Source organism: Chiroxiphia lanceolata, chromosome 3, assembly GCF_009829145.1.
Source record: "Chiroxiphia lanceolata isolate bChiLan1 chromosome 3, bChiLan1.pri, whole genome shotgun sequence".
Lineage (NCBI taxonomy): Eukaryota > Metazoa > Chordata > Aves > Passeriformes > Pipridae > Chiroxiphia > Chiroxiphia lanceolata.
The window spans coordinates 18,418,826-18,561,570 of record NC_045639.1 but is presented as its reverse complement, the minus strand read 5'-3'; the positions used below and the strand labels follow the sequence as shown (position 1 = coordinate 18,561,570).

At 42.8% G+C, this 142,745-nt stretch overlaps 5 protein-coding genes and 1 non-coding gene across 8 annotated transcripts; 3 read left to right on the top strand and 3 right to left on the bottom strand.

Annotated features, from left to right (window-relative positions):
* The first annotated feature begins 27,036 nt into the window (after positions 1-27,036).
* Positions 27,037-27,109, top strand: TRNAT-UGU. Its single transcript has one exon. It is a non-coding gene; the product is annotated as a tRNA-Thr (tRNA).
* Positions 27,110-29,106: 1,997 nt separating this feature from the next.
* HHIPL2 (HHIP like 2) lies at positions 29,107-44,643 on the bottom strand. The gene is made up of 9 exons (XM_032684496.1): positions 44,627-44,643; positions 44,151-44,278; positions 38,764-39,416; positions 36,908-37,051; positions 36,250-36,581; positions 34,642-34,768; positions 34,179-34,324; positions 32,672-32,753; positions 29,107-29,892 (listed from the first exon to the last, which is right to left on the bottom strand). The coding sequence occupies exons 2-9, from the start codon at positions 44,160-44,162 to the stop codon at positions 29,718-29,720; spliced, it is 1,671 nt and encodes a 556-aa protein (XP_032540387.1). The 5' UTR covers positions 44,163-44,278; positions 44,627-44,643; the 3' UTR covers positions 29,107-29,717.
* A 4,092-nt stretch (positions 44,644-48,735) lies between these two features.
* Positions 48,736-62,009, bottom strand: TAF1A (TATA-box binding protein associated factor, RNA polymerase I subunit A). The gene is made up of 10 exons (XM_032684213.1): positions 61,670-62,009; positions 60,029-60,198; positions 58,624-58,737; positions 57,118-57,316; positions 56,201-56,331; positions 55,197-55,355; positions 53,759-53,825; positions 52,192-52,312; positions 50,252-50,412; positions 48,736-49,045 (listed from the first exon to the last, which is right to left on the bottom strand). Exons 1-10 carry the CDS (start codon positions 61,803-61,805, stop codon positions 48,903-48,905), a joined length of 1,401 nt encoding a protein of 466 aa, XP_032540104.1. The 5' UTR covers positions 61,806-62,009; the 3' UTR covers positions 48,736-48,902.
* A 4,083-nt stretch (positions 62,010-66,092) lies between these two features.
* On the top strand, positions 66,093-93,838 carry MIA3 (MIA SH3 domain ER export factor 3). Of its 2 annotated transcripts, XM_032681278.1 has the most exons (29): positions 66,093-66,246; positions 66,946-67,079; positions 72,257-72,343; positions 73,936-76,876; positions 77,774-78,055; positions 79,687-79,754; positions 80,873-81,004; positions 82,239-82,260; positions 84,306-84,394; positions 84,524-84,601; positions 84,700-84,810; positions 85,701-85,772; positions 85,974-86,078; positions 86,861-86,983; positions 87,097-87,214; positions 88,086-88,141; positions 88,223-88,313; positions 88,426-88,564; positions 89,970-90,071; positions 90,172-90,232; positions 90,326-90,361; positions 90,453-90,520; positions 90,812-90,909; positions 91,027-91,158; positions 91,365-91,427; positions 91,554-91,630; positions 91,776-91,847; positions 92,447-92,603; positions 92,978-93,838. In XM_032681278.1, the coding sequence occupies exons 1-29, from the start codon at positions 66,093-66,095 to the stop codon at positions 93,235-93,237; spliced, it is 5,928 nt and encodes a 1,975-aa protein (XP_032537169.1). In that variant the 3' UTR covers positions 93,238-93,838. The 2 variants fall into 2 exon arrangements, with proteins under 2 accessions (XP_032537169.1, XP_032537170.1); XM_032681279.1 differs by lacking the exon at positions 91,776-91,847 and having other exon boundaries at positions 92,978-93,664.
* A 706-nt stretch (positions 93,839-94,544) lies between these two features.
* Positions 94,545-123,948, bottom strand: AIDA (axin interactor, dorsalization associated). The gene is made up of 10 exons (XM_032681280.1): positions 123,734-123,948; positions 120,161-120,230; positions 113,417-113,470; positions 111,357-111,411; positions 106,208-106,271; positions 105,672-105,778; positions 101,172-101,294; positions 98,791-98,913; positions 98,199-98,316; positions 94,545-97,249 (listed from the first exon to the last, which is right to left on the bottom strand). Exons 1-10 carry the CDS (start codon positions 123,841-123,843, stop codon positions 97,153-97,155), a joined length of 921 nt encoding a protein of 306 aa, XP_032537171.1. The 5' UTR covers positions 123,844-123,948; the 3' UTR covers positions 94,545-97,152.
* Positions 123,949-124,089: 141 nt separating this feature from the next.
* On the top strand, positions 124,090-142,088 carry BROX (BRO1 domain and CAAX motif containing). Of its 2 annotated transcripts, none has more exons than XM_032683129.1 (13): positions 124,090-124,151; positions 126,335-126,465; positions 127,231-127,337; positions 128,803-128,899; positions 130,246-130,341; positions 131,011-131,083; positions 131,419-131,524; positions 132,088-132,177; positions 132,958-133,043; positions 134,356-134,437; positions 135,482-135,632; positions 137,051-137,210; positions 137,679-142,088. In XM_032683129.1, the coding sequence occupies exons 2-13, from the start codon at positions 126,365-126,367 to the stop codon at positions 137,763-137,765; spliced, it is 1,236 nt and encodes a 411-aa protein (XP_032539020.1). In that variant the 5' UTR covers positions 124,090-124,151; positions 126,335-126,364; the 3' UTR covers positions 137,766-142,088. The 2 variants fall into 2 exon arrangements, with proteins under 2 accessions (XP_032539020.1, XP_032539019.1); XM_032683128.1 differs by lacking the exon at positions 124,090-124,151 and adding an exon at positions 124,493-124,934.
* Positions 142,089-142,745: the final 657 nt, after the last annotated feature.

The following is a 142,745-nucleotide window of genomic DNA, read 5'->3' as shown; positions in this document are numbered from 1 at the left end:
AACTACACAACTGTTTCTCTGCTAATATGGTGAGCCAAATCAATCCCTTTCCTCTAAACACCTCTGAACTCTGGGACTGGTTTTATCTCAGACTGTATTTGGCCAAATGATTGTTACCCTCCAGTGAGTACATGACCACATACAAGAAGTTCACAGCATGATCAGTTTATTACATGAAGAAATGTAATAAACTGTGATTTAAATTTAATAGCCTCAGACAAATTTGCCTGTTTGTTCAACAGAGTGAACTTTTAACCTCCACTCATTTACACAGACCCAAGATTCCTACATTGCACACAGCAATTCAAATTGCCTCAGCAATTAAAAGAATCATAGAATGGTTTGGGTTGGAAGGAACCCTAAAGATCATCTAATTGCAACCCCCTTGCCACGGGTAGAGACACTTTCCATTAGACCAGGTTGCTCAAAGCTCTGTTCAACCTGGCCTTGAACACTTCCAGGGAGGGGGTATCCACAACTTCTCTGGGCAACTTGGTCCAGTGCCTCACCACCCCCATAAGAAATGTTTGTTTCCCCTAATAATGGTAAGTAACAGCAACAACAACAATAATAAAAATAATTCAGCACATGTGTTTCTGATAAGACTGAGATAAATAGGATGACCTCAAATTCCTATTTGATTAAGAGACCATCATATGACAAATCCAGCAGAATCAAGTATCTGTCTGAAACCCAGGGAAAGTGCTTGATTTACAGCAGTTAAGTGGACGTCTGCCATGATTTTCGCACACTTTGCTATCTTGGCTGACCTCTCCCAGACGTATTTTCTGCACACCAACAGATGTCACATGTTTTTAAATATGGTGACAACGGGGAATTCATAAATAATACATCTCCACTGAAATATAACTGCCATGTCTGAGCAGTTCCGGCTCCAGGCTTGATCTGCAGCAAAAGCCAGACAGCTCAAGTTTATAGCAGCTCTCCCCATTCTGCAGCTACACTTAAAATTACTCCACTTGTACTCAGCTGCCCAGACGTGGAGAGCTCAAGCTAATGGTACCTAAATACAAGCATGAAATGTTGCCTCTTGTCAGGAAGAGTTACAGTCACGCAGGACAAATTTAGGTAGGTAAAAGTGCGCAAAGTACATCAGATGAAGTGTGTACGTGAACACTTTGTTTCAAAAAACAAAGATCAACTTGTTGGATTTCTGTTTGTTTTTTTCAATTTGTCTTCAGCATCATTCATGGCCATCACATGGGAATGTCAAAGAGCATTCATGGACTCAAATAACACTGCCCTCCTGCAATTCCAGGCCATGTTCCCTGCACCCCTTACACAGTACTTTAGGGACTACTAATTTTCTGTTTGAGTGCTAAATATAGAAGTCAAGCTTGATGGAAAGCCCTCTATTCTTCCTTGCTTCTCAAATTGTCTGAACTGTTATCCTGGATCAGAAATCACAGGAGAAACAGAATTTGCTCTAGATTTGCAATTCTAGCCTTTAGCATGAAAAATGAGAAGTATAGGGAACATACAGGGGAATTTTCACAGAAGCAAGTACACATTTGATACTTTCATGTTCTCACCATCTACATTTTTTCTTCTGAAGTTTCTTTTCTGTATTTCCTGATCATCTACACTAAAGACTCTGTATACTGCTTGGGACACCTCAAAGGGTCTGATCTGAAATCACCAGTCACAGACTGATGCTAAAAACTTCTTTCTCTGCACATGCACACACACCCCACTCCGAAAATCATCAGAAACCACCATGTTCTGCCTGATTACAACCATAAGGCACCATCTGAGACAGTAACTGAGACCAGACTCCCCTGTTACTGCCTCAGATTCAACAGATTTGCAAATATAAAAACGTTCCATCTTTCTGCCCTGTAAAAAACATGTCATGGTTCACACAAGAAAAGCCGCTCAAAATCCTAAACCATGCACCATCAAACAGCCACGTGAGGTAAAATGTCTCTGTATACCTTGAGTGCTCAGAGCAACTTCTAAACTTACTTTAACTATTCCATGTAGGCACTCCCACACAGATGATTTATAATTTCCTAAAGTTTTTTAAAATACTTAGGAAAAAGTTAAAGCAGCCACCAAGGTACCTTCACAAGCAAGAGCCTGGTATTCCGTGGGTGTGAGAACCACAAAAGACAGCCAAGACTTTCTGACACAGAGAAAGGGAGTCCTGTTACTCTCTTCACTCAAATGTACAGTCCTTGCAATGAGAGATGGGAAAGTCCAAGCCATCTCCAAGTCTAACAAGAAGGATCATTCCCCTGGGCTTATCCACCCATCAGTTCCCGGTTACTCAAGACATGTATTCTTGTACCTCACATCCTGGGAAAGAAACTGTTGGTGTAATCAATCTCACAGCTATGTACATTGCCCACTTGCTCAGTCAAAATTCTCGCTTCCTTTGTCTCATTCCATTGCTCCTAAACACCACTCTCAAAACATCCTTCTATGAGGAGTTCTGCACTCCCCTCCTATGCCTTCTAAACATCATATTTACAGTTCGTAATGCATCACGTGGTTCTTTTCTACTGTTAATGTTGTACTTTGGCCATTTTAGCTTCCATTGCTATTACCAATGATGTCATCTCCCAGTAGAGCTAGGTGGAACTAGGGTAGAGAAAACTCTGTTAAGGAAAAGTAAAAAGAGAATTCCCAGGTTGCCACTCCACAGACGGCGTAAATTATTCTGCCTTCTGAGAACTTTGTTATGAAAGTAGAGTACATTCTTCCAAGCCCTAGAAAAAATCCTAGTGAATTCTCCCTCCTGTGGTTTGTCCTTCCATCCTTTTCCACAAAGAACCATAATATAGGAGGCAGCTATGTGTTGGTAGGGCTAGTGGTCTTGTTTCTTTTAATGTGCCCCTTGCCATGGACATGCATGAGTCAAGGAAATGCATGCTGGAGTAGGGAGCAAGTTTGTCTCTAAGAAATATGCAAAAGATCAGGGTCATCATCAGATAGACAGTTAGGGTAGACCTCTGAAATCCAGGGCAGGGCCAGACACGAGGAGTGAGTTACAAAACACGCACTCTTCCACACTCACAGACTAGCAGGGTTCGCTCTGAGCACTGTCCTTCCTGTGGAGAACTGGGACAATTCCTGATGATACATGAATGCCCAAATGCTAGAGCAGACAAATCCACCTACTCTGCTGAGCAGAGGACAGCTCTGATGGTGCAGCCGTGTGCCTGGCTGAGTGCAGTTAAGTGCTTGCTAATACCCTATGCACGCACTGGGAACTGTAATGGCTCTTTGTGAGATGTTTTCCAGATACTGCCTGACTCTTCCACAGAGCCGGCAGCGCTCATTAACATTTTAATAAATTGGGTCAATAATTGCAGCAAAAGCCCCAATGCTCTGATGTAGTGCTAAGCTGAAAAAGGACAGGGCACAGCACTTGACTGGAGTGCATCCCAGTGCTACACGGGGCCACCTCTGCACTTGCAAATCTGGTCAAGCTCCGTCTCAAGATCATAGTCATCCTTTTGAGAAATCCCATGATTTGGAGCTGCCCTTCATGGGGGCCAGGAATGTTTCATGGTCTGCTCCTAGCAGTCAGTCAGTGACTGAGCTGCTCCAGGGAAAGGGATGCAATTGGGCAAAGGCAGGCAGAAATCCCATGAGCCCAGCAGCACATCTACACAACAGGCAGCTCTCCAAAAGGTCCAGTAAGCAAATGTACAGGTAGGCACAAGGGTCTGCAAGGGCAAGGTCACGTTGTCCTCTAATCCACCAATGCCTTGTTTGTTGCCTGTGCTGGGCCCCAAGCCAAAAAGACAGGCCCTAAGTTCCATGTTTATCTTGAGACTAACCAAACAAGGTAACTTAATATGATAAACTCTTTCCAGTGTTGCAAAGTTTCTCCTCTGTAGGAGACAGACAAAACATATGTGCATCTTGAAACCAAAAAAGTTCTTGCTGCTCTTGTAGATCAAACCTTTTTTCCTTCTTTACCCAGGGTCTTTCAAAGGAGTCCCAGTGCAGGTGAAGAGCCAGATACTTCTACAATACAAAAGATAGCACCAAAATTGGCTGTGAACGTGCTGGTAACTATTTGCCCTATGCTACACTTCTCCCAACAGCTGTATTTTGCTTTATTGGTCTAGTAAATTACCATGTACAGTCTCCTTTATTCCTCTGTGACTCCCCCCCTTAATGGCTGCTGAAAAGGGATCCCGAGGAACAGAGAAGCTTTGGATGTTCAGCTCACATGAATGATTGTCTATACAAGCTAACATCTCTTCCACAGAGATACTCTTCTTTTTCTTTAGTGAACCATAGAAATATGTGCAATCAAATCTTATGTTGCTATTGGGCAAATTATATAAGCTTTTATACACTAGTGAATTCCATAGAATAAAACCATTTTTCTTGTTTTTTAATATATGTAAACATTTAAACTTCTTTTAAAATCTATTCTTTGTATGCAAATCTCTGTCACTAGTTTGTTTCTTCCATTTTCTCTCGTTTTCAGGTTTAAATCATTCTGTAGGAAAAATAACTGTTGGTGGGGTTTTTTTAAGCTACAATATCCAATTTTATGGGAAGTTATTCTGAAAGTGTACAAAGGACGACCTGACCACTCAGACATGCTAAAAACTGAGATTTAGACTTTTGCCTTTCAAGTCCCCTATCAAACTACAAAACAGTTTATACTATTTTTCTATCAAACATCTCCTCTCTGAACAGTTTAGGTTGCAGAAATTTTCAGTCCTCCTCTGTGGCAAATTTGCAAGATTTCCATTGATATTTCACTGTAAATGGGAGTAGAGTTCAAACTCTTTGAAGTAATAACTAAAGAACCTCACAAAGAACACCTCTCTGACCAAAAATGTTGCTTTTCTAAGTGTTACTTTTCCGTAGTGCGAAGTACTTCAGAAAGAGTAGCAGTAATTGTGGCATCTAATAAGGTAACTCCACCTGCCAGGTAAACAGTTTAGAAAAAAAATCATGCTGTCCAATATGTTGAGTATTTTTCTTTCCAGAGGAAAATTTCTTTGCTTTAAAGCATCTGATGATGTCTACTCTCTTTTTGTTTTCTGACACGTGTTCTGACATTCCAATACATTGTACTTTGCAAGTGTGTGACAAAATTAGTTTCTGACAAAAACAAAGGCATCCTTTAAAGAAATTCACTCCTTCCATCTAGAATAAAACCTAGCATCTACAGCTGCATCTCTAGTGGACTTTTACCCTCATACACTAAGAAAAGTGCCCTCATATGAAATTCTGACTTGAAGGTTTGAGTTTAAAAGCAGGTTTGTCCCTAAAACAAAAAAAAAATGGACATTCACAAATACCTACAATTTATAGAATGAATGTATTGCAATGCTTGTTGTGTTTTACTTTCACATAAGCTACTTACTGTGATAGGACAAAAAAGGGAATATAGCTATTTTCTATATAGATAATACATGTATATATATAGGTCTATTATACATATAATATAAGCCCCCTGAAAACATCAGTGACAAAGATAAACAACAGCTCAACCGTTGATGATGAAAAAGCCATGTAAAAAGTCGGAACAAACTAAACCAAATGTTTTCACTGGAGCAATGTCATAATTTTCTTCTTTTCTTGACAGCTTATCAGAAATTGATCCAAATAGCAACTCAAACTCTGTTTTTAATTGAGTGGTTTTTAATGATAAGGAGTAAATGGTAAAAAAATGCAATGTAAAAGATGTTCATATTCATGCATGTTGAGTCACAGACAAACTCAGCTGCAGACTTGGACTCCAAAGTTTAGACATAGAAGAAAACAACACTATTCATTCTAATTTTAATAAAATTATTTCTAACTTCTATTCCACTAGTGGCTTCTTCTGGGAACTGGATGAAGAAATCCTGAAATAGGTATATGCTGTACCATACAGGAAGGGAAAATACTACACTCTGCAATGTGCAACAGGACTGTGAGTCAGAACTGCAACTGGAACCTCAATTTTGTACTTCCGGACCTTTAGCTATTTTAAACACGGTCTTAACACTAAGTTGGCATGAGATTTTGCATTTCTAATATAAGACTCAGTACTCAAGCACAACACTATTTTCAGGAGCTGTGTAAGGAAGCAGAAGCTTTCCTTTAGCCTTGCTACTACTGCCCGCCCATATTAGTTTTCTGGGGAGCTAAGTAAAAGATGTCTGATTTTTGCTGGTAAGGATCCTTGGATCCACCAGCTTTGTGGCTGGACCTTCCCTGCCCCTGCTGCTCCCTGGCACTGCTCGTGGGCTTGCATGGCAGTCCTATAGCTTTCCACCTGAGTTCTGACCCCAGCTAAACCCCTACGTGCAAGGTTAACAGAATCTTGCCATAACAGCAACGTGGCTCAAGAGTCTTCTTTTCATCCAGTACTATTTTCCCAGAGATGCACTTTCTCTACATATAAGAAGAAAGGAGGAAGAATGCAGCTGTTGCAGAGAAGGCTGTCAAATCCTGTAGTCACCTAAATGACCACTGCACTGAGATCCAGAGCTGAAAAGCTCTCTGCTGCTGTCTTCTCTCTTCTGCTACCCCTTAATAGCTTCCATGAAAGAGTAAGTACCTCAGAGAGCAAAGTAACTATAAGCATGGATGATAAAAACACATTCAGCAAGAATGTCTCATACCACTTCCCTCTCCCTGTTGGCACTAAGATGACCGTATGCTCTGTGTTTTAAGGACTAAAAAAGCATATCAAAAATCCCAAGCACATTATTTTCACATCTTATTTGCATAACAGATGAATAGTTTTTAAACAAAATCACATCAGTAGCCCATTAGCATCCATATTAAGACACTGGGAGGACACACTCTACAGCACAAAAGAGGAAAAACTGTTGCTTTTCAGAGATATGTCCTCCTCTTGACCCCTACCTACACCAGACTAAGGGCAAAAGAGGCATGAACAAAGAGTCAGGAGGCCAAAGCAACCACATATCTCATGACACGGGGCAGACACTTATCTCTTTTCACTGAGATCCTTCACATCCACTGGAATGGTGTGTAGGTGACAAGGATTGTCAAGAGGCAAGCAATATATCTATCTACTTACTGTATTTATAAAAACAAAATTATAAAAAGGAAATGGAGAGGCTATCAGAGTAGCACAGTCCCTGCTGGAAAACTGTTCCAAGCAGTGCTTAACTTTTCCTATAGTGTTTACATCTTAGAAAAGCAGCTTCACTGTGGAGAAGGCATGGACAATATGCCATAGGAAAGACTTGCTGAGGAAGATCCATGCTAATTATGTGGGGCAAAGGGAGTCATATCTATCTTCATCTTCTTTGGGAAGGGGAAATCACTGTTTAGTTATGGCCAACACATGCCTCACTGAAGCAATGAGGCTACTAAAAAAGTTGTCTGGAGCATCAGCTCACCTTGCAACTGCTCTTGTACTCCACCAGGAAACCTAGAGCAACCTTGAGGAGCCTTTCCATGATACCCCTCAGCTGTAGGACTGCAGCAGATCAGTTCTCACTCCCTCAAGTCTGTGACACGCAGCAGACAACCAGGCCTACAAAGTGAGAGGGGTTCAATGTTCCACTTAATCAGGTTAGTGGTGATACTTCACGTTCAGACAGGATGTTTTACTCAGAGACCCACATCACACTGCATGAATATTAAATTTAAAGCCCCATTACATGCCTCTGTAATGGAAAATTCCTTTATTGCACAGAATTATACGGGCTTGAGTGAAAGAAAGCCCAGTTATAAATAATTCACCCAAATAATGAAAACATCTTGAGACCTGGAAGGAATGCTTCATATGCGGTTCTTTCATGAAAAATGGCCTCTTTTTGTCTTTTCTTTGCAACTCAGATTTCTTTTTTTTTTCAAAGCAATGCCTATTTTTTGTCAAAATGCCTCCTAAAATTATTGAATGCCAAATTATTTTCTTAGCCAACCCAAATGCTATTTTTTTAAGGCATTGGTCCATATAAACACAATCTTTGGCTGACTTTCTTAAAAACCTTTGAAGAACCTGTTGTGCTCTCCAGCTCATCCACTTGAGGAATGGGTGGGAAGCTCAGCAATCTATCCATTGCTTTCTATCTCCAGCTTCCCACCACTAGTATTGCCACATGGGGAGACACAGCAAGGTCTTAGTTATATGCTGGGCTCACAGGAATTCAGATACAGCCGGAATGCCTCCACCCTGCTTTTTGCCACTGTGGGACAGACAGCTAAACTCGCCCCTAGTATATGAAAATCTGGGTTCTGTAACACCAAAGTTCATAGACTCCAACCCTTGCAACATCTTAAGGAAGTAACATAAACATTTTACTGAACAGAGACAGATTTTGGCCTTCAGACACTGCTCCTGCAATACAGTAGCAGCTACAGAGCATCACAGAGCCTGCATATATTTGTACACTGCCACCATCTTTGTCCTTGGCACAGGGGCAAAGTCAGGGATAGAGGTGTGACCGAGGCATTCTGTGCTCCAGAAACAGAAGCAGCTGGGTACAGCGTCTGCAAGAGCACCCACAGGGGCTGCTCTAATTTAAACTGGCCTCTGAGCAGCTCCGAAGCTGAAGAACAGAAGCAGAGATGGCCTCAAGCCACTGTTGTACTCTCTTCCTGAAACTGCACCTTCTGAAGCACAGCAGAAAATAATAGCAGATTGTAAGAGGGCCAGGAATGAAACTGGGCAGAACAAAGTCTCATTACCAAACAGCCTCTTTTACCCAGACACCAACAACACCCCAAAACTGCGGCCTTGCTGCAAGTTAGCATTGCTTGATGTGTCAGCTAAGAGGAAGAAGGAAATGTCTCAGCTTCTAATCATGTTTATTGCAGCAGTAGTACAAATAATGTCATTTCACTTCCACAGCATTGCTTTGGAACCCACTGGAAACTAGGAGCAGTCAGCCCCTCTTTGTACATAGAACTGATCAAAATTTGAGTTTTGATCTTGATATCATCCCAGATTCTCAAAGCAATCACTTTGGGACTTTTCCTAATCAGAGGAAGAGGGTTAAACAGGTAACAAGCAAAGAACTTCGCTGTGTCTTACAAGTAAAGAATCTCACTCAAGCACAGTGCACTGATAGCAGACTGTATATTTCTGATGGATTAGATTGGCTGCTAAATGAAACTGCTCTTCCCTAATATACATGCTCTCAATGGGGAGAGTTGGGAACAGAGGAAAAGGAAGAGAGGAGCAAGAGGGAAGAAAAAGCATTTATCCCACAACACAGTGAATACACAGAAGCTAAAGCAGGAAGCTGGAAAGTCTCTCATGGCCCACACAAGCTTTAAGACAATCTCCTGGACATTCAGCCCTGCTGGTGAAAGGCTTTGGCAAACCCAGAGGGGAGAAATGCTTTCTTTTATGCCACTGCTGACTGCTGCACATCTGATGGTGGGGCACAAGTTCTAGCTCAGCAAAGTTAATTTCTCATTGGGACTCACTCAATTCTGGAATTGAGAGGAATGTCCAATATCTCCAGATATGTCTCCAGATACAATCTAGCCTCAAGGTCATGGAATGTTCATGATTTTACTTCACACCAAATCAGAGTTAGGTTTCTCCTGTAAATATAAAAGAGATTCTCTGGACATACAGGTTTCTAGAGCCTTCTGTGATCCACAGCATTTCTGGGAAATATCATGTATTCTTGGGCCTAATTACTGACAGATTCAAGCACATAAATAGATCCCTAGTCTCCAAATAATTTTAAATAGAAATGCTAGGTTTATTGGCCAAAATGATCTCAAAAACTGAGTCTACAGAAGCTGCAGCATGCAACTGAAAGCATTTCTCTAGCCACCTCTGTTACCTTTCAGTATTGGTCACCCTGCCTCTCCTTGCCAGCACTGAATAGAGAGATCACTACAAAAGTGAATGAAAACCTAATGCTGAGCTTTCATATATGGAAAGCCAGCATTCCCAAACTCACTGAGATAGGCAGCACGTGGCACACCAACCACATGATGAGAAGGCATTAATAAGCTCCTCATGGAAAGAGGAGTTTTCCTGGGCCCGCCACACACTGTGTGTGCACACTTGGCCTGGGGACAAGGGGCCCTCATGGCCCCTGATCTCCCTTCAGGAATCCCTTAGCAAGTTATTTACCAGGTTTCCTCTGCCTCAGGGAGAGAGAGTGAGCACATAGGAACCAGCAGGTGTGAAACCAGCACTAAAGGGGCTTTCATGCAGCTGGTGTTGCCCTCAGTAAAAGACACCTTCTCCTGCATGACCTTTTTCCTCCATTCCTCCCTTTGCTACTATGAGGGTAACCAAACGCTCTATCTCATATGGGTGTTGCAAGAGGAAGTGCATAAAATCTTCAAAGTGCTGTGGTAGTCAAGTAAACAAGTCTTTACCTTAAAACACAAGAATTTGTTTTGAAAGCAGAGTGGGCTTTTGTATATTTATAACAAATACAAAGCAAATGAAATAACGTGAACAAAATACAAAGCAACAAAAATAACTAAAAATGCTAATTTTTATGATTTGGATTGGAGGGGTAACTAGCCATTTTGCAAAGACAAGAAAGGCAAGAAAGCTGTATTTTAGCCCAATTAATCAAAACTAATGAGCCCCTAAAACCTTATGTTTCTCTCAATCAACAAACTATCAGCAGTGACACTATAGTAGCCTTTCTCCATCAAAGAGCAGCCCAGGGGCCATCTAATGACACTGCAGTGTGAGTGACTCAGAGTTTTTCCATAAAGTAAAGCTTGCCTAAATTTCCAGAGCAGATGGTTGAACTGTGAGACAATCCGTCAGATGGCTCTGAAGTGTTTAATACAATTAAGGATATGCAATCTGGAAATGCCCTGGGCTCAGACAATTTGTCCACAGATTTCTGTAAAGCTTTTAGAAACAAACCCACACAGTTTCCTTCTGAACAAGGTTAATGATTTCTTAGCCAACAGCAAGGAGATCAGCCATTAAGGGAAGCAAACAGAATCCCTTCCTAATGCCCTCTCACCCCTGTAATGGGTAAGACAACAAAGGAGCAGAACATCATCTCAGGAAGAACTTCTTCACTGAAGGGGTTGTTAAGCATTGGAATGGACTGCCCTGGGAGGTGGTGGAGACGCCATCCCAGGAGGTGTTCAAGAAACAACTGGACATGGCACTCGGTGCCATGATCTAGTTGACAAGGTGATGATCGGTCAAAGGGTGAACTCAATGATCTTAGAAGTCTTTTCCAACCTAAATGATTCTGTGACCAACACTTGAGAAACATCATGAAATAGGATCTGGTTTTTAACAGCAAACATTTTATGTGCATAAGGCTACTCATCCAAGCAAAGGAAACATTAATCCTCTCTACACTCCTCAATTATACCTGCACAGATAAGAAAACTGACACACATTTCTCCACAGCTTGTCCCCATCAAGGAAATGGTGGGAGAACAGCATATACTAGACCCACCTGCCTTTTCCTCTTTACTCACCCTCTTCTTTTCTTTGTTTTCCATGTGCACCACCATCAGCTTAAGGAAGCAGCTGTCAAACCCCTAACATTTTGGCAACCTCAGGAAGACAGCTTGCCTTTGACACCAGGAGTGACACAGGACTCCCAGTGAAGGGGACAAGCCCACACTTCCCACTTCAGAACAGCAGAGCCGAGTGGAGAGTGACTGTGAACAGAATCACACCAATACATGGTCCTACCTACCCTTTGTCAGCCATCTCACCAACACAAGTATCTCCTTACCAGGAACAGGAATACCTGGTAGCAAACATCCCACATGTGACACCTCTCACATATATATTTATTTTGCCTACTGTAGACTGAAGGGAGAGACTTCCTGCCTAAACATACACTCACAGACCGGCAGAGGAAAGGAAATAAATGGAGGAGAGGTTGAGCTGCTGCAGCACAAAGGTAAAAACTAGTACCATTGGTGAATTCAAGATCTCCCGCTTGCAGGTGTGCTTTGTGATCTGTTAAAGGGCTGCAGGGAGATGACCACAACACCACAGAGGCTGTAGTGGGTGGTGTAAGTCACAGAATCATTAGTGCTAGAAGGGACCTTTGGAGATCATCTAGTCCAAGCCCCCTGCCAAGGCAGGGTCACCTGCCAAGCCCTCTCCTCTCCAGGCTGAGTTTCCCAGCCCAGCCCATAACATTTCCTTTGGACCCTGCAGCTCATGACGGGGGCTGTTGTGCAGCCACACAAGTCCCACTCTTAGTAGGGCTCAACAACCAGAAGGGAAAACATGTCACTGCACAGGTGAGAACTGTATTGAGAACTGTATTTGTTGCCCATGTTCAGATGAACAAATGAAGGCCTTATAGATTAGCTTCAGTTCCTGGCTCCACCAGCTCCTGGGTGTTTGTTTTCATATGTTTCTTTTCTGCTTCAGGTATTGATTTGTTATATATCTATGCACACAGGGAATATCCTTTTCCATTGTGCAAGATACCTCATGTAGCTATTCCTTTTTAAATGGCCATACACTACACTTGACAGCATACCAAAAAGCAAGAGAAAACCTCTTACTATATATTTGATTATGTATAATAAATGGAGATTGTGCCTGTAACAACAGAGTGGGGAATCGGATGTTAGAGTTCAAAGAGCAAACAGGACACAAAAGGCATTTCAGGATGGAAGACCCCATCTACCTAGGACCCTGGAAGATCAGAACTCAGTCAGTAAGTATATATGTAACAAAATAGGATCTCCAAGCCTGTAAATGCTACTCCACAGCACCTTACAGCCTTTAAAACCTGGGGTTTATGGCAGATCAAAACTAAAAACACCACATGCATTCCTGCCTTAAATATCATGGTTTATATCTCTCTCAGAATGCTGGAAGGATACAACACAACTTTCAGTGTTTGGGATCTTAGGCTTGCTGATGAATGCCAGACAAGTGCATAAGGATGTATGGGGGGACTGCACCCCTCCTTGCATTATGTAGCACACGAGCCCACATGTATCGGCCACCCCTCCTGCTCCAAACAAGTTACAAGCTGTCTCCTCCAGACTGGATATAGGATTAGCTCCCTTCCACTTCCTACAGCACAAATTCCCCATAACACTTTGCTCAAGATGGCAGATGCAGCAACAGACACAAGGAGTGCAGGAGCCATACCAGTTTGAAGCATCACTCTTCCCAGAAGAAGACTGACAGGTTTAAGGGGGTGAGAAGTGACCTGCTACAACCTTACATACGAGCAAGTGTTTCCATCCTTTAGAGCTGTCATGCAGTGTGAAATTCATAGTTTTCATGCAGATTATTTGTAAATGAGTTCAATAGATACTGGAACTTTCTTTAGTGTTTATAAGCAGTTGCACAAAGCTTGGCAGCCCTTGAGATACATTCTCTAATTTCTCCAGTACTTACTTGTAATCATTTCACCTGACCTGTCTCACACATTGCTCATAAGCTCGCTGTGCTCCACATGTCAATATCTCACCCTGCGTGTAACGTCTGCCAAAAACCCCTGTGCACAGCTCAGGTTCCCAAGTTCATAAAAAACACCTTCCCTAGGCAGTTGCTTCAAATAAATTCTTGTCTACAAATGCTTTGATAAATGGTCTGTATTACCAGAAGGATGTTATCTATTAGGTAGCGTTACTGGTAATGCTGAGATTGGGTCTCCTGGTACACTTACATGATGTTTTCTATTATTTAGCAGAACTACTAATGAAAGTCAGATGACAAAGATAAAAAGTAAAAGGAATTAAAGTCTTCATGCATTGTGCCATGGTCTGTCTTTCAGAGACAGATGGCAACTTGCAAAATGATGAGCTTCAAACTGTATGTGACCCAGTGGGTTAGTGACACTACACATCATCAGCTGCCTGGCCCTGGTAGAGAAAGGCAGGTGGGATTACACAGGGGAAAGACTTCCTTGGCCTCTGTATGTATGGGGTAGTATGGAAGTTGGAAAATCACTTCATCCTGCTCTAAATCTGTGTGTAATATTTTGGCTGACAAAGACATCCTTCCTTATTTTGTTTTGATAAAAACTTTACACAAATTATTATTTGTGTGGTTTTACAGATACCAAATCTGACAGTTTCAGACAATGTCCTTTCCTGCAGAACAAGGACAATTTCAACCTCAGTGTGTAATTCAAATCTCATAATGTCATTGGACAATTGCAGATTAGAGCTCTGAAAAGGTCTCACTTTCTTCCCCCTGCTTCTGAGGTGAAAATGAAAGCCAGAGGGGAGCACTTGATGAAGATTGTGCTGATGGGATCACCTGCAGCTTTCTCTATTGGTACTGATCACAGCTTATAAATTCAGACAAATAATTATTTTCATGAAATAGCATCCCACAAACCAAATTATTTTTCTATCCAGAAGTAGCTATGACATATAAAAAGGATATTAAGCACAAGCAGTATAGTTTGAAATGTAAGCATCTCAAAAGAATGTCCAGTTCCTCAATTACATGGCCCAAATCATGATTTAAAATCATCAGCTTAGATTGTCAGAGGCTCAGGTCGTCATCTGGCATTGATCAGAACAGCACAGTATAAGGCAGGATCTGAGCTTTACAATGGAAACACGGGTAAACAACTTGCTCCAATTTGCTCCCAGAAGTAATCAGCTCTATGTCCTTCACTTGTACTATGACCTTCTATGCAACCTACGTAAATCGCTCACCCTCCACAAAGTACATCAACTGGATGTACCATAGCTCTGTCTCTAATACAGGGACTAGCTGAATTCATGATCAGCCAGAAGAGCTTTGTCATGTTAACTGAGTAAGAGAGTCCACATTTACAGCGTAGCATAACTCCTGCTGCCAGGAGTACGAAGTACCTTCACCTGTGCCTGTCACAGGAGCACCCAGAATCTAGGGTGCACCCACAGGGACCTGCAAGGCAGCCACTGTCAGACAAGATGATCATCTAAAGTCAGACAGCTACATCCAAGTGTAAGGAGCACTTAAGGAAAAAGCTTCCTCAAGGACAATGCATTTCACTTTCCACTGGTGAGGCCTGATACCATAAATCTGGGACTCCTTGCAACTGGCAGTGCCCATCAGCACAAGTAAAACTGATGACAGAGCACCCAAAACAGGTGGACAGGGAACATACACTCTTAAAAACACTGTTCCCACCTGCCTGTATTTGGGTACCATGTACCAGAAACAACATCTACACGTTATTCCAGCCTGGCTGGGCCACAACACACTGATCCACAGAACGAGTCTCAGTCTCACTGATGCTCCTCTACAAAGCAAGGCTCAGAGAGAACACAAGCTTCAAGCTTCCTTCAGTTGCACCACAAGAAACATGCTAAAATGGGAATGGGAGAATGAGCTTGGAGAAGGCATTTAAGGGAATAACCCTAGGTTATGAGATAAAGGCTTTCAGGCTCTGCCAATTCATCTAAACAATACTGTGATCAGGGCCCAAAGGCTTTGGGAGTTTCATTTACATATTATTCAAGTTTATTAGATTGATGAGTTTTCCATTGTTTTTTCTCCTGGCAAAGGTGCATTTGTAAAAGAAGCAGTATTTCAACTAAATGCACACTGCAGCAGCCAATAGCTGCTGGTTTTATCAATATTTCCTAATCTGTCCCCCAGCAGGTCAGGTGGAAAGAAAGGGTCACTCTCTGGGGCTTCTTGAGCTGAAGTTTGATTGATCAGCTCTTGCTGAACCAAATTGTTTCTGTAAGTGCTTCTGTAAACAAACTAATTACAAACTCCTACTAGACCATATTTAGTTTATGCATTTAGCAGTGGCACCTGCTAAATCAGACTGGAACAAGCATACCTACCTCTGGCACAGTATCTACTGAAGAAAGCATATTAGCTTTCTTTTTGTTCACCGTTTTTTCTCCTTTCCCTCAAACCCAGTGACCCTTTGTGACAAAGATTTATAGAATCAGCAGTCTAAAGGGGGTCATTGCAGAGCAAGCAAGCATAAAATGAAAATGGAAGAGGTAACTGGAGATTAGCTTAAACCAAGATTCATGTCATACAATTATCACCATAAATTCAGGATTCAGGGGAGACAGCATCGTGCTATTACTTCTCACTAAGCACGTCAGAAGTGATTTAGGAGAAGTGACCATCGGTTCTGCTAGAAACAACAACCTATTCTTGAAATTACCTTGACTTGCTACTTGCTGCTTTAAACATGAGCCGCGATGATCCACCTTCCAGTCTGCAATTCTCAATTCTCATGAGGAAATACAGCAAGATCTGAGATTTTCAGCAAGATATTTGTAAAAACATCCCTTTGCTGGGATTGCTGAGGAACATTCACTAGGGAAAGAAAAGCAGAAATGAACACCAAAGAACAGAAAGTCTCTTTGCATTGATTTATTCTCCAGTTCACATTCTTAGGCATTGAATTATCCATCTCCTATATAAAATGATGTATTTATTACTATCTATTTTCCAGACATCCCACAATATATACCAAGAATTATCCTTACAGAGAATTCTCAGTCCAAGGACACATTTAAGGGGTTGGGTACAAGCAAACCCACACTTCTTTGACTTTCCTTCTCAGCTTTGTGCACTAAAAATAATGTGGGTTTCTCTACTCTTGTCTTGTACACAAGTCCAAGGACTCTAAATGTTAGACGTTTATGTGAGGCATAAGAATGGTTTAAGACTGACCACGTGCACTCCACGCTAGCACAAAGTATCTGGTGGATTGGAGATTAAACTAGTGCTTCTGCATTACAGCTGCTTCTTTTTCTATTCTCCAAAGGACTTTAGAAGTGTATGTATTTATTCTGGGAAGAATCCAAACAAGTTTCATTCACTTGTTCTATAAAATCATAATAGCTGAGTCAGTCTTTAAAAGCACGTCTTTTTTTAGTGTTTATCCTTCATATACTTTTATTCAACATAAATAGGAATGGATCAATTTTTGTTTACTTGAAGATGTGAACACTTTTTTTTTTCCAGAACCGTTTGAAAAAGAAATTTCCCAGTCATAATCTCTTGTTGCATATTAATGGACACAAGAACCTTCGACCTTGAAGCAACTCTACTTTAACTGTAAAAACTTAATGAAAAGTTAATTAATATTTTTTACAGAACCACGACAATTCACCATTGGTCTGATTTATCACAGTGTTAGAATCGCTTTCACCAAAAGAACAGCCACAATTAAGCAAAAGGTAAGTGTAATTTTCAGTAAGTTTTTGCCCAGGATTGTACCAGTAGAAAGGTCACCAGAGCTGAGTGCTCTATAGGTAAGACATCCTCTCTTTTTGCATTTTTTTTCTGGAACACCGACAGAGAGCTTTTCCACTGTGCTGAAGAAATGCTAGCAGGAAAACAAAAATGCCTCATAAACACACCAAAAACACAATCCCACAATTCATAATGTCTGAACTAGAAGACTAAGAACATTTCATAGATAAGATGCTAAATTATTCCCCACTTTGTCAGGTAAGATGCATTTGATAGCCCAGAAAGTATAAAGCCACTATAAGAGCTAAGAAATACCAGGCAAAGGATATTCCATGTAATCTATACTTTAATTGCTCTGCTGATAAGGAACATGGTCTTTATACACCGGATGTCATGCTCTGGGTCACAGTGGATGATCCATCCCTTGTTTCAAAGCCTGTGCTGCAGTGCATGGAGTGATTCCCTGTTCCTCTCCTCATTCTCACTGGGAATGACTGTGGAGGTTAATCAGTACAACAACACATGAGGCTTCCAGCAAGACATTGCATCTCCCAAATGAAGATGTACTAGAAGGCACAGAAAAAGGCTATGGACTGGTACAAGCCAGACATTTCTGCATTCTTCTGAATACCATTGAAAGTGATACTACTTTAATATTTTGCTGATCTAAGATCGAAACAGGTTCAGATTCGTATATAGAAACTCCTCATGGGATCATAGAATAAACTGGATTGAAAGGGTCATCTAGTCCAACCCCCTAGAATGAACAAGGACACCCTCAATTAAATCAGATTGCTCATCACCTCCTTTCACTCCCACTGGACTTTTAAATCTTGTGTTTACCAATATAAGTAGTAGACTGATACGATTACGATTTATTTGGCAGAAGTACCTCTGCATCCTGACCTTGATCACTTCCTGCTTTTGAATACACAGAAATACTGACCCTGTCTTTCCACAGGGGTTGAATCAGTTCCATTCCACATTGCAGAAACCATGGACTTGGTAAATCCACTGCCTTTCAACTAGTCCTGGCTGGAGGTTACAAATTAGTCACTTCTAAATTCACTCATATAATAGCAAAGTAAATCAGGACAAGCCTTTCCCAACACACTAGAAGAATTAACGCATCAGTTACCTAAGTGAATTAAGATGCTTAATGTACCTTCTCTACCCTATGGCAGGTTGAGGCATCTTTCAATTAAATTTCAGTCAGGAGAAGCATTATTAGGCATGTATAAGCTTTGAAAGAGATCTGTCATGTATGAAGAGCAGCTGCTGATATTTATGCCCTACAGAGAGGCTCACTTGGGAGTCTGATTACCATGGTCTAATGTTCTGATTTGAAAATTACACTCCAGAACAATTTATCCTCTCATGCAGATGTGATCTAACCTCATCAGTTCCATTTGACATTCTCAGTGGTGCTTTTAACACTTCTGGACACATTTGATCATGGAGTCAGCTTGACAATTCTGCTTGAGGGGATTTGTCAAAGCCATTAGAGTACAGACTGGATGCCAGTGTCTGAAGGATGTAGTATCACCTGCATTAGTCTTCACTGGTTAGATGGGACCTCAGTGGTAGATATATCTGCTCTACTATATAGAGAGCTAATTTATTAGAGACAAGCCTCAAACCAACAGCTTTACATAAAGCTTAATCCAAATCCTCAAGATTCAAAACATTTTCATTCATTCTCTTCCCATTCATTTTCAGCTCCACATGATGTGTTATGTTGGGGAAAGCCAAAGTAAACAGATAGTACCCTCAGGACAGTTATAGTCTCAGCATTTCCAAACCAATCGAAACCAGGAAAAATGGCAAAGGAGTCACAGACCCAATCACAAAGCTGAACTGTGGGTCCAAGCTTACTCAGAAGAAAGGATGTTCAAGGGTCTGCAGACAGTTTGGTCCTTCAGAAGCAAAGGAGGGACTTGGAAATGCCCATTTATCACTGAAAACCTGACAATTCTTTGTCAGCCAAAGCCTACTCTGAAACAGTAGCACCTTCCCGAAACTCAAGGAGGTGAGATTTTCCACGCTGAGTGGGCAGGCTTATAGAAACAGTGTCAGAAGAGGTGCTGATCGCTCAAAAGCTGGCCTTCAAAACCTTTCCAAAATGTGACTCAAAAATGCTACACAGCAGCAACTTTGTGAGGAGGAGCTTCTACCAATTCCTAACATAGGGCTGGGAGCAGAATCACAGCTTCCCAGCATTCAGGACACTTCTCAGATTGTTTTCTGGCTCATTTCTAGCATAAACCAGATCTGAGCATAGGATACTCAGCCAGTTTGCTATCCTAAAACAAAGCCATTGTTAGATTTTATGCAGTGAGGCTGCGGCATATCTATGTACTAGCTGCTATTTTTGTGCACCTCATCAACTGCAGATACTCCTGACTTGGTCAGTGTACACAGCACCCTCAGCAGATTGGCAGCTGAAGACAACACCACCAGAGTACACAGAACTGCAGCCACCTGCACAATCCACATTCAACACCTCCACCTGCAACAGAAACCAAGGGACTGGATTGCAGAGGACACGAAAATTCACAAATGGGAAAGTATGAAGAAACCTCCCATCCAACATTCTTTTCTATTCAGTTTGTTCTGTGGCCTATGTTGGTCCAGTCTAATAAGTAGGAAGATGAATGTGTTTTCCTGGAAGAGAAGAGCAGAGCTGCTGAGCAACACGTTTCATCCAGAAAAAACTGAGAGGCCTGTGTGTAGACAGGACCACCCAAGTCCATCCAGCTTAACCCTAAAAACAGAGAAGAGAAGCTGTAAATTCCCATTCTCATTTGGTATCCAGAAGCCACCAACCCTACCTGAGGATTAAACATTTGGTCTCAGTCCTCTAGAGCACAATGCTACTTCAGCAGAAGTGTCCCAGGCTGCCCATCCCAGGGTGGTGAGGGCAACTCTCTAAACACCTGAAACTCGGGGCACCACTCTTCCCAGACACTTGAGGCAATGGAGCAGGATATTCTGAACTAACTGCACAGGAAAGTAACACACAGACACTTCTGTGACTCTAACCCGCAAACTGTTATCTCTAGCAGCAAACATGGCAAAATCAGAAACAGAGCTGGGAACAAACCCCTATTTTCAGTTCAATTACTTTTCCCAGGAGGAATAAAGAGAAGTCACCCAGTCCCAGTTATCACATCCAGCACCTAAGCAACAGTCGGTTTTTCACAGTTTATGTAATATTTATTATATGTGCATCTTTCCTCCGTCTACCTTAAGAGAGTTTCAGAACAAAACCCAAAGTGTTCCTTGATTAGCAAAGACTATATGCCTTTGGGATTCAAATGTGTTTCACAGGAAAGGGAATGTGAGTACTCGAGGAAGGTGCCTAACAGTTGTGACAAGTCTTTCATTTTGCCTTTCCCAGTAACTGAAACCTGGAGCAGACCCACATCTGTGCCTCGCTTGAGTAACAGCACCCTCAGAGGAGCCCAATATTCAAATCATTGAAAACAGGCCACGGCTGAGACAACAGCCTCCCATCTACAGCAGTGCTGGCCATGCTAGGACACATTCCTAGTTCCCTACCGCCCACTGAGTTGCAGAAGGAACTTAGTACCTATTGCTTTACAGCTCCTTGGAAGAAACCATCACAAAAAGTTTATTTAAACAAGGATTCTGTTGCCTGTCATTCATCTTTGTCTCCTCTGTCTGAAAACAGCTATACAAAAATGAACCTGAGGTTTTTTGGTTGGGTTTTTTTGGGGTTTTCTTCAGCAAGGAGTTTTGAGCCATCCTGTTGCTACATTTTTATTTCCTTACAGCCCACTTGAAATCTTCTGAGTCCATTTTTACACTGATGATAATAAGACTTTGCATTTATGCTGCCAACAAACATGTTGCCTTCCCTTTGGTAGGCTGCAAGGATAGCGCTGGACAGCTATGGAAACAAGGTACTGAGTGAAGCAGCAGAGTCCATACTGGAGTAAGGATGGGGACTCTGGATTTCCTGGTTCCTCTGCCTCACACTCATTTCCGAATCGTCTGTTTTCCAAAGAACTTTAAAATCTTGATGGGAAAATGTGATCACTATGTTTTTAGCTTGGTTTTATTTGGAAAAGGGTTTATGTAACCAGAGCGGTTGCCAACCCCTCTTCCAAGTAACCTTCAAATCTGCTAACTGATTTTAGACAAATTTGAGAGGGTTAACAGCCTCAAACATGGTCCTCACATTCCTGCACTTTTTGGAAACCAGTAACTGAGCAGAGACCTTCAGGTCAGTGTCTCTAGAGAGGGAGAATGCAGCAATTCCACCCTCTGCTCAGCAGCACAGACATGCATATACATGTATATACATATAAAGACATGAACACGCATGTTTAGGGGCAGACCGACCAGCACATGCACAGCTCTGGGTCAGCTATTTCCTGCCTCCTCGTGGGCTTCTGCAGGGGACATGCGAGGACAAGAAGCTGGGTGATGGCAGCAGGCAGCTTTCAGTGCGCTGACCCTTTCGGGCAGCTGGCATGGCTGACACACGGGCCAGGGCTGAGGGGCACCGTGCAGCCAACACTTCATCTGCAGGGAGCTCGAGGTGGGTTCAACACGGATCAGGGCGGGGAGGAGAGCACAGAGGACAGTGTACGCAGCTTCACTGCCCAGAGCACAGAAGACGTGTGGGTGTTGCCGCACTTTCTTCCCCCGCCCACCCAAAGACAGCCAGTCCCTCGTGGTGGCTCCAGGAGACGAATCCCTCAGGCTGCCCCAGAGGGGTGAAGCGCTGGGTGACTGTGCTTTGTCCTCCCCTGCTGGGCTCCAGGAGTGTCTCTGTCTTCAAGGCAAAGGCCAGGCTTGGTTTAGTCCCCTTCTGCACTCTGAAGAGCGCTACTATGTCCTTTGGCTAAGACCCAGGCCTTCTAAATGTTTTCCAGAAGGAGATGATCTTTTTTATAGCAGCTAGATGGACACAACTTCTTCTGAAGCCAGGGCAGGAAAGGAAAAATATTCTCTCTCTTTCCCAGACTACATAACTGTCACGAAAACATCTTTCACTTGTAGCTGTGTAATATCTTGAAGCAGGTAATATCTTGACTTCTTTTTTTAAAGAACCTAAGGATCACCAGCTACTTTGCTACCACAACAAGAAACACTTTATTATAATAAATAGCTTCAAATCTGATCTGGATCAGAGAAGTAACCCTGAAGCAATGAAATTAGATTACTCCTTTCTTGTTTCAGGGAGATGAAATCATAAAGTATTTGAAGACAACATATCTTCTGCTTGCATCCCTCACATTAATTAAAAACACAACAGGAGAGAATAATGAGGCAGGGACAGCACTGTTCCCCTACAGTATGACTTAGGAAAAGTGATGTTTCTCCAAAGAGAAGTACTGATGCTCAAATATGAGCAATGAGCACCACAACATCCATTACACGAGCTGGCCTAAGAGCAAAGAGAGATGCATGGATTCTGTCTTTACACATCCCTTGTGTGCTCTGTCACCTTTCTGAAGAACACAAAGAACTGAATTTTCATAGACACATCAATCCCTGCCTCCTCTTCAAAGCTGCACAAAAATGCTGTTAAAAAGACAAGATTTTTTTTTTTGCATGTGATAATGGATGTTTGTCCAAAAGAAGAGTACTAAGACTACCAAAGTAATTTTGAAAGGGCATCATATCTGTTGTGTGCTTGAACTTCTTTCCCATGGAAAGCAGAGTGTCAGGGAAGAGGAAGGCTGCACACCAGGATCTCTCACACTACTTTAGAATAGGGATGCAAGCAGTGCACAACCTTAAACTTGAAAAGAGACTTCATAGCACCTTACCCAGTTTCTGTTTTATATGGTAATTGTTAATGGAAAAATCACAGCAGATTATTTTTCCTGATTTCTTTAATCTAGTTCTAGCTCATGCTTTGTAGCCAGTGTTTCAAAGACAAGTGGATCATTCCTGTGTAATTCGAAGAACAATGATTTTTAAAAGAATTTATTGGCTCATAACTGCAGAACCACAGGGAGTTTCCTCAAGCACATCTAAATCAAACAGGACTTAAAACTTCACAGGAAGAAGAGAAAGTGAGCCTCCACCATATGTTTAGATCCTTCCATGCCTAAAATACCCCAAGGACCACCTCCAAAAGCCACCCAAACTCAGCAGGAAATGTTCCCTTGATTTTAATAACATATTACTCAAAAAAACCCCGTGCATTTGCACAAGACAAAGTAATCCATTGGCACTTGCCAATTAAAATGGATACATTAAACTCAAATACCTTCTGGTTACTACAGTTTCTTTAAGAAACAAAGCCCAACAGTGCTGAATCTGTCAAACCATTAAAACCCGCAGAACACCTTATTTCACAAGAAGACTGAAGCTGTGCTGCAATTCCTTTTTCACAAAACTTAACAAGGAAAGGCAAGCATGCCAGTTTTGCTGCTCTATACATCTGATGAGGTAGTCCCAGGTGCACTAGGCTTCCCTCAGGACCCAGAAAATCAGGTGTGACGAGGACAAAGGTAGGCAAGCCATGACAGCCTGTTAGGAGACACACTATGTCTGCAGAGAAAATATTTCCTGCTATTTATTTCATACTATTGCAGCCCAAAATGGGTCGCTGGTTTGTGCAACAAAGAACCAAACCCCGTGAAACACCAGTGAAACTGAATTCAGCAGGGAATTGGGTGGCAAGCTGGGTAAAGGAGTATAGAAAAGAGAATACGGTAGTATAAGAGATAATTCATGAACCAGCTGTCTGAAGAGCCATTTCCTTCGTTCACTTCTCCTGTTAGCATTGGAATGCAAGATATGGCAATAAGATCATATGGAATATGCATGAGATTACCTCACTGTGCTTAACGAGATGGACATAAACTCACAGCAACACAGTTGACATCTGTGGACTGACACCAGCTTTACAAGCAGTTAAATACATATTTGTTCAGTGGGGCTGTTAAGGACAGCCACAGAGCTAATCAGCAACAAATAAGTCATTCTTTAATAACACCTTAGCCCAGACTGAGCAAGACCATACCTATTCTTACATTAGACACCCTATTTTCTAGCTTGATGCTTCGTCTCAGCGTAGAGAAGGTCTAGGATGTATCTTTCAAACCCTGCTCCTTCTTTACAGCTTTTCTCAGGAAGAGGAAACTTTTCTGTGTGTTGCTCCCAATAACATCCAGCATTCCTCCCTACCATGGGAGCGTCTCTTACAAAACCCTCCGACAGGAAAGCAAAAGCCAAACGTGTCATACCAGCCAGGCAGTTCTCAGAGGGACTGTGTACGTCTTTCACAGGGCTTTTACCAAATGGCTCCTATTAGCCCTCCACTGCTTTCGGTATTAATTCACTGAATCAGATGAAAAGAACCCATGCTTGGGAAAGTCCTGGTTTAAGCAAGGGGACACACAAGACAAGTTTAATCTTATTGCAAATCAGCAGAAATTTTACAGAGCACGTATAAACATCTTTACATGTTTGGCACACATTTAAAGGTAAGTCATCCTACAGATCTTTCTTAAAAAACCTGTGTGGTAAAAACTCACTTTTCAGCATTTGAAGTCTGTTAAAAGGATTTTCCTCATCTCTTGACGCAGTCCTTAGGTTCCACCTAGTGGCTTTCAACAGCCATGAACAGCAGACTAGATAGGCATTTATCGCCTGAATGCTTCATTTTCACATCTGTGTGTCTAGCTGCCGAAAGAATCATAGTCTTCTTTAGACGTATGATTTATCTTGCCATCTCCCTGAAAATTCTCTTGGTCCTCTGAGGGAAATTTTCCAACTACAGTTATTCTAGTTTAAACATCTAAATCAAACGGGTATCAAATTAAACCAAAGGTTATTCCTGTGCTAACGAGACTGAGCGTATGGACTGGCCAAGAGCATTAGCAGCTCTGCAGTGCTGCTGTGCCTGTTAGACAAAGCAGCTGCCGTGTCCCAGCCAGGTCTCAGCAGGATACCTGCTCCCCTAACACAGCTCAGGGGTACAAACCTGTCACACCCAGCGAGATGTCTCTGAGCCGCTGACATTGTGAGCATCGACCCCCATCACAGTCAGCTGAGAAACAGGCAGCATGACTTAGACGACTTATTGTAGAGGTTTACCTCCAGGTGAGATGAATTACATCCCAGAAGTGTCTAATTTCCATTACAAAGAGAAGTCAGGGGGCTTACTGATAGCGTGGTACTACCATCACACCCTCTGAATCCCACCCAGGGTGTTTGACTAAGAAAGACTGTCTTGTGACACAGTATTTGAGGGGTAGCCCCCCGTGCAGTGAGCTCTAAGTGGGCAGCAAAATATGCAAGCAGGGAAATCACAACAGTTACACATTTGCACTTAAGTTAAAAAGCCCAGTGGTGGCAGGTAGCCATACTATCACAGAAGACTTATTTCAACACTGTTTTGTTCTCAGAATACATCTTATCCTGCTGCTCAGATGTGTTACACTGATGAAGGTAGAATTGTCTTACAGCATGAGAAGTGTAAGACAGTTCTGCTCCTGCCTGCTTTAAAGTTATAAAACAAGCTATGCTTATATTTCATTTCCCTGAGGCATTAGCAGAACACTCACCACAGACATTTTAGCCCTCTTTAGAAGTGCTTTACCAGCCCTAAAGAGTCACTATCTTCAAAGGAAAGGGCAAAAAGGCGACCAAAGAAATGTGAAACTTCATTAATTTATCAGCTGCCACATTGGAGGTCAAAAGCAGATACTTTAGAGTAACTTTAGTGGCTTACATAAACAACAAGACAGAGTTCACCAGAACTGGTCTAGCTTGTCCACAGAGATCATATTCATTTAAAGAAAAGGTGAAATAAAAACTACAGAAAAAAATAAAAAGAGGAAGTTGATCTAGTTCATAATTTGTGGAGTGTGGGATGGATGAAAGGCCTTTAACTCCTTAATTCAGCTTTTTCTGTCTATTCTCATTTCAAGGAGCTTTACTTTTGGTCACACGCAGTTCGAAGCTTGCACCCAGCAAATCATGTCTGCTTTTCTAGAACATTACTGCAGTGTGCAGCTAAACTGCTCAGATTTATTACCCTGTAGTGGTGTCTCTCAATTTCCTCTCCACAGCTTATCTTTTCACCGTCACCTAAGCTTTCATGGAGCGGGTCTGCACGTGACAGACTGGCTCTTTTATGCAAAGAAAAGGAGAAAATCCTCAAACGGCCTCAAACTTCCTTGCTCAGTAAAAATCAAGAGAGAAATGAAGGCTGCACAACGCCTATCCTGCTGTTGGGTTCATCCCCCAGCCAAACCAGACTTGCGGTTTATTTGCAAGAGAGTTAAACCAGTTTTCCTGCAACGGTTATTTCACAAAACCTAAGAGGTTTTACAACAGTGAGTTGATTATAATCTACTTAAGCTGACTCTTTCTCCCCACTCTGCACAAAACCACGTGCTGTGCAGCCTTACCTCCCAAAACCTTCCGTCAGGGAGGGGCTGCTCCCTCCTTCACAGCACTGGGGGGACGCGGAATCAATGCCGGGAGCAATCCTCTCGTAAGCCTCAGGGTACCACCGAAACACCCCCACCAGCACGGCAACTTCTCCCGGAATTTGCGGCAGGTGCGACCGCCCACTGATGAAGGGGGGAAGGGCGCCGGCCACCCTCGGGCAATGCCGTGGAGGTGGGCTGGGAGCGGGATTCACACCCCCGCCACGGGCACCTTTTCCCATGGAAAACACGGGTGCGGGAGGGTCCGGCTCAGTGCGGGGGGTGTTGAGCATGAGACGCCCCCAAACAGCTCCAAGGGGCCGGGAGCCTTGGAAGCCCCCGCGGCGGGACTGCCGCCGCTCCGCCTCCCTGGCGCTCGGGCGGGCAGACACCCCGGCGGAGGGCAGGGCTCGGGGAGTGGCGGGCGGACCGTGCCCACCCGGCCCCTGCGGCTGGAGGCACCCCCGGAATCCAGGAGGAGCGCGGGGAAGCGGCGCGGGAGAGGGCCAGGAGCCGTCGGCAGGGCTGGAAATGATAGGTGGCTCCATAGCTCAGTGGTTAGAGCACTGGTCTTGTAAACCAGGGGTCGCGAGTTCGATCCTCGCTGGGGCCTTTACACCTTTTCCTCCTCTTTTTTATCATTATCCTCCCGCTGACCGAGCTGGGGGCTTGAGGTCGCTCCCCGCCGGCGCGGAGCCACCGCCGCGGCAGCGGGGAGGTGCCTTTTGCATTCCCGACCCGGTGTTTCCAGGGGGTGGCGGCTGGAGACGAACGTAACGCTGGGACTGCAAAATGACGTCATGGGCCCGGCGGCCTCCGAGCCCCAGGGCGGGAGCGCGGGTCCGGCCCCGGCTGCGCTTCCCGGAGAAATACACTTGTCTGGAACTGAACTTTTGAGGGTTGTGACAGCCTCGCGTCCCCGTGGGTGCTCTCAAACCAGAGGATGGTTTCACCTCACTGCTCAGATGTAACTTGGGTGTTTCCTTGGCTCCTCCCCTCTCTCAGTTTAAAGCCGTTCCCCCTTGTCCTGGCACTATATGACCTTGTAAAAACCTCCCTCCTCGTCTTTTTTGTGGGCCTCCTTTACGGACTAAAAGCCTGCTATAAGGTCTCCCTGGAACCTTTCCTGCTCCAGCCTGGACCACTCCAGTTCTCTCAGTCTGTGTATTCATAGGAGGTGCTCCAGCCCTGTGAGGATCTTGGTGGCCCCCCTTTAAAAAGGGAAAAAAAAAAATCTAATTTCATTATCTGAAAGACAGCTGCTCTTGAAATATATTTTTCACTGCGTCTCAAAAAAAAAAAAAAAAAAAAGGAAGGTGAGGCCATTGACATATCTCTTCCATATTCCTTGATCAAAGATGAAAGTCCCAGAATTTGGAGGCACTCAGATTTATTAGACAGTCACGCACAGATAAATCTTACCAGCAAATGTCCATCAGAGACTCTCATAATCACTTATGTCAGAAAAGGACATCATAGGAGGATTTGCAAAGAAAGTTAATATTAGGAGGCTGGTGCACTTTAGGATTAATAAAACATATATAGAGACTGCTAGCACTGCCAGTAACAGAGGCACACCCGGAAGCACTGGTGCAGTAAGTCAGTCAAATTCTCTTTTATTTGGTCACTATTCAAGACATTTTTTTCACCATCTTACATGTTACTGAGAATGCAGCTGCGATGGGCAGGGCACGTCTCAAGGATGAAGGACCACTGCCTCCCTAAGATCCTGCTCTATGGTGAACTTGCCACTGGCTGCCGCATGAGAGGAGCCCCGAAGAAAAGATTCAAGGACTCCCTGAAACAACATCTCAGCCTTGGCCATATTGTTCACCATAACTGGTCTACTCTGGCCTCCAATCGGGAGGCCTGGAGACACATCATCTACAACGCAGCTGTCTCCTTTGAGAACTCACGCAGGATCACTCTCGAGGAAAAAAGGCAACGCAGAAAGAACCATGTCTTGCAAAATACACCATCTAAGGAGTCTTTCTGCTGCGCCTTTTGCAATCGGATATGTCTATCACGTATTGGCCTCATAAGCCACCAGCGTGCCTGCAGCAAATGTGGATAGTGCCTTCACAAATCTTCGTTCGCGAAGCCTAGCCATGACTGACTGACTGACTGACAAGTGACTTGCTTATACTGGTACATCACTGAGCTTCAAAAGCTGCTTCTTCCTCCTCTTCTCCAGTTTTCCCTTAGCTAGCGCTGCGTTCTTTGGAAGAACCTTCTTGGGTCTGGCTAGGTGGGAGCCCTTCCTTTTAGGCAAAGGTGGTGCTGGTGTAGTTCTGGAGCTGTGTGCAACCTTTTCTCCCTGCCTTGGCTTGTGAGGTTTAGCCTCAGCTTTGATTCTCTTTCTCTGTTTACCAGATGGAGCTGGTTGTACTGTTGATGCTTTTATTTTGGTGGATGGGGCTTTATTTGCTTTCTTAGAAGAAACTGTTGGGATGGCTGCAGGAAGGGTAGAAGATTTTTTTGGAGGCTTGGCTGTTGAAGGCTCATTAAGCAGCTCAAGGACAGTCTCTGAGGAAAGTAATTAACATGGTTCAGCATCCCTGCTTTAAGGGAAAAGGCTAATTCAGAGATACAACTGATAGAAACAGTAGAGCTACAGTTAAGAAAAATAGCTGACATTCTGAAAGAAGAAATGCACACTATAAAGCTCTCTTCTTCCATCAAAAGACCCTTGGTTTTCTTGGAAATAAAATGTTTAATTTTAGAAATTATGAATGTATATTTAAGGAAAGTTACTTCCAGGCAGAGTATGATGAAACCTTGCACCCTTTTTTGGCAGACTTAATGATACAAATTTTTCATATTACACTAATATCTGGAAATCCCAGACGAGATAACCTCAACTTGCTAAACACCATTTCTACTCAAGATGGAACTCCTGCCCTAGTTGCATGAGACTTTAAGACAGATGATGGCCAGAAGGAAGGAAGATTGACTCCCCTAGAGGTACAGAGAGGGGATTATTTGATTCAAGGAGGTTGTCACAGAGTCAGGCATAAGCTCTCAGAACTTCCCAGACCTAATCTAACACCTGACTCAAAGCCATCAGTTCCCTTGTGATGCCCATGTACATTACTATTTGGCAACACTCAGGAGAAAAGAAAACAGAGACTGGGATTAAGAAAAAGCATGGCATCTCGTAGATGGCAGAAGCACAGGTTAAATGTGATAGCCAAACTTCAAGATTGGTCCTGCTCAGTGCTTTAGTTTTTAAGACTGCTAAAGATGCCAGTCACATCCTGGAAAGATGGCTGTATGTTTTGCTTCTCAGTAAAATCAAAGCCTGACAACTTACTTGCACGTGGAACAAACGGTATCTGCTTACTCTTTGTTTTCACTGGAACAGGCTTGTATTTACACTTCCCAGGTGGAGCTCTCCTTGGAAAACAGAAACCCACATGCACATGTCAGAGATTGTTAGGGAACTTTATTTATTTCGTAGGCACACATCAATCACCTGTTGTCATTTGCCTCTGGTGGAACAGGCATGAAAGCACTTTAGGCACCTGGAGTGAAACACAGGTGGAATTCAAGAGCCTACACAAGGCTGCAAGCCACAAAATCCCTGTCCCAATAGCAGCTGGGAGGCTACAGCTTCTTTTCTACCACTCTTCTTGTCAAGTTTCTGTCATCAGACAGTGTGGGCTGTCTTTATCTAGCATCCATAGCCAGTGGGTTGGTTGGTTTGTTTGTGTGTGGGATGCTGGCCTGCCTGTGTGAACTTGCTGCCCACCACTGAATTCAAGGGCATTCAATTTCAGACAATCAGTCACTTTGGGTTGTCCTCCCCAATACTGGCTTGTGCATCCCACCTTGGAGCGGGGGAGTCTCACTCATGCACACAGGGCTTGGCAGTGACAGTTCTCTGCCCTCCCTCACAGTGCAGCACAAGGATCTCTGCACACACAGCAGAATGTTTCCGCACAGCCCCACAACATTAGTGTGACCTTCAAAGGGAGCTGCTTCGGACACAACGTGGTGCTGCAGTGAGAGGGGCGAGACAGGAAAGAAACAGGCAAGGAGTGAGGGAGGAACAACTGCAAAGAAAATGTGTCCATGTTCTTCTCCTGCTGTTCCCTGACAATTTCCCACAGTACAAAAGCACACAAAAAAACCCAAACCTACGTTTTCCCCAAGGTAAAGCTGTCACATATTAAATGACAGGAAGGGGGTACAAAGAAGCACAACACACCTGTGTCTTCCCTTACCCACCAAGGGAACTGCTGTAGGACAAATAAGAACAGGTTCTTCCAATTTGGCATGCTTGACAGCACAGAGCAAAGCGAAGCATAACCTAAGGCATCACATTTTCTTATGATTAGCATTCTCTTTCAGACAGTGACAAGAGCCAAGTGCTTCCTCCACACCATTTCAATTTTAAAAAAAAGGTTACTAAAGCAGAGTTGTTGGCATTGCTTGCAGGGATTTGGAGGGGGGGTGATCCCCCCTCTTTCTCCTCTCTAATTTTTAAATCATTTCCTAATTCATTTTCCCTCTGCTTATGACTGAAGGAATTTGGTGCCAATCCAGGCACCACTCTGCTGTCTCCAAGAGTAGTGCTGGAAAGACAAGCTGAAATGGGGACAAATGGCACTGCTGTCACCAGTTTTCCTGGCAGGTTCCTAGGGAAGTTTGAGTTGCCATCAGGTATATGGCAGTGGCCCTGGCTATGTTTTGAAAGCAGGTATTTGTGTGGCTTGCTGCCCTTGCCAGTGTGCTGGCTGATGTGTGGGCAGGAGGCAGGGAGTGCCTGGCTGGGCAGACTGGGACTGCTCCCATCAGGGGAGCCAGTTATCCCAGCAAGACAGTAAAGGAAGAGCCCTATAAACAGCATTAAAATGCAAAGGATAAAGAAGAAATCTCCACTCATGAGACAGTGAGGAGGAGGCCAGAGTACAGCCCAGGAGCTGGAGGTGTTAGGATACTCTGCTCCAGGGCCAAGCATGCTCAGGCTCCAGAGGAGCACAACCCTGGACAAGCCTGCAACATGCTTAAACAAACAGACAAGGGCAAAGCTGACAGAGCAGCATCCGGGCTAAGGTAAACAAGGTGAAGCAGAAAATACAAGAATAAATTCCAGAGAGCCAAGGAAATAAGTGCCTGGTCCTGTTCTAGAAGTGAGGGACATGAAGCTTCAAAAGCACAGGGTCTTCATGGCACACAAGGGACTGGCATAGAGACTATAGAGCTTTTTTTCTTTGGTGAAATACGGCAGGCACAAGCTCTTGATGTTTATGCAAGCTCACAAATATAGATTTTTTTAGTTGAAAATATTGTATTTTGGTCAGCCACAGTTACTGCAGCCCAAAAACTTCCTGGCAAATGATGTGTTAAAGGCAGGAGTCTCCTCAAGCAATTACAGCAAGTAAAAGACTCAAAAGTTCCTATTCCCATCACCTTGGTACAGAGCTTGAGTTTACCATCTAGCTTTGGATTTAAATTCACAAGAAAACATAACTTGATGTCTTCATTTTGTTAGTGCCTGAGGTCTCTGCAACAGCACAGACACATTTGTACTGTATCTACTTTACAGGGTGATTTGAAACCCATTTAATGCTTTTTAGCAAGATCCAAAATCTTGGGAGAGGAAAAAATTATGTAAGTGTGCTTATTATTGTAAAAACAGACTTTAGCAAGGATAATGCTTAATGGGGAAAAATATTTTGCTTGGAAAATCTCAGATTCAGACTCCAGTTATTATTTGAACACTGCATGAACCACCAGGTTTCACTCATCTTCATGAAGAAAACTACACTGTGGAGTACAATTCACTTATTTATATTAAAGTGCATGGTAGATATTTGATGTAGTGACCCTGAAGGATATGGACTGTAGTTTTTAAAATATCACTGTGCTATATTTCAGATATGTAACCAAGGAGATATTCTTCTAATCCTTAACTCTCCCAGATCTTCCAAGGTATTTGCACTCTATTTCCGATTTCTGTGTGCACAGATATGACGAGTGAGGAATAAATTCATTAAAACTGATTAAAGTTGCACCAGATGTACAGTGGGTGAACAAAAACCAAGGACTGAATGTAGATGTCAGTGAGATTATCTATCAGTAGTACTTAGCATTCTTTTACTGTGGTACCTGGAGAGCATATGGTGATTATAGAAGAATTTGGCCTGGAAAAACATCTTTAACTACAAACCTTGCAGGATCAATAAGCTTGTAGAGCGATCCATGTGGTGCATAGGCACTGGGATAAGAAGTAGACATAAAATACAGCTCACCTAAATGGAAGTGAAAAAAGAAAACTGGTCTTAGATTCAAGTGCCCAGGCTGAATCCCAGTTCTCCATTTTCCTCTCTTTCCTGGCTCTTCACTAATTCATGTGGTCAGAAAAGAAAACCCCTTCAGTTCCCCCCTCAGTCATGCCTGAAGTCCAAGAAGCAGGCTTTGGCCTCACGCTGATCTGTGCAGGTGGGCTCCCACAGACACCAAATCGTCTCTTGGCCACAGCAGGGATCCACACAAAACCAGCAGCTCTCAATCAGGCAGAATGCCTGAGCAGGACCTTCATTACTCATGTCTGTGGCTCTCCAAAAGGTTAATTTCCTCTGCATAAATATGTATTTTTTAAAACATGTTTGTACCGAAGAAGCAGCCAGAAACTACAAATAGAGGGGAAGACCACACAAGAAATGTTTAGCCATCTCATAGTCATACCAAAAAAAAAAAAAAAAAGAACTAAATTGGCTAATCCATGGAAGACAGAAGCTTCTTACTTCTCTGTGGTAGTTGTGAAAGTCACCACCATGTTGTTTTCTAAAAGCGCCACCAGAAGAGACGTTTAATATTCACTCACTCCACATGTTGTTAGAACAGTTAAAAATTGTATACATTATACAACAAAGCCTGCATCTCCATGAAGCTTTGACAGAATATGCTAACCAGACCATCTAGGATCTTTTCATTGCAAGCAAATCTCTTTTCTGCTGAATGGTGAAGCATCAGAGCTCACTAAACCACACCTGTGTTCTCAAAAAACTCACAGCTGCATTTTGTATTACACAGATGTGTCAGGAGACTGTAGAACAGTGCACAGAATATGCATTGGTACTTCCACCTTGGTGAGAGATCTGGTCATTGTGACCTTAATAATATCTCATGTGCTGAGACCTTTACACTAAATTTTAAAATGAGGGGCTTTCCTGATCCCCAAATAAAGCCTTGGTCTATAATCCATAGTGTAAAGTGCTGATGTTTTGAATAAGACTGAGAAACTTATACTAAAGAAGCAGGGAAAATTCAGATAAGCTCTAAGAACTCAAGCGAGGATGCGCTGTTACAATGAAAAGGTGAATTGCATTGATATAGCCTCTTGATTAATGAAACAGCACAAACAAACATCAACAAGAGGACAAGGAAAGGCTGCAACAAACAGCAGCTCAGCCTCCTTAGAGAACCTGGCATATTTCACGTGAGGATCTGTCCCCTGACCTCTCCATCAAATCAATCTGCAATAGCCACACAGGGCAGGAGACCTCTCTGAACCACAGACCAACCCTCCCTGCCCTGCTGAGACTGCCACAAACCTGTTTGCAATGCCTACTCTGTAGTGACATGTGAGGAGCCACGTAATTTTACACATCCTCCCTACAACAGAGAACTGACAGTACAGTTTCCAGTGAAGGTATGGCTAGCATGATACACACCTGCTTCATCCTCAGCAAATGAGATGATGAATTTGCTGTAAGAACTGATCATCCCAGGGAAAGCACAAGCTGTTGTGCTGCCAATGCAGATATCCTGCTTCTTCCACTTATTTGTCTTCTCATCTTCCTGTAAAGCCATAAGTCGACTAGATGAAAAATAAAACCCTGTGTTTTATGTTTCCATTATCAAAATTAGTTCCTGTCAAAATCATGCATTACTGAAAAAAAGTCAGTGAGGACCCTGACTGTTGGCTGATTTTTGGAAAAATAGGCCTGAACAAAAGCAAACGTATCCTAAGGATTCTAAATTGGAGTAAGTTTAGATTCCAACAAAAAAAAAGTTGTTATAATAGTCAAACAGAGCATTTACTCCAGCTCAAAAGGATTTGGGATGCTCCAATACACTTATTTGCCCAGATGAGGGTGCCAAATGGGAGCTGCAGAGAAAAAAAATTAGTCTCACCCGTTCATGAAATCACCAAAAATATAAAGGCCATTCAAGTTGGGCGATTCGCATCCTCTGTAGACATAACCTCCAGTAACTGACTTCCCCACACTGCGGCCATATGCGAATATTGGGAGAATGTCATCTGTTAAACTCAGAGAAATAAAAAGTCAGAAAATTTACTTCCAGAGAGCATCAAAAAGCAACTGCTCAATGACACTGACAGGTACAATTAAAAGAAGGACCAATACAGTTGAACAAATCACACAGCGAAATTTCAGTAGGAACTCAGTACTTTACTCTAGGACAGAACAAGCCCAGGGGCTTTAAAGAGCTCTTCGTGTACTTGCTTATCAAGGCTTCGTCGCAATGAGCTTCCATAGCACATAGAACCAAGATTCTTTGCATCAAGCAAGCAATGCAGAAAGGTATCAGCCTGCAGGAAGTGTTATCTTGCAGGTTTGTGGCTGCACCAATCATTTCAGCAGGGGTCATCTTTACCGATGTCAGTATTTTTAGAGAAGGGAGTAAGATCAAGCACTTGCGATTTAATTCAACATCTTTGTAGGTTCACTGACATTCTCTGCACAGAACATGAATAAGTGTGCTACCTCTGTTCTATGTCATGAGACTTTAATAAAATAAAGACTTTTTCTCTGGCAATGCTAAAATTTAATTCAGCCCTTTCTCATGTTGAATTATTAGATCCCACAAAATTTTAGTCCTGTCCTCACTTTTTTTCCCCAGGATCAAGTAGCTTGTCTTTAATGATGAGGATAAAGATCACAAATGCAATTCATTAAAAACCATAGATTAACCAGCAAAATCCAACTCAGTTTTGTTTTCAATGGAGGACTGAGCCATTAGGAAAGCAACCAAACAAAACACTTGAGAGCTATGTGGATACTGGCACAGCAGAGGAGAAATGCACAGTGCACTTGCATTGCACTTGTGCAGTAATGCACACTCTGCACTTGCCTGCTCATGCAAATGTTTCAGAAACACCTACACAAGCTTGAGACCAGGTGTCTTCAGGTCTCAGCTTAAGGAACATTATAATAATTTCCAGTTCTTCTATCATGCTTTGCAAAGACCTTTACAAGGACCACCAATTTCTACTCTTTCTTTGAGGCAGGAATTGAGTTTGTCCATCACACCCACAGTCAGACCCAGAGAACAGCTTTTGGGCGTTCTACTGCAACACCCTGCTTGCTAGGACACACTGCCTCTGCCACAGGAGTTGTTTCAGAGTCTCAGGATCAGCCTGGTCCACTCTCCTTAGCCACAGTCATGGCTCAGAGCCTCTGAAGAGAATCTCTTTTCTACATAAACCAAATCCATTGCTTTCCTGACTTCACTGGGAAAACACTGTCTACAAAATGCACAGGCTTTGAACTTGAACACCTTGTCAGGTGCAGTGTGTGGCAGGGAATTCCCTGAATGAGCAGAGCATAATTTTATACCAACACTGCAGGGCTGGGGAGAAGGGATTTCTGCTCTTATGTAAACAATCTCTATCTAACACACAACATAGGATTATTCAGCTTCACTGGAAAAACAGTGCTATAGCCCACTAAATATACACATGTGATAAAGTAATCTTCTATAAGAAAACTTCTTCCTTACCCAAAGAGGAATTGTGGCAAAGCTTTGTGTCGTAGCATTCAAATCCCTCCTTTGCTCTCCAGCCGTAGTTCCCTCCTTTAACAATCAGGTCAATTTCTTCAAACCGGTTCTGCCCGACATCCCCACAGAATATCCTCCCTCTTCCCTTTTTTGTGACAGGGTCTCCTCTGTCAACTGCACAGCGCCACATGTTCCTGACCCCATAAGCATAAACCTCAGGGCGGGCCTTGGGATCAGACACAAATGGGTTGTCAGGAGGGATGCGGTAAGGCTTGCCATCAGGACTTTTTCCATCCACATCGATCCTCAAAACTTTCCCCAACAAAGTACTCCTAAGGAGAACAACAGAAGAAGAAACCCCAGCATGAGAGCCAACTGAAAACACAAAAATTATCTTTCTCTTCCCCCTTTTCAAAGGAAAGTTATCTGTCCAAAATTAATTACCCAACAGCTAGTATGTCTTGCAACCTTCTCAAATTAGAAGACTCTCTCTTCCCTAAACAACTTGGCTTTCAAAATGCAAAAAAAATTTTTTTAAATACTGCATTGGATAGACTTGCAGGTGCACAAGCACTTTCAGGAAGCACTCTTGCTTTATTCTTCCAAACCTTGTATCTTAGTGAACAAGCTCAAAGCTTTCACCTCCCTTCCTACTTACTTGTTCTGAGCATTTCCAAATTTTCCAAAAGGGTCTCCAGCTTTCCCTCCATCCCCTGTGAATAGATACATATAGCCATCCACACCAAAGAGCAGCTGCCCACCGTTATGATTTGCAGCTGGTTCGTCAAGCTCCAAAAGATTCCTGGGAAAAAAAAGAAAAGACAAATAAGTTCAGATATGGGTACTGGGAAGGACTGAACATTTGGGAGGCTGCAGAAATATCACATCACCACTCCTACAGAAGAAAGCAGGATGTCCCAGCTGTACAGACGTGCCGGCTTTGTCAAACGCATTGCTGGGTGGCATCTGATTTCCTGTGAGCCTGCAGCATCAGGCCACCTTCCTGCCACGCAGCAGAGCTCCTTTCAGTGTGGCACCCCTCAAGGAAACTCTTTTCCCATGAACCAAGCAGCATTCCTGCTTTGGCCTGCACTGCATTAGCACCTCCTGTGCTACAGAGCTCACCCACCACCACGAGCACAGGAGTACCACAGCTCTTCTGAAAACACAACTGCAAATACAGAATGCATTCCTCTGCAGGGAATACTTGTTGCTCTTTCAACTTTGGTTGTGGCAGGTGGGTTCTGCTTTCTTATATGAGAAGCAATTGGTGAATTTGAGGCCTTCAAAAGCATTATAGGGTGATTGTGAAATTCTAGAGAAAAGAAGAATTTTTAACAAAAGAAAAGAGAATTTTTAACAAATTCTCCTCCATAATTGAGAATTAGCTTTTTTCTTAGTGGGGAACAGGGTAGGTGCATACACGGCAGATAAAAAGAGTGTATAGTACTGTAGCAAAGCATCCCCCTTCTCCTACAGTACAAAACACTTAGGGCAGATGTGAATTCCATAATAGGCCTAAGCCTGTTATTTCTCTTTAGAAGACAAGAGTACAAGATGGAGAGAGAAGATGACCTGGAAGTCTAGATCCCAGGTCCTCTTTTCAATTCAATTTTGGTTTACTGTGTGACCTTGAGCCAACCTGTCTCTAGTAGATTCATAGTAGGCCAGTCACACACCTGAACCAGGGTGACTGGGAATGTGCAGGTTCTGCAAGTGGAAAGAATCATAGAATGGTTTGGTTGGAAGGGACCTTGAAGATCATCTAGTTCCAACCCCTTTGCTGTGGGCAGAGACACCTGGGACCAGACTGGGTTGCTCAGTCTGGCCTTGAACACTTCTGGGGATGGGACATCCATAACTTCTCTGGGAAACCTGTGCCAGTGCCTCACCACCCTCACAGTAAAGAATTTCTTCCTAATATCTAATCTAAACCTATTCTCAGTAGGTAGAATTTGAAGCCATTCCCCCCGGTCCTGTCACTACATGCTCTTGTAAACAGTCTGTCTTCATCTTTCTTGCAGGCTCCCTTAGGTACTGGAAGGCTGTAATTAGGTTACCTGAGAGTCTTCTCTTCTCCAAGGTGAACAATCCCCATTCTCTCAGCCTTTCCTCATAGGAGAGGTGTTCCATCCCTCTAGTCACCTTGGTAGCCCTCCTCTGGTCTCGCTCCAACAGGTCCCTATCCTTCCTGCACTGGGGATCCCAGAGCTGGATGCAGCACTCCAGGTGGGGTCTCATGAGAGCGGAACAGAAGGGCAGAACCCCCTCCCTCAACCTGCTGGCCACACTGCTTTAATGCAGCCCAGAGCACGGCTGGCTTTCTGGGCTTCAAGTGAACATTGCTGGGTCATGTCCAGCCTCTCATCCACCAGCATCCCCAAGTCCTTCTTAGCAGGGCTGTTCTCAATCCATTCATCTCTAGTCTGTATTGATACCTGGGGCTATCTGTGTCTCTGACAGAGAAAAATGATTTCTCATTGTGGCCTACATAGAATTAAACTTGAACTTTACCTTTCAGAGCGTGGATCAGCTTTGTTGGCATCGGACGCCAAAACCTTCAATTCACTGATCCTGATCTTTTCCACTCGGTTCTTATCCATGTATGAGTAATAGATATAAAACTTCCCATTGTACTTGTACTTGGGGTGAAAAGCCATCCCCAGAAAGCCCCTCTCATCCCCTAGCCATGGCGTAGCCAGCACTATCCTTTTAATATCCAGAAAGGGCTCCTCCAGCCGGCTGCCATCGGGCAGGTAGACCCAGACGACGCCCACCTGCTCGGCCACGAACAGGCGGTGGGAGCGGTCGTTGGGATGCACCATGAGCACCGGGTTCCGCAGGCCGTTGGCAACCTCCCTCAGGCAGAGCTGGATACAGCCTCCCTGGTCCTCCACCACGGAGCCCAGGTTGTAGTTGAGGGCCGTGTTCCTCAGCACGTTGGGGAAGCAGTAGTCCTCGTCGTGCAGCTGGAGGAGGCTGCAGAAGCGTGTTCTGTTTGTCTCGCAGCATTCTTGGATGTGCTTGTCGCGCGTCAGCAGGCGGATGGCAGAGCGGCAGTTGGAATGAAACTTGGAGCAGTAGTCAAAGCAGAGCCCTGGGAGGCTTCTTAGAGGTGTCCGAGGGTTTTCTGCGTCATAGAGGTGTGCAGCATATGGAGAACATTCCTAGAAAGTAAAAGAAACTAAATATGTGAATGTGTACACACATCTGGGAGCAGCCAACATATCTTCATGAAAGCAAACTGGTTAATAAAATGGAAACTTAGTAATGCAGAGAACACAAGGAGTCACCTTTGTTGTGGAATAGTAGAAAGTCACTCAGGATATGGCCAAAATGGATTTACAGATCAGTAGTAGTTTCCTTCATCAAAGCACAAAATTCTTCCCAAAAGAAGTACAACTGTGGAGGATGGGGATTCTCCGCTCACTCAGATCGGACTCAACGGTCTTGCAGAGAGGTAATCAGAGCAGGGTAACAGCTTAACAGAGGTCTGTAAACATCACAAGTGACATGGAGAAGTCGCTTGTGATATTTACACTTACCCTCAGAAGAAAAATGAATGAGCATCAGATAAAGGTAATAGGAACCAGGTTGAAAAAGAAGGGGAAACTCTGCCAGATGTACATTGATGTACATCTGTTAAAGATGTATATCAATTAAATATACAGGCTAAATTAATCTTTGGTCTGATGCTGTACAACTCCAGTCATGTTCCTGCATGCACAGTATTACTGAAGCAGATGTAGTTGAGATTTAAAACTGATTCCGGTAAGTAAATATCATCTTATGCAATTCATGTAGATATCATTGACTCTATATGTGATCATCAGGAAAAAACTACTGCAAGCAACATTCTTAAGTCTTATGTATTTAAATTATGTTCCTTCAAAGATTATTGAGTTTTAGCTGTGCAAAATATAGGTTAAATTCTGAAAATCAGGCATTGCGTTTGAATTTGTACCTAAATTTTAACTCCTCTTGTAGAAATTCTGGGCCAGAACTTCCATAAAACATTTCCATTAAAATCCCACCTCTATCTTAATCAGCACAAAGTTGCAGAAGTTAAAACAGAAGATACTAAACTCTGCAGAAATATTATTGTACTTGTTTCAATGCCAGCAGTTCAAAACAATCTATCCAGGTCTTTTACTGGGCACATATGTAGGAAGGTAAGTATGTAGGAAGTCGACGAATGAAGAACTACTGCATTAGCAATTTTTCTGCCTCATTAAACAAGTTTGCTTCATTAAACAAAATTCATTTAAAAAAATCTGGGCAGCTATACAAGCAATGGCTTTTTTTTTTTTTTTTTTTTTTTTTTTTTGCAAGAAGCAGCCTTTCTAGGGTATTTAATGTCAAGACTACTGTCCTTGATTCCAAACTTCACACAGCAAGCTGTTTCCTGTGCTCACAGAAGTACCCAAGGGCTTTTGGCCATAATAAGAACAGATACGATTTGTAAGGAGTAAAGTTCAGTTCTTGGATGTAAGTTCTTGTGTAGTAAGTTTCTCACTTTTCATTGCTGCCATTTGGATACTAAGCTGCATAGAATGAACTTGTTTCTGTTGGTCCTGCATTACATCTGTAAGGAACCTCTCCCACTTCCCAAATCGGAAGTCTCCAGCCTTGCAAAGGGAGGCCAAATCTCCCAGGCCTGCCTGCCCTTGCAGCCTGACCCTAGCCCTAGTTGGCAGAACCACACCATTTTCCCCATGTATAATTTCTTTCCATAACAAGGAAGGGCACCACCAGACCCTGAGCACCATCTGCAAAAGTCAAAGCTTCAGGTAAATGTCCTTGTCTTTCTGTTCTCACCTTCTTGAAGGACAGCAGCTTTGGTGCTGGCATTTAACAACACTTGGCTGGCATTTCCTGCCCTGATGCTTATGGAGTCCATTAGCCATTGCTCACCCTGTCTGCTTTCACCACTACACACTCATGTATGCACCCCCAAACGGGCTGAGGTTTTAGTTATATTTATATCAGCACCATATTTGCACAAAATATGGTGCTGATTTCAAGTGACTAGGAGGCAAGGAGAGGTGACAGCCTGATAAGGTGTCTCCAAGGAAAGGTATGGGAGAGTAGACAGAGCCTAACCTGCATTTCTAGTCCTGGGAATCTCCCTCATTCCCACTAGCATGTGGCTGCAGCTGGCTCACCGTTCTGCTGTGCACAAGTCATTGGAAAACCAAAGCTCCTCTCAGCTCTGTTCTGAAGTGATTACTTTATTAACACCCTTGAAAACAATTTTAATTTCTCTCAAAGAAGTGGGAGCAGAGTCCAGCTCCCAGATCAGCAACCTGAGAACATTAAAAAAACAGCTGCTTCTGAAACAAGGCATATTCTCACCACCTCTGAGCTTCCTCAACTCTGTTCTGCCAACAGGCTGCAGCATAAAGGTCTCCTACAGTTCATGCTCCTGAATAACTGTGGCTCCTGAGCAGCTGCCATGCTTTCAGAGCCATTGGGCTTCCCCCACAGTGTTTGCCTGACAAAACAATGCCTGCAGCACATAGACCCAGCAAGACACATGAGATGGAGGCTGTTCCTCAGGGTCTGTGTAAACTCCCAGGATTAGGTGGCCTTGCAGTCACTGTTGGTTGTCTGCTTTCATTTCACTCAAACATGCAGGAAAATTAATCTCACTACTTTATAAAACCAAAGAAACTCCTAAGATCACATTGATGCTTCTCTGCTGTTTTGTAATAGCTTCTCTGAAGAGTAAGCATTCAGAAATCAAGTCAAGCCTCTGATTAAAACTGGGTTAGAAAGTATGTTGCTTTCCCTGCATCAGCTCCCATCGCATGCTAATATCACAGCTTTCAATCATCTTGAACAAGGCTTAATTGACCTTTTTTGGTTTTTTAAGCCTCTCCTCTAGCAGTTTTCTGAACAGAGAAGCATCCTCCCAGCCATCAGCCAAACAGCTGTTCTAGCACGCATAGCAAGGTTTGCATCCAGGGAAATTTTCTAGCCACGCAACTTGTACAATACCTCTTTAAGAACATCACAGGCAGTTTTCAGAGTTTCATATTCAGTTTTTAAGCTAAATCCTAGAACACCTCAGCTGGGTGTCAGACTCTAAAACTCTAAGTTCTTAAAACAAGTGTAGCTAACTAAAATAGACCCCGATCTTGCCAGACACAAACTGAAACAGCTCTGCCAGCAGAGCCAGATTGCTTTAGATGCCTCTTCTAGCCTGTTAGTTTTTAAGAGAAATGAATCTGGTTTAGAGTGACAGCAGGAAATCCATGATCCAGAACACATCCCTGTATAATCATCTGTCTGTTAAGAAACACAGCCCCACTGCCAAGGTAAGGTGTGCTCCATGGCATCTTTCTTGGGCTCTGTGGGACCAACGAGACTGCTGCTGTTGCCAAAACCAGCTTCCTCTGTGCAATGCTCAGCACTCCCCTCATTGCCACACCAGGAAGGTTGTCTGGTTTTTACTGTCTGCTGGGTTTGGCACTGAAGGAACATCTAACTGAATGAGCTGCTTTGTTACAACACACAGCTACTGCTCTGATCTTCCCCAAAACAGTGAAATAATGCTACCTTTGCTAAATTAGAGCGGCTACTATTCAGGTTTATCAGTAAGCACCTACACCACTTTCCTGCAATGTTTTGTTCAAAAGGCAAAAGCAAACAATATTATTTTGTCTACCACTGCTTCTGAGACTAATCTTTGTGTCCTAAATTCCATATGGAGAATATCAATAAAAGCACTCCTTACTAACAGCACCGTTTTATCTGAAGTCCTGCCATACACTGCAGAAGTAAGCACTTGGCACAATTACATGCTGATCACATAAATGCATCTGTATTTTCATATTTAATGTGGCAATAAGTACATGTGAACATATCACAGGTAGTGACTACAAACTGTCAGGATACTCTGGAGGTGGTAGAATGGAGATGTTATCATTTCACATCCCTTCCACGTGAGATCAGCAACAATTTCCAGCAAAGTGACTTCCTAAAGCAAAACCATTTGGTAGATCTTCACTCTTTCACTAATTCAACAGCCAAATAATATTTGCTAGAGAACCTAACATCATTTCCACGGTTGTCACCAACTTGACCAGGAAGAGCAACACAATCACAAGCTCAAAGATTTAACAGAAATCTTACTCTAAAAGATAGAAAAAATAGTAATAGCTTATAACTTTGAAAATCTATAAGTAAATAAGGGTGTGGGTTTTGTTTTTTTTTGGTTTGGTTTGGTTTGGTTGTTTATTTACAAAATACACTTAGAACAAAATTACATTATGCCCTGCAGAATGAGCAATCAAAGAAGCAATGGTAAATTTTTACAGTGTTCTTTTTCTACCTGAAACACGTAGAAAAATCTTCATAACATCAACACCGGTGGTTCTGCTAGGACCTGCAACACATCTTTTTCTGCTTTACCAACTTTAAAGTCACAAACCACCCTGATGCTACTTTTTTCCAGCCCTGGTGCTGAAAGGATATGTCCCTTACACCAAGGAGATGCCACAATCTTGCCAGCATCCAAAAAGAGTGGAAACATTTTGGTACACAGATAATACTTTAAAGCTAAGGAAATATTAACTGCAAGAGTTTTACACATTCTTAGAAAGATTAAGTGTGTCTTTTGGCTGCTTTGAATTTTGGCATGCAGTGAGTCCAGCTTTGTGTGACTACCAGTTGTGAAAAAGGCAGGTGGGTTCTGCTCTCTAATTACGGAGATGCAGAGAAGCTCAGCCAGAACAGTGCCTGTGGTCTTTCCTCCCTGCACAGTGCCCGTTTCCATGAGCCAGGTGGGCAGTGTGGAGACAGCACTGATGAAAATGCTGTGACTACAGCCTCAGGACCTTCCAGCAGCTGTTTGAAACCACTGCCTACTAAATTTTGTTCTACTTTAACAACCACACCATTTGGAGCATCCTCAGCAGGAACACAGTCAAAACACATCCTTCATGCAGTGCAGAGATCCAAACACTTCACCCATAATTCCCACACCATTTTGGTTGTGTAGAATTTGTAATCCAGCACCTGGTAGCTGCAAGCAGAAGATAAATATTGATCTGTAATTCTCTCCTTCATTATGAAAAAATCAACTGAGCAGCAGGATTCCAATCATCATCTGCACTGGGCAATGCTTTCATAAACCATTATTGCTAGCAAATGTCACTATATATTGCCAGATTCCAGAGTGATGCACCTTACACAAAGCATTTTGCATAATTCATGCTGAGGAGTAGGTGCCATTACCCTGTCAGTCCACCTTTTCCCTGCTCCCACACCTCCCTTCACAGCAACACGGCCAGCCATAAGGAACTATCAGAACCTCAACTGACCCCCAAACCAGCCCAAAGCATAGGATACATGTATTATTTTTCTGCCCTACCTGACACAGGATATCTTTGATGTATGTTCCACACAGCTTATGCCCCCGGGGATCGATGTAATCCATGATATCCCAGTATTTTGCTGCAATGCTGTTGTCTCTCTCCTGGTCACAGCAGCCAAATTTTTCATAGGCAGAGCAGAACTCCAAGTGAAAAGGGGGCTGGAAAGGTGGCCCATAATCTAGACACTGAGGATGTCCCAGCACACAGCTTATCAGGCACAACAAGAGAAGGCAAAGACAGACACGTGGGCAAGAAAAGGAAACTCCAGAGCTGCTGCTGCTCCTTTCAGCCTGTGGCCAAATATTCACTTCCTTTGGTGTGGGTGTCCTGAGGTCAGATGTATAGAAATCCTGGACTTCTTCATAGTATGGTTCATTCATCTTCTCCACTTTATTAACTGCCAGCCACGGAGCAGGCACTGAGGTTTGCTTACATTCTCCCTCCCTTTTTCCCTCTGAAGTTTACTACTTGGCAGGAGAGAAACCCTCAGGGCTGCCTCTTCGGTATTTCACACGTCACATAGCTGAACCCTCCCATCTGGGCATTTCCGGGCACTCACAAATCTAATCCCTACATTTTATTTTAAATTGTCCAAGAAATCCTTCGCCTAGAAATATGGATAATAAAAATACAAGATATGATATGTATACACAGGACTTGATAATCTCTCCCCCTTTACAAGACACAAGTGAACAATTTTCAGTTGCTAACTACCATTTTGTTCAGCTTTTAAAATGCACTAAACTTGGGTCTGGTTTCATAAGGACTGAACAGGGGCCATAAAATACAACCAAATTAAGGCAGCAGCAGTTAACCATAGGAACAAGTAATTTCAGGACCAAAAGTTTTACAGGGATATTGATGTTACCCACAAATCCAGGTATATATATTCAGGGTTAAAATGAGAATAAATTCAGAAAGTGAAAGAGAAAAAATTTATTTAAAGCACCAGCACAACCTGAAGTCAACTGTGATATTCTATGGTAACCCTGTGCTTAAGCTAATGAATTTTTAAGGGTTTGATCCCAGTTGATATTAAATTGATTTAAAGCTGCACAAGACTTTTGCCCACTTTCCCCTCTGGTGAAGTGGGCAAAGCCCTTCCCATCAGCTGTGCATGCAGGTGCACCCTGTTTGTACACACTGTACTCAGCCTGTGTTTGAGTATGACACTTCCCTAACTTTGCTCATCCATAAGCAGAACAAGGTAACTTTGATCACAACCAAGTGGAAAGGGAAGCTGCAGGGACAATCTCACATATAGGGACACCTCCACTCATTCAAAACTTCCCTGTCTCCCCACACATCACCACTCACTCCCAGGATCTAGCTCATGGAGAAGTCAATGCTCCCAGTCCTGGCTTTTCAATACAAACACCAGTGTAATGTGATACCTGAGAATACTCTGTGACTATGGGCCTCCTCTAAGTCTTTACTGGGAGACAGTTCTTTTAAATTTCTGGGGGTTTAACCTTCACCTATTTTGCTGTGGTACCTTGACTGTCCAACAGCCTCACAATAATCCTGCCTGTGCTTAGTCTTCAACAAACTGGCAATGCACCAATCACAAGATTTCAGCACTGTCAGGAGATAAAGCTTTTTAAATCCAACTCTTTATATCTGCTGAAGTATCAGCTTATCTCGGTTATTGCTCTCGTACATTGCAGACAATCACTGAAATTAAGGCATTACTTTGGTGTCCAGAATGGGACAGCTGCTCAGAATACAGAGAACCTGCTTGGGAAAAGAAAGGCAGTAAGAATACACACAATCAACATGCTTTAAAAAGCAGCTGACATTTCATTACCTGGCTTGTCTTAAACTTTAGTAAAGACCTAATAGGAAAGTGCAAGCAGGAGCATCAAAACAACAGATGGAACAACAGGGAAGGCAGAAGAGGTAGAGCTGATGTGTAATTTTGTGTTATCATTATGTTAGGTTTTAATATGAAAAATACCAGGGCAAGAGGTGGAATAACAGAAGGACAACAGACACTGAGTCTGTGCAGAAAATGTTGATTCCCTGAAAAAGTTCCTTGACTCAGCACAAAGGAGAACAGCAAAGAAAGGATGTGATATTGCTTTCATGGAAAGAAAAATAAATCCTAACAGAAGCTTTGCACACGGGATGGGGAAGGCAATTGACAGGAAAATCAAACTTAGAGCACAGAATTCAGAGCCAAAGCAGATCATTCCAATCCCCTAGGATTCACCAACTTCGAAGTACAACACACAGGCCTAAAAACACAGTATGCACTGAATAACTTGCACAGAAATTTCACTGAGGACTTGTGATCCGTAGATTTGTCTCACATGGAAGTACTACAGTGTCAAGAAACAGCAAGTTTTTTGCAGGACAAGAGCAATGCTCAAGATAATTACACAAAATCTGTGCCTGTGCTGCTCTTCTACTTGCTGACTTTAAGACAGTAGTTCTGCCACCAGGAGAGGACATGATCCCCAGCAGCAGTCCTGTTTCCAGAGATCACAGGAGAAAGCTGGAAGCTCAGTGGATTAACAGATTTTTCAAAGACATCAAGCTCCTTTTTGTCCTCTTGCTGTCCTTACCTTCACCCCAATATCTGATGCTTTGTTTCATATTTCTTCCTCAACAAAAGCTCCTCCACATGCCCCCAAAGGAGCACAGACAGTGGAAGGGGGAAGCCCAAATAACACCCTGTTGCGATGCTCCCAGGACCATCACAGGAGAGTCACCAGCCCATCAAAGGCCTGTCTTTGCAAGTCCAGAGGAGCAGAGGAGCACAATGGTAGGTAGGAAGCCAAATTAGGGACTCAAGGGAAGGGACACTCTGCCTGGTTGCCTCCCGGGGCTCTCCCAGGACAGCTTTAGTCCCACTGCCCAGGCATGAAACCCATCAAGATGAGTCACTGGGAGCAACAACCTGGACCACTTCTCTCAGCTAATGGGGGAGTCGCTTCCCAGGGCTGCGGGGTACCTTACGAGATGTCAGGGAAGAACATTTTGAAACTTCACAATCTAAATTAAAATAGTCAAAACCCAGCTGAAGATCTCCAACAAAACCCCCTGACTATTACAAAGCCAGGCAACAGCATTGCTTGGGAGTCAGAACGAAACGAGCACGCAGGTTGGGAATGATGAGTAATTGTCTTTTTTTAACAAAACAGTTAGAGCAAGTAGCTCTCAACACTAGAAACACTGTCTTAAGGTACATCTCACACCACCCATATTAATCCAGGCCAAAATTCCAGAGAAACACTGAGTTTTTAAAAGCACAGGTGTACTTACCCATAAACTACTCTGCTACTAAAGACATCTTTGTTTCATTCCCAAGGTGGGTTCCAGCAGTTCATCCTCCAGAATTCTACAGATCTCTCATTACAACAGAAGTAGTACTTGGAAAGCATTTTGTTGTTGTTTTCAAGCAAGCTGGAATGATAGTTTGTAACAACACATGAAGGTGTGCTTTCCAAGCACAGTAACACTGCACATTTCAACTCATAGGCAAGACTGCAAAAAAAAAAAAATTCTAGAAAGTTTCTTCCACCAAGTAGAGTTTTCAGTATTTCTGTGCCTCTGCTCTTTCAAAGCAGTGTGGTCACGCAGCTACAGCAACCTTTCACTCCTTCCTACCACCAGTGTGAAAACAATCCCTGAACTGGACAGCCCCTAAGTATGACATATGGAAAAACTGCATCATCTGTTTGAACAAGCCGCAGTAGATCTTCACAATCAATAATTCCTCTCAATATACAGTGCTATAAAAAGTGACTGATGCCTCTCCATTTTCCCTATTTCAGGAAATGATCAGTTATAAGCAGAAGCCACGTAACCTTTACAGGTTGAAAACACGTTTTGACAGTGTGTCAAGTACTGTTCTTGGGTTAAGACATGTCACCTGTTATGAATGCCACTGCTAGTCCTGAATGGAGTTTGAACTACTTTCCACCATCTATGCATCTAGACATGAGGAGGCTCAACCTTGCAATACTAGTGAAACAGAGATTCCAAACCATAGTGACTAAGTAATTTTCAAGCTGTATTTGAAATCAATGCTGTTTGCATTTCACACAGAAATATGGGACTAACATTAAAGAAATTCTTCAACTTCATCACTTGATTTATATTTGTTTTATTATAAAATAAATACAAACCAAAGAGGTTTTACAGAAGTATATAAAAAAGTCTAGTACTGAGTCGACAGGTTCTGCCCAGAAGTTTTAGAGTAGCACCAACCCAGAAGTCAGTTTTACAGAGAGGAAAAAGTACAAGAACCTTAAGGATGCCTTCTAATCAAGGTTGTACAGAAGAATCAGAAAGACCAGATATTCTCAGGTAGACAGGATTGTGCCTGTTCACAAATTTCTTCAGAATCCGGAACCTTTTCACCTGAGCTTTGCAGCCTTGGTGTGATACATATTTAAAGTACTTGCAGTCTAGGGAAAAAACAAACAAACTGTAAGTTATACCATGACACAAGCAAATACAAAATGCTCTCATTGTTTAAATCATATGCAAACACCTAAGAAATTTTCCAGTACTTCAAGGTATTAAAATCCAAGACATGCACATTAGAGACATAAGTGTAGTGATAAATACTCTATCCTCACTTAACCCAGAAAACATTACATGTATATAAATTATGCTGTCTTGCAAAATATTTTTTTCTTTAATTTTTGCTCTGCAAATAAATCACAAAGCGAAATTTCAAGGGTGTAAAGCAGCATTGATATCATACATTAACTTATTATGCTGGATAAGGAAAATAGAGGCTCACATTGACACCAATAAGACACCAATAAGCACTAAAACTTCATTCAAGAAAATCAGAACTGGAACAACCTTTTTAGCCAGCTGGAAATAAAAGCTGCAAGACATTTGATAACGTACTACTGAAAGCAAAAACAAACAAACAAACAAACAAAAACCCAACTTTCATTATGAGAAATTGTTTTACTAAGTCCAGAACAGAAAGTTATAGAAACAAAGTTACAGACAACAAACAAGTTGACAATCAGAAGTCCAAACCAGTGTATGAGCCATGGTCTCCATGCCATATTCCCATTCTCAATTTAGCAGCTGATTCTTGGCCTGATCCTCCACTTGGTTTTGGCAGCATTCCAAACAATGCTACTGAAGAGGTAAAGATCTTCATCTTCGTACCAAACTGCTGATGGTTTTCACTCAAGACCCTCTGTCCTCCTCTTTCCTGCACTACAACACCCCCATGGTCCTTAATGTCCAGCTGCTCCCCAGCATTTGCTGAGACACTGCCTAGGCTGGCAGCCAGCAAGCAAACTCTCCTCTGTCCTCACAACATTCCCTCCGGAGTGTGTTGTGCATTTGTGAAGTTGTGGTTTGAAGGTTAAACAAGATAAATAGTATTGTGACTGCTCAACAGGGCCAGATAAAACAGAATTCTAAACCAGGATAAGACAAGTTATGCAAAATATGCCTCATTGTTAAATATCAAACCAATTTAAACATCTTTCATGTTTAGCTCCAAAGACAAGGATATTTCCTAGACGGAAGAAATTGTATTTCTTCCAAGGAGCAGAACAGCTGCATCCCATCTTATTAGAGCTAGAACTAGACAGTATTTCTGTTCTATGTAGTGAAAAGGAAAAAACATGTAGTATTACCCTTTCCCAGTAAAATTCCAGCCACCAGAGCTTTTTCATATGAAAGGTTTTTATTTTCCTGCCAGTTCCTTTTCGCCAAGTACCGGCTAAAATGGAAGGCTGGCCACCAGTCCTTCCTGGAGTTCCACTCTTGCTTGATCCAGTCAAGATGCTTCTCAGAGCTGGAAAAAGGTTAAACAAGTTACATAAAAGCTTAAATTGTGATGAAAAGATTATTAGGAGACACTGACACTTATAACCAGCTTGCTACAAGACTCCTAAATTGCTAACATAGACACACCGACTTTATACTCAGACTGAAACACTAATCTAAACAGAAATAAGCTATTTTTTTAAATCCCTGGCAACACTCGTTGAGGCAGGAGGCAGTATAAATAAGACTTCAGCAGTCTTATTTAGATTTTGCAATAACACAAATTATGGTGTGAAATGAAGCAAGCCTTTTGACTTTCATGCCAGTTTGTCAATAGTAATATGGAAGTTTCTTCAAGTTTGTCAACAAATTGGTAGTATGAAGGGGTTGGTTTGTTTTTAGGAAAGGTTTATGTTACTCTAGGCATACTCAGAGACTAACTTATCCCAAACAGTTATTACTGTTATGCAATAACACCCTTAAAAAGAATCACAAAATATGCTGAGTTGGAAGGGACCCACAAGGATCATCAAGTCCAACTCTAAACCGAGCATTTCAGAAGCAAAAACTCTTTCCAGTCCCTCAAGGGAGCCTACAAGGAAGCTGGAAAGGTTTTTCCAAGGGCCTGTAGTGACAGGACAAGAAGGAATAGCTTCAAACTGAGAGAGGACAGGTTTAGATCAGATATTAGGAGAAATTCTTCACTCTGAGGGTGGTGAGGCACTGGAACATGTTGCACAGAGAAGCTGTGGATGCCCCATCCCTGGAAGTGTTCAAGGCCAGGTTGGACGGGGCTTGAGCAACCTGGTCTAGTGGAAGGTGTCCCTGTCCATGGCAGGGGGGTTGGAACTAGATTGTCTTTAAGGTCCCTTCCCAAACTATTCTAGGATTCTATAAAACCATCTGCAACAGGGAAGCGACATTCCCATAAAATGACCAAGATGGCCAGTATATTTCAAGATACTCTGAAGTTGTGCATTCAAAAACAAAAATGAAGGTAAAGTTAGAGTATGCAACAACACTCCTAGCTCTAATCCACTAGCTTCTGGTCTTAACAGCAGATGCTGTGTAGGTAGAGGTGGCAATAAAGCAGTAGAATGGGTCAAATTCGGTGCCAAATTAATTTACCGGAAATATTTAGGGCTTGAAACACACAACAGCCTGTTTGTTGGGTAAAATAAAGCCTTGACATTGGAGGCCTTCTGGGTGCAGATTGTCAGAGATGGCTTCTTCTGAAATCAGAGGCCATGTCTGTCAGAGTTGGAAAGGACATCAATCCCCAGGCACATTGGCTCAGATTTTAACAATACACCCACCAGCTGCACCCTGTAACAGTTACCACCATCACACAACCCACCAATCTGCACAGCACCAGCCCTGGTGCAGCCCAGCAGTTCTCAAAACAGCTTCCAACAATGCACATGTAAGAACAGAACTGAACAACCAACAGCTTTCCTGCTCCGAAAGAGGGCAATTAGTGATGGGCAGCAAATGCTCCCCCAACATCTGAATAACTCTTTCTGCATAAATATGTAACCTGTTAAAAAAACAAAACAAAACAAAAACAAACACCACAGCTTTTTTCAGGAAATGCAGTACTGGAAATTTTGAATTCTTCTCAATACTTTTTTCTTCCCTCCCAACAAGAGCACACTGCAGTCAAGCAGTGCCACAGAACTCAGAGTAGGCCAGGCAACTCTTCCCTTCACCAGCAGGAAGAGAAAGGCTACACAGGGACACTTTGCCAATTGCCAAAGGCAGAGACTTGATACATTTGTTTTTAGCACATTGCATCAGAGATACTTACATTACAATTTGTTTCACCTGCCTTGCCAAGCAGCTCCATGCTTTTACATTTTCTTTCCAGCCAGCATAATCCAGGGCCGCAAAAATAACTTCTAGCCCCAATCGACGTTTTTTTCTTTTCTCTGAAAAAAAGTTAAGCTGATTAATGACTTACTTAGACCAAGATGAACTCATTAGTAAGCAACAAGTGAAATACAGATCTCTATCCTGCCTCCCCAAATGCTGCTACTGTCCCCATTACTGAGGGTGCCCCCCATTGCCTTCTGCTGCTTCCAAGAGATGAAGTTAAGGAATACTTCCTGTCCCTAGAAAACAACTCACACCAGAGACACTCTGTCCCTACTCCCATCCTGCTCAAACACTGCTGACTCAAGAGGAACACATACAACACCCACTCATCACATACTGCCTTGCTTTTTCCAATTAGCTCACTAATCAGTGCCTCCAACTGGCACCTCTGCTCAATACATTCTTCCCATAGGAAGGGAACACAGGGTCTCTGGAATACTTCAAATCCCGAGATGCCACCAAAAAAATCAAACCTGAGACCAAAAGGACTGAAATGGACATTTGCCATCATTTGTTAGGTGTCACCAGAGTTCTTAAAACGACACCTGACCTATGACAGCAGGTAAATGAGGAAAAAGTTATGTTTACCTGTATAAATGTCTTCAAAAAATCAGGTTGTATTCATTAGTTACGAAAAGTTGGCAAATGTATCACAAATGAACAGAAAAAGGGAGGTTCCAGCCACACAGTCTTTTTTACCTCCTTCCAATGAAGAAACACAGAATAGTTTGGGTTGGAAGAGACTTTAAAAATCATCTAGTTTGAAACCCCCTGCCTTGGGTGGAGACACATTCCACTAGACCAGGTTGCTCAAAGCCCCATCCAACCTGGCCTTGAACACTTCCAGGGATGGGGCATCTGCTCTGTGCAACCTGTTCCAGTGCCTCACCACCCTCACAGTCAAGAATTTCTTCCTCAAATCTCTTCTAAACATACCCTCTGTCAGTTTAAAGCCATTCAGTCCTATCATATTAGAAGGGAGAACAATCTTCATTCAGGGGCATTTCACAAATCTGTTGACCTGCTGGGACATACCAGATCACAATAAGGCAGACAACTTGGAATACAACTGATCAGCATGGAAAAAAGTCTCCAGATTGGAAGACTTGCCTACCAACTCTCTAAGATAAAGCTCTCTTGGTTAATCAATAACAATGAACTAAATAACAGATCCATCTCAATTCCTCTAGAACAAAAAGAATAAATAAATAAATCAGAGATCCTCAAAAGGGAGCGGAGGCCCTGGAATTCAGAGTAGAGTACCTGAAAAAAAAAATTTAAATTATTTTTGAGATTCTGGCTGTGCCTTACAACAGTTTGCTTTGATCAGCCTTTAAAATGAGAAAGGCATTTGTTTACAGAAGTTTGTAAATGCCTACTCACACATTCAACTTAAAGGTTTCTGTGATTGGAAAGCTGGAATTCGGGTTGTTTTTTTGGTTTTTTTCTTAACAAACAAAATTACTTTAAAAAGCAGAAAAGAGAAAAGGTAGACTTACTTGATTTTTGAAGCATGGTATTAAAATCTATCATAAGTTCATGAGACGGAACAATATCATGCAAGATCTGAAAATTAAAAGGCAAAACCCAGACACATTATTTTCATGTGAAAACTTTTGAACACTTCTACCTGATCAAGAGAAGCACAGGCTTCAGAATTTTAGGTGACTAATTCAGAAAATTAAGCAATCTATGAGAGAGAGACTGGGTACCTGAAGGGCTTTTCCTGAACTGAATTGAAGGAGAAGCTTAAAAGGACTGATAGAACTGTATAATATTATATATATAGTTGCTTTTAGCTTGTACAGTATTTATTGTGTAGAATAAATGTATATATACTTCCCCTTTCCCCTATAGAAGCCTCTTGCCTGAAAGTTTCTCTTCGTTGTTGAGATAAAATTGTGGGAAGGGGTGGGGAAAGCCTGGAAATTGGATTTTGGATTTTTGTGGTGGCTCAAACCGCCACTACTGCCTTGGTGTAAAGAACGAGTGCCTGGGTCCATTTTGCACATCTGTGACACTACTCTGAGACACAATCAATGAAATACTTTGATAGCTGCCAAAAAAACACTGCATGAGGCAAATACAATATAGATTGAAGCCAAAATCCAGAAGGCAATGTCATTTTCTTCCCAGGCCAGTCCTAGCTGCCCTGTCCACTGCTCTGTGCACTGGATAAGTTTCTGGACCTATCAAACCAGTTCTTTGATTCATCACTACTTTATAAGAGGCTAGTGTCTAAAGCCACTGCTAAAAAGCCCTGAGAAGGTGGAATTGTATACATATACCCTGCAGTTTGAAAGCCTAACTTTATAAAGATATTTTTAAACACCACCTGCACTAACGAAAGCACATTAGTGCCATCAAGTGGCAACACAGACTGCAAAACATTGTTTGCAAGCAGTACGAAGATCAAGGAGTGAGGGTAAGGAAAGCAGACATTTAAGAACAACTGTACAAAAGCTTAGTCAAGCAAGGTCTTGCCTGCCAACAACCAGCAGACACTAACTTTTATTTTAAGCTTTAATGCACAACTCATTAAAAACAAGCAGAGAAACTAACTGCTAGACAGGATCAATATGTGAAAGAGCAAGCATCTAATAATTTCTACAATATTGTGAAGGTCAAACTTTAACAGAAATCAATGCTTGTTATGTACAAGACTGCTGATACAGACTTGTAGGACCATGTAAATCTGTTCTCTGAGCTTGCACACTGACTTTAAAAAGTGATATGATGTATCAGTTAAAGGCAAAGCAAGAACTGGAATTCAAAGACAGTAAAGGATACTTCTCCCTCCTGTAACTTCCCTCTAACCCTCTGCTTCCCACAAAGAATACAACAGGCTAAATAATGTTACAGAGTTCAAGGGAACCAAAGTGTCAGACCACCACTCAACATGAATGACACAGACTGTATCTCCCATGGAACACATACCTTCAGTGCAGAGATGACTGATTTCTTTGATTCACCCTGTCTCTTCAGGAATTGGTAGAGGTAGACATGAGCATTGGGATTGGCAGGAAACTTTGAGTTGTAGGTATATTCATTCAATACCTGGCGGGCTTCATTATGGTCTCCATAGAATTCCAACAGCTAGGAGAAGTTAAGCCTGTCATTAGTTTGCCAGATATATGTAATCAAACTCCTACAACTAATTTTGGACTACCACAAAACTATCCAATAGCATGATCTGTAGCTAAGAGTGCAGCATATTAGGTAAGACTAAGAACAGTGTATTTTCATTTTACTGGCTACTCTCATGACAGAGAGACAAAAGTTCATACATAGAAGCTACTACATGAGAAAATTCCTTAACACTTAATTGTCAAAGAATTACCAGCACTTGCTCTCTGGAAAAAGAGCCTGTCATGTCTTTAAAGAGAGAACTTGGCGGATGCCAGCATCAAGGAAAATTCCCTAAGATGTGCTTAGAGAAGTCAGAGCTTATCAGCACTGACAAAGAGTAAATAATTCCAAAGAGATTTTAAGGTTAACCTTATTTCTTAATTACAAATTCTAAGCAGATATTTAAAAAACCCAAAACAAAACATAGAGGGGCTGCATGCTTGGCACCTCTAACCTTTAAAGTATCCAGAAAAAACACTGCCCTGCCAAAAAACAGAGAACTTGTTTTCAAGAATTCAAACAAAAGCAACTATGCTCCAATTTCTGTAGCACCATGAAAAAAAAAATATGCAAGCTGTTTGTCTATTTCTTTCTCTTGACAATGCACAGATAAAGTCCTTTTTGTACTCTGTGCAGGCTCTGCAGTTCTACCAAGAGTAAACTGTGCTCTGTAGCAAAGCCAGTGACATACACATACAAATGCAGTGCTTTTAAAATATTTTGTTTTCACCCACACACACATAAAAAAGCTGCAGACAGGCATCTTAATGAAAATCAGACAAAAGAAATACATGTGTGAAACATGCCCTTACGTCCACATAGCATTTCACAAAGAGATCCCAGACTCCAGGTATTTTAATAATCTCCTTTAAGTTCACCGCTGCCTTCCGAAAGCAGCTGTGCATTTCCTGTTCAACAGACAGGTCTGCAAATCCATCCAGACCTACCAAAACACCAAAGGATAACACAAAGTTAGCTCTGCCAAGCAAATGAAGACCTTGAAGAGGCGGTGCACCTGAGACGAACACATTTTGCTAAACAGGTACTCCAGGCAAAGAGCTTCTAAGAAAAGATGCCTCAGTTTTCTCAGGAATGAAACAAGAAATTTTCACTGCTCTTCAATCAAATTTATTATCCTGCAATTTCAGCTTATGGAGCACGATGAGCAGTACTCCAAGACTCGAAGATGCTACCAGCACAAGGTCCATTAACCAAATCCAACACTTAGTTTTCACAGAAACAAGTTTCACAGAAAGTGTTATCAGTTAGATTAGATCTTAATCTAACTGATAACATAGGTATATGCAGAATTAGATGTGACACACTTGTAGCAACTTAGGTATCTTTAAATAAACAGAAGTTCAAACACAAGTTTTCAGGGCTTTGCTATCAGTCAAAATTTGAGCAGCAATCAAGCAGTTACACACCTATTAACCCACTGCTTTAAGTGAATATTCCTTTGACATTATTTGGTTCTATTTCACGCTGGCTGGATACAAGAAATGTGATTCAGGGGGACAAAAAAGTTTCGGAACAGCCATCCAGGGCACTTCAGAAAGCTGTGGGTCAGTGTGCCATTCTGGCACCACCATCACTGCTGATACAGAATTATGTATCAGCCATACCATCAAATGTTGAAGTCTGGTAAAAGAAAAGGCATCACTGCAAACCATGGTGTCTCCACAAGCCAGCTTGTTGAAGTTTGCACCTCAATCCAAAAAACACTTACCATGCTCCAACAGAACATTCTTCTGCTTAGACCAGCTATAGTAGTCCAACAGTCCCCTGTAAGCCTGAATCAGTTTCATTTCTTTATCCTGAAGGGCTGTTTGTTCTCCAAACCTCCAGCTTTCTGCCAGGGACAGGTTTTGGTAAGCTTCATCAATTTGCCCATTACAAAGGAGATGAAAGACATGCTCCAAGCAGACCTGCAATTCAAACAGTCCAAACCATAGCATTTCACACCTCCAACTGAGAGATTTTCAGCAATACAGCAAAGTTCTACACACACGTGTGTAGCAAAACAGACTTCCTGACATGCACAAAAAATACTGCCAACACAGTTAATAAAGTATTTTAATTAGAAATTTAAATATTCTTTTATCCAAAAAGTATCTTTACAAAGAATTTTGGAGAAAAAGGAAAGAATGGGAGATTACAAGTGTCACTGTGGGGAGGGAGATAAGCCAAGAACCTATATATTTCTTTCTGTCTGAAGATGCTGGAGAAACATTAGTAATTAAAAGCATATCTGACGTTGAAAGATACTTTCTGTCCCACAGGTTTCAAAAGCTTCAGTCTTTTCACTTCCCAGCAATACCTTCTCAGGAAAAGGGCTGAAGCACTTGAAATCTGTGGGGCAGAAAGCCACCCATCAGGTGGCAGACACTCAGTGCTACTTATCAAGGCAGCAGAAAGCAGTTGTCTCAAAAACCTGCTCATCTTTAACAAGTGCTGTACCTGTTTCAGATCTAGAAATGACGTGAGGAAACCCAGTTGGGTTGCATTTGCTGATTTTTCATTTGTCTACCCAACTGCAGAGCACCTGAAAGAGGGATATCCTACCACCCTATCATGTTGATTAGGTACTGGATCAAAGCCTAAACCTCCACTTAACTCTAGCAAACTCCTGTACACAGCTTCCTTTGAAGACCTTCAACAACAGAATGAAAGACAGAAGCACCATCCCAAGTAAGAAACGGCCAAGGAAACCAAAACAGTATAGGTTTGAATGAGCCACCCCAGGAAAAAACCCTACAGCTCAGTGACACAGATGTGCACAGTGTGCTGTTTTATAGTCAGATTAGCTACTCAAAAAGCAAGATGGTAACGATGGCAACATTTAAGTACAACTGTTCAGTCAGGAGCACAGTGGTCAAATTAAGGACTGGAAACAAAACTTGGCAGGTGTTAACGTGTAATTAGATGTCATTGAGGTATGCATGAAAACCAATTTAACTGTTTCAAATTCAAATTAAGAGCTTAATTAAAGGGTTTAGGCACTTATAAGAACTGACAATATGCATTTGTGATCAAACATATAGGCCAAATGAGATAAGGTTAGGTATAAAATAACATTAAAATATCATACAATTGTTAACTCAAATGTATTGTCTTTTTCTTCTTTTGACGTTAATGTCAGTAATATATTTCAAAAGAGAGACTCAGAAGCTAATATTCAATAAGTGTTCAGGTAAATGTGGAAAATCATCAAGACTGCTTTAAGTATACTCACCTTCAAATACCTTTTTACTCCTAAAGTTTTCATCTGTTCCATGAAACAGTTGAACTCTTTCGTGCTGCTATGGGAATGATGGCACAAAATTTCAGTTCCTATTCTCCAAATCATCTATGGATAGGGAGCAAGAGATTCAAAAACAACCTTAGTACAAAAATGGCAACAGTCACCATATATACAGTCTTATCAAACTTAGTTACTGGAGCACATAAAAAAAATGTACAGTTGAATCGTGAATAAAAAAATAACACTAAGTATTCTAAGTAGTATCTACTGCTATAATAACTTACATATTCATCTTGTAAGACTTTTACAGTCATTCAGTGCATGCTTCATAATTACTCATTATAAATGCAGCACTCCAGCAAAGGTTATGGAAACTGCATTGTTGGAAGGTTCCTCCCTCCTATCACTGAAAAATTATGTTCTCCTTTGATATGATCCCACTGAGACAGAAGGTATACACAGTTCTTTGAACTTAGTAATAAAAATTGTTTCCAATTAGATGTAACTTCCCATCTACATGCACCTGTTTTAAAGGTCTGCAAGTTAGCAATATTCAAGTATTCCATTTATTTAAAAGCTCTGATCCCTTTCCTTCCACTTGCTTCCATCTCAGTACCTGTGAGGAGTTTTGCAAGTACTGGAAGAGCCAGTAACGACCTAAATAAGCCACTGACTTTTAAACAGATTCTGACTGATGCCTGTGCCAGAGGCAAACACACTCACTGCTTTTCCTTTTTAGAAGACTACTTTAAGCTGACTTTTCATAGATACGCTCCTGATGGAATTAATTTATACCAAGCCAAGTTTTCACCTCTTGTGCTGAGAATTTGTGTTAAAAAAAAACAACCAACACCAAAACAAACAAAAACCCCCACACTAAACCCAACACAACCCCACAAAACCAGCCTGCAAGCCCAAAGAACTTTTCAGGACTGCTGAGCACCCTGCCAGGAAAAACACTGCAGGTTCTCAGCACCCCTGAAAGTGAGATCTCAGCAGAATCAAGCTCTAGCAAAATGGGTTAAACCCTCAGCAGAGACATGTCTGTGCAGGGGCAGGCTTTTGGTGAGTAATTGGACAGCATTTGCCTTGAGCACTTAGTGAGGAGGTCTGGTGTACTTCCTGCAGCTTGCCACTCAAGAGTTTCTACATCAACATCTGAACAGTTGCTCATTTGCTTTTAGAAGCTTCAACGTCTTTATTTTCTAGTCTAATTTATGAAAGTTGAGTAATTTTTCAGGTCTTACCTGCAATTCTTTTTTTTTTTTAATTTAAAAAAAAAAATCAAACCTGTGATTAATTAATTAAGGCAAATGTTGGTCCTGAAGTGTCATAGATGCTGCTTGCAAGTATTTTTGCAACTGCAAAAGAACCCAGATAATGGACATGGACTTACCTCTGATGGACCGATGGGTTCTCTGGAATAGTCCTTCTCTAGTGACTCAACATAGTAGGTCAGAAACTCTGCAGCCCTTTTCCACTGCTTTTGTAGCATGGCATCCTGAATGTAACTTAGACACGCTTCCTTGCTCTTCTTGAAGTTCAGTTTGTGTTCATGGGAAGATGCTAAACAAACAAATAAACAACAAAAAGATCAACTGAGCCCACAACTGTCACTTATTCAGATGACAATGTGCCCTCCATTTCAGTATCTTTCTTATATGATCTTTCTTGGACACTACAGAAAGTGATCTTAAACTCTGTGGTTTTGAAGACAAACACACCTACAAGTCCATAGTAAAAAAAAAACTATGGGAAAAGCCAAAAATATAAAATGAAATGGCATTTTCTACAAACAGCACACAGCTGCAGACACTTAAAACAGTGACGAGCCAATTATTTCACACTACTCCCCACCAGAATTAGAAGCCCACAGTGCTTAGACAGCTTCAGAGCACATTTGTGATATTTTAGGGACAACTCTCTTCACTTATTAATCATCATCTAAGTGTGTGACCCCACTCTGCTGAAGATTTACATACATGTATACAAACAGGCTTTTTCAGTGCCAAAGCTAAGCAATTCCCACAAAGATAAATGTAGATAATTATTCTCTTTTGAGTACAAAAGAGGCCATTTAGCCTCTTTACATGAATAGTGGGTCAACTTATGTTGAAACCAGCACTTCATGCCCACATCTGTTTAAAAGTCACGGCTGCATGCCATGGCCCTACAACAATGCTCATCCATAAAAGCCTTCTGCAAGGCACATGAAGTGTTCACCAAGACACCTCCTACCTGGAGGAGGCAAAGGAATTACCTAACTTAGCCAGCATTTGAGTTATCACAGAATCACAGAACTGTTAGGATTGGAAGGGACCTCTGGAGATCATGCAGTCCAACCCTCCTTACCAAGGCAGGGCCACCCCTCGCAGGTGACACAGGAACTCGCCCAGGTGGGTTTTGAATGTCTCCAGAGAAGGTGACTCCATGACCTCTCTGGGCAGCCTGTTCCAGTGCTCTGCCACCCTCAATGTAAAGTTCTTCCTCATGTTGAGGTGGAACTTCTTGTGTTTTAGTTTATGGCCACTGCTTCTCATCCTGTCACTGGGCAGCACTGAAAACAGTCTGGCACTGTCCTCTTGGCACCCGCCTTTGAGATATTATATGGAATAATGTAATCCCCTCTCAGTCTTCTCTTCTCCGGACTAAACAGGCCCAGCTCCTGCAGTCTCCCCTCATAAGAGATGCTCCAGACCCCTTATCATGTTTGTGGTCCTCTGCTGAACCCTCTCCAGTAGCTCCTTGTCTTTCTCGTACTGAGGAGCCCCAAATAGGACACAGCACTGCAGCTGTGCCTCACCAGGGCCGAGTGGAGGGGCAGGATCACCTCCCTGCACTTCCTAATGCACCCCAGGACATCACCTGGCCGCAAGGGCACGCTGCCGGCTCATAAAACAACTAAGGCTATTTTCGAATCTCTTTCTCCCCGCTAACAGACGACTGGGAGAACGGGAGCTGAAATTTGGTGCCATCCTTCCCAAAGCAGCAGGAAGGAGCTCACAACAAGAACTCACGCCGCCAGCGCCGCCCTTACCCGGCTGGTGGAGGAGCACCGGCAGGAAGGGCAGGTGCAGGGGCGGCTGCAAGGTGCTCCCCGCCGGGGCGGCGGGGCTCCTCCTCCTCCCCACCACGGCCTCCCCATCCTCCTCCTCCTCCAGGAAGCTGTCCATGGCGGCGCGGGCAGACCAGCACCTCCTCAGCTCATCCGCAGTGGCCAGTAGGCACCTCCCACTTCCTGAGGCAAGATCCGCCGGCCAAGCCGAACCCGGAGAGTCAGCTCGGACTGGGCGGGCAGTGACCGAACCTCCTCCTCACGCCGGCGATTCCCGGCAGGCGCGTGCGGCATGGGCGGGGCGATCCCGGCGGGCACCCGCGCCCTGAGGAACATGGAGCGGCTCTGCCGCCATGACCGGTGAAGGTGGGGGCGGGAAACTGCCCTGCGCATGCGCGCCGGGAGAGCGAGACATCGCCGCCGCCATGATGGAAGAGGGCACTCCGTGTCCCCGTGGCGGCGGGGCGGGGTGCGCGTTTCATCGCTTCCCTTTGCTTATGGAAGTGGGAAAATGAGGAATGTCGGCCAAGGGTGAAGCAGGAGGGGTGGGGAGCGGCACAGGACGGTAGCTGGGAGTGTGTAGTGGTGTGGCAGGGAGGTGTTTAATTCTACACGTATCACAAACAAAGCGTCACTAGAGCCCTGGCTAATGCACTGGTTACTCTCAGAGTGACTTAGCCAGGTCCTTTGTCACTCTTTCCGTTAGCTGTGTTGCTACTTTTCTGTAAGTTTGTAATTCGTCATGTTCTACAGAAGTAAAAGATTCCCAGTCAAAATCCTGTGCATTGTAGAGCAACAATGTTGCCTGTGCTACTGTAGATACCTGGATTCTGGGACTCTGCCTCAACCACAGATTCTGGTTTGTACAAGTTTGTGCTGGGACTTGTTTCTTTAAAGCACTTTTGGAAACTGAGTTTTTCGTGGACTGTTTTCATGTGGGTAAAGTCCAGTTTTCTGTGTACAATTTTACAGAGTTTTTTCAGAACAGCTCTAAAATGGGAGAGTGTGTAAACAATCAACTGGCTCATATTGCAGGTTCAGCTGTAATGCAGTATCCTGGTTCAGCTGTGATCAATAATGTGTGTCAAGAGAATAGTACAAGGCAGAACAGTTGTTTGCAGTATATGAACACTGAACCTCAGTACCATACCTTAATATGACATTTAATAAGTCTGTGTAGGGATAACAGAAGTCTCCCTTTACTTTTTCTGTATTTTCAATCCTGTGTTCTTCCAGTATACAACCAGCATTTCAGTTCATAAATATTTTATATTATTAATTGACAGTTAACTTACTGGACTAGTGATGATAAGCTGTTATATAGCACCACCTCTCTAAGAGTGTCATCTTCTTTTACTGTCCTTTATAATTGGTACCCTCTGTGAGTATCTCATTGATCCTTGGTGTTCCCCAAGCGTGATGGCACTTCCTACAACACTTCTGATCTTTTGTTAGATCAGTTCCCTAATTTCAGTATCCAGCCTACCCCACTTTATTTGCAAAAGTTTTCACATTTGCATAGAAGGATATTTACATTTGGCTTGTTATTTTTATTTTCCTGTGTCATACATGGGTGAGAGTCTTTGCAGATTCTTAGATAAACTTAGCCAACTGATCTTGTTAGTGGGTATCAGTTATTTTAGTAGGTATTTTACTGCAGAATAGATAGGAGAGCTGCTTTGTAACTGTAGATACACACAAAATGTTAGATTTCTCATGTACAGTGGGGCTATTCTCATAGTTGAATACATCTATTTCCAACATTGGGGTTGAAGATTGAAGGAAATTTTGCCTAAAATATCTAAATTGAACAAAGTAAAATATTTCTGGTTTGTGTCACACATTGGGGAAAGCTGGGTATGTTAATAAGTGGGCATGCTTTTACTCTGAAATACTTGAAATTGTAGGGAATGCTGGACAGTTGCAGTGGTAATCCTGTGTATACCTGTCGGCTGCTCGCTATTGCACAATAAAGGCAATGACTTATGCAAGAACTACGTGATCTTGTTTTTCTTTACATCTCCCCTTCTTGCCCTTGTCTTTATGACCAACAGATACCGTTACCTTTTGTCTTGGTCTTTTAATAAAGATAAGCTTGATAACTTTGTACCGATGGAAAATTACTAAACAGCTCTTTCTTCACAAGAGATTGGACCTAAAGGTGTGGGCACTAGAACACAAGAAAGATTGGTGTTGAGGGGGAAATGCTTGTCTTTCATTTGTACAGTCATCATAAAATGTGACTTGAATTAATTTACTTCTATACTGTACATTGTGACAAAATTCAGTTCTAGGTTTTCTGAGTTAGGCTTTCCTAGAGGTTTTTAATAGCCAATATCAGCAATGGCAAATACGTATCACCTCATTCTATAGGAAGTGAAACACAAAAATGTCAAGAAAATTACAGGGGGGCTACAGCCACGATATTGCACTAGGTCTGGAGAACATAGGCACTGGATGAATGAATCACTGCATTCCTGTACCATGTGGATCCTCAGGATAGACAGGCAGGATGTCCAAGGTGGGCAAAGAGGTACCAACACTTCATTGCAGCACTAAGGAAGATACCTGTTTCTACCTTGATACTTTTTTGTAGTGTGATTAAAATATTAAACTGCTCGAGACGGAGGCTGAAAATTAAATGTTTACATATTTTTCAGAGATTACACAGCAGTAACTAAACTTGGATCTCAGGCCCTGTATGATGGAGAAATGAGAGTCTGTAGAGCAAAAAATCAGTAGCCATGAGGATGGGATAAGAACACATGCAATTAGAAGTGGTGATGGCTAACTCTTGAGATGTAGCATTTAAAAGGGCTCTTAAAAAAACCCTCAGCTGCCCAGAGTTGTCCTTTGACATTCATAAAAAAAAGCAGAATCATTCACCCTGACTATGAGTTCCACTGAGTGCCTGTTCATTTTGGGAGCCACTTCAGACTCTGCCCTTTGGAAAGTGAAAAAAAAATAAAATTAACCAGCAAGAGGACTCTCTTATGTTACCTGTCCATTCTTGGCTGTGTCTTTTATGCTCTTGGTCCACTCAGAGGCTCTGCTGATTAACATGAGACTGAAAAGAAGGAGGGATAAAAAGTTTTGGTTTTCAGCTGTACATTAGCATTGTCACTTCTTGCTGTCATCCTGCTATTTTAGATCTCTAAAGCAACATGAAAGTGATAGATGTGAAGAAAAGGGAATGGTAACCCAAACCATTCTGGAATTCTGTGATTTCATGATTCTCTTCTGCTCTCTCCCCACGGAGCTGTGCAGCTTTCCTTCACCAGAACTGCTTCTGACACAGCAACTTCCATTCAAAGCAGAAGATTGTAAAGGCCAGAGAACAGCAAGTTCAGGCCTGTGTAACCAATTGAATTCACGTTGTTGGTGATTATGGTTCTAAAAATCTTCCTTTCTTTCTTTTACCATTGCAGCGTAATTCCAGGAATGTGAAATGTGTAAAGGTAATTTTGATGAGAGGACTTTGGAACACCAGTGTATTTATTTCTCATTAACTACTCACTGTTTTGGTGTTACTGTGTATGTAATAAGCCAAATTCTTCTGCTCTCAAAACTTTGGCACATGGTGGGATTTTGGGACCTTCCTGTGCCAGGCCAGGAGTTGGATTCAATGATCCTTGTGGGTCCCTTCCAACTCAGGACATTCTGATTCTGCAAGGGCAGGCACAGATGTGTGCAAGCACATCTTTCTGTTTGCAAACATTCAATACCTAAAATGTATCGGCAAGTGGAAGCTGCAGCTACCGAAGGGCAAGGATGGGCCTGCTGGGGAATCCTGTATTTTCGGCTGCCTGGTGTGAAACCCTGCACTTTCCCCAGTGGGACCACGGCTGAGTGAGTTCAGAAACCCGCTTTCACTGCAGGTGTAACCTCAGGCTCTCGGAGGCCACTGAGGGAGGCGACGGCTGCTCCTCCCCAGCGGAGATGAGAACTGCTCGGCGGGGCAGCAGAGAGAGCAGCCAGAGGGATGTTCGGGTCTGTCATATCCTTACAGGGGCCAAGTACGTCCTTCCTGCAACGCGGCCAGGCCGCTGCACCGCTCGCTACTCCAGCGATCCTCTACAAGCGAGACCCGCTATTAGTAAGCACAAATAAGAGGCAGAACCTTCCCTCTTCTTTCCCCTGCGGGGCGAGCCTGAAAAAGAGCCGGCGATCTGAAAAAGATCCCTGCCCGGCGGGGCGGCAGAGATCGGGATGGGGACCAGAACGGGGATCGGGATACCGCCGGCAGAAAGAGAGAGCCCATGCGCTGCCCTCCCTCCCTCCGCCGCGGCGGCGGCGGGGCCGCGCTTGTCCCTCCCCCGCCACATCGCCCTCCCGCCGGCGCTGCTGACGTGTCTGCTCCCTCCCTCCCTCCTCCGTCCCTCCTTCCCTGCCGGCGCCTGCCGACATGGCCGCAGCCCCGCCGCCGGACCCCCGGCTGCTGCTCGCCCTGCTGCTGCTGCTGCCCCCGCCGCCCCTGCGCTGCTCCGCCGCCGCCGCCGCGCCCGACCTGGGCCGCCGCTTCGCCGAGCGCAAGCGCTGCGCCGACCCCGAGTGCAGCAGTGAGTGGGGGCGGCGGGGGAAGGTGGTGGGTGGTGGGCAAAGATGCCTCCCGGAGGCGCTTCCCGAAGCCCCCTCCCCCCCGCTCCCTCCTGGCTTTGGAAGGGAAACTGGGGAGAATCGGGAAAACGGGAACGCGGCGCCCACGCGCGCCGTTCCGCTCCCCTTGGCCAAGTTTTCAGGTCCCCGCAGCTCCGTGGTTGTTTTTTTTTTGTTGTTTGTTTGTGGGGTTTTTTTTTGTCCCCTGCAAAGCCCTGTCGTGGTAAACCCGCTCTCTGGGTGTTCTCTGTGCGTGGGATAATTTCAGGACTTGATTCGCTGGGACGTGGATGTCATCTTTCTAATTTAACATTAATAATTAGCTTCATAGTGCACGTCAGAAATGTAGTTCTCCAGTGCTTCATCAAACGCTTGTCTTGATCAGAATACTTGCTTTTTTTTTTTTTTAGCTATAACTTGCCTTTTTTCTTTTATAACTAAATATAAGTATTTAGTTATATTTTCTATAACTAACAATCTCTTTTTTTAGCTATACTTTCACTTAAGTTATCTCTTGACTCAATCTGGAAAAATAGGAAAGCGGTGCTTGCGGAGAGGTCTTGTTTACTGTCAGTTGGCAAAGTCCCTTTTAACGAAACGGGTGTATTATTACTACTGTTATTTTTTTAAGTAGTACTCTTCTCTTTGTTTTCTTTGGACAGTGTTAATGTGCCGAGGGAAGGCAATGCGGGATTTTAAAGGTCCAGATTGTCGCTTCGTAAATTTTAAGAAGGGAGAAGCGGTGTACGTGTATTACAAACTAGTAGGAAAATCAACGGAGCTTTGGGCTGGAAGTGTAAGTACTGTAAAGCATTTCTTCTTCTTGCTCTTCTTGATGCTTTCTATTGGCAATCTATTTTTCTTCCTTTTGCTTTTTAAGAGAACACTTAGAGTTTTGAATATGACTAAATAACATAACGAATGCCATTTTTTCTTGAGACCAGTGGGAAATGGGATGCGATTTGATCAAACCTAAGTGTTGTGAAAAATGGGCAATCCTAACGTTTGCTAAAAACTGTTAGAAAACTGCCTTTGTGTTGGAAACCTCCCATTGCAGCACTGTAAGTCGTGGCCACGGGCCTGTCTGGAAGCTGAGCCTGCCTTCCCACTTTGGGTGGCTTAAGCCTGTGGTTGTGTTTTCCCAGAACGTGGTCTCATCCTGCTCTTTGTAATCCTGCTAAAGATCGCTCCATGTACATCTTTTAATTGCTTTTTTCTTCCTAATGTTCGTCTGCAGTTGGAGGGAAAAAAGTAGTAAAGCTAAAAAAGATTAAGGTAAATTTAATTTTTTTAAAAGGTCTCTCTCAGCTGCACTGTAGCAGCTTGGAGAGTAGTGACCTTGCCTGAGTCAGCGTCTTTGGGCAATCTGAGAAGCTTCTGCTAACGGAAAAAGAACATCCCCATACTTGCAGTTTTTTCATAGAAAACTCCTCTTGACTTTCATAAGCACCTTATTTGCCTGACAGAAACAGAACTGAGATACCCCAGAGGAAGAGCAGTTTTTGTGGGCTTCCCTTGAAAATGCTGGCAATCTGGAGCTTGCTTAAACCTAGTCCCTGTTGCTTTCTCCCTGTGTTTACCCTATAACCTTTTTTGTGTCCAGATTGTTTACTTCAACCTCCTTTCTTACTCTGGTCTTCCCAAGGGATCGAAAACTGGGCCAGTGGTCCAAGGTGCTCGAAATCACACCTGGGTGTTGACTGTGGGACTAGTGGTTTAGTGAAACTCAGGATGTATCACTTTCTGTAACCGCTTCAGGCTGGGCGTGGACAACCAAGCTCTCAGTAGGAGCTGAATCCAATTAGATCGATACAGAAGAGAGTAGAAAAACTGTAGCACGTGGTTAAAGACGAGTTTATAATTGTATCATGCTGGTAATTCCCTCCTGACGGGTACTGTACCATAAATAATCTGGTTAATTAGCTGGTACAGGTTTCCAGGGCTACTGGGTCTTGAGACAGGGAGTAGCAGCGTGGGGCCAATTTTGCATCTTCTTACGAGGTGTAATGCGGGCTGCAAGATCAGACAGCAGGTTAAGGTAATTGCTGAGTTAATATTCAGTTGCATTATTCGCTGATAGGAACCTCATGCAAGAGTTAGGTGTGTCTCCAAGTTAAAAGGATGTTTGCTTTGAGTTTAACAAGTAAAAGCTGAAGTTGGCAGGTCTGAAAGAATTGCAAAGCTCCATTTTATTTTTTGTCATTTTTCAACCGTGTTACACTATTTTCAATGTTCCTTTTACAGCTGTGCTGACAGACTGATTTCTTTTGCTTAGTGGCTGTAACCATTATTTCTCTTTCACCCAGTTTGACTGACTGCTGCTGCATTAATTGTACCACTGCAACACTCGGCGTGGAGGTGCTGCAGCAGGGTCAGAGGTGCCTGCCCTTGCATGTTGAGTCTGCCCCTGTCTCTGACTCACAGATAGCACTGGGGTCTCTCTCCTGCAGTGTGACTTCCCGTGCCAGATTTGGCTGAGCAGCTTGATTTCCCATGCCAGGTTTGACTGGGCAGCTTGATTTATGCAGACCAGCCGTGCCTGCTGTGTGCAGTCTTGGAGCTCGGGGGAAGCTGCTCCTTGCTAATTCAAAACAGGCTACCCAGTGAGATCTGCCATCAAACGAATTCCAGTGGAAGGCATGTTACCTTCTGCCACAGCCCTTTACATTTTGCCCACGTTGCATCACTTCATGTGGGCTTTGTGGGCATCATCTGATCCCATGCATCTGCCCTACTGCCTTTTTCCATTCCCCAAAGTTTTAGGGGGAAAGGATTTGTTAGGGGCTAATAGAAACTTTTAAATCAAGGGATAACTGGGATTCTGATCTTCAGGTGTGTGCAGAGGTTAGGAGAATGTGTGTATGAGAAGCTTCAGCTAATGCAACCTTATTTGAAACAAGTTGTAAATACAGATTCAGATCCTGAAATCGATTTGGAGGAGCCATGAGAAATACAACTGTATTTCTGACCTGAAGAGAGGTGATCTGATAAGAAAAGGAGCCTTTCACCAAGTCTGAAAAATCTATAGCAGTTAGGTCTGGGCTTTATTTGCCTTTGCTTTCCTAATTCACTCCACCCTTTTCAAGCCATTGTTGATTATTTTTTTTATTGCCCCGGGCCAGCAGACATGTTGTATTTTGATAAAATAGGTCCCTTATTTTATGATCCTAGTCTTGTATACTTTATTGCTTACAGAGCACACACTATGCTCATTGGGTATTTTGCATGTGAAAAAATTCTGCAACCCAGTTGTACATTCTATGCATTATATAGCATGCAGTTTTTAGCAGAGCTATCTAAACCTCAGTAATAAAGCAAACCCAAAAGCTTGGAAAATATTCTATGACCATTATTTAATAGTCATTTTACGTTGTGAATTTCATGAATACATCAAGTCCCCTCTTCAGCATCAACCTTGTGTTGCTTACTCCATCAAGTTGTTATGTAGGCTCTCCTCCTATGCATTTCCCCTGCACTCTGCCCTCACTTTAGCAGAGTCCAGAACTCCCAAAGTAATTCAGGTGATTCCAAGTAAAACCTGCTGCTTTTTAAGAAAACCTTTTTATCAAATACACTTTAAGATTGTTGTTTTATCTTATGGCAAAGGGATGAACTTTATGCCTGTGATTCAAGGTTGAGAAAACTATTTCTGGCCTAACATTACAAGAAATGGACTTGTCTGCAGACTGTGGCTTTTTGGGTGGTTGCTTTTTGGTTTGTTTTTTTCTTTTGCTTGTTTGTTTGTTTGTTTTCAAATCTTGTACATAAGTTAGTAAAAAGAAAGACAGGAGGGGTACATTTAAGGTAAGAGAGGAAGACAGAGTATGTTTGGAAGACCCAGAGGATCAGGGAAATTCTGTGTTTTCTTAACAATGCCAGCATTCAGCAAGGGCGGAACAAACGAGCTCATCTTTGCCCAGTAAGGTTCTGCAGTTTTAGGTGCCTGTGCTTTAGGGATGTGGGCTTTAAGACTAAAAACATGTGAACCTCTTTTTTCCCAGCTATCTGTTTTCTGGTAGGTGGTGTGAGGGTCTGGCTTCTTGGTCAGTGAATCTGCTGTAGCTGCCTGTCACACGTGGGCCCTGGTGGGGACAGATGCTGCACACACAGCTACGTGCTTTGTCCATGCACAACACTTCAGCTGGAAAGAGAGTGGAAATGAAAGATGCACTTTTTTCTCCCTTATTTACTTGGCATTCACAATGCCTTTCCTCTCTCATGTCTGTAGAGAATGAAGAATGTTTCCTTTATTTGCACAATGAGGCATTTTTTTCCTTTACAAGAGAGGACTTGTAGGGAGAGAAGGAGATGAAATTTTGGGCAAGCAGATCCCATATGGCTCATAAACCACAGAAGTGGCAAACTGGGTCACAGCAGAGGACTTGTATGGTCAGCAGCTTGGATTATAATAAATGAGTTTCAAGTTGTGATGCCTGATTATAAGTGGAGTCACAGAGATTAGTAAGAAGACTACTTTGAAGCTTCAGCTTTTGTTTTCAGAAGGATTGTTTAAAACTGGAGTAGAAGTTTGGAGAGAAAAACAAGCCTATTTAGAGTAAAACTATAGTATACCATGCAAGGATGAGCTTTTGATTTGACTTGGCAAAATTAATTTCTCATTCCTGGTAATTCCCAGTAATAAACCTGTATTCATTATCTATTTTCTGTAAGAGAGTATATGTGTTTGCAAAAGGTGGGGAACGAACGGTTCATTTTTTTTAAATATATTTGTAACTAACTTCAGAGATATCAACTATGGAAGGCAAGATTTGAATGAGAAATAGTAAAAAAAGGAAGTCTTATAATACATTAGGGCTTACTTTGCTTGCATATTGAAACAAACATCCCCAAAATTATTAGTACCTATTATTTACTAGATACTAATTCCCTCTCTTTTTTCTATGCCATTGTAAATCCAGAAAACTTCAACTCAGGTTAACCTATTTCAGTGCAATCAGTGTAAGATATCTCTGTATCCCTAATTGTTTTGACATAACTGGTTTCTTCTTTAATTTGATCTTTAGCTGAGTGCTCTTCCCAAACAAACTCTTCAGGAAAACGGGCAACTGTCATTTTCCTCCTCTAACAAATGATTGAGGAAATGACCAACATTATTTTTCCCCCCAGATATTTTGGTCGTCTAGGAACTCTGCACCTTTTTAGGTGTGTCTAATTACCTGAATTATCTAATCTGTGTAGTGATAGCATGCTATTAATATCAGCTTCTTGACAGCTGTTGTCAGAACTCTCAAGTGACAGTGGTACTGTGTAGATATTATCTGGTGATTGATAAGAGAGATTCTTGTCTTCCACTGTTTGCCTTGGCTTAACATGGTGACTTGCTTGAAAATAGCCATTTGTGACTGATTTTTGCTTGTGTTAGGCAACGAAGAGCAACAGTGCATTTGCAGAGGAGGGTATATTTTCCACACAGGTTTTAAAATGATTAGTACTTCAGGTACAATTTTGCATTTTCCTACAATCTGCTTTAAGAATTTATTTTTTTCCTGTAAGTTACAAAGTGAGCATACTCTGGGCTATAATACTGTGCATGGATGTAAATCTTATTAGTCGAAGATCCTCTTCTACTTGCTGCTTGAGAAAATCCTCAAGGCATGTGTGGTGCCCCTGAGAGCACACAATAGCAGCTAAAGTACATGAGCCAGAATGTGTGGGCTTTGTTCCCAGCTCTCCTAATAATTTGTTATATGTCAGGCTTCAAAACATGAACAGTAAAACCTACCAACTTCACAAGGCTGTTGTGAAATGTAGTATAAAACCTCAATGAAAACTCTTGCATAAATAAAGTGTCACTGGTCTTTCATTCACTGTGTTAAACTTCATTTAGAATACTTGAGAGTCAGTTTGACATATTTGTTGCTGGTGTCTGCAGTTTGGATTTTTGACAGAGTCGCATGATTTCTAAAGCTTCTCTACTGCTTTTTGTTTGCTTATGTTTTTGTTTTGTGACAGGTTGGAAGTGATTTTGGATATTTTCCAAAGGATTTACTTGAAATAAATCATAATTATTCCAATGAGGAGCTAGAATTGCCAACAGATGTAAGTATTCTTTTTTTTTTTTTCAGTTGGGCTTCTTACTGTTTCCTAACCTCATCATTCAGTAAAATCCCCGAGGAGGAGAATGGGAATATCGTGATTTTTAGTAACTTTTTGTTAGTAAGCAGCTACATATGTGCACATATATATTGGGGGTGGATGTTTGTGCAGCTGTGTATGTGGATGAGTGTGAAAGGATCAGCCCAAAATGTGGGTGTTGATCTTTCTTTTCTTGAATGTTATGGTTTTCTTCTAATGGAATCTGCCTGGATTGAACTCTAGAAGTGCCACTAGCTGGCTTGAGCATAGGCTGTTTGGTACGTGTTCAGAACGGTTTCTTTTCCCAAACTTTTGAAGTTTAAAGTACTGTCAGAAACAAAGAGAACCTGATACACTTAGCCCTTTGATTCTGGAATTGGTCCTTCAGCCCTTTCACGCATGAGTGGGTTTCATGCACTAATAGCTGGTAACTCCACAGTTGTGTGAGTGAGGCCTCTGAGGCTGCAGCGTTAGACAAAAAGCCAGTCGTATCCTGGGCTGAATCCAAAGCGGTTTGGCCAGCAGGTCAAGGGAGGTGATTCTGCCCCTCTGCTCCACTCTGGTGAGACCACACCTGCATCCAGCTCTGGGGTCCCCAGCACAGGAAGGACACTGACCTATTGAAGTGAGTCCAGAGGAGGCCACCAAGATGTTTAGAGAGATGGAGCACCTCTCCTATGAGGAAAGGCTGAGAGAATTGGGTTTGTTCAGCCTGGAAAAAAGAAGGCTTTGGGGTGACCTAACTTTGGCCTTCCAGTATCTGAAGGGAGCCCACAAGAAAGTTGGAGAGATACCATTCATAAGAGCATGTAATGACAGAAGAGCGAATGGCTTCAAACTGAGAGTAGGTTTAGATTAGATATTAGGAAGAAATTCTTTACCGTGAGGGTGGTGAGGCACTGGCACAGGTTGCCCAGAGGAGTCATGGATGCCCCATCCCTGAAAGTGTTCAAGGCCAGGTTGGATGGGACTTTGAGCAACCTGGTCTAGCAGAAGTTGTCCCTGCCCATGGTAGGAGAATTGGAACTAAATGATCTTTAAGGTCCCTTCCAATCCAAACCATTCTAAGAAATCACGTTTAGTGTCTTGCACTGCTTCTATTTATTTTTCAGAAACTGTGTGACAGGGAGCTCCAACTTGGAGGACTTGGTCATTTAAGGAGAGATCAGCTAAAAGAAATCGTGACAAACAAGCTTAGCAACATTTGGTTTCTTCTCTTCACTGGCATTCAGCAATAGACTAGTTTTTGATTCGGGATATATGATGATGAGTAAAGTGTAATACTGTCAACTTTGTTCCTGACTTCCACTTTGTTCCTTGCTAGGAGGTCTCTGGAAGGGCAAAGCCAAACACTTTTTGTTTAGGCTTTTATGAGTCCTTGGGTGAAACCTCCACCGATTTCAGAACTTTGGTTAAAGACGCAAGAGGTTAATTCTGCATGATTAACAAAAGTTACTTTGCTGCTGCATCTCTCTCTAACTAGGAAAATGGGTTTGGTGTCATCACTGTAATAAAGAAAATAATATTTTTTGACTACATATTGTTTTTCATTTCAGGAAACGGACTTTGTTTGCTTTGATGGCGGAAGGGATGACTTTGATAATTATAATGTGGATGACCTTTTAAAGTCATTGCAAGAGACGATAGCAAATGAAGGGGAAGCTGAATCGAGTGATCTGGGGACAAAACCAGCTGAAGGAACAGAGAGGGATAAGGAGACTGAACAGGCTGGTAGAGTAATGTCCCCTGGTGCTTTGGAGACGGGCGAGCGAAGCGCTGAAGAAGACAAGGAAAACCTTGTCTTGACACACGAAGTAGATAGTTCTCTTACAGAAGGAACTGAAAATACTGGGGGACACTCCAGTGCCAATAGTCACAAAGAAAACTCTCAGGGAGATCAAATTGCACATGAGCACTTGAAAGGCACGCTACATGGGAAATTAAAAGGGCTAGAAAGTGAAAATACCAAAAACACTAGTATTCCTCAGGGTGAAACAAGTCAGCTCGACCAAGAGAATGAAGAAGTCAATGCCTATACACTTTTAAACAGAGAGCTCTCTGTGAACTTGAAAACGAAATTTGGCTCAACTGCTGATGCGGTTGTATCAGATGATGAAGTGACTCGCCTTGTTACGTCACTGGAAGATGATTTAAATGATGATTTGAGCATTAATCCTGCTGATGCAGAGGAGGAGCCAGATTTTGAAGATCAATCTGCAGAAATCCCTTTGCTGTCTTTTACAGCAGAGGATGAAATTACATCCCCAGAGGATTTAGAAGATGATGGAAACGATGACGTTGAGTCACAAAACTATGAACCTGATGAAGATGCAAAGGGTGCTACAAAGCTAAATAACCAAAGAGACAATGAGGAGAAACCTAATTCAGATGCATTAATTCTTGAGGATGCCTTCAGTAGGAGCAAGAGGTCAGGTGACAGTGGAAGTGTGGACAGGTCTGAATCTAAACAGACAAAAGAGAAACAGGATGATGTGGTGCTAATTAGTAAAAGAGAAGCACCAGCAAAAACTCAGCCTGAGGATCTCTCCAAAGAAGTCCTTAGAAAGGAACCTGTAGGTTCTGGTGATCTGAGTTCAAAAGAACAAACAAACAAAACTGAACAGTTTGAAGAGCAGCTCACCAACGGAGGAGAGTCACATCCTGGAGTGCTAAAGAGTACAGCTGTGCCTGATTCTCCCGCCTTGCCTAGTCCAGAAGATAATCTGGAGTCCAAATCATTTGTTAAAAACAAGCAAGATGCTTTACAACCATCTGCTGATGGTATCAACAAAAGTCCCGAAAGAATGCCGCTTGCTCAAACAGAGAAAAGTGAGGAAAAGTTTGAGGGTGATACCTCAGAGGAGGTCTTGGAGAGTGATTTAAAGCATGAAAGGTCATGGGACAAAACAAATGAGAAAGAAAGAGCTGAGAACAAGCTTTCTGTTGATGTTCCAGCCAAACCAGTGGAAGAGGTAAAAAATGCATCTCAAAGTGACTTAGGAGATACTGACCCCTTGAGAGTGAAAGTGGAGCATAGAATGCCTGCAGTGGAGAAAGAACTTCTTGGACACGAAGAAGATTTAAATCAAAGAGGGGAGACTGATCACGAAAATAAAAAACCTGCCTCTCCTAACAAAGAACCGACAATAAAAAATAGAAACATGAAAGGAACTCCTGCAGGGAAGGGAGACCCAAGCCATAGTGGAGCTGCTGAGCAACAGAGGCCATGGGAAAATGAGACTGAGTATTCAGAGGCAGATGTGAATGAAGAACTTTCAAGAAATCCTGGCAAGATGCCAGTATTTGAAGACAGCATTGAGAAAAGTTCCCCTGAAGAAAAATCAAAAAGCACTACACAGAATACCGATACAGAGAATCTTACTCCGCAAGGAACTGCTCGTACTGAGGATGCAGATTCAGACAGAAATCTTGGCACAGATTTAGCTAAAGAAAGAACTCTAAGACCAGAATTGCAATCTGAAGAGCCACATGCTGAAGATGACCCTGACCTGAAACAAGAAGAGGATGAGCTGCTGGAAGATGAGAATGCAGCAAGTGCAAAGCTGTCACAAGTAAGGGCTGCAAATGTACAGGGTGATACACTAAATGTTGAAAATACAAATCCTGAATTGGAAGGACTTAGTGAAGCTGTTTCAGGAACCCCAAATCCTATTTACAAAACAGGAGAGGACACAAACTCAGTTTCTAAGGAGGATAAAAGAACAATCAGCATGCAAAATGCAAGCGAGACTGGGAACAAAGATGTTGATGTACCAATGAGAAAAGATGCTAAATTGGATGAGATGGAACATGTCATGGAAGATGATGAGGAGTCTTCTGAAACTGAGGAGCCATCAGCTGTGGAAGAAGATAATTTCCAATCTCCTGACACAGAAAACAGTGATGACTTTGACCAAAAGAAAGACCATCTCCCAGAGGGCATTTCACAAAAAGACTCAAAAGAGGTGCAAAATTTAGAGCATACAAGAAATGACCAGCAGCAATCTGCACATTTCCCCAGCCCTGCTGACAGCTCAGCAGCCACAAATGACACTGTAACAGACTTCAATGAGTCTGTGAAGCGGCTCACAATAATAAGAGATTTTCTGGATGAGAAGCGTGTGATGCGTCTGCAAAAGTACCTTGGGTTCCAACACGTGGTCAGGATAGAAGCCATGTTCCACGACATGAAGGTGGAAATGGGGCTTGCTCGTAAGGCAAGCCATAGTAACGGAGATGTAGAAAAAGCCTTGGACCAGATACTTGAGTTTTCAGAATCGAACATTATGGATTTTGTAGGAAAAGTTCTGGATTCCAGAGTGGCAGAAAATAAAGAGGAGGTGGTGAAAGAGATGGATTTGTATGATGAGGAGAGTGCACTGATGGATGACATTCAAGAATTAATATATTCTTTAAGGAGTAAATATTCATCTGTTAGTGAGAGTGTCCCACTTGCATCTGCTCCAGAACAGGAAGATGACCAGCTGCACTTTCAAGGTAGGATGTCAAACCAGTTAATAAATAGATGAAACGGAAGTAAAACCAGGCAACACTATGTAACCCAGAGAAGCCTTAAGAAGAGTGTGAGGGAGTAGAATTGAAAGAGGCCTTGTGAAATCTTCTGGGATTTTGCTTATTTTTCATGCATGTCTTCAGTGTTGTGATGAGTGGCTCAGGGACAAATCCTGAGAGGAAATGTTGAGCTCAGCATGCCTGTTCTGATGGGCCAAGTTCTCTGTAAGATAAGGGGGATCCATACACAGATATGGCTAGAAGTAGCTAGTCAGGACATGTCTGTACCTCCTTAAGAAACAGAGATTCATATATACTAATGTGCTGAATTTTCTGGAGGGTTTAGAACAGTCTTTTTTTCCTGAACTACTTAGCACCTAATTATGAGAGATCCAGTGATTAATGCACAGTTGAGGTACTAAATCCCTGCACCTAAAATCTCTGGTGTCTCTATTATATTTTTTTCCCACGTTTGTAAAAGAGCATGTAGGTAGAAATACTGAACAAAGAGATCTTTCACGGGAGAAGAACCAGAGATACAGTCTGCTGCAAACTTGCTGGTTTTTCTAATTACTGTGTAAGATGTTAAGATACACTCTTAGCAAGGCTCCTTTTGCAGTAGTACATGTTAAGTATGTGATTTGTGACAAGGTCACGAGTGATGAAAATATTTCACCTTGCAGTGTTTCACTGCAAGGTCAGTGGTTGATATCTTGCATAAATTTCATAGAAACATTTAATTAGACGTTACTGAAAGTTGATTGAGAATATATTGAAAGCGATACACAAGCAGAAATATTTTAAAAGTGTCAAAAAAGACAGCTGTGGGTAAGAAATATACCTTAGCTCAGTGTTTAATTCCAATCTCCTTGTCTGTCACAGATGGTGCAAAAGAGGCTGAATATGGCAGAGTTACCATCAGAAACCCGAATGCCATCGATGAGGGCAATCAGGAATTTCAGCAGCTTGATGATAAGAGGCCAGAGCAGCCTATTGAGGAGGAAGAGAGTGCTGTTAGTATTCCACCTGAGCATGAAGAGGCCAACTTCTCAAATAATGGAGAAGCTGAAGAAGGTTATGACAGTGAAAGAGGATCGCTCCTGGAAGATGCTTCCTTTGGGTCGGTTGATTCAGGACAAAGTACCAGGGAAGATGATGCTGCAGGTAACCATTTGGAATTGGGTTATTTTGTTCTTTTGCTCTTGAAGAGGTGCATGGTTGAATGTATTTTTAGGCAAATAGCAGGGGTTTTCACTAATATTTTTACTGTCCGTTGTTGTAATGCTAATGGCTTTCCCTGATCCATGGCAGTCCCTCTAGTGGCAGTAGTGTGTCATGAAGTTATCTCAGCACAGCAGTTTTTCTGTCATTTCTCAATGTAGGAATAAGAAAAGTGCTCCTGTGAGTATCATAGTTAGAGCCCTGTCCTTGGGACTGTGTCTCAGGATGGTAGTGGATAAAGAGCAGGAATCACGGGAAGCATACCATTAGCCCAGATTTCTTCCTTGCAGGGACTGACAGCCCTATGTCATGTGCTATAGACAGGACTGCCCATAGAATCATGTGCCCTCTCTTCTCACTCTTTTCAGCCTGTGTCTCTAGGCTGTATTACTTTCCAGGAAAGATGGTGTGTACCTTCCCCCTCAGGCAGTTCAGTAATGTCTCTGTGTGTTGGAGTAGGAGCAATGTTTGACTGTCTTTGGATGAGGCCTTATCCCTCTGGAGCTAGAGTGCTGATCTGTGCTGACTAGTCATTGTGCCAAGAAGGGATCCTATTACTGTCATCTTCCCTAGCTCTGTTTTGGCATGAAACTATCTTTGACTCTATTCTCGGTGCTAAGCTCGGCTTTGCTGTTCTGCATTCACCTCTGGTTATGCTTAATTAATCTGTCTCCACTGAGCATTTAGAAAAAGAATTCAGGCACATCTTGCCTAGCTTTTGTACGCTCCTGAGGTGCTGTACCATCCCCATAGCGAAGTATTTTTGAGCAGCTTCTAAGATCTGTGGGAAGCTCTACGTTGAATGCAAAGACACCTAATGAATTTTAAATGGCTGGTGGATAACTTACGTGGTTAAGCAGTCAGATGTTCAGCTGTGTTTCAGAGCACCTTCCATTCCTTCCTAAGGGTGGTTAAATGTTTGCCATGATTTGCTACGAGGACTGGTAGAAGTGCTGTGCAGTAACAGGGCAGACGCTGTTGAGCCGCTGGTCACAGCAGCTGTTCCGTTGCGTAACAACAGGCAGGTGGCTGTGGAATCTGCTGGCCAGGATTCAAGTCAGGGTAGAGGTGTGAAGATGGTTTAAAGCTTATGCCACACTAACAGGGTACCGACAAGAGTTCAGGGAGTGCTTGGACAGTGCCCTCAGGCACATGGAGTGACGCTTGGGGATGCCCCATGCAGGGCTAAGGGTTGGACTCCATGAGGCTTGAGGGTCCCTTCCAGCTCAGGATACTCTGTGATTCTGTGGACAGTGCTGGAAACTAATCGGAAGGATAGGAAATGAAGAATGTGTGCTGCTCTGTTGCCGACTCGCAGCTGGCGGAGCTCTGAGTGCTCTGTCAGAGGCAGAGCTCGGCAAAGTGACGCTGCACAGCCGCGTCCCGCCCGGTAACGCCGCTTGCGGACTTATCAGCGTTATTTTCCGAGGACTTTCCGCCTTTTTCCTCGGTGCCCTGGAGCCCCGGGGGCCGTGACCTGACCACGGGGCCGCGGCGCGGGGGCTGTTGCGGGGCCTCCCCGGCGCTGCCCCTTCCCTGAGGTGACGCCGCCCCTCCCTCTCCTCCCCACGCAGGTGCCGGCCGGGCCGCGGGCGCCCCCTGGCGGGCGGCGCTGGGCGAGACGCGGGAGCTGCTGCGGCGGGTGAGTGGCGGCGGCGCGCGCGCGCGGTGACGCGAGCGGGGGGGCGGGGCGTGGCGGCCGCGAGGGGGCGGGGCGGGGCGGGCGGGGCGCGAGCGGGGAGGGAAGGGGAGGAGGGAAGGGGAGGAGGGAAGGGCTGACGTGTGCCTGGCGCTCCCGGGCCGCCATGGATCCCGCGGGAGGCTGCGGGCGGCCGGCGGAGCTCCCGCCGGGGCGGCGGCGGCTGCTGCAGGTGAGGGTCGCGGCGGGCGGGCGGTAAAGAGCGGCGGAGGGGCCCCGCCGGCCAGGCCCGGCCCGGGCGGTGACACCGTCCCCCGAGCGAGGCGCGTCCCTGAGGGGGTCACCCCGCCGCGCCCCCTCCGTCAGGGGGGGGCTGGCGTCTCGCGCCCCCGCCCCGCAGCGTGGGGCGATCCCGAGGGAGCGGAGGCGGCCGCTGGCGGCCGGGATCCCTGCCAGGCCTCCCGGGGTGGCGGGGAGAGCTCGCCCCTGGGCCGGGCTCTGCAGGGGCAGATGTGCGCCCTCCTTCTGGTCCCTCGTCTCTTGTCGACTGCAGAGAGGGTAAGGGAGGGAGAAGGCGGCGGTTCCCGTGTGGGTCGCACAGTTTGTTCCCTGAGCGCCATGTCGTGTCACTATCAGCCCTGTAACGTGTACCGCGCACTCACACCTCCACCAGGTGCTCTCTGGCCTCCGGGTAGAGGAGGAGGCACCTGGCATATGACCCTGTGGCCGGAGAGACAGCTGGGGAGAGATCTGAGCCATTTTCGCTGGATTGTGACAGACATCCAGATGTAAAACTGTTTGGATTTTTTTTTTTGTATATGTTTTTGCATCCTTATAGCAACTCAGATAGCTACAAGTGCTGTGTAACACAAAATGTGAGCACCAGCAGACTGTCACTGCCAGGTGCCCTCCTGATACTTGGAGTTTTGCACTGAAATGCAGGCAGCGAGCTGCTCTGTGGTTTTCTTAATTTTCGGTTTTCAGTTTGCACAAAAACTGCAAGAAAGCTCTAGATGGTTCTCTGGTTTTATGAGAGAGATAAAAGCACCTTGCAGAGTGTTTCTTTTGCCCGAGTATTTAATGAAAACATGCTCATAGCTGTCAATGCTGTTGGTTTTCAGTTGGTTGCCACCCTGCCTGAGGAAATGCGTCCTGGGCCTGATTTCCATGGACTTCCATGGGAGCCTGTTATTATTACTGCCTTAGTGGGAATTGTCACGCTTGCTATTTTTTTCTGGAGAACCTGCCTTTCAGTGAGTATACTTCGTGCTTGCCTGCTGATGTTTCACTTACTGAGCGGTCCTTTGTATGGTTAAACTGTTTCAGCATTACTGGGCTCAAAGCACTATGTAGTCTTTCATGGCTTTACTTTTTCTGTTTAGAGCATTAATGTGAACTAAACACTGGGCTGAATAGCTAAAGTAAGTTGCAATTTTCTTTGAGATAAGAAGCATTTTCTTTAAGCTGTTAATTGAAGATCTCTTAGCACAAGGCGATTTTAAAGCAAAATAGAGGCGTATGATGTAAATAAAGAAACTTTAGGAAAGGGTCAGCATAGCTGTGAAATGAGAAGCCTCCCATGTGCTTGACCCTGTTGCTGACTACCTCCAAAACAAGCAGTTAATCCTCCCCCCCTTCATGTTGTCCAGCTGCTTGTAGGCACTGCATTTAGAAACCTAAAGCCCTGATATTAATTCTCACTGGAGACCTCCTTCCCCACTGTTCTCCTCACTCTACGTTTGTCCCCTTTCCTACATGGATAATTTTCTTTGCAACAAAAACACCATCACCAGCTCTCAAGTGTAGCAGTGCATCTCCTTGGGAGCTGAGATGAGAATCAAATAGGCCAGTTTCTTTTACAGCTGTCAGGTGCAGTCATGATATGCTCTAGAAATCTGTGGAATACTTTATATTTGCCTGACAAAAATGAATTAAAACTAAATATTATCTGCAGACAATATTGGTAGTTTTTTTCCTTGCTTGGTTTTAGGTATTGAGTACACGGGGTCCGTTTCAAACACAAAGCAGCGTTAAATAGAAGAGCACAAAAAAGCTTCTGAAATTCTTCTTTTTCTGTGTTAATTTTGAAACAAGCACCTGCCATGTAAACATACATTGCTTTAAAGGGGGCCAGAACTGGGATTTTGTGTTTGTTCATGACTGTGGTTTAATGCAAAATGGCTTCATTTTTTTTCAAATTGGATATAGGCAGTTACCACTATCCTTTTAGTGAGTGAGTAAACAGACGTTCACTAAGGCTCTGGGACAGGGGTTTAGCCTAGAAGCTTTTATTAGAAAACAACCTAAGCTCGTTTGTAGTGTTACTCAACACTTGTTGGCAGTGATAGATGTGTCTTCCATATGCTGCTTTAATCTGCATTTAAGTGGTGACTTTTTTCTATAGGGAAAATTAATAAAATTTTTCACTTACCACTTTTTATGACTAATCTTTTTTTCTTTTTTTTTTGTGTTCTCTCTCTTCTGTAGGTAAAGAGTAGAATATATCAAGGTAAGTTTCTCTCTGCTTTTCAGTGTAGTTGATGCTTGGGCATGTAAAAGTTTTGAATATTGTTAGATTGTTTCAGGGGACCAATTATTCATCATCACTCCTTTTCAAAGAGAATGCTAAGTCCAAGGTTACAGTGTAAGCTTGGCCAGTAGAATAGTTGAATCTGAAGATTTAAATTTTGCCTATGATAATGCTTTAATCACACCTGCAAAATAAAGGGCAAGGAACAGCTCCACCTTGTTCAAAATAAATGAACCATGGGTTTACTGATGTGATGGTCATGAGGCAGTTTGTTTTGGTTTTCTGACTAGCAGTGGATCTACTTTTGCTTGCTGTTTCTCTCAGAAAGCAGGAGCTAGTTCCTCTTGCCTTTTTGGATTGAGGGGATCCTGAAGCTGACTGCTGGGCACTTGCAAAGAGACACCCTAATTTGTAGACCTAAATTGGCAGGTATTCCTGTGGCTAGCACATTGCTTCCTAAAGAGTATTTCTCCAGCTTCAGGTTTCTAAAATTGAAGTGTACTGAGTGGGAAAAAAATTGGGTTAAAAGTAGGGTGATTGCTGAAATTCATAATTGAATACAAATTGAAAATATGGAAGAATTGTCTTCACAGGAACTCTCTGCCTCTTCCTTACAAACCATACTATTTACCATTCATTCCTCTCTAGTTTCATTGTGGTTATGCTGCAATTTTCTTCTGTACAGTTAATGCAGAATTGATGAGCTGAAAAAAGTCCATCTTAGATCTGTAAGGTGATTTCTGTAGAGCAGGAAAAACATTGGTATTGGTGGTGTAGAAACTACTTAGCAGCACAGCCCACCCTAAAGCAGTGAGGAACACAGATCTAATTCCACTCCCCCAAATATTCTCCTATATGATGCTGTACAGAAACTGATGAAGCTAGGAACAAAGAGATGTTCCTTAATCTTGATAAAGCTCATGTTATTAAAATCTTTACCCTAAATAACAGGATATTAACAGTGACAAAAATAGAGATAGATTGCATTTAGAGTCATAAAGAAAAAATCTATTGTTCTCTCTTAATGACAGTAGTGACATTGTGAGACCAAGCTAATGAAAGGATTCCTGTCCCCCTTAAATGGCTGAGAGCTGTCTCCTACCTTGGCAGTCACTTGCTGGCTGTCCTGTCCCCAGAGTGGGAAAGGCTGGGGATGTCCCAGGAGCCCTCGTGGGGGAGGAGAGGGAAGGAGGAGTAGCAGTTACCATTGCACTCTGTGGGATGCAGTTGGAACATCCAGTGCTTCTTGTTCTGCAGGATTTGCTGTGAGGCAAATGGCGCTTGCAGCGTTCAGATACAGACAGAGGTGGCTTAGGACTTGAAAAATAACTACAATTGGGTGGTTTTTTTATTAATTTGCAATAAAATAATTTAAGTATGTTAATGATTTTTGGTGAATCCCGAGGATTGGTTGGTGACTTGTTCAAGGTGAGAAGCAAATGCATGCCTAAAGGCTCTTGCTTGGTCACAGCATTTTTGAGCTCTAAGCATTCCAGTTCCTTGAGATTTATTGATGCTGTCTCCTGGCCGGCAGTCTCCTTTCTGTTCCCAGTAGGAACAGAACAGAGCTTTCATCCTCTTACCTTTGCTGACCAAACATTCAGCTTCAATGTAGCAGAAGGGTGGTTGGTGGGGGAGGTGTTGCACCTCCCAGAGTGTCCGAGCAGCGTTCTGAGACTGCTCTGAGACCCTTGCTTGCCAGTTCTTCCCATGAACATACCTCACCTGTGCACAGCCAGCACCTTACTCTGCTCTGGGTTCTGTGACCAACTCCTGTGAAGTGAATGCAAGAGCTTTGTACTTTGTGTCAGTGTTCAATGCTTTACTATCTTGTTTTCAATCTAACTGTAAATGAAAGCTGGAGGTGCAGAAAGGGTTGACTGCCAAGGAATTGGCACTATCCTGATTTATGCTTTTAAGTCATTACCTGAAAACATTCCCTAAAGTGGTAGTAATGATAGCTGATTTTTTTTTTCTGCTAGTATATGAAGTACAGTTATTGTAAGCTTTCTTTTTCTTCCTAGTGACTGAAAAGCAACTTGCTGAAAAGATTAAAAACCTTCTGCAAGAAAAAACAGAAATCTTAGAAAAGTTGTCAGAATATGATCAAAAGGTATTTTTCTCAGTTCTTGTCCTTTGCTTCTGTTATTGCTTTAGTGACACAGTCAATTCAACAGCTAATGTATTATCTTCTATTATGCTGACAATTTCCTCAGTTCTGTGTGGTTGTTTCTGTGCTTAGATAAAGGAAGCAAAGGAATCCATGAAAGTGGCCCAAGAACAAAAAGACATTCTCTCCGATGAAACTGCAGGGCTTAAGGTAAGAGACAGTTAGTTAACTCTGTGCTGACAGCAGAAATACCACTTAAAATAGTTTGCTTTAGGTTGGTCTTTTACCCATTTTTTTTTTCTTTTAAGGACACTGTCAAAGAACTGGAAGAAGCAAAGCATCAGCTGGATGACAAAGTGAAAAATCTGCACACAATGCTTGAAACAGAGAGAAAAAAGAATGAGAAGAAACAGAACAAGGTTAGAGCAATGACACTCATGTTTTATATTGTTCTTAACTTGGTGTGCCCTAAAAGCTGGTCACAACCTGTTGAGTTAGATAGTATTAGAACAAGCAAGGTGAACCACCTCAAAAAGAACTGAAATGAAATTTCATGTTCATCCCACGCTCTAGCGGGAGAATCTGTTTGCTTGGTTTGGTTTGGGTTTTTGTTTGGGTTTTTATTTGGGGTTTTGGTTTTGTTATTTGTTTTGGTTTCGGATGGTTTGCCTTTTTTTTTTTTTTTTTTTTTTTTTTTTAATAACTTGATGGAATTGTGCAGTTATGTGCTTTCACAAACAAACAAATGTATTCAGGTCATGGGCTAGTCTAATACTCCTAGCTGGAGCCAGAAAGCTTCTTGACAGTATAAGCAGAACAGAAGGTTTCAGGTTTGTGAGAGATGTTTCCTTGTGCTTAGAGAAGCATCTAGCTCTACAGTAAATGTGAGGATCTCTAAGCTGCCCCTTGTTCTTGTCTTCTCTTTTTTTTTTTTTTTTTCTTCTTTTTAAGGCCTGATTTTTCTGTATCAAAAAGTTCTTTGGTCTTGTTTTTGATCAAAGGTTGCTGCTAATGACAGCAGTGTGTGTTCCTTTCGTAGTAGGCTGCACAGGTGTACAGGGAACTTCCTTGCCACAAACAGGAGGAGTCATAGGTGGCAGCTGATTCCAATGTGCTGAATGTTTCTATTCCTTACCTTATTGATAAGGCAGCGCTGTGTTGCTGCCAGTCTGATGGCTGCTTTAAATGGAAATCCTTTGGTGTTTTGACTTTTCTTTTACACTTCCAGATTATACAGGGAAAATAATCACTCGGGCTGAGGCATGTACCTGGCTAATACTTTGTCACTGCTCATCTTTTTCTTACATAGCTCTCTGAAACCCAGAAGTCTGTGGAGAAACTGCAGGAGGCTATCAATGTGCATTCTGCAGAGCTTTCAGAGGTAAAGCATGATTTACACCCTCTCAACAGTCACAAGTTCTTGTACCAGGAAAATTCATATCTATGTAATAGAAAATGCAATCTTGGCAGGCTGCAGTTTGTGTGTGCATATGTGCCTTTTTCCTTTCCATTTTACCAGGTTATATGTAGCTCTATTGTAGTTTGACTTATTCTTTTTGCTCCTTTTTTGTTTCACGTGTAGGTGCAGTTAGCCCTTAATGAAGCTAAACTAAGTGAAGAAAAGGTGAAATCTGAGCTGCTTCATGTGCAGGAAGAGAATGCTAGGCTGAAAAAGAGCAAGGAGCAGGTAAGTTATGCCCAGGCCAGGCAACCTTGTATTTAGAAGGAAATATCAAGGCTTTATTCCTGGGGGGTTTTTTGCATATAACTTCAACGTGTGTCCATTTTCTTAGCATGGCAGAATTCCATGTTTCCTGTTATCACAATAAAATTTAAATGCTTTGTGCCTGCCTGCACAGACTTTTTGTGCAGGTGAGCTTCATACATGTCTCTGGTACGAGGGCTTTGCCAGTTCCAGTGGTTCAGTTTTGGTCAGCAATTTCACAGGAAGTCTGTGCTGATGTGGTAGTCACCGATTGCCACTTGGGATCAGGACCCAAGGAAGTAATGGTAAAGAATTGCCAGAAAGCAATTCTGAAGTGAAGCTAAGTGGGGAGGACCTTTAACCCTGAAATGTTGTGACAGTTCTTTTACAAATAATTGTAAATATTTGTTTTCTTTCTCCATATATAACGTAGGTGGCCTTTAAGGGATGAGTTTTGGTTACCTCTGGACTGCAATTAATTCCTTGTATTTTGAAGTGTATGAGCAGTTTGATTATGATGTTGGGATACTAGCTGAGACAATGGCAGATTTGTAAAGTCACCTAATAATAAACTGCAGAAATATTCCCAGCATCCAGTTCTGCCAATGGAACAGCAATGTGCCTGATAACTATGAAGTTTACCCTTTATCTGTGACCTGTGGTGATCAGTTATCAGCAGAGCTGGCAGTAAAATAGACTTTAATTACATACACCCTGGACTAAAAATAAAGCAAGTAATCATCTTGCCTTGGTGCTTCATACAGCTGCTAAAAGAAGCTGAAGGTTGGAGTGAGAGGCATTCTGAGCTCCGTGAGCAGATCCAAATGTATCAGAAATCTCAGAAGGACATAGAAGAAACACTTGCCTACAAAGAAAATGAAATTGAAGTAGGTTCTTTATAACCAGATTGCCTCAAATATTATGCATCATAAAATACTTTGTCATACTTTGCAAAATGCAGAGCAATTCTTCCTCAGTGAACCTTTGATTTCATTACTAGGTTTTAACTAACTGCATTATGCAGCTGAAGCAGCTGGACATGGATCCAGAGGCCAAGAAGGATGAGAAGGGGTGTGAGTGGAGCCCAGGAGATGACCTGGCCAACGGAGAGTTGCCAGGTACAGTAATCCTGCCCTGCGGCTGAAGCACATGTGGTGGGGTGTTCGTAGCATGTCACAGAGGGAACAAGGACAATCCATGCATAAAGCTGCCTGTGGGTTAACAGGCTGACAGCTTTAATCCTCAAACACAGAATAGCCCCTAGCTGAAGGGAAGAGCTGTCAAATAGGCCAGTAATTGCTTTTAGATGCCCTTTTAGGTAAATTATGAGTGTAATGACACAGTTGTAAAGATTGCGTGTAAAGGTTGGCAATTAAGGGCACTCTGAAAGCTGAGGATCTCAGCTTTGTTGTTATGGTACATTTGTTTTTAATATGAATTTTTAATGAACATTCTGCTTGGCTCCAGCAAGATAACTAATTTAGGTAATCACATTTTTTAAATTTGAAAGACCAAAATAGATGTTTTCAAAACTATTCAGGCAGTTTGTCATTTATGATGTTGCACATGTGTTTGCTACATCTCTGGTTTTGAAATCCTCTTTTTTCCCTTTTTTTTTTTTTTTTTTACTTTTTTCTGTCTATGATATATGTGGGCTGGAAATTTCCACTTTTTGATTTTCAGATACTCTGCACAGTAATAGATGCTGCATTCACATTAATATTAGTGTGGTGTCCAGAAGTGACAAGAAGGAATCTTCTGAACACCTTTTGGAATAAATCTAATAGTTCTGTTGTGTTGGTCACGAATTTGCTACTGTGCTTTTTCCTCACACTCTTGGGTTTGTTTGGTTGGTTTTTTTTTTCTTTTTTTAAACCATGTAAGAAGACCTATCCTAGACTAAAATGTAGGGAATGTTATTTTTTACAGCTGTATAGTCTAAGGACTTGGGGTTAAGAAACAGAGTAAAAAAATATTTTTCTCTTTTAGATACTGAGAGTGAGAAGATGAAGACTCAGATTAAGCAGATGATGGATGTCTCCAGGGTATGTTGCACAACATGTCTAATAAATGCAGCCACATTACTGCTATGCCTGTGATCAGAGACACTCAGCTCCTCTTTTCAGGTAAAAACTATGTTGTCCATAGTTGAAGAAGACAGAAATCTTCTGCAGTCCAAACTGAATGATGAAGTAGCAGCAAGACATGAGCTGGAAGGTAGGTTTAGCAAAAGAATTGTTTGTGGTTTAAAAAGAAACAGAGCGTGTAAGTGGCATAATGGTTCTCACTGCAACTTCAACTTCCTCACTTACCTTCGCTTCTCCAACAGAGAAAATAAAAACGTTGGAACATGACTCCTCTTCGCTCCAGTCAGCCAAAACTCAACTGGAAAACGAATGCAAAACTCTTCAGCAGAAAGTGGAGATACTTGGTGAACTCTACCAGCAGAAGGAGATGGCACTCCAGAAGTAAGCCTTTCCTTACTCTGCCACGACACAGGATATTATATCGTTGCCACTATCCAAATGCTCTTTGCTCAGAAGGATCAAATAACTTGAAGTTATAGTTGGAATGAAAGATGATGACTGCTCTTTCACTGTAGTTGAAGCTAGTACTTGGTATTTTAGCCCAGTAAGCTTCTTGCATTCTCAAAGGGCTGAATTAAGGCTGAGTTGCTGATGGCAACTGAGGTGAATGAACTGTGAGCAGTGAGGATCCATTGAGTATCTGTGTTCATTCCTCATTTATTTACTCATTTATTTACTTATTGAAATGTCTGTAATAACATCTCAACTGGGGAAAATTTGAGAATAGAATTCAGGGACATTTTCTGCTAAATTCCACAGAAAGCTGAAATTGTGATGGAGAAGCAATTGAAATTTTTAAGGTTTGAGTGTGTAGGTTGGGGGAGAAGCAAAGGGTTGGAACAAGCCAAGTAAGTGAGGCTATACAGCACCTCACTAGTGAAACTGCCTGACCTTGTAACTTCAGGATCCACATGTAGGAAACACATAATGGAGACGTGAAGGGTAGCCCACCTTTCAAGAAAATTTCCTCTTCACCTCTGTAAAGAACATCTGTTCTTTCCAAAACTCACAGGAGGTTACACTGCCTGTTACTACTTTATTAGAATAAAGAACTTCTTGCACTTTTTTTTTTTTCCTGGAAAAATGCTTTGACGTGTAGCCAAGGAAATGGATTATGTTGAACTGGCTGTTAGCAACAGCTAACTTGCTGCTAGTTTGATGGTTCCAGTTTTGTGGGATAGCTCTTCTAAATTAGGAACACATTATGGACCTTTCAAATACTTTCAGAAAAATGTCAAAAATAAAAAAAAAACTAGTGAACTGTGAGAGTAAGAGGTTAGAAAAAGACTGTGATAAATGGCCACGTAGTAAATTGGTATGTTGAATACTTAGAAAAATCTTCTTTCCCCACAGTTAATGACTATTGGATGTGTTTATCACCTGGGCCCCAAATTCCCCCCTTTTCACTACACATTCCATTTCTTCATTTCCCTCGGTTAATGTCAGTTCAGTGTATTTCCGTGTTTGTACCTCTGTAAATCTGGATTATGATCTGTAGAACTGCTAAGAAAACTACAGGATCTGAAGAGATGAACTGTCTGCAGTTGATAGATCCTGACAGATCTTCGGATGCTGACAGAACTTTCTCTGTGTGCTTAATTTTAGGGTTTTATACATAAAGGGTTTGTCTGTTGATTTCAAAAGACAGTATTTCTGTTTCTTAGAAAAGTGTTCTCACACATTGTTACAGATTCTGATGTTGCTGCTGTTAGCAGGGGAGTACCTTGATTTTGATTTGTAGTAGATGCAGAATGGTGGACTATATTTTTTTTTTTCCCTTATGCAGAAAACTAACCCAGGAAGAGTATGAGCGTCAGGAGAAAGAACAGAAATTGTCTGCTGCAGATGAAAAAGCCGTGCTGGCCATCGAGGAAGTGAAAGTTTATAAGTAACTTGAGTTTCTGAAGATTATTGCTTTCCTTTTGTTTCATCCATTGAGGAAAATTCATTCAAACCTCTCTCCTTTCCCTCTTTTTCGTTCTGTACAGGCAAAGGATCCAAGATATGGAAGAAGAACTGCAGAAAACAGAGAGATCTTACAAGAACCAGGTAAACTTGCTTGCTGGTTATTGTGTCATCTTTTACTGCATCATTCCAGTGCCCTGGTAGTTGGACAAAAACCAATTCTTCTTTTCTTCTCAGATTGCTGCTCATGAGAAAAAGGCACACGACAATTGGGTAAGAATGCTCTGCCTTTTCTTATGCAAACAGTTTGTATTTGACTTCACATTGGCGCCATTAATTCAGTTGACAAAATTTTATCTACCAGCTCATTGCCCGCTCGGCTGAGAGAGCTCTGGCTGAGGAAAAAAGAGAAGCAGCCAACCTGAGACAAAAGTGAGTATGGAACAGACCCTCTTTATTCCTCTTTGAACGTGCTGTGTGTGTTGCTTGGGAGAGAAGAAGCTCTAGCAGTGCCAGGTGCTCATTTAGCTTGCTCAGAATGTGCAGTGCGTATTTGAGTGACTAATTTTAACCACTCTTAAACTGTTTTGGTGGTTAAAATAAGATCTCTTGGTGAAAGTGGTATAAAGTTTTACAATGCAGTTTGCCTTGTTGCATTATAATAAATATAACTCACAGGTATTGTTTGAATAGTAATAAGAAACCTTTATTTTTCAAAATTAGATTAATAGAAGTAAACCAAAAAATCGTCATGCTTCAAAGACCAGTAATTGTAAAGCCAACTCCAGGCAGACCCGATCGCCAAGTCCCGCCACGACGAGGTAAATCCTGCTGGTTCTCCCAAAACTTTGGTCTTGGAGTCAGTACATCATAAAAAAATAAGGCTATTTTAAATTACAGAAAAGTGTAAATCACGTGGTTTTAATTCTTTGGCATAGGTCCCTTAAGCAGAGATGGCTCTTCTGGCCCATCACCTGTGAGTGGAGGAAATCCATCCCCCACGCAGATGATTGAAGTTCCTGCTCGGCCCCTTTCTGCTCCCCGAAGGGAAGGCGCAAGGGGTGAATTTGGTAAGCACTGAAGCTTCTCTTGTGTGACAACTCTTATGCTACAAACACAGGAACACTAAGGTCAGATCTTGATTGTAGGGTTAGTGTTAAGTATTGATACCTACTTTAATAATACATAAACGAGGGGTTGGAGGGGAGGTTAACAGAAATAGCTCAAGGCCATGTTGATCAGAATCTCTGGGGTTCTTGTTTCCCTTAATGTACAGTGGTGGATGGCCCCCCTGCTCTACGAAGGCCACCAGAGTTACCTGGAAGGATGTCTGTTCCTGGTAAGTTATGTTTTCTGCAACCAACTGCATCTTATTCAATTACCCTTTTACTTCAAAAAGGCAATTTTAAACCCACCTTCCTTACCCTATGCACAGTAAGACAGGCATTTGTGGCTCTCTTTACAGATATTGGGCCTGCTGTAGCATCCCTGATCAGCAGCGAGCCAAGAACCTCCTCCCCTTCCACAGCAATGGATGGAGTGGTAAGCTGAGAAAACCCCAACCCTCAGGAAGCATTTCTGCTCCATGATGCACTGTACTTCTGCTCCTTCTTTAACTGTATCATGTTCTGTCTTGTCTGTATCCTGTCACTATCCTTATTTGCTGTCAAAAAAAAAACCCCAAAAGCAACCCTCTCCCAAAGAGTCTGAAGCCCCCAGTGTAGCTACCGATTCACCTTCATCCAGTGAACCAGCTGCAGTGAGTATCCAGAGGCTGAACATGGTGTTACGCTGCTGTGATGGAGAGGAGTAACAGGCTTGGTGTTCTGAACTGCTAAGTAACAAATGCTCTGCAGAACTAACCAGGGGCTCCTATCTCTGCCTCAAAGGGCTTCTCTCGTGATGAACAGTTGCTGTCTGGTTTTTGTGGAATTGAGGAAATGAGATGTTTCTTGTTAAGGACTGTGGGCAAACACACTGGAGTGACTACAGCAATAATCCTAAGCAGCTGACTTACCTGTGGTGTTTAAGCACAATTCCATATGGAATTCAAAGTTCCAGGCCCTTTACCAAAGGGGCTGTCCACCGAGGACACTTCGAAAGGGATCAAACTTCAGCTAAAGAAAACTCAGCTTCTCAGAGAGTTACACTAACCACTCACTCCTGGGTAGTGCCCGCAGTGTCCTGGGTAAAGGGAAGATGATGGTGCAGTAACTCCCTATTTTCTACCAGGTTAATGTTTTGGGGTATGTTGGTTTTGCACCTCTCTTTGCCTCTGGGTGAGTGGTTGTGGTGTTCGGCAGTGTCACTGCTTCTCCGACGCAGTAAGGCACTGAAGTATGACCTCATCTCACACAGGGTAATGCCAGTGCCAAAGGCCCTTCTCCTTTCCCTGGGACACCCATCATGCCCTCCCCAGTGATGGGACCTCCTCCTCCACCGCCCGTTCGCTACGGACCACCGCCACCTCCTCTCCGTGGGCACTTCGGGCCTCGACCTCACCCTGCGCCCCAAGGTACGGCTGCATCGCCCTGCGCCCAAACGTCCCTTCTGGGCATCTGACTGCAGAACCTAGATGTGCTTTGCCTTAATGCACCGCTTCCCAGTGCTCCGTGGGCTCTAGCTGTCTTGCTCAATAAGCTTGGACTGGGTGGGTTTTTTTCAAGCTTTCTTAATGCCAAGGTATTAAGAAGGTATTTTTCCTTGTTTAGTCTGAAAAGGAATCAGCAGTCTAAAGTCCCTAGAATATAATTCATGGGCTGTGAAGTTTGCACGTGATGGACCCCAGAGCTGCCCTAGAAAATGAAGGAAGTGAGGAACAAGTCAGGAGCTTCACTATCTAGCTTAAAGCAAGATTTCATTTAACTCCATGATTTCTTTTCCTTCCAGTTTGTGGTGCTCCCTTGCCACCTCCGGCTGCAAGAGATTTCTTACCCGGTCCACGTTTAGGAATAAGAGATTTGCCTCCTGGCCCACTCCCGCCTCCCCCAGATCCCAGAGGCTATGCACGTGGGCACCCTCCTTTTCGACCCCTAGGCCCTCCTGGCCCCAGGGATTATCCTCCAGGCCCACGGCTACCCCCACAAGCTTCCAGAGACTATACGCCTTCTCCCAACAGAGACTTGCCTCCCTCGGCACCCAGAGACTAACGAGGCTGCCGGGCTCCAAGGACTACGCACAGCCCCAGCACAGGGCCCTGATGGGACAGCAGCTCCACACAGCTGGCTCCGGCGCACGGCCCGCCGTTGGGATCGTAGGAAACCGCTCTGGGTTTGAAGACATTGGTCTCATTTCAGTATATCTCAGCTTTTGCAGGATTAATTTTTATCCAGTTGCTACAGACATCTTATGTGCATTTATGATCACAAACTCATCCATCCACTTGGGCTGCAAGAACCTTTTTGTGGTGGACTTGAACCTACTCTAAAAGTGCAATAGAAGGAAATACCTGTGTGGATAGTTTTAATTCTATGTAGCCTTTGTAACCAGTTGGCGAATGAACTAATTTCGTTAAAAATGTAAATCAAATCATTTCCTGTGGAAATAATTTTATAAGTAAAATGCTATCCAACCTGCCTTCTCCATCTCATCATTGAGCTGCAGTTACTGTAGGCCAAGGGTTTTCATGAGGACTCTGAAGATCTGGGGTTTTTTAAAAAAGATGTCTGGTCGGAGATCAGAAGCACAAATGACACTGTATTCAAAGGAAAGTTATAATAAAAAGTAAAATTCCTTTTGCTAAACCCTGAAGGCTTTGTTTCAGTGCCACTCTTTGTTCAGAAAAGACACTGGTTCAGTAATGTGACCAGAAAATTCTACACTTCTGAGTTCAAGAATTGAATCGAGGCCAAATTGCTGCTGCTGCTGCAGGGTTAACGATGCTGTTACCCTTATGCTGGATTAGTCTGGCATGTTATGGACTAGTTTCACGTAATGAGGACCATGGAGGATACAGCTTCCAGAGCTGGAAACCTTTATGAAGTTGTGTAGTTACTGGGGAAACACAGGTGAACTCTCCACTAGATGGACTTAGAAATTTCCTAATTGCTTTCTGCTTTAAAGACCAGCTTGTGGCATTAAGCAAGGTGTGAGCCAAGTTTTCATCTTACTCCATGTTTAAGGCCAATTTAAGACCAGTTACTCAGTGTTTAAGACCCTAACCCAATTCAGCTTCCTTAGCAGTAAGTCTGTATTTTGAAAGCCTCTTTTACTTAGTTTAAGAAAAGCAGCTTTCTGTAAAGCAGGGTGGGTGTATGTAAACCATGTTAACCTGTATTGCAGACACAGAACACTGAATAACTTTAAAAACATGCCCTACACTTGTAGCTGTTTGAGTATTAGTGCAGGTATTTGGAATATCAGGCCCCTTACTGTCTCAGTGAGCAACGTTTCTCAAAAGTGCACAGCACAAAAGTAATCCTTAGGGAGGAAAAAAGGAAGACAACTAGGAATAATAAAAAAACCCTACTGGGGAGGCCATTACAGCTTTACTGCCAGAGTACAAGCAGCCATTAAACTTGCCATCTAGGTGTTATATTCTTACAGTACAAGTGTAAAGCTTTAGATTCAAGATGAAAGACAAGCTAGAACATCACTGAAGCATAAAACAATACCAAAGCTTGTGGTGTGGGCAGCAGCAGTCCTTTCAGTGAGAGACAGATCACAGAAAATTGCAGGGGATAGAAGCAACTTTAAAAATGGTATTTCACACTCAACAGACATTAATTCACAATTAGTTAAATACAAAGCTCTACTTGTGTATTTAACAAAAATATTTCAAAGTTGACATTTCTTATAACTGGCGTTAATACAGAGCTACAAGCTGGGGAAGGGTCAAGGTAAGCAGCAGAAACGATGGGTTTGTGGTTCAGGGGATAGGATTTCAATTGGCATGGTGGCCATCGACACACACGTTGATGACATACGTGTTTGAAAGTCGGGTTCTCCAAGTTCAGGCTCTTTCCTTCTTCATACAAGGCTTTGTGATGTTTAGTGTCTCCTCCCTTGCCTGTCCCAGCTAGCGTGAAAAACTTAAAAGCTGGATGGAATGGCCCTCTGGATGCCCCAGGAGGAGGCACCTTCGACACACACAGGTGAGTGCAAGGAACAGGAGCAGAGCCGGACAGAGCCCCAGAACCCTCCCTTGCTGAGTGAGAGAGGCCTTCCAGGGACACTCGGTGTCACAGATCCTTCAGTCAGAGCAAGTCCTGAGCCAGCCAGGGACCACTGACAGGTAACACACCTACTGCCCAAGCTCAGAGTTATTTGCAGCCATAGACTTAACAAACACTTTGCTCCGTCCTTTTGCAGAGTTCAAAGGATGATGTTTGGTTGGTTTCTAGGAATGTGTGTATCCTCATTTTGTCTGGTATCCAGAATGCTGCATTCAGAGGTATTTCCATGACTTGTAGGGATAACTTTTCAGGGCTTGATAGTTACCCTATCACCTGTAATACCATTGGGGTATTGTAAAGAACCATAAACAGGACAATTCAATTGGCCTTTTTTTTAACCCCTCCAACCAGCAGTGGAATTTGAGAAAGTGTTGCTGACTTCTGTCATAACACCTAAATAATGTCATCTCTAGATGTACCAGAACAGAAGAAAGGCAAGAAGATTAGGACATTCAAAACCAGCTTTTTATCCTAATCAGTAAGGTAAAGCCAAAAATGCTGAACACCTGCCTGGAGACAGACAAGTGGCAGGAGGAGAAGTAACATCTCATAATGTAACATCTTGGGGTTATATGACAGAGAAGACGAATGGATGATACACCTGCATCCAGGCTGTTTAAAATAATTGACACTATTGTGGGAGCTGGGTCCTTAGTTAGCATAGCAGAGTATTCAGGCACTAGGTTAGATATGCAAGAAGTTTATCAAACCTTAAAGTATCGTATTAAATATCCACGCAAATATATCTGAAAAATTTGACTGGGTTCTACTTCTGTCCCTTTATTAGGTCAAAAGATGAATGCAAGTGTGTCATAATAAGCCAATGTCCTGCAGCTTATTACACACCAAATCAAAAATATAGAAAATAAATGATAATCCTATCTACTTACATAAAAAGGTAATTTTTAGAGTAAGTTTCCAGACTTGCACAAAATACGCAGAAAACTGCATACAATCAGTTTCCATAAGAACAGCAGTTTCATGTAAAAGGTGGGTCGGCCTGCTAGCCAGATCTGCTTTATACAAAGCTCTGGAAAATCAACATTTCAACACTGAGGGGCCTGTCCTGCTGTCACTGCAATGGCGAAACACCCACTGCCACCAGGACAAAGCCCTGGAGCAGCCTCTCTATCCCCCACCCACCTTTGCAAACCACTCTCTGACAAGATACAGAAAAAAAAATAGCTCTATTAGGGAGTAACAGTGATTTAAAGGATTGTAACATGTATCCAAAAATCAGTACAAGTGGATCAGGCAAGGCTGTTAAAATCATAGTTCAGTGTTCTCATCTGCAGCTGTCCTGCTCCTGACCTGACCACGGCCAAGCAGCTGTTGGAGGAGCTGTGCTGTGGCCGCCCACCTGACCTGCCCACCTCCTCTCTCACTTCAAAGCACCTGCAGTACCTCAAGCTCCTTCCCACCCCACCTCATCCTTCTCTCCCAGTCTTCTGCCACCCTGTCCACTACAGAGGACTCTGAAATGCAGATGAGAGGAACTACAATAGCACAGCAAGTGTAAACAGTTAGTAGGCCTGCCACATCTTTATTGCTGCAGGTTTGGCAGAGGGGCAGTCTCCATCCCCAGGTGGAAGTTGAGGCAAAAGGATAGTAATGGTTAAGATAAAAAGTGATGAACCGCAAACTTAGGAAAAGCAATCAACATGTTTCAGGGCTCTCAGAAAAACCTGTATCTGGAAGTTACTGAAAAAAACCTTGCACTTGCATGGTGGGCTTGCCCCTGACCCTGAAGTAGTGCTGTGCAGTGTGTGATGGTCCCATCTGACCTACTGGCATGAACACAGTCGGATCTTTCCGCCCCTCGGAGGCTAAGGCTACTACACACAGCTACCAGGACACGTGGTTCAGTTCACAGAAGTCTCACAACTAGGGTCATTCCTTGTGCAGTGTTTGATGGAGGTGAAGGTAAAGTGGTTTCTTGGTCAACAGTTGCAATTTCTTCCTTTTAAAGTCAGTGGGTTTTTTGTACCTGTAACCACAAGAAAGTGAGTTAATCCAAGTGCAAAGGGCTGCACAGGAAGATGATGGCAAACTAGAAAGCTCGTCCTGTACAGATCTTACTAACCTAATCTTTTAAGTACATCTGACAAGGCTTATTGGAAGCAACAATAATGAGTAGATTTACAGGAAGAAACTCAAACCAGTATTTTCTCTGGCTTATTTTTTTAACAGAACAAAGATTTCAATATGCAAATGAGTGTAATATTTTTGTAAGGAGATTCCCAACATAATGCTCTGGACTGTAGGAGACCCGGTATCAGTTACTCAGTACTTCAGAAGTACTCCAGCTATCATAGACTAAGTGCTTTTCCTAAAGGTGCCCAGAATTGCAAGGTTCATCTTCTTCTTGAAAAAAACCAACCCCCAAAACCCTCACTCAGACCTTCAGCCACACAGCAAGGGTAGGATGCACACCACAATCACTGCAGCATAACTGGCTGATCTATTTGTCTCCTTATTAGGGCAAGGGGAGAACAAAAACACAACCACCCAATAATGCTTTGAAATGTTCATAAAATTTGCAAATTGGTACCTCATGTCTCAAATTAGCTTTCCTTTACGGAAGTTCTGTACCAAAAGATTGTGAGCTGATTATTTTTTTTAAATATAGCTGATCTGAAAGTCAAGCTAAACTCCAAATTAAAATCTCGCACACAGACTTTGTTAACTTCATATAAAATTAGGTTACAAACACCAGCATTTTATTTGGAAATGGTCTAATTTCTGAGAAGGGTCTCTAGCCATCTTACTTGCCTAAAAACAGTTTATCTTCCCTTCTTTATTAAAATTAGAATATTCTTTATGGAAGTCAATCTAATGAGTCCAAGAAACTTTCCTTGATGCAACAAGTCACACATTGTAACTGAAGTCTAGTTCATTTCTTCACTCATTGTCATCCATAATTGTGAGTCACTTACAGTTCTATAACAATTGCCCCAGGTTTAATTTCATCCATCTCCATGAAAGCAAAGCACTTGGTGCTAGTAAACCTTTTCTTAGGCTTGTAGTGTTTGAATTCAAAGAAAATAGCTGCACCTAGAGTGAAAAATGGTTTAATAGAGAAGTTAGCAATTATGGCTAATAGTTATCTGCCAAGAAAACTTATTGCTGCCCGTACGTTGGAGGAAATTATCTCCAATAATGCTTCTGTTACTTACTCAAAAGCTACTCTGTGTTCTTAAAATGCTCATCACTCTCACAACAGCTTGTCCTCTTCACTCAATTGCTCATACCAGGTAACAATGACTGAGCAGGTGATAAAGCAGCTCAATACCCGTGTAGTAGAGCAGACTGCTGCATTTTTATCTCTTTTCATTTCTCCCTTGTCTGCAAGTCATTGCAAGGACCAATTTGAAAGCGACAGGATGCAAAGGTCTATTTTTATCCTTGTCTGGATCTCAAGCCCTGCAGCACCAGCTCAGGCACAGCCTGTTTATTAGATCAGGAGCAGACCAGTGCCTGTGCTTCCAAAGCTCTCGGGCCCTGTTTCAGGTCCCTGGTACAACATACCTTTTGTTAGTCTTTCAATGTGTTTCTGAATCTCGATGTCCACATTAAAATGGACATATGTGTCCTCCTTTCTCAAAGCCACGGGAGTATCTTGCACAGGAGTCAGATCTATCCCATTTAAATCTGCAGGAAAGAACAGCATGAGAATGGCAGAAGCTTCTCAGACTTAAGGTCCTGCTTTAAAAGATTCATGAGTCACTCCTAATCCTGCCACCAAAAGTTAATGCACACCTGGATTTTCCCCCTAAACTTAAAAAAGGGGCAATCATGCCTCTTCACAGTCAGTGCATTTTCTTCTTGATTGCAACATGAAGACAGCTAAAGTTCTGACAATATTTCAGACGAAAAGTTGGAATTCTCCCTCTTTTTATTTTTAAGAGTGCATTTCTTTCCGCTCTCAGCAAAAGATTCCATTCCCTCTGCACACAGGACTCCAGCAGGGCTTCAGCCTGAGTGGGATATGCACCAAAGGCTGCCCTCCACACAGGGTGTGCAGGGCACAGCTGGCACAGCTTACACAACCTGGATATGCCCTGTCTTGTGCCTCGACCCAATGTCCATTATTTCTCTCGGTTTTTCCAAGGGCAGAGGCATTGTGGGGCCACAGGCTAGACTCCAGCTCCCAGCACCGGCCACTGATTGTGCTGCTCAGGCACAGCTACCACAGATTCTCACTAAGCCTCTGCTGTTTTCAGGAGTACATGTGTCCTCTTACTCCCTCCCCTCTCATTACTGACCCCTTTCCCTCTGGCAGAGGAAGTTGCTAAGTCATGGCCAAGATTACAAGTATGGACACGTTGTGCTTGGGGCACAGGCTGAGGTTGGGGCCCTGGAGCACCACTGATGCCCTTCATCCAGGGCATGGGCTGGGATTTGCCAGTGTCACATCAGGAATTAACCTCTTTCCAAACCTGCAGAAGAGCAGCTTGGTACAGAACCAAGGAAAACACCTGCTCAGAGTCTTCAGACTCCTAATAGTGAGAAAAAGACTTTTCAGAGTTACTTTTCTTGACTAAAAATCTTGAGAAATAAAGTATCAAAAGGCACCATTAGCAGACTAGGTGATAGCCTGCCCCCCTCCACTTTTTGATCCTATTTTCTACATCATTCCTTGGCAGTCACCATTTACAGGTAAGTGAGTTTGGAAATAGAAAGCCACATGTTAACAGGCAGACTTGTTGGGAAAGCAAGCCTAGCAATACACAGTCTCCCTTAGTTCCAGAAAGGAAATGAGAGCTAGCTCTGAAGGCAAGCAGCAGTTTTACCACTATGTAATAAAACAAACACTTTGGTGGCAAGGAACAAGGAATGTTTGCTTTACAAGTTCAGACATGGACTCAAGTGACACCTGATACTGTGACCCTTCCTTCTGCCAGCAAATATGTCTGGTGGAGGAAGCACTGATCGCCTCTAACAAGTATTTAATCCCTACATTTGCTTTCCAATGGCACATCTAAAGAGGACACATACAAGGTCGTTATCACAACTGATAACCAGAGGCTGCTGGCTCAGCTACAAATTTTTATACAATAAACAAAAAAAAATACCTCCAAAGATTGTAAAGAGAAGCAGAAGTCAAACAGGGCAGGCTAAGGGTAAACAACTTTGACTACAGGGGCTTCCTGCTAAGAAATGCAAAATGGGGAACAGACACTCCCACTAGGAGTGTGAATACCAAAAGTCTCAGTGTCAAGCAGAAGACATCAACCATGCTGCCATTTAAAACAGAGAAATCCTAATATTACCTATCCTGGAATGACAGAGAAAGAGGTTCTTCCAGATTCATGGAAGCCCTCAGAGGGGGAGGCCATTTGCCTACCATGCTTTGGCCAAAACATTTCACTGCCAAGGTTAACATATATTTTATATTTTATTTCACTTGCAAGCTTTGCTTCCCAGCTTTATACCCATTCCTCTAAACATTAGGGCTTGGTAAGATTATATTTGCTTTACTACAAAATTAGTTTATTAAGAGGGCAAGAATGGAGTCAGCAGGCTGTGGTTCACCATCTCCAGAAAGCCCAGAGACCAGTATGTGTTGGGGGGTACAAGGAGTCCAAACAGATCTGTACTTAGAGCCAGCTGAACAAGCTGGAATGGAGAAGCACTGCCTGCCAAGTCACTGACACTCACTCAGCTCCCAGCACGGGGAAGGCACCCTGGAGTGCACAGAGAAGTGTGTATCCTGTACAGATTCACTTCCCAGTATCTCTCAAATACAGAATTTTTCCACCCTTGATTAAAGCAGAAGCCCTAAGTCCACAATATAAAATGCAAGTAACAACAAACATTTTTCCCAGCAGGCTGAAAAATCAATGCAGCTTTCAGAAAATGCACTCTGTCCAAACCAGCAGTGAGGAGCCAGGAACAGAAATCATTACCCTTTACACTGACAGTGATGTAAGGATCAATGCACTGCCCAGCATCTTTCAGACCAATTTTCTCTATGTTGATAGTGAGTAACGTCATCCCGGGTTCAGATGGCAATCTGGGTAACAAAGTACCTGGAAAGAGTAAAGCACATTATTAACCCTTTGTGTCATCTTAAAGCAGAGGCCTTGCTTGTCCCATCTTCTCTCATGGAAGATGATGTTCTCCTTAAGGGGTTCAAAGCTCCAGGATTCATATCCCAATAGTACACAGCACTATGGGAATGTCTGTGTGCAGAGACACACAACATCATTTGACAGATTTCAAAGCCCACACGAAAAAACGAGGACTGTCTCAAGTCAAATCAATTCATGAAAAACTAATGCCATAACAACAGAGAGGAGCTTTGTTCAAAGTGTTATTTCTTGCTGTCACGCAGAATAACTCATTCATGGAACTCGCTTTATATCATTTTGGAGGATTAAATTTGGGAGGCTGGATTCAATCTGCAGTTGAAGGAGCTTCAGACACTTAATCAGGAGTCCCACCCCATTGAGCATGACTTGGCTTCATGCTGAACATTTACACCAGGAGATTAAGGAGGAAAATGGCCTTGGTGCAAATCCCACAGCACATAAGGGAACTAGAGGATTGATTCTCAATTATCTCTGTTCTACTGGCCTCTACTTAAAGAGAGAAAAAATAGTATCTGCATCCCCCAAGTTGGCTTCTGCCTTAAGGAAGGAGTTTCCAGCTCTGCATGAAGAACAGTTTGTATCAAAACTTGGTGGTCAGCATAAATGAATCCTCACAGTGCTAAGGAAGACTGTGCAGCTGGCAAGAAATCCAAACTGTTCAAACTTACTAAGAGCCATGATATTCTGTCATCAACAATGGAGTAGGTTATTTCCTGCTGAATTTAGCAAAAACTGACACACTTCAAGCCTCTCTCCAGTATTAGATGAATTAGCACCAGAACAGAAAAAGCTCAGACCCAAGAGCAAGTTTGATTTAAAGTTTTGGTTTTCTAATGAAAAAAAAAGTTATCCCCAGGCTTAAGATCTAAAGAAAGTAATAATTTCCTTTGACAAGTCCAATATGGGTTTTTCCTTGATACTTTTTTTTCCTCTTGAGGAGCTGGAGAACCAAGGACTTTTTGTCCTGTGCGAGAGAATGACTTTGCAAGAGGGGACCATGTATTCTGCCCTTAGAACTAGAGCCACAGCTTCAGCAAGATTTCATCAGCATTCCTGAACCCAGTCTCCCTCTCAGGATCATTAGCAAGACCTGAATTCACATCCATGATGCTGTATGTTTCTGTATTCCCTGTCCTGGTGGCTGGCAGGCTCATGGTCTCCGAAGTACCATGTCTGCAGCCACTTCACAACACACCACATCAGAACTCGACCCATTGTTCTGAAGCAAAGACTTCTGATATTGGGTGAGAAATGTTAAAAGTAAACTCAGAAGAGAGCCCTCATTTCTGCAAAGCAGCACATGTTTTAGTTAACCCTGCTGTCTCTCTTGAACAGATGTTCGAAGACAGAGTCCTTATTTCAATCTAAATGAAGGTAGAAGCAAGCCCCCCTTCTCTTTGGCACAGAACTTTGCTCTGCTGTTTCTCAGTTGCCTCCTAAAAGCAGCATGGCCCCCAAGAGCCAGGAACAACTCAGCCTTCAGTTTTTCCTGTCCATCACTCAAAGGGTGATGTGATACTTGATAGAGAAATCACCAGAAAGATGCATCAGACTGGCATTTATTGTAAAAATAGTGGCCTAAGAAAAATTATTCTGTTTTTGCAAAATGCTTTCCAGAATACGTGAAATTGTAGAGTTGCATTGAACAGAACAGTCAAGGCCACTTCCAGGAGATAAGAGAACAGTAGGACAGAAAGTTTCCAAGGAACAGTTTCCTTTCTGCCTCAGCTGGAGGAACAGTGGACTAGAGCAGCTGACTGTAACCTGTCCCACGAGAGTCACAGCCCCCCAGTCAGGCCTGGTGCTGAAGCCTCTGTAGCCACTTCAGACAGGAGCCATCAGCTGACAGTGGCCTCCCCATGCTACAACTTCACTGAGGCTGGGCACCATCACACTGCTCTCTGCCCCCGTGGCTCTGGCCCATGGGCCTGCAGCAGGCTCACACTGGGGCCTTTCAGGAGAAAACTGCCAGCCATTCCAGACACAACCACAGGGCATCTTTGCCAGAGTGGGAAGGAGCATCTACAAATGATGTAAGTGTCCTCCTACAAAGTGTGTTTCAGAGCCATGACAGTGATCCAGCCCTACAGCTCTCTGCCACCAAGACACAGGTGCTCAGTCTCTCCCTTCCCAAACTCCAATTCAGAGGTGGAGGAAAAACTGCTGGGTTCACAAATGAAAATGGTTCACAGAAGAACCCACTGCAAGCACAGCACTGGAATAAAGTCATATATAACCAGGAGAAAGGCAGGAAACCTTTGCTGTTAGAGGCAGCAAGCCATTGGTCAGTTCACCTCCCTACAGCACAGAAGTCTAAGTACTCTGTGTGTAAGATTTCCCAGAAATGTATATTCCAGTAAATAAAATCCAGCTACACCTACCCTTGGCTACACAACTTAGAATGCCTTCATTAGCACAGCAGGACTTCTAGAGAGCTATGTAAGATGTGTCAACAGATACAAGCTTCACTTTTTCTGGTACTAAAGGCAAACAAAGATCAGTACAGAGGTGCCCAGCACTGCAATTGTTACCGACAACTGTATTTTGAGGATTGGAACTGAGAGCTGAATGAAGAACATCACAGCTACGGGAACATGACCAAAGAAATAACTGTACATACTAAAAGGTTCTCATACCTTCATTGGCTCCTGGGTTAGATGAATGGGGCAATGTGATAACGATGAAGCCATGCATGTAGAAGACAAGACCACGATCAGTTAGACAATACAGTCACACACTATGGATTAAAGGCATAACAAAGCAAGGAGTGCAACATGGTTCTGTTAATTCAATATGGGAAGTTCACTTCATTTATAAGGCTCAACCCAGAAGGCTGCAAACTGCTTTTGTTTAAGCCTCATCAGCCAGAGGAGGAGCAACAGACCAACCTCCAGTCAGGTAAGAAATCTCACAGTAATTTGCATTCAGTGGGGAAAACAAAATCTGTGTTAAAGTACTGCAAAACCACCTCAGGAGTTTAGATTATTGTAGCTATGGGGAAGTTTACCTTAATGCAAAAAAAGTAATTCAGAAAAGTCAGATATGCAGTCTATTAAATAGATAACAATGTAAAAGAGCAAGTAAGTTCACGAGTTGCTCTCACTTCCTCTTAAAAGCATGATCTTACTGAGAAATAATTCTGTAAGAAGCATATGCCCCAAACATCTCTTCTTTCAGACTTTGCTACCCTCCATTGAAAATGATTTAACTGTAAAGTCAGTCTGTTTATCATTAGCTTTCTTAAGTCCATACACAGCTTTTATGTCCACTACATACCTACAGCTCTGATGGGCTGCAGAGGTACCTGTTGGCACTGTGGCAATGGTCACAACTTTATTGATTCACCACCACACCAAGAGCCACTCAAGGTCTCTCTGTTGTACTGACAGACAGAAAGCATCTCCATAAATGGATTTATCACGGTGAATAACAAGGACCGAGACAGCAAGTGTCAGCAACCAAAATTCACAACACATTACAGCCTATTTGTGAGCTTGGCACAAACAAGTGTAGACTGTGCACATCTACATCAGTCCAGCCTGCAGAGATCACATTCAGTACCATGCCCTGGCTCACATCTAAGGACACAGACATGTTTTCTCCAGGCACAAGTAACGCAACACCCCAGCTCCTTCAACCATAATTCCAGTACTAGTTTCCTTACTTCTTATCTCACTTCTGAAATACAAAGTTTGTCAACTGGCTCTGTTTCTCCTGCAAAGAAATTACACCAGGAACCTGAAGAACCCCCGTTGGAACATCTAAATTGTCAGAACCTGAAGCTACAGGTATATCCAGTTCTACAAGTGCTTTCATGTGGACAAGGCCTTAAGCTATCAAAATCAACATCCCCTCTTTATCCTCTCAGAGCTTGGCTTCACTCTAAGCCGCTGTCTCACCAGACAATGCAACACAAAAATAACCAGCAACAATTTATCACATCTCTAGCAGGATGTGATGCTCCTTGCAGGAGAAACACTGCCACAATTTCCACTTTAATGCATTTGAAACACTGCACACAGTACAGCTAAGAAAGTGCATGGGATGAAAATACTGAGCTTGAATAAGGAATAAGGGCTAATTATTTGAGGTAGATGGTACCACCCTCAGAGGTTATTCATACAACTATTTCACAATGAGACATTGTTTGCTGAGAAAAAAATTCCCTGGCCACCTTTGTGATTCTCCAATACAGCATAAGAGTTTACATTAGCTTGTTGCTCCTCATCCAAACTTTTCAAATCACGAGGGAGAAAGGAGCTTCTCAGAGATAGAACTTAGAGATGCTGCATATGGCAAGGCTAGTGCCCCTACCTGGAACTCTAGCAGGAAAAGAATTTGGAGACCCTGCTCCAGCTCCTCCTTCCTCGTCATCCTCCTCAAACTCCAAGTGTTCCTCTTCTCCAGGTGCTAAAATCTTCCTGTAAAACACAAAAAAGAAGAATGAGACCAACAATTACTCGTCATCTGGCATTCAACTCACAAGCCAGCATCTGGGTACAGAGCAGGGACGACACGCTTTAATGTCATTTCATACTTCTTAACTTCTGCCTGTACCTATAGACTCTGGCAGAGATTGCAGGAGCTCAGGCCAATAGAAAGCACAGTCTAAAACCAAGACACAATACTGGCAATTTCAGATGTAGGGATGTACCAAGTCCTGATTTTACCAAAAGTATGGCCTTGATTTTTAGTGGTAGCTAGACAAACAGAACACAAAAGTTCTTTTATTAACCAGTTTACACAAAGCAGTACAGCAAGTTGGTGGCTCTAGAAATTCTAACCAGGCCCCAGGCTATGCTCCCTTTCAGATATGTATCCGTACATGAAGTGAACCAGTTCTCACTTACCTGAGTGGGACAGGCTGAACATCAAAGGGGAACTCCTTATTGTAAGTGAGGATATTCTTTAGGACTGCAGAGAGGGGAAAAAATAAGAATCCATACTCATAAACCAGCACTAATTCTACTACTTTGCAAAGCTATCTACATTCCAACAGCATCTTTACACACAAATAATAATAACAGTATTTAAAAAATAATCAGATCATACAAAAAGCACCCGTTCTCTCATATTTTAAACACAGCACAGCTGTGTATATCACTTTAACATTCAGACAGGTGAGCTGCAACTCCAGCACAAAATCACCACCACACTCACACAGACAGGGAAGTAAATGTGGCAATAACCAAAACCATCATGAGAAAAAGCTACAGATCCCAGGGTGATGGTAACAATCTTTGGTGGCCATTGAAAGGAGGGGGTGGTGTTACTGGTATCAGCTCCAAACAGACTGAAGTCTCCAGAACTGACACACTTCAGCACACATGGAGGCTGCACATTCAGGCAGCCACCATGGGAGACCAAGTGTGCTGGTAACACAAAGCTTTGGTGAGATTTCCTACTTCTTCATTTCACATGCTTTGTGTTTTCATTTGGTGGTGGTGGCAGCTTTGTTTGTTTTTTCTTTTTATCTGTCCTTGGATGTCTGGGAAGGTTGGCAAAATTCAGAAGAGAGTGTAGTATCTGAGCACCAAGCCCCATAGACACCAAATATATCTCCAGCATTCTGTGGAGAACAGCTTTGACATTTTTATTGGGAGCTTGACTCAAGTTTTAGTAATCACAACTTTAGCTATTATTTCCAGACACATTTACCAGTAAAAGCAAAACTTCCAAAAGCACATGAATGAAATAAGCATTTCATGACTCAAAGGCCTAAAAATTTAGAAGAAAACACCTGCTGGGAGAGGCACTCTCCTACCAGACAATGAATATCCCAGACTGGGTAGGGGGAGAGAAAAAAAAAATGTGATTCCTCTCACAGAGCCTCACTTTGCAATAAGCTCTCTCAGAGCACAGGAAATCTCCCCTTACGACTACTGAATGATAACAAAACTCCTTTCAAACAAATGATTGGTAGGATTACACAAATACCAAGAAGTGCTTAAATACCAGTTATGTTTAAGGAACCACTGCCAGGCCCCTCTGCCTGTGCTACAACTCAGCCAGTGGAGGAGAGCTTCCCTCTCTGTCTTCACACTCTCATCAGCCAGCATGGGCTCCAGCATTAGCTTACCAGACACCATCTGAATGCTCTAAGAATGAAGTATCCCTCAGGGAAACTATAAAGAACCTAAAAAGTCTTTCCAGTCTTTACTCACACTGATTTTTTTTTCTGATTTCTGTACCACTGTATGAGAGGTTAAGTACTGCCTGATTCCAGCCAGACACAATACATAAATACAGAGGAAGGTTTAAGCTGCCTTCAATGAGAGCTAGCAGACAAAACTGATGCTGTGTCTCTCTCTCCAAAGGCTTCTGCTCTAAAAGATCAGTAATGCAGATCTCAACATGAATCTTAAGAATCACAGACACTTCCCAACAGAAAAGAAGCTGATCAATAGCACAGTCATCTTCCAGTGCAGCTGAGGTTCAGGAAAGGAAGGGGATTTTTATCACTCTCAGAATTCCCCAGCTCTGGTAGAGCTACACCACACCAGAGACAGAAAGTGAAACTGTCCCAGGCAGAAAAATCCCAGTAAAGTGAGATCTCTTACAGATCATAGGGACATAATGCAGAAGAGACAAAAGTCACAGTAGCTATCCTCCCATCTTCCAACAGGTAAGTAAGTACTAGATTCCTCTCTTCCTGGTAACCAGTTCTTCTCACTATGTGAACGAACAGCCCCTGAAAAAACCCTCCTAGTAATACATTTCGGACATCACTAGAGGGCACAAAATGCTCCACTGACACGAGCACAGGCAAGAGGCAACAGTTGTACAGCGCCTAAAATCCTGATGCTGCCCAAGGCCGGGCTGAGCACACACCCTCCTGCCACAGAGCCGCAGCCACGCACACGGGCACTGGGTGGGCATCAGACCTGCCCACAGGAGCTGCCTTCAGACACGCTGGCGGAGTTGGGAACAAAGGTGATGCTTAATGTTCAGCTCAGAAGCAGAATTTCTTGCCTTTTGCTGCAGAAAGCTATGGCTCAAGTTTTTAAAAAGGTTTCAACTCTGTGTCATCGCCAATAGCAAATAATTTTTCAAAGTTGTAACACAGCAACTACTGAAGTGCTGGTTTAAACATGGTAAGGATAAGCAGCAAAACTACCACACTCACCTGGTGAAATACCTATTCAGTCACTAAAAAAGAAGAAGCTAATCAGTAAAACTTTGAGGAAAAGAAAAATCCTCTTTGCATCTACCACAGGTGTGAGTTTCATTTGATTCAAATAAAAATAACCAGACCACAGGAAAAAAAATTAGGTTACAACAAACAGGAATCTCCCTTGTAATACCAAGTAAGTCATCAAAGTTTTAAAAGTTTGGTTTGGGCTTTTTTTTGTCTCTGTTTCATTTTCAAAAATATGAATCACCCCTGGGAGAAAAGAGACCTTTCCCTTTGTAAGGGCTGCTGCTTGGGAACATGATTCACAGAAAGTTCTCCACGTGTGAGGCAGAGTAATGGGAAGATCCCAGTATCATGGCCTCCACCTATGTTATTTTCCAAGAGAAATCTTTAAAAAAATATTGTTCTGCAGGATCTCCTGTAGAAGCTCTCTTCTCTTTTGTGATGTTGGACAATACCACACTGATTTATCACCAGTTGGTACTTCCTTGAAAGATTTCAAAAGAAATTGTCAACATGAGCCATAAGACCAGGACTGTGACAGTGATTTTTTGTGATACCTGTAGTGACTTTTTTTTAAATAGACAACATAAAATAATTCAGATACCAGGCTCCCCAGTACAACCCAGTATCTACCTGTCTTATAATACACATACACTGAGTTTGACCCTAGTTGCTTAGAGGCTAGAATTATCACCCAGGAGCACAGGCACAAGGGATGCCCCAGCCCATCCATTTGTACTGTGTATTCTAACACTGGTATAAGCTCCCACAAAGAAAAGGATTTGTGAGATCCAGTGTGTTAACAATGACTTCACACAGCGCAGTCTCAAAAGAACTATTTGTATGTATGGACCCTCCCGTAGCATTATTGTAGCACAAACGATTCAGTGACAAATCCTATAAACAAACAAAAGTAGCCAACTGCTTCACTTTCTAAGCTGCATGAAATGTAAGCTCAAGCAGGAAAAGTTAGAACTTGACAACACAAGGTTAGGGGAAAAAAAAAAAAAAAAGAGTAAATCTAACAACACCCAAACCAAATTTCTCAGCCATTTTGACAGCTTCAGGCACAAAAGTAATTAAAACAAGCCAAATTGTGTGAATAGCTGTTTTGTGTGAATAGCTGTTCTCGTTCCACCCTAATGGAATGGCTTGACCTAACAAAGGAATCACTTATTTGCATTGCCAGCCCAGATTTTTTTAGCTTTTTCTAATGCAACACAAAATAAAATTGACAACACACAAATTAAAACACTATTTTATGAGATGGCTGGTGTTGGCCTGATTAAGATTTACTCTATTCAAGATACACTTAAAAACCACAAAACAAAGGCACAATTCAGAGAGAAAGAGGCCAGAACGATCCAAGTCAGACAGCAGCATTAAGAACATCAATGTTCAATTGTTGTCATAGAGTCACCCGTTCTCCTCCAAGGAAAATAACTCTATGTATTTGAAAACTGATGGCCACACACTCTTCCTCAGTTTTAATATAGTTGCTTGTTGTATGAGGCGTGGGCTGAATGCACTTCACACTGCTGAACAGTTTTTTTGACAGTTAAAAATCCCTTTTCTGATGGAGGGTAAGATAAGCAACAGGACTGTTGCACAGTAATCGAAATTTTGGACAGGATTCCCCTCCCTCTCCCATCATTCAGTCACTCACAGGGCATTTGCAAAACGGAGTCTAAAACCCACAGTCTTTAAATGATTACAACATTTTAAATACTTTGTAAACAGAAAGGGCAGTATCTATACAAAACAAGCCCAAATCAGAGGATTCAGAGGCCAGATATGCAAGACGTAGTCTGAGAAAGACCAAATATTCCAACGCACAGTTAAACCCTTTCCTGAGTTATGATCTTCACAGATCTGGTGGTCTTGTAACATACCTTCACTTACCATTTTCAGGGAACAGTTTAAAAACATTTGGAGTCTATGTTTTGGTAGAGATATTAGGAAGCTCAGCTCAATGCCCCACTTCTTGACAAGCTTTTCCTGTAGGATCCTGTGCAGAGAAGCTCAGCCTAATCATGAAGGGGAAACACTTCCCTGCCCATCATATTTATCCCCAGGATCACTCTTAATGATACAACTGTCATAAGCAAAATGTAACCAACTTCTGTCAGCATGAAAGTAGCTCTTCCACATCTGCTGTTCCCCAAGAACTGCAGAAACACTGACATTCAGGATAATATTGGTTAGATGTGGAAGCTCTAATCATAAGGATGCTTTGAGAACACAGCAGCCAGTGTTACAGGAAGGAAAATGAAGCTGATAAATAGATACTTCCTACATGAAAAAGTTATTTCTGGATTGACATACCAAGACCTGACCCAGGATCAGTTGGGAAAAAACAACATCACACAAAACCCTTCAAAGACTGACTCACATCCTCATTTTGACTCTTAACTTAATTAGTCTGGTAGCTTTACGGTGGGAGGTGACAAGTGATTGGCTACCATGAGCACAAGTTAAATATTTTCAGAAGAAAAAATAAATTTCATGCTGCAAGGAGGAAGACCACAAAGTGTTAAAATTCAGTTCAAGCAAGAAAAGTGCAGATAAATTATATAATGTACTACTGGATACCTTAAAATACTATTTTGTGCAAAAATTAGCAACACCCAAATTACTTATTTAAAAATAAAGATGAATATATTATCTGAAACATTCAGAATACTATACTTTGAAGTTACCCACATTACATTCCTAATACACATCAGTTTTTGTCTACATGTAGCAGACATTTGGAAGAACCACCTAAAACCACATTGTGGTCAGTCAGTATTTGTGGTGCTGTCATGTTTTCCACTGTCATGATAAATGTCATTCACTTAAAACACAAAGATACTACTTACTTGGTTCCAACTTCTTCAGATCCTCAAGCTTAAACTCATCCTGTGATTGGGTGGACTAGGACATTACAAAGAAAGAGTTAAATGTTAGGATGCACCCTCCTCTCAGACAGAGCTACCAGATCTTGGAATAAGCATGCAGGGTGCCTCCTTTGTTCAAGTGTACTAGGTTACTTCAAAGCTACATGCTAAAGAACCCAAATAAAATTTCCCCAACAAAGGGTAGGTTTCACAGGTGAGGCAGGAAGGATGTTACTTCTCATTTATTGAGAACAAACTTAACCCATGTTCCAAGCTCTAACGCAAGATAAATATTTTTAAAGCGACTAGTTCCAAATTTTTACTTAGTACACACAGGAACATTCACAGTTCAACACTGAAACATGGGCAGAAATTACAGCATACAGAATGAGTTTGACAAAATTCAACTAGGAGCTCACTGCAAATGGAAGAGGAATTACCACCTCGCCTTTCTCCATAATGCAGTTTCCTCATCTGTCTATAGCATATACATGTCTGGTTCTCAATAAGCTTATTTGACTTACTTACCCAACAGAAAAACTCTTAATTTTTTGTTCTGAGTTAGCTCACCAGCAGTTTGGTAAGCTGAACTAGCTTGTTCTGAGACAACAAGTGGTGCAAATAAGAGGATTGCCACTGGACGTCCTCTTCTAGGTGGAGGATCAGGTCTTACCTACTATGTCACTGCATCCTTGGCATCTCTTAAGATTGCCCATTGTTTCCAACATTTAAGGTCCAATGAGGTTTTTTCTTGATTTTGCCCAAGAGTGGCTAGGGACCTTCTGCAAGACTATGTAAGGACAGCAAAGCAGCTATACCCTTCCTGTTAGGAGAGTGGGAAAAGATGACCACACTCACTGCTTTAACCTCTCCTAAGAAACCATAACCAAACTGCAGGAAAACAAACCCCTCCTCAAAGCGAAGTGGATGAGAAGTTCCAGTAGCCTCACACGAGGTTAGAAAATCTTTGAGTTACTGCTGAGGAATCAACAGCAAGGAAGGCTGTTTTTGCACGACATCATCTCCTCAGCTTGGCAGGTTATGACATGGCTGCACCTTCTGCTGTTGCGCCGAGACGTGTCCCACAGTGGAACACGCCTGCCCTCGTCACAGTCATGGTGACCCAGAGCAAACGCAACATTCCTCAAACACCCCAGGTTAGACCAAAATAGAACGACAGGTAGAGATAACCAAGGAATTCCTCAAACAGTGCATGGCCTGGAGACTGGACAGCCTCACCTCATTAGTCCAGCTCCAGCAGCTGTATCCCAGCCTCTCGGGCAATTGAAGGCAGCACAGTGGAGCTGCTGCACCTTGTAGAGCCACACGAAGTGCTCTGGAGTGCTGCTGTGAGTGACTTGATGCAAAATTTGCCTTTCACCACTCTTGGCTGGTAAAGAGATAATCCAGTAACCCAAACTTCACTTCCATTGATTCATTCCTTCCCTATCCAGAGTCTTTCGGAAACTTCTCTCACTTGCCTTTCGTTTTAGGGATAAGATTGTGCTGAGAGAAAAAGATATTCACTCCCATGACATCTACTTTCAGTCTAGAAAAAAGCTCAAAGAGTAGTTTATAAACCATTGTTTTCCCACATTTTTCTACAGCACTGCCAGTTTTCGTGACTGCTAAAAAGTCATTTTTATTCTACACACACACTCTTCCTCATGGTCTATTATGACTTGTGAAGCAGCTGAATTAGTGCAAGGGTCACTCGGGATTTTTTTACCCTTGCACACAAGTTAGGAAGACAAAACTAAACAGTTCTGAAGGAGGAAAATGAGGCAGAGAACCAAAGACACAAAATGTGCAGTTAAATTCCTGTAAAAACCCTCACGGATGCTCATACACACACTTTAAGTCCTTTTTAAGGCAGTCACCTGGGGCATCATGTTGACAATCTGGAAATTTCAAGTGTTCAAGGGTTTGTTCACCCTGTTTTCAGAAGTTTTAGCTATTTCTGAAGACACTAAAAGAGCTTTAAAAAGCTCTACAGTTACCTATTGCTAAAGAATGAAGTCACACAGGAAAAAGAGCGATACCTGTAAAGCTGCACTTCTCAGTTCCAAGCATGTTGCAATTTTAGCTATGGTTTTCTGAAAGGGAAAAAAAAAATATAATTTAGTACTGAAACGGTATTCTTCCAGATTCACATTTTTAAAGAATATAAATACAAACAATTGCTGTTTCTTGCAAAGATTTCAGATCCATTATTCAGTACCAGATCATTCAGCATCAAAAGCTTTTTTTATACACAAGATTTTCTGAAAGCACAATTGATGAAACAGACATCTGCCACTTAACTCCCCTCCCACAGCCCAGCAACACAGATGGGGGTCATTCACTCAGCAGAAACTGTAATAATGCCTCTCACATCATAAACTGTTTATAAACTCAACTGCTCTCAGGTGATAGGGGACTGAGGAAAAATAAAACAAAACCAAACCAATGAGCGTATTAACTTCTGAGAACTTGGGTGGCTTGTTCTTATTTGCTCTTTTAGGAGCCATGCCTACAGCTCCTCTATCAGGCTCACAGTCTCAGCAAACCAAGTCCACCCTCCTCAGATGTTACAGCAGCACTGAAAAAACACAGTTCGCTTCTGCAAGTTTCAGTGGAAGTATAAAGGTGGATTATTTTTCTAACTTTCTATTTTTGTCATTTTAAGAGATTTAAACACCAAGTGAATCATGGAATATATTCTTCGATTCAAACTTCTCAGCAATCTAAAACATGTCTGACCATAACTGAATTTCTCATTTTCATTTAAAAATGCAGAACAGAGGGAAGGGCTTCAAAACAGCCCATTGCAAGCAGTCTTACTTTGAAGACAGTGTTAAGCTTTTAGGTCTCACAAAACAGTCATGTTTGTTTCTGTCACTACCAGCTGAAAGGAGGAGTGAGGACTTCCATATCTCTTATCAAGTGGACACAACTGCCCAATGTATTTTACTTTACCTTGCCATCACAAGTTTGTTCGTTAATTAAAAGCTTTTGGTGAATTAAAACTCAGACTATCTGCAGATATAAGGGCCAGATATAAATTCAAAATGCTCTGTGGAACATTTATAAGGCAAGAAAACCATCAAGAATGAAGCTACAAAGAAAAGCAGTTTATTTTCAAAGTAAGTTTTCCCCCAGAAGGAAGATTAAAGTTGAAATATGCACCTGTAACTCATTCTCTCCTTTTAAATCAGGCAGTATTAAAACAGCTCCCCCATAAGCTGGATGTAAGGGGAGGGAAAGATTTCCTAGAGCACAACTCTAGCATCAAAGAACTTCAAGAGCATGGGCACCTGGCAAGTTATGCAGTGTCAGTCAAAAGCCAAAATGGAGGGTTATATTTTTAGGGCTCCAAGAGGTTGGTAGCAGTAGATAAAAACCAGGTACCTTCCTCCGTCATCTGCCCTGAGAGATGTCACAACTCCTCCTCAATCAGCTCCTGGGCCACCACTAGTTTCATTAGGCTGGGCTAAAAGCTAAGGGACTCCAGTTTCAGTTCACCTTAGGGCACACTGAAAGGTGAAAGAGTTCAGGAGCTGAATCATAAGCAGATCACACACCAACACCTCCAGGGCAGAGCCAACAGCTGAAGTGTGCAAAAGCCTCAGACACCTGATTTTCATCTGCCACCACAGGCTCATCAAAGCTTTTGAAGCCATTTCTCCCCAGCTGACATCTCCTCTCGCCTTAAACATTCTGTTACAACATGGCATCGGGCCAGACTTTACTTTCTCATAGTTTTTACTATTGTCCATTGTATGGAGGTCTTTCAAAAAATTTAGTTCTTCTGAGCACCTTCCAGGAAAGCAGCGAGTGCTGGGTATTAACACAGGACACACAGTTTTCTCCTCTGCCAAGGATGCAGCACATGCAGCATATGCAGCAGCACTGTTTGGGAATTTCAGCATGGAGTAACATGACCATATGCATGCATGCAACATGGCAGAGAAAAATATTAACAGCTCCATTTCTGTGGAGGCTCATTTTGCAGCCTAGGTTCAGTCAACAAATTCCCACCTCCCCAAAATAAATTCTGCTACTACATAACAGAGACCCATGACTGGATCTCCAGCACGGCTTGTAAAAACACAGATATTTTCAAAAACAAAGGAGCACATACAGTCCTGGATTCATTTTGAGATTTCCAGACCAGCACTGCACACATGGGTGTTGTGGATTTATCTACATGTACTTTCAGGCTGGATGGGAGGACACCAGGTAGCACTACAAAAGCAGATTCTCAGTTCCTATAATTATAAAACACTACATCCACCTAATGAGCTGCAGTGTAACAAAAGGAACTCCTTTTCATATTTGAGAACATCTGGAAAGATTCATTTGCAAAGGTAGATTCTCAAAGAGGAAGGTGTGAAGTAACTGGTAAAAGAAAGGAATCCAGAGGTTCCCTAGGGAAGGGAGGGGAATCTCTGAGGTTTGACTGCAGCTCTAACATTTGCAAAAACCCAGCTGTTTCAATGGTTTGGGTGTTGACTGCCGAGCAAAAAAAAAAAGCATGCCCATCCTGTGTTAGATCAAAACCCCTCCAACTACACAACAGAAAGAGGGCTACAAGTTTGCAGGGTGCCAGCACACAGTCTTCGTGCCCTGTCACAGAACAGATTTTCATGTGGCTCTTCTCCTCCTGGTCCCTCATGCAGAGCATTAAACCCACACCACAAGGGAGGTCTCAGAAACACCACTCAAGCCCTATGTCTGTTGTCAATTCACCAATAAGTTCAGCAACACCACTATTCCCTATGCTGCAGATTCATAACTGTGTGTTCTGAAAACTGCCTGAACTAGGAAACTCCTAACAGAACAAAGAGCAGCACAAAAATGTGTGTCCTCTGGCTCCTGGGGGCTGAAGGGCAATAAATGGCTCTAGAAACAGATTAATTTAAGAGAGTTTGAGAGTCTTAAAATAGTAAAGAATAGGTTTTATATGGAATCTATTGAAATATGGCAAGCTCCCAGCAGGCATTATTCATAACTATTTTTTTAAGGGACCACACCCAACCCAAAAGTTAAAAATGCAGCTAAACACTGCTATCATTTTCAGCTGCAACTATCCCATGCAAAGGCTCCTTTTTGCAGCAGGGAAAACATTCTGCATCTCATTAGAAAGACTGAAGCCGTAATTAACTTTGCTAGTTTAAAATAGTTAAGATTCAGTTTTATGTAAACTTGTGATTAGAACGGGAAAAAAAAAAAATCAGTTGATCTCGTAGTCAAGGTTTCTTCAGTGCAGTTGTGTGAGTAATGACTGTGCTAACTGTAATGCAGTCAAAGATGTTTGCATAAATACAGAGCCAGAGCGGAGTTTGGCTTTAACGAAAGGTTTAGGCTGCTAGAAGACCAGTAGTTTAATGAATCATGCTAAAACTGTTCAACAGTGCTCTTATTTCAACAACTTATCATTGCACAAAAAGCACGATTTTCTAATGCTGAAGAGAACTCAGCCGAGCACAAAAACAGTTACACGAGAAGCAACAACTGCGGTTGGGAGAGGGCTTTAAAGGTCACATTTATTGCACAGAGAACTGGGTGAGAGTAATTGTAGCTGGAGGCAAGCTGACAACCACGGCCAAACCTAACTGGAACAATTCATATCGCAAAACACAGCGGCCGGTCATGAATGAAGACAGGATTTTTTAGAGAATGAAGGTAAAATAATGGACAGGAGGATTAAACATGTTAAGACTGAGGTAAATTCACCCCAGTAACTGGATCTGCTAATGTTCCATACATGCAGCTTCTAGGTGATGAAACTGTTGCCCAGCCTCCTTACAGCTGTTGAAGGGTGACTAGATTTAAACACAACGATTTTCTGTTTATAGTATCTGCAGAGAAATTCTTCAATAAAATTCACAATCACTAATGAAGATTCCAGCACTGTCGATTATCCAAGTGAAGATAGAGCCTTCCCTAAGGACTGAAACTACAGAATTACGTCCAGCAACAGTTATAAGATGACAACCCCTCAGAAGTTGAAAATACAGGAATGAACAGCAAAATCTGGAGACCAGTCTGCTCTATCAAGGCAAGCAGCATACAGTGTTTCAAAACAGACTCTTCAGATCAAGAGCAAAAAGGCAAGATATGACTATTTAGAAGTCTGAATTCTTACACAAACAATACATTTATTATAAGATAAATGATAACTGGCTCACAGTACGCCTAGGAAAGAAACTGGTGATATCTGTCAAGTGTTTTAGGTTAACAGATTGCACGATTAGATTAGCAAGTAACACACCATCAATTATGGTGTTGCCATGTCTGCACTGTAACATCACCTGTGATGCACGAAATAAACCCAAAAGTGGTAAAAGTTTATACAGGCAGATAGGGCTGAGGATTTGAACTTTGTCTTATCCTTTCCCCGTAGCTGTAAAGTTAGTAGCTTTCCCTTGGTACACTGCTGAAATCCACCTTCCCTACAGAGTACACCAAGCAAGAAATAATGACAGCCTCACAGTAATTCTCAGCAGTATGGAAGGTCCTTTGGAAAACAGATAACTGGAAATCTATAAAAAAATGGAATGGGGGTAGATCAAGTAACTGGAAATCATAATGAACTTTCAATCTGTGAAATTCTGTGGACAGCCTTGGCCAGTGATATCAGATAAGCAAACCCTAAAGTTTACACACTCTTCTACATTAAAAAAAAAAGAAGAGGTGGCTCTTATACAACATGCAGAACCTTAGAAAGTCAAGATAATAGGGAAGAGGCTTTTTGGAATCACGAGGAAATATCATGTTGGCGGATGCACTGGCAGGAACACAGTTGTAGCTGTTTTGGTAGCTGATTTTTTAAAGGGTGGTGAGAAAGAAGATACACTTCTGTTTAACCAAACTGCTTGCAAAGCCAGCAGTCTGCCAAGTGAATGATATTAGCAATGACAGTAATTGGTCATGATCACTAAATGATATACTGGCTGAGCTCCTGCAGAAACAGGGAAGACCAGAACAGCAAAGACCTTTACATAACACTAAAAGGTTTTGCTGTAAAGCATTTTAAGTGCTTCTTTCAAAGCAGTAGGAAGACTCTTAGTTTTGCTGTGACTAGCATTCCTCATGGTGGAGGTAGGAAAGAGAGTGTTCTTCCAACAAAATGTTGGGGAATTGGGCTGTGCATGTGGCTAATCAAAGTTACTGCCATTTGATAAACAGACTCAAAGTTTCACTGCATCAGCCACTTGCTGATCTGCAAAAAATAGCAAGTGATATAAATGCAAACCTCTTTTGTAAATTTTATCAACCTCAGAAACAGGTATCACTCTGCAAGGATTTAAAACCACCACTCTTTACTTTTTTCTTTTCAGAAGACTGTTGCCTTAAGACATGATTACAGTTGCGCATCTCACATCTGAGGTCAGTTATCTCCACTTCCTGAGCCCCCCAGGCCTTCCCTCATGGCTGACCTCATTCACTTCCACAATCTGGTCCAAGGTCCTTTTCATAAGACTCAGGGAACATCTGGAAGCAAAGCCCTGTGCGGTTCTGGTTCCCATACTCACAGGAGATGATGTCTCCAGAAGTGAGATTAACAACTTCGCCTTCATGGAGTAACTACATTTTCAAAAGTCTCCAAAGAGGGGAAACACGCTGCAGAGATAACTGTAGCTGAGAATGATGGAGGAAGCTACCAGCAAGGGATAGAGAGCAGATGCAATCAAAGAGTAAACAGCTGTCCAACATTAACAAGGCTCTCAAGGCTTACAGTTCAGGAAAAGTGGACCAAATCCTTCTCCAAGATTAAGACTTGCTTTAAGGCAACCATGAGTTTTATCACTTTCTTTGCAGCCCGTAAACAGAACATGCAAGACCAGCTCTTTGCTTTTCTTATTGGTACACGTTAAGGAAACAGTTACAAACCTCTGTCAGATTCTACAAAAGGTGCATTTCTTCATAGGAGTTTCTTTAAACACATCAAGTTCATCTCGAATTTCTGTAGCCAGGACCTGTTTTCAGGACTAACATTTCCAAGCACAGATCCTATTACTCCAGCACTCTATTATCATGAGACTCTGAGCTAGCAAATGTCTATTTCCTGGTAACGGCATTGCTCAGAAAAGTGTTCTTATGACCAAGAAAGCTGGAAATACAAGTCTCTAGTTTGGTATTCCTAAGAAAAGCATGTCTTTATAGGAGACAAGAAAATTTAACAGGGCCTCGTATCTCAGAAGATTTTATTTTGCAGTAAATGCTTGAGCATATGAGACCCCAGTTAGCTCTGTCCACTTAATTCCACCACAGAACTGCAGTAGTATGTTACTGAGACGAGAAACAGCCTTTTCAACTGAGGGGAGGGAGGGAGGAGTAAAGTAATTCCAATATTTTGAAAGATTGTAAACAAATTATGTTCTAAGAGGCTACTAGGGAGTATTCTGCCAGGACCCTTCCCTGTCAGGTGTTACATGTTAAGCTAACATCCCCCTCACACACCCTCCATGTCTGCAGTTCACGACATTTTGTATTTAGACCTCACAGCATAAATTGTACTAACACTGAATAAGCAAGTTATCAAACATCACCCAAAAAAAGAAACACCCAGGTTACGAAGGACTCTGGCCAGCATGCATGACATTTAGTGCTACACAACAGAGCATCCGTCACATCTCATGACAGCAACTGTTTCAGCCATGCTGGGCTCTGTTTCTCTTTGCATATACTGAGGGAGGAAAAAAGGTCTCACAAGGCTCTGGCCAGCAAGACAAAAAAACATAACACACATCAACATCTCTGAGTCAAGCTCCTTGACTGAGCAAACAGCAAATGCTCACCTTTTGATCTTCTGTGAATTCCGAGTTGTTGTGCTGAGACTGCGCCTCTTTTTGTAGGTGCCTTGCTAATCTGGATGGGGGAAAAGAAAACTGTAGAGTGGGAACACAACATAAACACACCCCCTTCCCCTGTTTCCACAAAATGTGTCAGACAAAAGGTCCACAGACTGCTGCTTCAAATAGTTTTAGGGGTTCTTTTTGGTTGTTGTGGTTTTGGAGGTTTTTTTAAACAAAGTTTTCTATAGCCCTAGTAGTCCATACTTAAAAAAACCCCAGAAGGTGGACAAAGCGACAAAGTATGGAACCACATCAGGCAGGAAAGGCTACGTATATAATGCATCATGAAGGGAGAACAGGTAAGAAGGTTCTTCTAGCCAACACCCCTTTTATAAGCAATGACCTTTTTTCTGTCACCATCTTCTTCTTTTATCCTAACAAACTGTAGTCCCTGTGAAGACTCACCACGGTACAATCCCACGTGCATTACACAGGGAGAGTCTGAGACACGTCAGATTGCCAGGAGGCAAGGATTGCCAGGGTGAGGGCGCCCCGGGTGATGGCACATGGTCTCCCAGCACTGGAAGGCAGGCACAGGGCTGCTTGGCCCAGGCTGCCGGGGTGGCTCAGCTCACATTTGTGCCTGTCAGCATCCCAGGCGGAGCAGAGACCCCACCCCTTGTCACTACGGAGGCGGGAGTACCAAGAGTTCCGAAAGTAACAGTAAGCAAACAGCTCGAGAAAGCGAAAGGAAGCTGGAGGGAAGCTATGGGAAGAGTTACAGTTTCCGTCCCGGGAGGAAAGAGAACATTAAACAAGCAAAACCTCTGGGCAATTGTTGCCATTCCCCGTAAATAATTTTTTTTTTACAAGCAGAGCAGGAGGGAGGAGGGGGGTTGAGGGGAAACCCAGGGACAGCAGCAGTACCCAGGACATCGCAATACTCTTCCACCTGGAACATCCAAGTTTGCACTGTTAAAGGGATTCTGCTTCTCTCCACCACTGCAGGGGGCATTGGCTTGGTTTCTGGGGAGAGGTTAAAATACATACACCAAGATGCACACAGCAGAACAGATTATCATCAAAGCCTGTGGCAGAAACAAAGACCAGAACTCAGTTTCTTCGCTTTTTCTCAAAATAAACTCTCTTTAAAAACTCTGTAAGGATTGAGGCAGCTGCAGCTTTTAACTGGAACCAGTGAAAACACAACCAAACAGGATGAGTAACTGCACAATGCGGTGCTGTTGTCCCCCTTTATAAAAAGTAATGATTTGAGAAAACATCATCATAGCAGCAACATGCCACCCACAACAGGCAGCATCACAGCATTAACATTTCTGCAAGCATCAATAACACAACCCTCTTTCCATTTGTCACTAATAAAAATAAAAAAATAATCCACCCTAATCCAAATAAATGCATCTGGCATCCCACTTGAGGCTCACTCAAAGTTGGATTAGACCAAGTTCCACAGATGGGGACGTTCAACAGGGAAGCCACTGCTAACAGCTTGAAGGGCTCCTGTGTGAGTAAGCACCCGAATGAACGAAGGCCAATCTTTGCACCAAGCTTCTTGCACTTCCAGGAGTAACAAAGACCTGAGTGGACAGACCCGGGAGGTAAATAACTTTTACGTGAGCATCCATCAGGACTTAGCTTAGATTTGGGAAAATCTTTGTCAGCATCAGAAAGCTCACTGTAACCAGCTTCTCCTCAAGCTCCGGGTGTTGATCAGTATAGACTGTGGTGGTGTTCATAGCATCTGGACAACAGCAGCACCACACTTGTTCATCCCATCTCAGGGTGCCATTGGAGAGGGCAACAATAAAAACCCACACTGTGATGTCTCTCCAGAACTACAGGTTGGTATCTTGTCTGCTGCTTCTTTGCAACTTCTACTCCACAGCTTGAAATTGTTATTAATTTACTTGCTAAATCTACAAAGAGCAGATATACATAGAGAAAAGGTTTTGCTCCTCCCTAGGAATTACCTCCCTGTAATCCCTTGATCTTCTCTCTCCTTTCTTCTCAATCCTGGAACCACACAGTTCATCTGCTGAGGACTACTCAGTAGAAACTCACTGATAAGAGCAGCTTACAACACACCACTACCCAAGAGGAGCTTTCTTACAAAGATATCACACTGCTCCAAAGTCAGAGCAGAGCCAGGGCATGGAGATCACCTCAGTTCTCATCCGACACAGGTGATGGAGGGAGAAAGGAACAGAAGTTGTACTTCGGCTCTCACACTGGACTGTCTGCGAATGTTAGTGATCTCACCTGTCAGTGAAGTGTGATCAGAAGGAAAAGCACAAAGACTTTTCATTCTGAAGAAACATCATTATATAAAACTGGCTGCTGAGACTGCTAAGATAGTTTAAAGCATTAGGATCCTACTGGATTCCTTGTAGATATTCATGTAAGGGCAGTTAGTAAAAATATCTTCTTTTACTTTTCAATGATTTTTTTTTTTTCTGTCGAGATACAGATCTGGAAGAGAATTTCTTTTCATCCCTGTGCCAAGGTTTGTATAGTAACAGCTTGCCTTACTCAAAAGACCATCAGAAAACTGCAAATAACTGAACTTTCATCATCCTGCCTGATAAGTGAATGAAATGATGAGATTACAGCCTCTCACGACCACGCTGTCCATGGCCAGGAGACTTAGTTACTCTGAATGGCAACTGAACTGGTAGCCAGTGTGGTTACAGCCCATCCCTGAACAGTGCTACAAGATCCCTCAGGGAGCACCCCTTCAGCTGACTTACTCTTGGGAACAAGTGCAAACACTCTTGACGACCTCCAGAAAATTCACCAAGAGAAACTTAGCCTGAAATACTTAGATCACAAAGAAACAACTTTCACCTTCATGATGAATGGAGTAGTAGGAGAGAGTATCTGACTAAAGCTACCAGGTGTGTTACTAAGGATACCAACAGTGCTCTACAGCCGATACTCCTCTGGTGCCAGAGGATTCATGGATGGTGCAGTCCCACCCAGTGCCACCAAATCTGACTGGGGTGCCAGGTTCCTCACATTCCCACCCCGACTTCATCAGGAGCAAAGCACACAAGCGTGTGACGAACCCCTTTTCACTCTGATGGGTTGGTTAGGATTTTTTTTTTTTCGGCTAAGGCTAGTGCTTCTGCAGCCCATTTGCCAGGTCTCCCCTCGCTTCCCCACAAGCGTGGGGCAAACAGGGCGATGGGATGGAAGCATCCCGGCCCAGGGTTGCCGCGGGGGCTCCACCAACCAACCACTCCAGCGGTCCACGCTGGGGTTGGAAGGGACCCTAAAGACCATCCCGGTCCACCCCCGTGCCATGGGCAGGGGCACCTCCCGCCAGACCCGGCTGCTCCAAGCCCCGCGCCGCCCTCGCAGAGGGCAGGACGGGCCGGCTCCCGCCTCGCCCACGGCCGGGCTCCCGCGCCGAGGGACACCCCGACCCCCGGCCCCGCGCCCTGGGGAAGGGCCGGGGGGCCCCAGGGGTGCGGCGGCCGCGGCCTGAGCTCGGCAGGGCCCCCCTGCCCTGCCCTGCCCCGCCCGGGGCCGCTCCCTCCCCGGGGCCGCACTCACATCTGGTACTCGTCGATGGCCTCCACCAGCTGCCCCCAGGAGTCGAAGTCGGTGCCCTTCCTGAAGCTGGCGCCCCAGCGCTGCAGGAGGCTGCGGGCCGCCTCCGACATAGCCCCAGCGCTAGGGCACCATGCTCACCCCGCGCCGGGGCACCGCCAGCGCCGGCACCGCCCCGCCCGGCCCCGGGACACCCGAGCGCGGCGGCGGCGCCTCCCGCCCGCACCGCCCCGCACCGCCCCGCACCGCCCCGGCGGGGAGGTGGCGCCGGCCGCGCCCGCCCCGCCATCGCTACCGGGGCAAAGGGGCCCTGGCGCCGCTTCCGCCTCGGTACCGCCATGGCGCCGGTCACGGGGCCGCGCCCCTCCCTCCGCTCCGCCCTCCGCTCCCGGTCGTGCCGCTGCCGCAGGCCCGCCCACAGGTAAGCCCCGGCGACCCCGGTAGCGCCGCGGGTGCTTCGCCCTTCTCGGACGGCCTCTGCCGTCGCTGCGGTGCCGGTGTCCCCCCGCTCCCGCCTGTCTTGGTGGCGCTGAGGCGTCCTTCCCGCGGGAGGGCCGCGGGCCCCGGCCGTGCCTCCGCGCCCGCTGTGCCGGGAGGAGCCCCCAGAGCCGCGGGGCTGCGGCGGGGGCGGCCCGGGGACACCGGGCGGGGAGGGGAAGGGAGGGGGCGAGCGGCGGGATCGATGCGATCGGGCCGAGGCGGGGGGACGCCATCGGCTTTCGGCTGGCGCTGCCTGCGGCGGCCGGCGCGTGACGCGGGGCCGGGAGCGGCGGGGCCGGGACGGAACGGGGGGAACCGGGAGCGCTGTGAGGGACAGACTGACAGACCCGGAACGGGGGGAACCGGGAGCGCTGTGAGGGACAGACTGACAGACCCGGAACGGGGGGAACCGGGAGCGCTGTGAGGGACAGACTGACAGACCCGGAACGGGGGGAATCGGGAGCGCTGTGAGGGACAGACTGACAGACCCGGAACGGGGGGAACCGGGAGCGCTGTGAGGGACAGACTGACAGACCCGGAACGGGAGGAACCGGGATCGCTGTGAGGGACAGACTGACAGACCCGGAACGGGGGGAACCGGGAGCGCTGTGAGGGACAGACTGACAGACCCGGAACGGGGGTCCCGGGGCCTCGGAGCCCTGCGAGGGACTGACAGACCGACCCGGAACGGGGGCGACCGAGAGTGCGACAGACCGGTGCGCAGGTGGGTGGGGTGTCGCGATAGGTGCTGACATGATGAACAGGTCTCGATATGTGCTGACATGAACAAGTCGCAATGGTCGCTGAAACTATAAACAAGTCGCGATAGGCGCTGGCACGATGAACAAGCCCCCTGCTCGGTCAGGAGGACCTGCGTAGTGCCAAAGGGTCGCTGCTTGGCAGATCTCCTTGGGTTTTTTATTATAGCCAAGCTGCGGAGTGTTTTGTGAGGATGAACTTAGAAGGTTCCAAAAGAGCCGTGAGGTGATGGGGGGTCCCGGGGGTCTCGAGTCCAGCACCCTGCTCAGAGCAGGGTCGGCTCTGAGGTCACCCCAAGGGCTCAGGACTTTGTCCAGTGGGGACTTTGAGAATGGGAGACCACACAACTTATTCCTCAGTCCTTCTGTCCTCCTGGTGAAGGGGTTTCTCCTTTGATCCAGTACAGCCTTCCCATGTTTCAGCATCTGCCCGTTCTGTTTCATCACCACTGTGGTGAAGCTCATTGCAGTACTTGTGTTATATTCGTTTGCTGAAGTTGAGGTGAAAGAGAAGTGATGGTCAGTTTTATCTGTATTTCCAGGTCTGTCACATGTAAGCAAATAGATCCATGTTTTCAGGCAGGATTACTGTGTGACTGCAGGTTCATCCATCCCAATGGCTCTGCAATAAAAGCGACTTGTAGATTGGCCAGACACAGTAGAAAAGGAGGCTCAGGGTTGACCTGACCCCTCTCTACAACTGCCTGGAAGGAGGGTGTAGGCAGGTGGGTTTCAGCCTCTTCTCCCAGGCAAATAACGACAGGACAGGAGGAAATGGCCTCAAGCTGTGCCAGGAGAGGTTTAAGTTGGTCATCAGGAGGAATTTCTTCACGTAAAGGGTTGTTAAACATTGAAATGGACTGCCCAGGGAGGTGGTGGAGTCCCTGTCCCTGGAAGTGTTTAAGGAAAGACTGGACATGGCACTTGGTGCCATGGTCTAGTTGACAGGGTGGTGCTTGGTTAGAGGTTGGACTCAATGATCTGAAAGGTCTTTTCCAACCTGTTTGATTCTGTGATTCTGAGATATTTTTCGTGTAATTTACAGGTATGTTCAGCCTTCTGCAGGAGGTACCAACTGAGGGGATTTATTTCTTTGCTAGGAAAGTATGTGCTCACATAGAGCAAAGCAGGTGATAGATTTTTGCCTAACTTAAAATAGTTGCCTCAGAAAGCATCTGTATTTCTCAAACTAATGATGGATGATGAAGACAAGGCATATGGAAACTCAGCGTTTCAGATGGGGAAAAAAAGAATTCTAACTACAAATTAACTTCATACCTAATTGTTTACATTTTGAATATATTTTTATGTGTAGCACCTCAGTTGTACCTGTTCCTGCAGCTGTTCTTTCCTTTCCACACTTTAGACTTGGCGTAAACAACACTACGGAGAGAAAATGACCCACTGGTTCCACCGCAACCCTTTGAAGGCTACAGCTCCTGTTTCATTTAATTATTATGGGGTAGCCACCACTCCAGCTGCAGCAAAGGTTTGCAAGTAAGTGTTCCTTTGACTAATTTCACTCTGTTTGGAGGACATCCTTAAAAGTAACGGTTACTCTTCAGTTTTTGAGCTGAAGATGACTGGAAGTGTAGGCAGCGAGACAGTAAGACGCTGCTAACACCGAACGTTTGATTACAAAGAATGAATTCTCCAGTTTTCAAGTCTCTGAGTGCACAGCAAGGCCAATTATAACAATGCAGCAGCAAAAGACGAAACATTTCATTGTCTTTCTGATGACTGTGCATTCCTGTGCAAAATATTCCTAATTTCCATAAGTGGATAAGGCCTGACTGTTCTATTGTAGATAGGAATGTAATGGAAAGAGATCTCAGCTTATTTTGCCAATCTGTTCTTCTCTCTTCATCTCACCCCGTTCTAATGTTGAAGAATGTTCCTGCTTGTTACTTCCCTTCCCCTGCACCCAACCTCTTGGTAGGTAAAGGCATAGTTATTTTAGTTTGCATTAAAACAATAGATTGAGTACTGATTGTTCATTGCTGTCTGTCCAAAGTGGATTGTGCTAAAGAGTCAGTCGTGTCCATCCAAGGAAGGAAGGAAGATTCTTCTATATTTATTGGCATCTTCCTCATAAAATCCCTTTCTAGGCCTTCAGGTAGCTAAATGGAATGCTTAGCTTCACCTTCTGAGCCAAAAGGGTGGTGCTATATGTGGGTGGATACTTTCTATAGTACCTTTTGGAGTAGAACATCCTAGGTTTATTTTTTTCTTTTTTTTTTTTCTTTTTTCTCCTCCACGTAGTGATTTGAGGTTATCCCGAACACGACTCTTGGAGCTGTTTACAGACTCCAGTTGTAATCCAGAAATGATGAAGAATGCAACTGACTTGTACTTTTCACTCCTGCAAGGTAGGCAATGCTACTGATACATCAGGAGGTGTATCAGCTGAGTTTTAATGGCACTTCTCAGAGTGTGTATTGTGCTGATCTTCTGTAAGGAAGCTTTGCACTTTTTACGAAAGAAAATGTCTGTGTGGGTTCTGTGCTTGATACCAGTCGTGGGTACTCGCCAGGCCCTTTCTCCAAGTTTCGGTGTGTTTCGTGACCCTGCCAGTACTATGTAATGGCAGTCCTGTCCTCCTCCTTTTAACCTTATCCTGCTTCCTGCTGGAGGAGAAAATGATTATTTGTCTCTTAGGTAGTGGTGAGTTGTTCCTGAAGTATAAGTTGAGTCTGTTAATCAGTTGATAGGATTCGCTCTTCAGCGTAAACTTCTAGTTTGTCTAATACCAGATCATAGACTTGTTGCAAGTTTACACTTCTGCTGCTTGTCTTAGGTGTACATATAGGTGCTCATTAGCACAGTATCTACATTTTCAGTAGATGGTCAGCTGTGATCATACATTCCCTTGAAATCTCCCTCCTGCCGATATTTTGATGATTCCTCTCAGCCAAATTTCTTGGGACCGAGTTTTCAGGAGTCAGCTGATTCATGGAAACTGATCTTTCAGTCTGTGGAAAGTGAAGCAGCTCACGTTGGTTTAGTTTCCCAATGCCACATCTAGAAAAAGGTGAGATAGGAGTTGATGTTGCTGCAGTCAAGATTTGGAGAGTTGCTTCGGGAAAACATCATGCTTGGCCACTAAAATCTTCTGCATGTGAAAGGAATGAGTATTTTTCATCTTTATAAACATGTGACAGCACCTAAAGTTGTGGCCCCAAAAGCTGCTGTGGCTAGTCTTGAGTTCTTAAAGTCTGTAAGACCTGATCAGACCAAGGTGTTTCTTAAGCCTCCCTGAAAAATTCCTTGGGCCTGCATATGCTGGGATTTGAACATCTCATAGCGTGAGCTTCATCCCACTAACTGCTGCTTTCTGGGCTGCTGGACATAAAGAGCCAATTTCCTGTAGCCCTGGAGACAAAAGAGGTGATGACTGGGTGAGTCAGTGCTTACAAGCCCTTTTCCCTCTCTCTTTTGACCAGGAAGCTTTTCCTGGAATTTCCTGATTGCCATTATGGTGGCAGGGAGAGCCAGTCACTCACCTCAGGCAGCCTCAGCCATCCTGTACCTGGGTCAGTCCAACTCCTAATTAGTCACAAACATCTGCAAGGTTTTCCTTGAGCAGTCAAGACTCACAGGGTTGATTTGGTAACCTGCTGGGCAAGGAGTTTCTTGTAGTAGCCAGTTTGGTTTTTTCTAAATTTTGCTCTCAAGATGCTGAGAAATAAAAGCCTCAGGAAGTAACACGGATTTTTTGTGCAGAAAGAAACATTCCTTTATCTCTATCTGTATTCTTACTGATCTCTCTCCTTCATTCCTTGTTTCTGTTTCTTACTTTGAGATTGCGTGTCAGTACCTTTTTTTATTCCATAGGTTTTATCCTTTCACTGGATAACTCTTCCCAAGAGTGCAAGCTGAGATACATTCAGAATTTCAAGTGGACAGACACGTTACAAGGACAAGTCCCAAGGTGCGTGTGCTTCTATGAATAGAGGGTATGCAGCTGTTGTCTGCTGATATGTTGGAGATGTGCTCATGTGCCACCACAGGCCTGAAGAAAAACTGAGAAGTGTAGCAAAGTGTTGGACACAAAGTAGTTTCCAAAAACATGTTTCTGTGTGTTTTTGATAACTGCGGTACTGTGTTGGGTGTTCTGAAGCGTGTGTGGCCTTTATGTAAAGGTGTGGTAATGCACAGTAATGGTGGAAGGATTCCATTGAGTCTTAGTTGATTCACAAACTGAATCTGCAGTTGGCTACAGCAGCACAAAGAAGAACCTTGAGGGTGTTGGTAAATTGAGTATGATAACAAAGCTTACTGCAATTTAAAACCTTTTTCATTTGGCACTGTTGCCTGACCAGCCACTTCTCCATGTTTTGACGTACCAGTGTTGCTGAAGATCTGACTTTGCTCTTGTCCTCTGAAGCTCCTGCTCCACATACTCTTGGTTCAAACAAACAAATCTTCTGTTTTAAGTAGGAATATAGATCTGTAAGCTGCTGGATTATTCAGCTGTCTCTTGCTATTGTAGGTAATTGTGTGGTATAACCACGCCTACAAATTTGTCAAGCTTTAGCTAGAAGTGCTTGGTTTCCTCAAAGCTTTTATTCCCCTTGGAAGAAAATCTGTTGATTAGGACTTTCTTCTGATTTTCTCACGGTCACAGACACTTGTACTTGTGCCAGCTTTATTCTTCCCACTCCCACACCTTTTTTTTTTTTTTTTTTAGAGGTTTGCTAGTTCTGAAACCATACTGATCTTGTGATTCGAAGTTCAGTCTTTTCAAAGACCGTGTTTTTAGCTTCTGAAATTTCCTGCTATTTGCCCATGCTGTTTGTCTGCAGTTACATAAATAGTTGCAATAACATGCGTTTGAGAGAGATGTAATAGGTTCTGACTTATTAACTTAGCAGTACAGCTTTAAAGTAGACATTCCAGAGCAAGGCTTTCCACAAAATGTGCAATTTAAAAAAAAAAAAAAAAAAAAAAAGAGATGGAAAAATGTCAGCCACACCCAAAGCTAAACAAGTCTCAAGTTACAGTTTTAAAATAAAAGTTCCCAAAAGGGAAGGGTGGGCATCCGAATGTGGGAGATTCTAATTACGAGCTCTTAAAGGGAATAAGTAAAAATATCTAAGTCTCTCTTAGGCAGTTCAGCAAGTAGGAGGTTCTGAATTGGAAATCATTGATATCTTAAATACATTTTATGGAGAGAAATGTCAACTTATTCTACATAAATTATCAGCAGATACAGTTTGTCAGGGCAAAATTGAAGACATTAAGTTGTTTGGGGTTTTTTTGTCTGTCTTTCCTTAGTGCCCAGCAGGATGCAGTGTTTGAACTGGTTTCTATGGGATTTAATGTAGCTCTGTGGTACACAAAATACGCATCAAGACTTGCTGGAAAAGAAGAGTAAGTGTTTTCCTTTTCTTAGTAATTCTATTGCAGCAACATTCCACCAAAGATTTAGCAGGTTCTGGGTTTTGACTGCTGTAGTGCATGTCCAGCTGAGGCAAGTAGGAGTTCAAGGAGGTGGTTGGCCTTCACTCACTCACATGCTGTAATGTCCAAGTGCACTTCAGTCCCTTGTTGCATCTGTAAGCCAAGTGCACAAGTACCACGTGACTGTGATACAGAGAAAGTGTCAGTTGTGAATAAACCCTTCATCAGTCCTGCTCTAAATGTCTGAGTACTAAACTGAGATTCTCAAAGTCACAGCTCTGCTGACTTCTAGCCCTACAGATTTCTAAATCTTTGGCTTTGAACACTGAGGTTGCCTTTTACTTGAAAGTCATTACAAGGTCTTATGTTTCTTTTTTTCAAGCAAGTTCTATTTGATTATTTAATGATTGGACACTGTAAGAAATTTCTTTACCATAAGGGTAGCACAGCAGCGGGACAGGTCACTTAGAGAATTAGTGGACTCTTGATTCTTGAAGGATTTAAGATTCATCTAGACAAAGCCACAACTGAGCTGATCTACTGTTGTTGATAGTTGTGCCCCAAAGCAGGAGGGGGGACTAAATGTCATCTAGAGTCCCTTTCTAAGTCACGTTTCCTTTACTCATTCTGTATTCTTAGTATAACAGAAGATGAAGCAAAGGATGTTCACAGAAGCCTGAAGATAGCAGCTGGGATTTTTAAACACCTGAAGGTAGAAAAACTGTCTTTGCTGTTTGTTCTTCAAGGTGTCTCCAAATACTTGACCTTTTGTCTTAGAAAAGCCTTTGCTTTTCTGATGATGTTACAGAATACACAGGTACTTCAGACTACCTGAATGACAGAGGAAAAAAAGGGTAGTAATATGCTGTGCTACCACTCAATCCCTGTTACTCATTCCCAATGGCAGCTGAGGAGTAATTTGTCTGCTTGCCCAGTATCACATTCAACAGTGAGGTACCTTCCTCCATTTAGGAATGAGGCACTGGTTTTGCACTGACAGCAGTGGTATTAAGTCTAAACTAACTCTGAGACTTGCTTTTTGTTTAGGAAAGTCACATTCCAAAATTGATTACACCTGTAGAAAAGGGAAGAGATTTAGAAGCTCGACTTATAGACTCTTACATCGTACAGTGCCAAGCTGAAGCTCAAGAAGGTACCTTCAATTATATGTTTGTTGGGTGTGGGAAATGACAGTCTTTGTGGGTCACGATGTCTTTTGAACTCTGCTTGGCAGCAAGGTCATGTTTTTTTTATTCTCCTGAAGTACTCTGGCTTAGTAGGCCAGAATGCTTTTAAAGAAACTTAAGTTACAGTTATAGAAGAAAAATCCCAAAAAATCGATCTGATATTACAAATGTGATAAGGAATATCTTCCACTTTGGAAGGACTCGCATGTAACATTCATCCCTTCTCTTTTTCCTTTCATGCAACCTCTTCACCATCATGCTTGCATAAATTCCCAGTTCCTTTACATTAAAATATTTGCAGCTTATGTTTATTAGCTAGTCTTAAGGATAACATTCCTTCAGTTTTTCTATTAAATTGGGGTCGTTTTATCGAAGAAGAAAATCTGTCTTTATACTGCAGTTTGCTTGACTGCACAACATTCATTTTCCGTTTATGCAGGGGTTTTAAAACCCCCCAATTCCTCTGCTGATTTGATGTGAAGGGGCATTTCAGTTAAACTTATACTGTGGTGTGGAACCTTTTTTTCAGTGACAATTGCTCGGGCTATTGAGCTGAAACATAATCCAGGACTAATAGCTGCTCTTGCTTATGAAACAGCTAACTTCTACCAAAAAGCTGGTAAGTGTCTTGTTTTGTATCCTTAGTGACTTAGTTTATGCCTTCCTGCCAGCAGACATACTTTGCCCACCCATAAATTGCAATATTTACAGTTCCTCAGTGGATATGGTTTGTATATTTTAGCTTCTATTTAGCACATTTAAGGCTTCAGTTACCAGCATATATTTTGATAAGGCCTTTTGTTTTTGTGGGAATCTTTCTGTAGCTCGTGGTAGGAAATGTTAGTGAGGGCAGGCAGAAGATGGAGTAATGTCTTGAGAACATGTGCTGGCAGCAGACAAATGGCCTGATGTAACTGATGTGTGTTCCAGCTGCCCTTGGGCAGCAGATTCGGATACAGATCATGAAGAGTGTAGCAAGTTAATAATGTGCATCCTTCCAGATGAGTAAGCTGATCTTGTGCTTACTGGGCAAGTGGGAAGAGTGCAAAAGCATGGGAGTCAGGAGAACATTGTAACACGTCACCTTATAGGTCGCTACTTGAACTTAAACTAGGAACAAGCTTTGAAATGCTGCCTAAAAATACTTCTGAGAATTAGCCATCCAAACTTAGGGGACAGCAGTTACAGGGATTCTAGGGAAAACTGCATAATAGCTGCATATTTTTTTGGTTTTGTCTCATAGTTTCTCTATGCCTTTGCAGGAGTAATTTTTGTCACTTGTTTCTGGCTACTTTATAGTAAGATCTATTGCTAAGTTTAAGAATTCTGGTCTTTGAGTGTATTTGGGATTTTTCTTTTTGGGAACGTCCTAAGAATAGCTTTATGTGTGTGTTCACAGATCAAACATTATCTAGTTTGGATCCAACCTATGCAGGAAAATGGAGGAAGTACTTAAACTTGAAGAGCTGCTTCTATATGGCCTACGTAAGTATTTTGGTAGACAGCAGTCACAGTTTGTTGTATAAGGGCTGGATAGGGAATGGAGGCTAGGTATTTCCTTGGCTTTCTTTCCATGCTCTGAAGAGGGATTGTGCAGTGTCAGTGGCATTTGAAGTGTTTTTGTTGAGCCAAGTGCAATTACTGCAGTGTGGAATTTATTGTGATCACGTATCGCTAAGTGAACCAATTCAGGCTGAGCATAATACTGGTCTTCCATTATCTGCATCACAATGGAATTCTAGGCATAATTCAGAGCTGATCATCTTTTTCAAAGCCCTGAATGAAACTGAATCAAGTACCACCACTAGGTACCATTCCAAGTGCTGTCCCTGTTTGCCTGACTGATGTCTTAGCAAGTGCAGTGGCGCCTTTGGAATCCTCAGCTGCTCAGTTTGCTGTTTGTTTCTTGCCACAGCCTGTCATCTGGCTTTCTCATACTGTACAAAAGGCCCAAACTAAGCAGTAACACAATTGTCTTTCTCTTAGGTGAAACCTGTAACTAAAAGGTTTGCTTGCCTTATTAGCAAGTTTGAGAGGTGAGAGAGGGTCAGAGTTGTGGTACTTTTCCTTTTTTTTAATTTGTGTGATATCTGCAATGGTAAATTTTGGTACAGCTATACTGTGAGAACAGACATTAAAGGACAGGGTGCAAGGTAGGCATTAGTTGGTGGGATTGTTTCTTCACCTGTGGTTTTTAGTATTTAAACTCAGCTCCTGATAATAGATAAGAGGCAATTCAGTTCTCACTGGAATACAGTACTATCTTCAAGCATGGGTGTGAAGGAATGAAACTTTTTGGGGTGGAAAAGTTATTTAGACTGTGACAAAACATCTCAGCCAGCAGAACACCTCATCTCTTCCAGATTCAGTGGTGTTTGTCACAGATTCTGTTTTTGAGTGTTCCGGTAGTTTCAGTTTTTAGTCTTTGCTTTGTAAACTTGACTGGGGTTCATCCTCTTTCTGTGATGAGGCTTAGTGCTGCACATTGACACAGTCTCACTGTGAGAGGTGAGGGGACTTGAACTGGAATTGTCTGCCAGTGCTTTTGGTCAAACAGCTTCATGGAGCTCAAAGTTACTCTTGACTAGACTTGAGACAGCCTGGTTCATACCTGCCTCATGGTGTTTATGTTGCACTGTTCAGTGAACGCTGCTTTGACTTGCATTCCCAAATTGTCAACTGTCTGCAGGGAATGGCACCTTCACAGAAATGCATCTCTGATGTAAGGGACAGCACAAGGGAATTGGTTCAGTAAGTGCCCAGTGATGTTGGTAATGATTTTCTTCTCTTCTATCAGGCATACTGTTACCATGGCCAGACATTACTGGCGAGTGATAAATGTGGGGAAGCAATCAGATCTCTGCAGGAATCAGAAAAATGTAAGTGTGGTTGAGACTGGATTACAATGTGTGCCTGTTCTATTTTGCTGTATCGTGTTTATTTGGTCTCCCATAAACTTAAGATTTTATCTGTCATCTGATCTGAAAATCCAGCACATCTTTGAAGAGAGACAGTGCTTTTTTTTTTTGTCTTACCAAAGACTATCTTTGGTAACAGTGCTGCAGAAAATTCCATCTTCACTTCTCAGCCTGCTAAAGACTGGCTTTGGACTGCCTGCAATATCAACTGTAAAAAACAATGGTCTTGTTGTCATGTTTTCTGGTCTGTATGTTAGGTTACTGCAGCCATTTCTGCTTTGGAGGTTGCTCTACCTTATATTCAATAGTAAATCAAGACCCTGCTTGTTTGCTTTTAAACAGGTTTCAGTAACTTATTTCCTTTCTATTCATTCAAAAGATAGATTAAGGCAAGTTTGCAGTAGTTCAAGGTCTTCTGCCCATTCTTCTATCTTCAAAACTATTGCTGTCCCAACAGCCTGCCCTGCATAACTTTACCACAGTGTATAAAAAATACTCAAATCTTCAGATTGGACGCTTAAAGATTAATTTTAAAAATAAATTAAAAATTTATTAAGAACAAACTAAGTTGGATTACTTGCAGTAAAACAAATACTGTGGGTTTTATTGTGCCTGCTGGTCAGAGGAGAGTGCTTCTTTTCCCACTGCATATTGTTGTTTGGTGTTGGACATCAGCTGTGCATGGACATCTTCATGCCCTCTCTTTCTCCCTATCATGTGACACAGTTCTTGGGCTTATTGTTGCATTTTGCCCCACACATAAGACTGCTTTCCTGTGTCTTCCCACCCAAAAAGCTATCTTTTTTTTTCTTTTTTTTTTTTCTGTTCCTAGTCACTTGTTGGATGCAGTAAATCTTGGCTGGAAGTACTACCTTTGAACTAGTTTGGTTTTGTTTCTAAGAAGCCTGAATGGATTCTGGTATCTTCTAAAAGTGAAGCACTGTAGAGCAGAACTTTGATTTAAGAGGGTGTAAATGATTTTTATTTCATTTCTTTCTTGCAAAGTTTTTTCCAAGGCTGAAGCATTGTGCAAAGAATATGGAGAAACCAAAGGGCCTGGGACTACTGCCAAACCTTCTGGACATCTCTTCTTTAGGAAATTAGGAAGTTTGATTAAGACCACACTAGAAAAGTGCCAGAGAGAGAATGGATTTATGTAAGTAAATCCATGGTTGGTACAATACTCTGTATAAAGTGTTCTTACCTCATTTGCCATTATTTCAAGATGGGATGGTAAATTTTACTCCCCAGGTGTTACATTCCTTTAGGATATGGCATGTAACTTAAAGATAAATTTGAAATTCTCTAAGTTTTCTCTTAGCAGATTTACTATGGGTCTGTGCTGTCTCACACTGTGTTCTGTACCAGTTCACCAGGGTAGGTTGGACTGACACCTGGAGAGATTAAGCAGTTTTCTTCCTTCATTCCTCAGCCCCTTTGTTACGTTTCCCCCAGCAAAAGAGAAAGGCCTGCAGAGGTTGTTGTGTTGCTCTAATGCCCTCTTCCTGGCTGCTGGAATCTAGTAGGCAAAAGAGGACAGAGGGGGTGATTCTGCTTTGCAAGCAGGGAAGTCAAAATATGGTCATGCCTTCAGTGAAGAACATTCTTAGGGTAGTAGGAGCTTTACCCATCTAAATATAATTAGAATTTTGAATAGGGCTTTCTGTTACTTACTGCCCCTTCCAAAAAGGGTTTGGAAGTGGTTTAAGATACCAAGATTAGTTTGGCTTTAGAATTCCTTTGTTCATTTATTTCTCCCCTTCCCTCCTTTTATGATTTAGCGTTCCATAATAGGTTTGTTATTTCCCTTTTTATATTTAAAGACCTGCATAATGGGGGAATTGACTAAACAAAAATGATTGTCAAATACATCAAGCAGAGCTGCAAATAAAAAAAGAAATGCTCAACTCCTCTGCTTTGGTTCAAATAACCATTGCCATAGCTTACAGCAGCAGCATACAGGAGATTTCAACAAATCCATGTCCCTCTAGAACCAACCTTTGAAAGAGAAACCAGTGACTGTTTTGGGAGATGTGCCTACCACAGAGCTCTGCTGCAGCACAGCAGTAAGGTAGTGTGTGTCAGTATTTGTGAGTTTTCAGCTCATTGATCTGCCAAGGGTAGAGTTACACCCTGATTCAGGCCTTGCCTTGTAGCCACGTCTTTGTGGGTGTTGCAGTGTTGTTGCCATCATGTACTGCAGCACATTAAGACTAATTTAGGAAAAGAACTGTCCTCTTCGTCTTTCTCAGGAAGTATTTTAAATCCCCATTTGTATTTTGAAGGAGTTTTTTGGACAAAAGATGCTCTTCTCATTGGAGCACTGGGCATAGTGGTTATCAAGTAGGAGAAAACCTGCCTCACTGTTAGGGATGAAGGAATACCAAGAAGGAATTGCTTTTGTTCTTGTGAATCTTGCTGACAGAATGCATGTTAGATGGTGCCTTAATGAAATGGAAGAGAGCAGCAGTGACTACCACTGTAAAAACCCAGATTGTTTCTCTTTAGAGATGCAAACAAGGCTTGCAGAGATGATGCATTGTATTTTAAATACATTTCTGTATTCTTTTACAGCTATTTTCAGAAGGTGCCAGCAGAGGCTCCCCAGCTAGAACTGAAAGCAAACTATGGCTTAGTAGAGCCTGTTCCTTTTGAGTTTCCTGCCTTGAATGCACACTGGACTCCTGAAACACTTGCAGCATTTGATCTCACCAAGAGGCCGAAGGATGACACTGTAAGATAACCTGGTGTACTGTTCTTTCCTGTTAGCTTTATTCTGTGTATCCCACAGAGTTACCATGTTGCTCTTCTGTGATATTCCCCAGACACAAGGCTGCAAATTTCTGCTGTGCCAGGGGCAAGTCAGTTAACCTCTGCCACACTGTAAGCATCTGGGAATTCAGAGACACTTTTTAACTAAGTCCTGAATAGGAGGAAACCCTTTAATGTGTGTAATATGCTGAAATGGAGTGACAGGAGTGAATGCTATAGAAAGATTCTTTTTTAGAAGAGGACTTCTTTAAGGATGCTGAAACAGAGAATATTTGGCTTTTCCCCCTTGCTTGAGGTGTACTCAAAGTCTTCAGCCTTGAAAAGAGAAGGGACTGTTACAATATGTAAAGTTAATCATGCATAAATACTGTGCAGATACAGTGGCTTGTACTTGTGGTATTTAGTTGGTTTTTTTTCTTCTTGTTTGCAGGCTAAACCAAAACCAGATGAAGAAGTAAAACCTCTGAAGGAACCAGATATAAAGCCTCAAAAAGACAGTGGATGCCAGATTTCTTAAGTGCCATAAGTGTTTCAAACTCACTTTGAAACTCTATTAATAGGACTGGGGCTTTAGTTCTGATCTCCCTTTTTTTGATTCTCCTTTTTTAACTTAGAAGACTAATTTAATTTACCTTCATTAATATGTGTCTATCTTGCTTGAGAATGTGGTGGATTTCTAGGAGGTTATTTATATCTGACTTATTTTTGGTTTTAGTGGGATATCATAGAATGAGTGGGCTTAAATGTTCCTGTTGTGCCTCTAGAAAGTTTCTTTTTGTGGGTTTAGTTTTACCCACAAATAGCACAGGAAGTATCATGATTGTAATGCTAGAGGATTTTTCCATTACATTATATGCTATATAATGTCAAATTCTGCAAACATAGGTTTGCATGAACAGTTATATTTATTCAAGTTTTGTCATTCAGGCTTAGCACCCTGTCATATTCCAATTCACATAATTGTAGTGAGCAAAGAAAATCTGGGTTTGGTTTGTAACACCCCTGTGGTATTTCAGAGGACTTTCACAGTTCTTGGAAAACCTTAAGTTCTGCATAACTGGAGCACAATTCATATTCTGAAACTATTAGCCTCTCTTCTTTCCTCTATAGAATAGAGTTCTTGTATCAGAATTTGTAGTAAGGTACTTTAGCTTGTCTGTCCTTTAATTAAAATCCTTTAATATCCAAGTGTATCTGAAAGTGATGCAGCAAGTAACAGAAAAATGCTTAAAAGTAATGCATCACTGTGTCATTAATTCAAAGTTTTTGAATCCTGAAAGATTTGGTAAGTTTGAAAGCTGCAGACAGTTAAAATCTCTTGGCACTGGAATTCAGGGAGTTGTCATGTGTAAGGTAATGGAATTGTAACTGAGTTGCTGTGCTTCCATCTGGGTAGTGTCTGTAAGAAGCTGTCAGGAGAACAGGGAGGAAAGATGAGCTGAAGAGTTGATGGCACAACTGGGAAACCAAGCTCTAGATTCCCTTTATGCCCTGTGTCAATAGTGATACTACTCAGCTTTTGCAGTATTGCACTGAAATCAGCTCCTTAGGAAGAAAACTTGCCAAAAGCCAAGCCCAATCAAGACTGAGAAAGAAAGTATTTTGTAGAACTTGCTGCTTCCATTTTTGCCTCCTGTGGAGCATTCTTTAGTGCTGAGCACTGCAAAACACCCGTGACAGCAAAAACATAGCTTTCTGATCTGCTGCAAGGGCAAAGGAATATGATGCATGTGTTGGTGTGAGAGCCTTGCAATCCCTGGGTGCCTGTTGCTGCATTTCACTTTACCTGAGAAAAAAACTGAACAGCCTGACAACGTTCACTGTTTCAACAAACATGATGGCATATGCACTTATCACTCTGTACACTGTAAACACATTCCTCCCTTTGTTCTCTTCGGATTTGTCTTCCACTGTGGTGTAATTCAGTGCTTCTGCTTGAAGTCTTTCATGGGGCTCACTTAGCTTAGAGGGCTGGTGTGTAGCTCCTTGAAGGCCTGTGGAACAAAAGCTTTTGAGGAGGTTAATAGGAAACTCAAGACTCTTCCTGTGACACTGGACCAAACTACAGAATTTGTTGCTGCAAAAGGCAGAGGCTTTTTAATGCTGGCAGTCCTGGGTGAATCAAATGCAGAATTCATTGCTTCCTGTGGTGGATTTTTCTTTCTGCCAGTTCTGCACATAAAAATAAGTTTAAAATGAGCTGCATTTCTTTGGAAGAAGTTTCTGTTCTGTAAGGGCCTATGTGATTACAGAATAATGAGTATCAAGAAGAATATTTATCTAAAATTGATCCATTTCTTCTGGTGTTGCACTGGGGCCTGGGGTATGTTTTATGAAGAATTACTCAGATCTCTTCATAACTTGATCAAGTGACTCATTTGACTTCTTGCATTGTTAAAAGACCAGCGTAGGCTTTGCCAGAATGGAACGTGGGGCTACTTTGCTTGTACAGATGTTAATTCTAAAACTGTATTACATCTGTAGTCATGTACATTTGCTTATCATGCCGCCTTTCAGGATCAACATGCAGTTAACTCAGTTTCATAATCATGATTTTTTTTTAGTTACTGATCCCTGTTTGTGTTAATTCATACATGTCTCAACTTAATTACTTTTCTTTCTATGCAGACTAGATTCCTTTTTCCTTCCTCCCCTCATTTTCCCTTCCATCTGCTACACGCCTTGGCACAGACTTGCCCGTGTTTGCTAATGCATGTGTAGGTCCTGGGACCCATTTTCAGTGAGGCTTTTACCCATGGGTGTATTCCTGTATAGGAATATCTTAAAATTAACAAATCATGACTAAATCATTCCCAAACAACTTGGTAGGAAAGATTATTTTTTGGATTGGAATCCTTTGGATGCTTTCTCAAACCGAGTGGTTTGTCTGGATTGAGTTCACTTTAAATAGTTTGGGGCATAACCAAGTGAATTGTGTCAGATGGTGACATTACTTAAGCCTAGCTGTGTAACCTCTTATGCCATAGCTGTTTCAGTAAATATGATGTAGTAGTTTAAAAATAGACTAATGGAACAAACTAATTCACTTAACATGTGTTGCTTTTCAAGACAAACTTTGTTTACTTGTAGATAAAATCCTGTGGCAAACACTGGATGCCCAAAAAATAAGAAACTGGTGACTGTTTAGTTTGCAATGCATAGAGAGCTGTGAGCCAATGAGCAGTTTTCTGTTTTGGTTTTGTTGGGTAGTAGGAAGAATTATTGTAAATAGGATGTAGATTAACTGTCCAATGTGCTTAAGAATAAGGATGAATGGACTGGAAGTTTCGGGTAATCTGGAAACTTAGCAGCCATGTTCCTTCTATTATAGTTCCATTTAGTAATTTTTAAGAATGAGGTATTTTGAATGGTGACTTTTTAATACTCTAATGCTGCAAGAGCCTGTTTCTGTGGCCTCTCTCTGGTTTTAGAGGCTCCCATGGCTAAACCTGCAAATCTCGTTGGTGTAAATACTCTTTAAAAATTTGTGCCCAGTCTGAAGTAGGACAAAACTGCAGCTGAATAAAATACAGAGTGCTGGGCCCTCTGTTTTGTGTGCTTTAAAAATAAAAAATGATTGTCTTTAATCTAGTATAAAACAAACCATTAAGCTCTTTGTAAGCTTTCTATTTAAATACCTTCCTCCATGTGTTTAAATACACTCCTTCCTTGTTTCGTGTTCCTGGGTTTACAGTAGTTAATCTCCATCCAGCATGTGACACACCTTACAACTGAGGGACTAAGCCTGGCCCTTGGATGCTGATGTCTGCCTCCCACTGGATTTGGTAGAGGAATTTTGCCTGTCAGCCTAAGGATGGCATTTGGTCACTTAGATGTGCAGCATGGATATGTGGTGTGTCTGTAACGACAGTAGTGGTTTGTACTCTAAGCAGGAAAATGGATCCTTGTGTCTGTGTAGAATATAGACAACTTTGCACTTTAGAAATTTCTTGTCTTGCAACTTTGGTACAATACAATATGGTTGTAAATACTCCTTCCTGGCATTTTAGTTTTGTTGCACTGATCTCAGTACTGTGCTATCAGTAAGGTTATAATGGGAAGCATTACTAAAATGTATTTTTAATTGTCTGTGTTGAAGCAAACTCATGAAGCATATCTCTGCCTTTAGAACATGAGAGGAGGGAACATGAGAGGAGGCAGTAGTTCATCTTCTTCCATGGAAGTTCAGAGTAATGAGAAGTTTCTGTCTGTTGGCTGCTGGGTGATACATTTCATCCCATCCCCTTGTCTAGTATCTAAACTGAAGTTTCAGCATTAACATAAATCCTGTTCATGCCTATTAATTATCCCTAAAGACAAAAATCTGTCTCTAAAGTTCATGACTAAATTATCATAGCAGCATAAGCTGCTTTTTTTGTGTGTGGTTTTTTTCTATAACTGGCCCAGTTGAGTGAGGAATAAAGTACAGGGAGTATGACAGGCATGGAAAAGCCCCTGTAGTGTGTCCTGTCTCCTGATTGTGAGTTCAGTGTAAAGGCGTTTCCACAGTGACTGCTGGTTTCACTCAGACCTTTCTCTGCTGCTGATGCTCCCAGATTCAACCAATGTCTCATGGCAACTAAGGGGACCTTTGATTAGCTTTTTATGTAGGAAGGCCCACCTCCTTTGGTGTTGTTGGTGCCTTCATGGATTACAACCTTCCTGAAGCCATCCTGTACTCTTGAGTGATCCCACTTCAACGGAATCAGCTTTGATAATATTGACCGAGCAGCCTTATTTTGTGAAGACAGTCACCATGCAATCTTAAGCTTCATAGTTTGAAAATTTGTATATAACCACGAACTTCAGAATATCATTTAAAATAAACAATCTTAAAGTATCATGTTTTGTTTCATCATTTAAAATTTCAAGTATAGTAGCAAGAAAAAGGCTCAGTCTTGAATGTTACTTTCTCCAATTTTATACGGCTTTATTAATTATAGAAAATACTTAATCCTTGCAGTAGGCTGAAAAGAGGACTTAAATGAGCAAGATACTTGGGTGCATATGGAAGTAGTGGCTACAATGACACACGTCAAGTTGTGGGGTGGGAAGAGAGGAGATGGAATTTCCAAACTTCTGTTTTAAAAAAAAAAGTAATTAGATAGGCTTTCATATGGCTATACAAAATTCCAGTACTTGCCAGGGTCTGTGACATTGTAGGATATTCTATATGTTACGTGAATATTTGGGAATAACCCCAGATTGCTGGCCACTTCTCTAAGTTGTCAGCCTGTGGCAAGCAGATTTGTGGGGAATGTTTCTTCATTTTCTGAGGCACAGCTTGCTCTATTCATTTTTAGTGTAAATACACACTAATTCCTTTCAGCCTCTCAGGATTTAGCACAGTTTCTGGAGGAAAAAAATAATCTCTATTATCATAGTGATGTCTGTCTTTTTGTCTGACATAAGATTTACCCACCCAACCAGGGAGCCAACCAAACAGGTCATTGCGTTTGGAGAGCGTTCATAATTTTGCCGTGTAGTCACTAGACTG

Bases quoted from the DNA above. Each gene is read 5' to 3' on its own strand.
- TAF1A (XM_032684213.1), bottom strand. From the start codon at position 61,805: ATGGACAGCTTCCTGGAGGAGGAGGAGGATGGGGAGGCCGTGGTGGGG. The intron at 53,826-55,196 runs GTATGTGTTCCA...TTTAATTTTCAG, and splicing joins CAGTCATCTCTGCACTGAAG to ATCTTGCATGATATTGTTCC. The intron at 52,313-53,758 runs GTAAGTCTACCT...ACTTTTTTTCAG, and splicing joins TACCATGCTTCAAAAATCAA to AGAAAAGAAAAAAACGTCGA.
- AIDA (XM_032681280.1), bottom strand. From the start codon at position 123,843: ATGTCGGAGGCGGCCCGCAGCCTCCTGCAGCGCTGGGGCGCCAGCTTC. The intron at 111,412-113,416 runs GTATCGCTCTTT...GTAATGTCCTAG, and splicing joins TGAGAAGTGCAGCTTTACAG to TCCACCCAATCACAGGATGA. The intron at 98,317-98,790 runs GTATGTTGTACC...TTTTCACTCTAG, and splicing joins CATTGAAAGACTAACAAAAG to GTGCAGCTATTTTCTTTGAA.
- BROX (XM_032683129.1), top strand. From the start codon at position 126,365: ATGACCCACTGGTTCCACCGCAACCCTTTGAAGGCTACAGCTCCTGTT. The intron at 126,466-127,230 runs GTAAGTGTTCCT...TCCTCCACGTAG, and splicing joins GCTGCAGCAAAGGTTTGCAA to TGATTTGAGGTTATCCCGAA. The intron at 128,900-130,245 runs GTGCGTGTGCTT...GTCTTTCCTTAG, and splicing joins TTACAAGGACAAGTCCCAAG to TGCCCAGCAGGATGCAGTGT.
- MIA3 (XM_032681278.1), top strand. From the start codon at position 66,093: ATGGCCGCAGCCCCGCCGCCGGACCCCCGGCTGCTGCTCGCCCTGCTG. The intron at 84,395-84,523 runs GTATTTTTCTCA...TTCTGTGCTTAG, and splicing joins TGTCAGAATATGATCAAAAG to ATAAAGGAAGCAAAGGAATC. The intron at 88,142-88,222 runs GTATGTTGCACA...TCCTCTTTTCAG, and splicing joins AGATGATGGATGTCTCCAGG to GTAAAAACTATGTTGTCCAT.
- HHIPL2 (XM_032684496.1), bottom strand. The intron at 34,769-36,249 runs GTAAGGAAGAAG...TGAGTTTAACAG, and splicing joins TTGCCACAATTCCTCTTTGG to ATGACATTCTCCCAATATTC. The intron at 34,325-34,641 runs GTGAGACTAATT...TTTTTCATCTAG, and splicing joins TTTGGTGATTTCATGAACGG to TCGACTTATGGCTTTACAGG.